The following is a 144,179-nucleotide window of genomic DNA, read 5'->3' on the forward strand; positions in this document are numbered from 1 at the left end:
TCCTTCTTTCTTCCATTATATCTACTTGTGCTCCATCTTAAGAGTGAGGGATGCATGAGTGAGGGAGTCTTTTTTTCTTTGAAAAGAAAGAAAGTGATTTTTTGAGGAGGTAGATATAAAAGAAAATGGACAAGGTTTGATAGAAAAGAAGCTACTCACAATCTTATCTTTTTTTTTTAAAGCTAAGGTTTAGATGTATGGAATAGGAAGGAAGACTAGCTATGAAGTCAAAAAATGGAGATGGATACCAAACGGGGATGAGAAAACCCTAATCCTAAAAACTCATGTATAAGAGAGATAACTAATGGAACAAATTATTCATGTATGTAGAAACTTTGCTTTCTAGCTTTCTTGCTACTCTATTGCCTATGACTGAGAGTGAAGGAGAGGAAGTGCAAGAGTATGTGTGGAGTGAGGAACATAATAATGAGAAGCTCCTTGCATCCTTTCCCATTTTTCTCCATCCCATCCTCTTGGTGAGTTGTTAATGCAAGCAAGAATATGTGAAGTTGAGAGTTGAAAAAGTGAGGGATGTGGTATTGAAGCTCTCTTCTTCTCCTCATAGTTGAAGCTTCTTCTTGCACATACTCTTCGCTTCTTCCCCCTCTTGGGTAAGAGGTAGATTAGAGGAGAGATCGTGTTGTATTTCTTCCTCTTCACATTTCCTCTCATGGATCAGGTGCCTATGGATCAAATCGAGATCAATGGAGTAGAGAAGATGAATCAAGTACTACCCCATGGATCGTGGTGCCACCATTGAGCCTTCTCTTCATGATTTTCAAGAGAAGGTAAGGCGGTGAGTTTACTACACCCTCATCGATTTATTCATTCTTTCTTTCTTATGGTTTGGGAGAAGAATGGATAGATCAATGAGTGTAGAGCATATATAGGTTATGTGAGAGGTAGTCATTGCCAAATCGAATGAAGCACTTGAAATAATAAGTGTTCCATCACGTTCAATGGTTGAGCTTACAAATGCTTCAACATTTTGGTTTCATTTTTTGGGACATGATGGTATACATTCTCTTCATTATGCATCAAAATAGAAGCACTACTTTGAAACAAAATAGAAGCATGGACTCCAAATGATATCAAAACTGGACCTCGAAATAAGTGTGAGCTAGAGTAAGACGAACAGAGTAGGAAAATTTAAATGATTTTGGGTTGAAAATGTGGATTTGAAGTAGAATAACAAGTTAAGGTACCCTTAGGACAAACTTTAGAAATAAAAAACATTTAAAAAATCTAAGTTTTTGGTCCTTGTTTTATATCCTATGGGATTTTTTAAAAGGGCATGCTTGCAAGTCTAGGCTTGGCTATTGTCTAAGATCTTCAACAAGTATAAAAAGCCTTACTGAGATGAATCAATCACTTGGTCGTAATATAGGCCATTAAGCCCTGTGTAGGAAGAGAAATTGGCCACAACGCCTTTACAAAGGCCTTATAGGCCATTCTCCTTAACATTCGCTAACTATGCCCTTACAAAAGCCTTAGTGCCTTGGTCATATAATCGGACTTTAGAGACTTAATGTTGACTAACTAGGCCTTTGTGTCCCAACACATTGGACTCGGCCATTTGTCTTTTACTAAGGCCTTAGTGGCTATTAACTCAATGTTGGCCGAATAGGCCGTTGTAAGGCCTTAGAGTCCATTCACTAAGGCCTTAGTCACTATTAACTCAATGATGGCCGAAGAGGCCTTTGTAAGGCCTTAGAGGCCATTTTCCATCTAATCATCGCTTACCATTTGTCATCGTGCTTCATTTGTTCGCCTCTTCTCTCAACCCACCCTTCTCTTCTTGCAAACTTGACCAAATAGACCTTTTGGGACAACTCTACTAGAGTCCAACAATCACTGACCTACCAACGAATAATCCAAAAAGCCTAGGCTAGAATGGCACTTTCAATACTATGCATAACTACTCATTATTCTCTTAGCTAGCCACAATTTGACCCAAGGAGGTTACATTGCATTAAGTCTACCTGACTATGACCAAATAATCCAAGGTACCACACTAAAATGAGGATAATAGCATACATAAAACTAAGAACAATGACCGTATTACATAGAAATTGAAGACTTGTGCATGATCGCAATACACTATGGGAAAGCCTAATTGAGCACAACGTGAATATACGATACTTGGACTTGTATTTGAACATATTGGATAAGAAGAGAAAAACCTTGTATGTGCATACTTTGATTGTCATAAGAGTTTGGAAAAGGAACCACATAATCTAGGGAAATCAATCATCAAGAAGTTGCAAGAAGTTAAACTAGAAAATAGATGGTGACTGCGAATACTCCAGAAAAGAATCAAGAATCATACTTGTAAAACAACAACAAGGGGATAACAAACCATGTCCATGCCACCAAAGGAAAATGACCCAAATAAGAGAACTAATAACTTAGGCAAAATGTAAGAGGCCAAAGAACATTCTAATACAAAGGAATCCCACACATAATGGGGGGAAAATGGAGGCCATAGAATTAAACAAGCCATGCCAGCCAATCAAGAGCAACTAGGCCACACAAAAACATCTACACATTATGTTTAGGTTGCACTCAATCTGAATGGAGCACAACTCCATCAGAAGAGAAACATAAAACTGAATAGGTTCAACAACACTGGCATTGATTGTGTTACAAGTAGCATTGCACAAATGTGTCATAACTCTAATATGGGAACTATGTCGATAGGTTAGCTAGAACATCAAATATTGGGATTATAGACCTAGATCTAGAAGAAAATGAGATAATACCTCATTCCTATCTTAGGGTCGAACTTATTGCAAAACAAGGGCATGTTGTTGATGCTCTCATCGACGAGGGAGCAAACTTCAATATTCTAACCTGCAAAGCATGGGCTGACTAACACAATTGAGAGAATAATTTAAACGCCCAAGACTTGCCAAAAAGAAGTGGAATGATGCAAAATTTACGTGGAATTTAAAGTCCAACAGAAGCGAAAGATGTGGATTCGATGATCTTAAGTGCTCGTAAAGACGGGAGTGAAATTTTTTACCTTTTCGGTGGTTGCGGATTTTTCATAAATTTTTTGAGTGCCAAATCGATGTAATATGACTTCTTGGCCATTCAGGACCTTAAGATGAATGCAGAAGATTTTTTGGATCATGAATCAGTTGCACCAGACGGAGAAGAAGCGGGAGGCCCGACATGTGAAGGGTCAAATAATGACCAAGATTTGAAAGGGCATGGCCCTTTGGGGGGGAGGTTCACACGGTGTGATCAGAAAGAGGCGCCATGGCAACGATTTGGTGGAAGAGGGGATATGGAGGCTAAAATACCCTTCTAATTGAAAGACATCAGCCCGATCCTCTATTTTTTTGCTCTCTATCACTTGTCTTCACTTGATCAATGGCTGTCGGGATGAGAAGAACAAAATCTAATATTTCTCTCTCCTCCCTCTCTCTCTTTTTAGTGCATGTTTTTATGGATCATTCTATGAGAGAAGGGGGTTAGGCTAATTTGAGAGATTTAGATTGGGAGATGATGCTGAGACATGATGGAGCATAGATCAATGTTTGGAGGAGCATTAGCGACTGTCAATAAGCGTTGATTACATATACTGATTTTTTTTCGATGCACTTTGCATATATGATACGCGTGTTTTGAGAATTAAAGGGTTCAATAGCACAAGCATGCTCATTGCTAACCCTATGCAACGCATCAATTACGTTTAGAATGAAAGCATGAAAAGAAATGGTTCTGCACGATCACAATGCTATTTTAAATTAATAAAACTGGTTGAACATTATGAATCATTCACATTTGCATTGCATTCAACACATGGTATCATCCTGGATGCATGGCAATTGTCTTTATAAATATTGACCCACGCTGAGAGTGAGGTATCCTAAGAAGCCGTAGGGCTAGATATTTGTTTCCTTTGGGGAGTGTTCAGTGAGGATTATCTTTGACCTCTTGCACTACAACAGAAACGAGGCATAGACGCGCATGTTAGATGCGCAAAGTCGGGCGCGTCTATCATTGTGTCTATATGTGCATGTAAATAGACGCGAATTTTTCGTCTATATATCTGCGTAAATAGACGCTAATATAGACACGCCTTCAGACACGTAATTATTTAACCACCTGAAATTGGACTTAATATAATAAAAAAACCAGAGTTAATAATTATTTAACCACCTAAAATTGATTCTTGAGTATGTACGTGTGTGTCGCATGATAAAAACCATAGAATTAAGAATAACTTATTTTTGCATTGCTCTCTAATGAATGGCAGTTTCTCCAATTGACAAGCCTGATATAAGTAATTAGCGGCAAGCGACAGAAACCTTATTATACAATTAGTAGCAAGCATTGGAATAGGTATCTCGTAATTTCTCTACTTGAAGATGATAAAAAATACTTTCTTTTTATTATGAAAAATTGAATTTAGCTTTAAACTTGATTATTGATTATTGAGTATGCACGTGTGCGCATGATAAAAACCATAGAATTAAGAATACACATTAAATCATTAAGCAAATTAAGTATGTTACAGTGAATGATCCATCTCATCTTCAATGAGATCAGCCCTTGCTAAACTATCTACCTCTAGGTCTATGTTACCAAGAGGTAACGAAACAAATAAGTCTATCCCACTATCAGATGTGTTGCTATATTGCTCAATAACTTCATCAATATCATCGACAATCACATTATTGTCATCTTCTGCATTTCCTTGAACATCCTCGCGAGGTTCATCTTATACTATATCGTGCATATCATTCATTATGGTGTCATCATGTACATCATCATTAATTGTTGGATTGTCATCCGCTATCTCTATGTCAATAATATTACCATATATTGGTTTTGAACTATTAGATATAGGGATGACATACCACCATCGGTTATTGTTTATCATTGGATGATACACAATCTGTATTTGAAAAACAAAAGCAAGAAACTTAAATACTTATTATATTGTGTATATGTATCACATGTATACATATAAAAAATTTAGCTTTTGCATATATACCTGCTCGCATTGTTGAGGTAGTACTAATGTGTCATTCTTGTTTTGGTGAAATTTTGTAGAGTCAATGATTACAAAACCACTTGGATGACGTCTGATTGTGCAATGCTCACCATTTGTTACCACTTCTTTAAACCACTTCACATCTAGTACATATATAAAGAATTGTCTGAAGTCAAGCTTCAGAATATCTTGGATCAAGCCACAATAACCTTCCATGGTACCATTGGCATTCTCGAAGTAAGCAAGGAAACCACAATCTTGGGTTTTTTTTTTTCATCTATACGTTGAGTTCGAAGATGTTTACCCTCACACCAAATAGCATTGAATAATGTGTACTAGTAGTAAAAGATTAAGATCAATCATGTCAATTATTTATATAAAATATAACTTATAGAAACAAATTAATTGATAGTATGTCTCACCTTTGATAAGCAATCTCATGCGTATTCCCACTCTTCTTGAGATATATTAATTTTATCCTCTTTTTCCATTCTCTCCATTTCCTCATGTAACCAATCTATATCAATATCACGTGGGAGCGCATTTAGATGATCTAGAAATGAGACATTACCTCCATATCTGGTGCAAAATGCTTGTCTTTCGCTTTTTCTTCTTGCCCTTACTTCATTATATAGTGTAACCCATTTGCTCATTATATCACTATTGAGCACACAAAAACTATTTAACTTACAAAGTTCTTCTTTTGTTAGCACTTTACTCATTCCTTTTCCTTGAGGTATTATAGAGGTTATCCTCAAGTCTTCATCATCTTTCCATACAATGCAAGATTAGTAGTCAAGGGGTATGCACAAACATATGGCATTGATTATGAAGAAACATTCAGTCCGGTTGCAAGGATGGCAACTGTAAGAGCAGTCATTGCTATGGCTGCATGAGAGGGGTCCACTTCAGCAAGATATTCAGAGATATAAACAAGGGATGATTGCACTAACCAACCCTCAGCCATGCTTCCCTCAGGCCGTGCTTTTTGCCTCACAAAATCTTTCAAGGTTTTCATGAAGCGCTCAAGAAAAAACATCCACCTTGCATTAACTGCCCCACAAAGTGCGATCTCATCAATCAAATGTACGAGTAAATGTAATTGAGTAGTCAAAATGGATCGAGAAAAAATTTTCTCCACCAAACAAACCACCTCAACAGATAATACTCGAGCATCTTGCAATGTGTTTGGATCAATTTCCTTCGAGCTCACGTATCTGTCAGGATGTATTTGAGAATTGTTTACTTTTGTGTAGAAATTCAAAGATATATAATGAAAAAATACAATGTATACACACCTCACAAGCTCTCCCATCTTGTAAATGATTTCACGTACATCTTTGGATACACAATGGGATATGCTAGTAGGAAGTATGAACTGAATGTAAACAATATTCATAAATCAAATGATTAGTTGAGAAAAAAGTCATCATTTCTTTTCAAACTGCACCTTTCCTTTCCTACATTTTTTACGGTTCTAAAGCTCGAGTTTAGTCGGCATGCAATCTCTTCATGCCTCAGCTCCTCATGACTCACCTCTTTTTTCATTTCAAACACACAAGAGGGAAAAAAGGAAAGCCAAGGAGAGGAAAAAAGAGAGAACAAGAGAGAGGAGAACAAGAGAAAGAAGAAGCAAAGGGAAGAGACAACAAATAGCAAGCAAGCATCAAGAGAGAGTAACTCACCAAGGAGAGGAAGAAGGAGAAGGAAGAAGCGCCACCACCCACCACACCAAATATCCAAGGTGAGTCCTCTCTCTCTCTCTCTCTCTCTCTCTCTCTCTCTCTCTCTCTCTCTCTCTCTCTCTCTCTCTCTCTCTCTGTGTATTAGTATTTATGATTGCATTTTGTATAGCACAAATAAATCATGAATGGCGGTCGTCGGGACCGAAATCAGCCGACTGAGCGCGTTTGTCAGCACGTCAACATTTCAGTGCAGACGCAGGGATAGACGCGAAGCAATGTTTTCTCTCATTGCTTTGAGGCCGCGTCTTAGAGCACGTGTATTCTGCGTCGAAGACGCGAGAATACACACACTCTGCACAGAAGAGGCTTTGACTTCATATTCATGTCTCCAGGCGCGTGTATCCTACATGTGGGATGCACAAATACACGTGCCCAGCCTAGAAGCTTTGACTTCAGGGTCGCATCTCTAGGCGCATGTATTCTGCAGTCGATACGCGAGAATACACGCGCACGCCAGAAGCATTGACCTAGAAATCACATCTAATAGCGCGTCTATACTGCATCTCAGATGCGGATATACACGTACTCTGAACAGAGGGTTGACTTTAGGGACGTGTCTGAGAGCGTGTCTATCATGCAATGATGAATGTGACCAATCCCATGTTTGTGTTTATAAATTTTCTTGATTCATGATCAAATTTTTAGAAGCTTTAGCCTTCCAACGTAGTGAATTAGGTAGCATTATACTTTCTATACCATATTAGAGATTTTGGAAATCTTCCAAGCTCCACTTTCAAATAAGGAGTAAAGATTTGACCAAGTGGCTAAATCTTAACCCCATATTTGAGAGTGGGACTCCCAGAGATTTCTTATTTATGAGAAGCATTAGCACTTAAGTTTTATGCTCAATGTCTAAAGAAAGCTAGATTATTAGCACTTTCAAGTGCCATGAGCATCCATGTATTTTTTCTATGGGATTTTTACACCTTTGTTTCACTTAAATGAACCTTAGTAAGTGCTTGTAAAATACACTTGAAGAAAATAAAAATGTGTGAGCATCAAAAGCCTTCTCTAATTACATAATGATTCTAGGCTCACTGAATGATTTTTCATAATTAATATTGGATTGGATCAAGGATTATGGCTCTTTGAAAATGTTTAGGTGTGGATGAAGGTAATATATGATTTTTTGTATGCAAACAAATTTATCTTTTTCCTGCGTTTTTTTTGCAAATGTCGCATCCTGGTTCATCTAGCAATGACCCGGATTTGGATCGCATGAATGATACGTTGGGCTTGTTCGGCAGAGGGGTCAATGCATTTTTTGGAGGTTTTCCTAGTAGGGAAGACTTCATGGGAGAGATGACCAGACACCTTGGCTACTCTCCCATAGCAGACGAGGTGTTCAGTGTCATGTCTGAAATGCGTCTGACATCTTTGCCTGGCATTACTTCCCAAACTCCAATTACAGGTACTCCATGTGCAGCACCTATACATGCATCGACTGAAGCACAAGTGTCAGCGATGCACGTGCATCTTCAGAAGCACGTGCATCATCCAACGAGACAGAGGGTAGTCGACAGAGAGAGAGCAGGGAGAGTCGAAGGGGAGGACGAGACTTGTGTGGGGGTTGCCTAGGAGGTGGCGAGCAATCACCCTCACCAATAGATCGCATAGAGGAGCCTGTACACCAGTACTATAGAGTTACAAATACTGGTGGCATCTTCCATGATGATGAAGGAAGGGATGTAATGGCGTACATGAGGAGCGTCGTGCATGCGATGTATAAAGATTGTTTCATGTATTTCAAAAATCAGAAAAGCGGCTTGTGGCAAGAGGTGTTGAGGGCAGTCCATAGAGGTACCCAAATCCTGAGGGTCAGCAATTCTCGGATGATTGGGGACGCACAAAAGTAAGGGATTTGCTTCACAACAAAAGATCCCACCTCATGACACACGCCACGAACTCAATGCGGAGATAGGAGGAGGGGCATGGAGCCTATAGCCAACCACCTATGTGCCATCGCATAGAGTGGAAGAAAGCCAAGAAGACAGCAGCAGAGAAAGTGAAGAGTCGCCAGCACGCAGAGGCGCGACGCATCCAAATGGAAACCATGGGATCGTCGCATTATGGATTGGGCGGCAGAGAGTCGTGGGAGGCAGAGTTTGTAAGTATATTTTGATTTCTAGTTTTTTAAATTTTATATTTCTTTCAATTCTTTATATAATTTATTCTAATACATTGTGTCTCATAATTGTTTGTATATATCATAATTGTTTTGCAAACTACTATCGTTGGTAGGATACCTACTCATAGAGAGGTAGGTTACTATCGAGGCCATAACCGCGCTGCCACATGGCTTCACTTCTATGAGGAGGGTCTCATCACTGAGGACCAATACAACCGGGCTATGAGGATTCGACAGCCAGAGGAGGTATGTTTTTCTTACTTTCCTATTAAAAGTATAGCTAATTATAACTTTTTCTCCACCATGTGTACGTAAGCAACCTTGATCTTTTGTGTTTGTAGGTGTGGAGCATAGCGAGGAGGGGGATAGCGACCCTAGTAGCCATGGTGGTGCTAGCAAAGATATTTCTTCTTCAGATTCGTAGAGGAGCACCATACCTCCTCTATGACCTTGTTTTCTTGTATATGTATTATCCATCTTTGAGCCTACTGCTTGCGGCCACGCTTTAGGTCGCAAGCACTTAAACTCCCCATGTAAATACTTTTGATCCATAATGAATACATGGACTTTTATTTTCAATTCTCGTGCTTTTAGATCCATTGTCTTTTTTCCAAATGCACAATCTAATGTATGGGAGGGGGAAAAAACAAAATTTCCAGTTCTATTTTGTGCGTCTATCCGCGCGTCTAAATTGCAAAAAATGCGTGTTTATAAGCGCGTCTAAAATGCAGAGTACACGCGCTACATAATTCAAATTTTAAAAAGAAATTAAATATCTTTTTTTAAAATGAGATTTTTTGTTTTCCGTTCGCGTCTATGGACGCTTGTAAAAGCGCGTCTACGTGCGTGTCTATATGCCCGTCTAATTTTCCAGGTAGACGCGCTGGTAGACGCACAAAATAAATTAAATAAATAACAATTTTGGTTTTTTTATGCGCTTCTATTCACGCGTGTATACGTGCGTCTGTTGCGCGTCTATTTTTGCGTGTAAATTCCTTAATACATGCGATTATAGACGCGAATTTGTAGATGTGCAAATAAACGGGCGGGTAGATGCGCTCGTAAGATTTTCTCTATATTCAAAAATCGCGTCTAAAAGTGCGTCTAAGAGGACTTTTTGTTGTAGTGTTGGAGCAATTGTTGAAAAGAGAGGAGTATGAATCGTATGTACTTTACATACCATATTAGAGAATTCCGGAATCTCCCAAGTTCCGCTGTCGTGACGTTGCACATCCACCACTACGAACCTAAGGGTGGTAGTTTTTCGCCAAGAATTTGAACTCACTAGTCAGCATCATTAGGAACTTTTTTTCCATTGTGTGTGTCTTTTTTGCCGTTCAATTTGAACTGTGAATGGGATGTGTTTTAGAGAACAATACTATTGTTGATTGATCTTGGATTTTGAGAATCACAAACAGAGTTTTGAGATAGATTAAGCAATGATTATTATGAGGCCTACATGAATTGGTTAGTGGCAATGTGTTGGAAGTTTGGCATGCTTCGTCAAATTAGTTGGCATCCAATGTCATTGGGAGGACACAACTATGAGGAGAATATTATCTACAATAATATGAAAATTAGTGATTGTTCTGTGTGCCGAAATGTGGATTTTCTTTGAGTTGTATGGAATTGACATGCAAGGTTCAAGCCTTTGGATGGCCTTACATTAAATATACTCTGTGGACAATTATGTTGAGGTTCCTTGAGATACCTTGACATTTTCTTTCAATGTATGGACTAGTGCACGTGACAATATGGTGGCAAAACACAAACTGAAGAGTTTATGGTTCGAGGTTACAATGGCGGGTCGAATGGATCAACAACAACTCAAAAAACCCTAAGATATTGGAACAAATATTTAAATGCCAAACAAAGATTACCCAAAAAGAGAGGTTGAGAGTAGTCGACAACCACTTGCTTATAGGTTTGAACCCAAACTTGGAGAAGCAAGCACTGGTTTAATGCAAACATTGCAATGATTTAGCAGAATGGTTATCCAAGGACCTGGGTTACAGATATTACTCAATTAATTATGGCGGCATTCTAAGATCAATTCGGATGTTATACAAACGACATAAAGATCATGTTATAGAGAGTTGACACAATGGCTTTGACGAGATGAGGGCAGAATATTCGGAGTAATTTAGTTGCATTAATTATGAGCAAGAATGACCATCTGATGAGCACGATCAATGATGACAGCCTATGAAAGATGTCAAAGACGAATTTGAAGCAACGTAGAGATATGGCGACGTGGTGAAGTTGGCGACTGAGGAGAATAGCTTTGTTAAAAGATTTTGAAAGCCTTGAGCTTTTTTTAAAGAAAAAGCAAGCTCCGTGCTTTTTGGGTAGCCGCGTGGTGAAAAAAGGAGATGGAGCTTTGAGGGTATTCATGGTGGTGGTTCTTTGTGATTGTAGAAGGAGGTGGCAAAGCCAGGCTTCATGGCAGCCTTGAACTCGAAGCTTTTCTCTAGCGGGTGCGGAACATATATATGGTGGCAGGCGACTTCTATAAGGATAATTCAGACATCAACATTCGAGGGCTTGGATCTGATCATGCTTCTGGCATGTACGTCGTGAAGGCTGACGTGACTTGATCAGTTGGCATCAAACAATCAAGAGTGATCGTGAAAGAGGACAGAGTCTTCAAGGTTACTCGTGCTCCAAAGCTGTGAAGCTTTTCATGGACTAAACTAGATGAACTATCATCCTGGAACTGTGACGCGCGCGGCACAACAATCCTCAACATGCATATGGGGAAAAGCTAGGATTCAGAGAGAAAAACATGCAGGCTGGGAACTGGTGGCAATATGAATCGAATCAAGCGTGACTTACACTGCAACAAATATAGAGGGCTGAGTCGAGGAGCATGGAGCATGTGAAGACTGAAAAAAGTTGGGTTCAGATATTCATGGAAGATGCAGAATGTGCACGTGATGATATCTGACTATATGTCCATGGATACGCGTGATGATGATTAAAGACTCTGCCAAAGACCCGTGAGAGAGCATTATTTCCATAGGACTATAATTGGGACTAAAGGTGACGAAAAAGGCAGACTGCAAGCAATTCCATGTTGTTGCAGCCTCGTGGATTTTGAAACCAGAGAGCTTGCCACCGTCTTTTATTTCATTCTTGAACAAACATGGAGGAAAATATGCCTCCATACTAAAAAAACTCCAAGAGTTAGCCTTCAAATATCTACTAACAAAGTTGAATGTTGTGTGGGAAGTCTTCATTCTAGGTCAGTTGAGCATAAGTACAATAGCAATCCGAAAAAGAAGGTGATGTATGATCTTACTACCTTCACTTTGCACTCAATCATCATCAACAACAATCAAAACATCTTCTTCATTATCATGATCATGACAGTCATCATCATGTACAACAAGTACACATTATCCTACTTTGAGCTAGCTTGTGGAACATCTCTCAAATGTGTTTCCATCATACCCCCATGACCCCGTCACTTACACCTTGAACTCTTCATACCTAAACATGAACATGCTCATCTAAACTGAAATGATGTATTGTGAAGATTATAATCCTTGTATTCCCACTTTGCCTTACCTTGCCCTCATATGTATTCAATTGAATGTGAAACCTAACCACTCTTCTTACTCCAATATGTATTTACCTTGAATTGAGTACTCTTCATCATCCTTTACTCCCATCTCGCAAAGCATCCCTGCATCAAGCGACTTTCACGAACTCTTGCATGTATTCCATGCGACACCACTTTCAAATTAAGGAGTAAAGATTTGACCAAGTGGCTAAATCTTAACCCCATATTTGAGAGTGGGACTTGGGGGAATCGCTTATATAATATCTAGGAAAAATTTCACCTTCAAGTAAGTGGATAATATTTGACCATGTATCCAAATATTAATCACATCAGGAATTCTCAAACTTTATGCAAATTCCCAAATTCTTGAATGTGTGGTTTTTATGTGTCCGCGGTGCATCTCGATGCCAATCCCTAAGGTTTAGGAGAGCCGTAGAGGGGCTGCAACAATTAGTCAAGGGATGCTCCCTATGTCTATTTTACGTGGTGTATGGCACTAATATATGTAGGGACTCCCTATGAGGAGTTTGGAAAGGGTCCATTGAACTATAAATGATACAAATTATTATTTAAGTTAAATCAGTATGTAGCCTCCGAACGCTCCTAGGCCACAAGGCCATGGGGTGTTTTGGTTGAGCATAGAGGCCTTGCTAGAGCCTTAGAGCCAGTGTCAGGCCCATTCTAGGTCCCAACAGGTGGTGCATTCTTCAAGAGCCCCTAATAAGTGGTGGTGTCCGAATCTCGATCGATAGAGACCAGTTTATCTGCAATGCATGCTAAAAGGCAATGATATAGATCCAAAAGACCGTCAAGCTAAGCTTCAGAAGCAAGAAAGAGCTAAAAGGGATAGAGGGGCATGCCAAAATTATTGGGAGATATTCTTCTCAGCAACAGAGTGTTTTGATATCCCTACAAGGGAGGGATCTTAGTAACCCTAGTTTGATGAATAGTCCTTTAGGAGGAGGAAGTTTCAGTACTTCCTCTCTTCTAGTTAGTCAGTCCACTTCGCGTGGGGTAGTAGTGCCATCCATTCAAACTTTCTTAGTGAATCTGGTCATAATGGCACAATCCATTGCCATCCCAGCAAGAATGCCAAACTTGCTAGCCTTAGGATTTCCTTTGCCCATTTTGAATGGGTTAGCAAAGGAAGATGCAGAACTTCATATTAATGAGTTCCAAAAGTTAATGTTCACACACTTGATGATGTTCTTTAATATGACTCTAGAAGTAAAACTAAAGTATGGTATCACAGCCTAGAGGTTGGAACCGTAACTATAATTGATCTATTTTTTGCGGCCTTTTGAAGATATTTTTCCCTTGAGAGGGGAGGTCAATGTATTGGCTACGTGTTTTCAATGTAACACGTGAAGAACCTCACAAAAACATTTGAGGCTATGCCAAGAAGTTGAAGGAAGTGTTTTATAAGTTTTAGACTTACATTCCCATGCTATTCAACTCCAATACTTTCTACATGGGCTAGACTTTAATATCCAAGTGCAATTGATCAGTGTTACGCTTGCGGATACTGATACAACTATTACACGAGCAAAGGAGGTAGAGTTGTGATTACAAGTGGCATATACCTCTAGGGCAAACTTGAATCCGAGTCTAGGTGTTGGAAATCCTTTCGCATTGACAAATGGAGATCAAGGGGCACCCATGATTAGTCCCAATGGGATAGAAGCATGATTCAGAATGTGCCCATGTTGCCAACTCCTCCCAATGTGACCATGCCTACGGTTAGTCAAATTCGATCTACTAAATGTTGGAAGCCAAGTGGTAAAATTCTAATGTTGCTAGCTCCTCCCCAATGTGACCATGCCTATGGTTAGTCAAATGGATCTACCAAATGTTGGAAGCCAAATGACAAATTCTAATGTTGTTCTAGGGAATCAGTAGCCAATTCCAAATCAAGTGGTTAGGCCAATGGAATGACAAGTAGATGATCACAGCTATGAGTCAAGTGCCTCGAATGTCATTGGCAAAGTTAAGGATATGATGAAACACTATATTGACATGATCACCTCGAAAAATATAGGAAAATAGGTGTTGATGTCAATTTCCTTAAGAAGTAGTAGAATTTGATAGAGAGTCGACACCCTAAAGAGGGTGCCCCCTCAAGATTCAGTTGTAAGTGGTGTGGCAACCAACGTTTCCCTAGGAATTGTCCAAATATTAAATGTGACATATGCGGTAAGTCCGGCCACTTAGCTAGTACCTATTGGTAGTACCTATTGGAGCAAGATTAGCTCTCTCCAGCAAGGAAATAAACAGCTAGGTCGAGTCAACCATTGAGCACAAGGGAATAATCTCCAGCAAGATGAGGGACCGAAACAAATGCTGCAAAGAGGGAAGGCTATTATAGAGTAGCTACCTAGTGGCAATGAAGTCAGTCTTATTGAAGTTGTACACATGTTAATGGCACTGAAGCTTCTAATATACGAGTCATTACAAGAGGTCAAAAGGGTAAAGATGGTGATAAAGACAAGGTAAAACTTGTTGAGAGAAATCTTAAGCAAGATGATAAGGGGATGTTGGTCCTTAATCCTAACATGAAAGGTGGACCTCTAGACATTGTTGATAGCAAGGCTGACCCCAAAAAGGATAAGGAATTGCCTAAGAAGAGGGCAAAAGCCAAGAAAGGGGCCCCAAAGCCTATTCAACGACAACCAAAGAAGAGAAGGGTCTAGCAAGAGGAGAGAGCTATTGCTAACTATCATGAATTTGATTTAGCAGTTCTCTTTGTAAGGTTAGAGCGGATGTAAATCTCCTGTAGTTGAATAAGCTATCTCTAATAGTGCATAAAGAGTTTAAGAATATTCTACGCATCGGGTACATCTTTGAGCCCTTGGGCATAGCATGGGAAGGAGATGAGTGGCTTGAGCATGTTGAAAAGCATTGTCCAAGGGTAGCAATATATATTGATGGCATATTAGTGGAACATGTTATTGTAGATACACAATCCTCCATCAACATCATGAGTTCGGAATTGATGGAGAGGCTAGGGTTAGAGATCCAAAAAGATGCCTCCACTATTCTCTAAATGGCTAATGACAGTTTAAGATCACCTGAAGGTTGCATCACTAAAGTCCATGTCACTCTCATTAATGTGGAATGTATTTTGAACTTTAGGATTATTAGGTTTGCAGTGCATCCTAGCTACCAAGTATTGCTAGATATGCCATGGATATTACAAGCGGACTATCAGGTTGATATACCCGCTAGTCAGTTGATCTTTGTAGAGGTGTCAGACATGTAGTAGTAGATGCCTACCCTAAATCTCATCAAAGTGAGAGAGTTATCTTCGTTAGAGTTAGAAACACAAGATGGTCTATCTACTAGTGAGACGTCATCAAGTGACAATCCAAAAAGAGGGATCCACTACATAGGATATTTATCAAGTAACTTTGAATGAACTAATAGAGGCTCGAGATAGGAAAAGAGATGTGTATGTAATTAAGTTGGACCTTGGGATGATGAATGATTCACAGCCAATTAAATTAGGGTCCATGCTCAACTTGGAAGAAAGGGAGGACTATGTGTCCTTGATTTAGGAATTTTGTAACACCTTTGCTTGGAGTTATGACGAGTTGAGAGGTATTCCTCCTAGCCTGGCTATTCATTTCCCTAAAGGAAGGTAGCTGCCCTGTACGTCAAAAATTAAGCCATATGCCTTTTTAATTAAGGGAAAACCTATTCAAGGAATTGACAAAATTACAAAAAGCTAGCATAATATTTTCAGTACAAGACATAGAGTGGTGTTCACCAGTTGTTATCAAGAAGAAGAAAAATAATCAAATTTGGCTTTGTGTAGATTTCAAAGAGCTTAATAAACAGTTGGTTAAGGATTACTATTGGTTACCATTCATTGATAATATCTTAGATCAATTAGTAGCGGGTAGGAAAATCTATTCATTTATGGATTGCTTTATTGGATACAACCAAATGACTATTGCAAATAAGGATAAGCTGAAAATGACATTTATCACTGTCTTCCTCGATACCTTTGTGTATCATGTGATAGCCTTTGGGTTATGCAACACGCCTATTTCTTGGCAACGAATAGCTGATAAGACTTTTGATGACATCTCCCCCAAAGGAGTTCAAAGTCTTTATCGATGATCTGGGGGCAGCCACCATAAGGGATAAAAAATTGGTCATTTTAAGGAAATGTTTTGAACATTGCATACAATTTTGCATTGCTCTTAATTCACAAAAGCGTGTCTTTGGGATGCCCTATGGGTTGTTAGTGGGCCATGTGGTTAGTTCGGCTGGTATTGTGACTGACCCTGAAAAGATTAAGGTCGTAGTTGTTATGAGTCTACCACGCACTCCAAAAAAGGTACATATCTTTCTGTCATTCATCCATGAGATATTATCGGAGATTTATCAATGCATTGGTAGAAAGAATGTTGCCTCTAATGAACCTGTTATCTTTTAATTGTCAACTTAGTTGGAGTGAAGCATGTTAAGCATCTTTTGACAATGTGAAGCAACAAAAGCGCCAGTCCTAAAAGCACCCAAAAGAGATGAGGTCTTCTATATATTTTCAGCACAGCAAGAATCCATAGTATTAGCTACTGTTTAGCCTAAATTTGGGAAGACAAATGGTATCATCCAATTGCCTTTGCTAGCCATAAATTGGGGGTATCTAAAGTTACTTATACTTATATGGAGAAGTTGTGCCTTGGAATGGTTTTTGCGACAAAGAAATTTAGGCACTATATTCTCTATGAGAAGGTGGTATTTTTTATGAAGGCGAAAGGACTTAGACTGTTGATGAACAAGTTGCAACCACCTAACCATTTAGCAAAGTGGTTAATCACTTTGCAAGATTTCAATTATGAGATTAAGAGTACGCTACCAAAGCTGCAAGGCATTGTGGAATGTCTCGTGGATTTTGGGGAGCCAAAGGAAATTCTAACTGAAGAAAGTAACATCAAAGGTTTATTCAAAATTGATACAACTTCCATCCCTTCCTAGTATGCTGTTATAACGCATTATCTATCTACATGACAGGTTGGGGCTACTCTACCAACATTTAAGAAGAGAAAGATCAAGCAGCAAGCACTCCACTTTTTGATAATAGCGGGGGTCTTGTATCGAAAAGGTGTGGATAAAATTTACCATCGATGTGTAGCACTTGATGAGGTACCATTTATTCTTGAGGAATGTAGTGATTTAGTGTGTGGGGGACATTTTGTTGGATGGCTTACTGCCTATGAAAATCTCTATGTGCTAGATATTGGTGGCCATCGATTTTCCAGGATGCTTTCAATTATGTTAAGCGCTGTGATGTTTGTCAAAGACATGATGCTAGGGAGAATGGTATAAGCAATCGTTGAATCCTATTTTCGTTACGTTACCCTTCGAAAAATGGGATATCGATTTTGTTGGACCAATATACCCTTCATCCACTACGTGGAAGCATTATATCATTGTAGCGATGGACTACTTTTCAAAGTGATCTAAAGCTCGAGCAATGGTGAAGGATAACGCTAAGGAGACGGCTAGTTTTATTATTTAGCAAATTGTTTGCTGTTTTGGTCCACCTAAGGAGTTAGTGTCTAACGAAGGGACACAATTTTTTGAATAAGGTTATAGTAACCTTAACAGAAGCTTTGAATATTAAACACAATAAAACCACCCCATATAATCCACAAGCAAATGGTCAACTCGAGAGTATGAATAAATAGCTTGTAGGGATCTTATCTAAGATAGTATCTAAAAGTAAGGTAGATTGGGATAAGAAATTGTATGTGGCAATTTGGGCTTACAATGCAACATTTAAGAGAGCTACAAAGGCCACATCCCATTCAAGCTGGTATATGGGGAAGAGTGTGTCTTACCATTAGAAATAGAGCTGCCCACTATACAATTTGCTCTCAATCATTCGTTGGGTGAGGCAGAAGCATTGTAGGAAATATTTATTTCTCTTGCGCATTTTGATGAAATTCAATTGTAGGCTCTATTACATCAAGAGGTAGGGAAGAAGAGAATGAAAGTGCTTCACGACTTTCAGGCTAAGAAGTATAAATTTGTGAAGGGTCAGTTGGTATTATACTATGGTGCTCATCATGAACTATTTCCTTGTAAACTAGAACCCAAATGGGATGGGTCGTATAAAATTGTATGTATAGGAAAGAATGGCTCTACATCCCTTTTAGCAAACTTGCAGGGGGTAGAGTTTAAAAATAAGGTAATCTTTAATAAGTTGAAGCCTTAATACATGTAAGGGCTGACATTGGGCTTGGTGCCTGTGCAGGTCCTTTAGGATTCAACTTTAACTTAGAGTAGGTACCAAGACAATCGAATGGGAAGACTCTTTCCTTATCCTGACCATCCCTATTTAGAGAAATGTTACCATCAAGGTCGATTGATCTGGTGGAGTAAAGGTTAACTTATTGAGTGGAAAGATGAATCTTTCATGTGGGATATTAAGGCTTACTACCACCATTGTCAAATGATTCTAGTGTTCCTATTGAGTTCAGAAAGGAAGGAGGGATTGTACATGTTATACATCCTCTCTCCTGGCTCGACTTTAATCACCATAAGTATGAGTGATTTGATCATTATGGTGTAGCCTATCAATGAAGATTGGGTCTATACTTTGTATTTTGATGGAGCTTCTAGAGGGTCCACTAAGCATGTGAGTATTAATGTGGTCATTAAAGATCCTCGGCATAGAGTTGAAAATGGGAGCATATCTTGGCACTGCTTTTACAAATAACATAGCAGGATACAAGGCCTTAATCGTGGGACAAAATAGTGGTATCCATCACTTATTGGTAAAAGGTGACTTGCAGCTAGTGATCAATCAATTGAATGGGACCTATAGTGTGAGGGATCCTATTTTACAAATGTACCATTGTGCAAGCTTGGATATGATGCATCTTTTTTAGGAAGTGACTTGCCATCTTATTCCCCAACAATGGAATTGCTTTGCAGATTCCCTCACCAGTTATGCTTTTGTTGAGGATATCTTTTTCAATTGTGGTTATAGGGGGGCACTCTTATGATTACCTCATAATATCAGTTTAGGGCTACTTTGGGGATTTCTTATTGACACGTCCCATTTTTTCCAGCACTGGTTAATGTGGATTATGAGTCAGGTTGCAGTTGATCACCTTCCTATTCTATCATGGACACATAGGATCATTTATCATCATATTCTTCAAACACCCCTTGCTATTTATGCAGGGGGCTACCCAATAACCTAATGCAGTTAGTGTAGGGCTAGAGGAGTCCTCAACCTTGATCCTTTTTATGCTTCAGTAAAGTTATGTCGGGAGCAAGGGTTTGTTTCAGTAGTATGCTGTTGAATGGTCGTTTCATAAATTATTTCATTAGCCCAAGAGGGCCATGTGTTTATCTAGTGTGGGAAACTCTTGTTGCGTGGAACGTTCTTGTGGACCAAGCCCATGTGATATTTTTCCTTTACGAGTACTTTCTCTTTATGCTATATGTATTTATGTACTTGTGGGAGAGTTTTTGTTTGTTGGGGACTGACGATCAAGGCATGAAGTCCTAGGGTTAGGTTAAGTGTCCTTGAGGGAGATCTAAGCAACTGTACACACCTCTTGTCAAGACATTGTCAAGGATTCTAAGAATTGTTTTATAAGATAGTCCTACTGACCCTATTCTACTAGCTAGTAGGTAGCTATTTCTAGGAGCTTTTGTTAGTAGTGAGACAGTTAGAGAAGTCTGCCAAGTGAGGGAGGAGACTAAGTTGCTAGACTTAGAGTACATAGATGATACCTAATGCCAAGAGGCATATTCCACAATGGATTTCGTGAGACCACAGTGAATTCCGTGAGCTTTTTTCTATTCCACGGTGGATTCCGTGAGGTTTTGTAGTGGATTCCATAAAACTACATTTATTTTCGACGGCTCATACACAAGGTGGATTCCTTGTGCGAGAAGTTGACAGGGACGCCTGTACTTTTTGGGCATCATATTAATTTAATGTGCACGTGGGTGATTCCATAGCGGATGATTCCGCAAAATACATATTTAAATTAATGGACGTTTATGAGTTTAGAGTGCACTCTTATTAAATTAAGGTTAGGAAAGAATTCCAACCTATTTATTTATTTTGTAGTTGAAGACTGCTAGATATTCAACTTTTTTTGTTTAATTTTATTATTTTCTAATAATTGTGAGTGCTTCAGTTGATGTGTAGAGCAGGCAGTAGTGGCGTTGGGAAGCACTAAGTGATAGCGTGTATTCAGTTTACCTAGAAAAAATTATCATTTTTTATGGGCGTGCATCTTATCATTAAAGGCATGGCACTAATATTTATTTGGGTGCGCTTATTTATTGAAGCACTTGAAAAATATTTATTATTTTATATGTGCATGGGCACATGGTTTAAATATTTCATTATTGGACATTGTATTTGGGCACAGCCCAACTTTCGGGCCGCCTGATCTCTTTAAAAGCAAACACAAAAGTTAAAGCATGTTTGTTGTAAATTGGGCTATTTTTTAGCTTTGAGATGAATAAATTTATAAATACATGCCTTGTGAAGCACTCACACAAGGCATGGGGGGAGATTATACCCAATTTGTCTTTTTGCCTCATGTCGTACAAATCTTCTTTCTTGCTTTTTGAGCTTAAGTAGAGTTCTTTGTTCTTGGGGACCTTCTGACGCTCGCTACTTACCAATCCAACATCCGATTTGTGTACCAGTGGTATCAAAGCGAAGCCGAGATCAAGGGCTTCCAATCGCTTACAATCTCGTGTGAAGGTAAAGCTCCTAGAATGAATGGGCTCTACAATCAAACCATTAGTACCAGCGTGCTCCTAGCAATGAAGAACCCCCTAGAACGAACGGGCTCTACAATCAATCTCACAACAAACTGTCAATACCAACGTGTTCCTGGTGGTGAAGAACCCCCTACTGTGATGTTGGATCGCGAAGGACCACTCTCTAGAGGTGGAGGACCACTCGAGAAGCTCCCTTATCAACACATTTTTTTTTCCTCAAAGCTAGCAGAGAAGAGAGATTAGAGTTTAAAAGCTTAATAAGCTTTATAAAAAGCTTAACTTCATCAATTCAAACGTCTACAGTGGCAGGACGTACTCACTGCCATCGAATTTGGTGTCAACATGCTGTCGTTCTGTCACATTAATCCTGAAAAAGTCAAGCTTCTATTCGTATCTGCACTCTAACAAAGACAGTTTCCAGCAAGCAAACTGACATGCACAATCTACTTCTCGCTTGAAGAAGACATTCATCAATTTTAGGATCCACAAAGAAGAAAGATCGTAAAAATCCATACTTTTTTTAAAAAAGAAGCAAGCCTTGTAAACCCAACCTTGAGCTATGCTCATCCCACTAATAAGATTTCAAGTATGTGAGGTTGTTTGAAATTTTGCAGGATGTCCGATCAAAATATGGAAGCTGTTATGGCTGAAGGTGATTTACCGAAACCAATGGTGGAGAAAAAATTGGATCGAATTAGAGAGTAAGCCATAATAATGATGCTACAGGGCTGATGCACAATCTCTTCGCTCCATATCGCCGCCCTTCGCTCCTCAAATGACTAATTGTAGAGAGAGAGAGAGAAAATCAGTCTTTCTCTCTCCTCCCTCTCTCTCCTCTAAGGGGTGGTGCACGCGAGAAGAAGAAAGAAGAAGAAGGAATGGCAGATGCTCGTCCCCGACGAAGATCAGATTGCTCCATGAATGAAGAGGGGCTGGAGACGGCAATGCGGGGTCATGCTAAGCATTAAATGCATGCTGAAAATCAGTCATGTAATCAAGACTACAACTCAAAGATATTATACGATGTACGATCGATGTGACACTCAAAGCACAATCTATTAGGAAAGAAGGCAAGATAAGTAAAAGAAATTTCAAATTCCATACTTTTAATGGGCTACGTGATGGAAAAACTATTCTCACTTTTATCAATCAGTTTGATGATTATTTCCATGAAGAGTAGTATACCAAAAAAGACAAACTCAAGTGTGTCACTAACCATTAGTGGACAGAGCATCGTTATGGTGGAATGTTGTCCACAAAAGTATTGATTGTCCTACTACTTTGTAGCACTAAAGCAATCAAGTATAAAATGATAAATATCAACAAATAATACTAATAAACAAGTATGTATAAATAAAATGGACATATAAGTGACTACTTATGTGCTTAACAACCTCATCAATGGTATTGGAGTCCCCATCTACTTGTGTTTCATCATCAAATAAAGACACAACTTTCTGAACCACTGCCTTTTTTTGTTGAAGTGTCCAAATGTCTCACACATGATGATGCCTCTTGGTCTATTATCCACCTAGGAACACATCCTGAACATAGCTTCATGCTAACTAACCAAACGGCCTAACCCATAGAGCCTCCTTGCAAGCCTCAATGGTGGCTGCAATGTAATCAACCTTGGTAGTAGACAAGATAGTGTATTTTTGCACTATAGATATCCAAGAAATAATACCTCTAACAAAGATGAAGACATATCTACAAGTGGACTTCCTACTACTTATATGCCTTATATAATATTTTGAGTCAATGTAACCCACGACTCAAGTGTCATGGCTACCATAGCAAATGCATCTATGCATTACCCTTAAGGTATCTCATGATACCCTTCATGACATCACAATATCACTGGCTAGATGTCACCATGTAGTGAGCCACAACTCCCATGGCGAATGCTACATTAGGTCTAGTGTCTATCATGGCATACATCAAGTTGCCCACTATGGGTGCATATGGAATCTTGGCCATATTGGCCTTCTCATCATCTTACTGGGGACAATCTACCTGATTGACTTTCACATTATAAGATAAAGGGGTGCCAATGGATTTACCATACTTCATTTGGAATCACTCAAGTATTCAATGAATGTACTCCTTCAATAACAAGTAGAGGAGTTCCTTAGAGCAATTACAAATAACACACATGCCAAATATATGAGAAGCATGTCCTATGTCCTTCATCTGAAAGCTCTTTTTGAGCTAAGTCTTTAAAGCATCCCGCTCATCATTCATGAGCACTCCTAGTAATCAATATATCATAAGATAAAGTGCCATAATAATAAGGCTTTCATCATGGATCTTCTTCTTATAGAGACACAAATCTATATCACTACAAGCCTTCTTTGTATGGAGACAAGGGTCCATAGCACTAGAGGAATAAAGACTAGGAATGCAAAAAGGCATCAAACTTATGATACCATTCCCTAGGTGCCTATTTAAGTCCATAAAGACTCTCCCTCAACTTGCACACTAAGTATTCCCTACCCTTTTCCATAAAGCCCTTAATTTGTTGCATATAACTATCCTAATAGGTCCCCATGTAGGAAACTTATCTTAACATCCATCTAATACAAGTCTATATCTAACTATGCAAAGGCCAAAACCAAGCGAAGGGGAGTTATTTTGACCATGGGAGAGAAAATATTATCAACGTCAAGTCCCTTTTCCTGTTTGAAACCCTTTGTAGCCAAACATGCCTTATATATTAGCTTAAGGTGACTATGTGTGTTCTTCAATTTATACACCCACTTGCATGGCAATGCATGTTTTCTATTAGGTAGGGAAACCAAATCCCACGTATGGTTTTTCTACAAGGATTTAAACTCAAACTACACAACCTCTCCCATGAAGAATTGTCACCTCTACACATAGCCTCCTCTTCATAAGTAAGGGACTTAGCAAAATCTGTCACTATCACGTAATCTATCAAGGGCTCATAATGGTCAAGAGGATGTAAAGCTCTAGTAGAGCATCACAAAACTGACTATGGAACCTTTACATTATGTCCTCTCTATCCAACATCAATATGATCTTGCACAATAGAAAAATCTTGGGCCATTGGAGCATCAACAACAATTCCAAGCTATCTATTGGGGGCTGGCTATACAATAACAAGAGGTCCCCCCTACAAGATCACCCTAAAGACATCAATCACTTGCTCACGCTTCTTGTGCATCTTTCCTCATGAAACACAATATCATGGATGCGGATAGCTTTCCTAGGCGTTGCAGATCCCAAAGATAATAGTCCATCTCCCGTGCATCACCATACCCAAGAAAGATGATCTTGATAGACTTTTGATCCAATTTGTTGTACTTGTCTATGGGAATATGGTAAAATGTATTATATCCCAAGACTCTCAAGTGTGCATTTGAAGGAGGTTTAATAGACCATACCTCCTCTACAACTCTACCACCAAGAGAAGTGCATGGGAATATGTTAAACAAATAAACTATAGTGGTAACTACCTCAACCCAAAATGTATGGAGTAAACTTGCATGATTGAGCATACTATGGACCCTCTCCTAAATGGTCCTATTCATGTGCTCAACAACACCATTTTAGGGTGAGGTCTAAGGAGCAATCAATTGATGCTTAATGCCTTGATCATCATAAAATTGTTAAAAAGCATGTGATACATACTCACCCCCATTATTTGGTCTCAAGCATTTCAATCTCTGCCCAAACAAGTTTGTCAACCAAAGTCAGAAAGTGTTGAACAGTAGCTAAAACACTTGATTTTCACTTTATGGGATAGGCTCAAAATTTATGTGAAAAATCATCAATGAACGTAACAAAATACTTTGCACTATCGAAAGACTAACTGGGCATAGGGCCACAAACATCAAAATGAACAAGGGCCAAATAGCTCACCCATGCACATAGAGCCAGAAGCATTATGAGTCTACCTGCCATATAAGCAATGATCATAAGAATCAAAACTATAGTCCAAGGGTAAGAGATATTGCAAATGAGTTAAAACTTTTATTCCTTCAAGTGACATGTGCCTAAGACGATGATGCCACAGAGATACGTGAGGAAGATCAACTATAACAATCAATACATGATCCATAGACCCAGAAACAAGCAAGGGATAAAAACTACCAACTTTGGCACATCGAGCAAAAAGGAGATTGCCTTAGTGAGCATTATCCAACTATCCAACAAAAATAAGAAACTTTTCAGTAAAGCTAGCATATGATGCACATCATGCAAAACAAAAGAAGTACAAGTAGAAAATTGCAAGAGAATGTCATCAATGTCACACACATGATCATGCCCTAGTCTTATAGAACCTAAAAAGGTATGATAAGTGTAAAACCAACTGTAATGCAAGGTCACATGAAAAGAAGCCTGTGAATCAAGTAAGCAACACTAAGGAAATGAAAATATACCATCGATCAATTGTGTGGTAACAAGTGAAGAAGAAGCCAATATGTACTCATTTGACTCATTCTCCAATGCATAGTAACTAGAGGCAACAAAAATAGTTCAGGTTGTCAGGCAACTCCCAAAAAGCCTTTTAAAGGATTGATAGAAACATAGGTTATCTTTTAAAGGAATAAGTAATAATATCATATACAAAGGCACTTTGTCCTTACTTCTTACCTTTCACTTTAGGATCATGCAACTTTAATCTATTCAATGTTGATAGTGAATCTAGTTATGCATTCATCATCTGATGATTTACTATTATCCTACATTTTTCATTTTCCTTTATCATGCCTATCCTAGCACATCTTATGACACTACATCCCTATGTGTCCCTACTACCTACAAGAATGGTGTGTAAGTGAAGGCTTATGACCACAAAATTTATTGCAAGTCTACCCACAAGATCTAGACTTAGACCTATTCTAATATGGCTCTCTACTTGACTCTCTACTATGATGGTCATTTAGCATCATGTAGGCCTCAAACTGTGAGAGCATGAGAGACATGGGAGGCTACATCAACATTCTTTCTATTGATCTATTTAGTGATTAAAGTTCACTCTGAATTTGAGCATGTAAATCCACCCTCAATAGCATCAATACTTATGCCAATACAAATTGTGTTCCATGACTCAAGGAGAGTGACAAGTAAGAACATAGACTCGATATTATCATCAAAGACAATCTTCTACAATGTAAGTTGGCACTACAAATAGAATGGAACTCATTCAAATGAGTAGATATATGAGTTCCTTCCCTCATACAAAGGTTCACGAGATTCTTGAGCTAGTACAACTACAAAGCTGGGTATTGGTTATCATAAATATCACATATCTTTTTTCAGAATCACCATGCACCATCAGTAGTCTCAATGACATTAAAATAGACTTGCTTAGACAAAGACAAAATAATCGTAGACTTGCATGCCTCATCAAGTCCTTCTAGCTTTATACCTCTACATTTCGATGGTTTCATCTACTTCTTTTAGACCAAGACTTTCCAAAACTATGTCTCCTAGCATTTGAAATTGTGCCATCCAACTCGACAATGTTAAAGATAGCACTATCACCAGAAGCACTTTCCATAATCATTACATAATAAAGTGAAAATGGGCTATTATAGTTTCGGTAAAATAACCCCAAAATTAAGCCAAATGTGTATGAAAAATGAGTATAAAGCAATGCACTACCATCCACAAAATAGAAGCATCGAACTGCTCAGAACAAGTGTTTGGCTTCAATAAACTAGCTCAAAGATTAACTACAGTAGTGATATCCATAAAATTGTAGTGAATGAGAACTTAACTATAGATAAATGTCAGAAACAAAATGCTCCCACTTTTAGGAAAGTTCAAGTAATAACTAAATTTACAATGTAATTAATAGTGAGACCAATGAAGAGCATATAACTCTTACCAAATACAATCAAAGAATCTAAAAGAGTCATATGCAATGCATCTCAAAACAAAAGTACATGAGCTAACTATGCATAAGAGATCTCCAAGTAATAGAGAGATCTACTAAGCCGGCCAACTCATTGCTGATGAACAATGAAGCTCAGTACACAAGAAAGCATGTATCCATAACTAACAATCCATTTGATAGGAGAAAGTACCGAGTAACCAAAAAATCAAATGAAAATCAATCCACTATAATTAGTAACTACAAAGAAAATGTTTGCATAAACCAATGAGCATATGTGAGAGACTCCCATGGTCTCTAAAAGCCAAGCTTTGCAATAAAATCTTAAAGCTCCCCCACTCTAGAGCATCCAAGAGTAAAGCAAGCTCAATACATGTCTTTCATAACGTTCGAAAGCCCAAAGATACCAAATAGTACATCCGAGAGCGTGTAAATTGATGCCAGGAGGCATATTCCATAGTGGATTCCATGAGACCACGGTGGATTCCATGAGTTTTTTATTCCACGGTGGATGTCATGAGGTTTTGCGATGAATTCTATAAAACTATATTTATTTGCCAAGGCTCGTACACAAGGTGGATTCCTTGTGCGAGAAGTTGACGGGGACGCCTATCCTTTTCGGGCGTCATGTTAATTTAATGTGCACGTAGGTGACTCCACAGCAAATGATTCCGCAAAATACATATTTAAATTAATAGAGGTTTATGATTTTAGAGTGCACTTGTATTTAATTAATATTAGGATAAAGTTTCAACCTATTTATTTATTTTGTAGTTGAAGACTGCTAAGTTTTCACTATTTTTTGTTTATTTTATTCATAAACAACTATGAATGCTTCAATTGATGTGTAAAACAGTAGGGAGCGGTGGCTTTGGGTAGCACTAGGTGTTAACGTTAGTCCAAGTGTAAATTTCATTATTAAAATCATTACTCTATTTTTAAGTTATAAGTTTAAACTTCTCTAGTAATAATTAGATCATTGTCATTAGTACTATTAATTTATTTTTTTAAAATATAGATTATTTTAGAATATAATATTTAATATATAATTTTATTGAAATAATCTTTTTTTATGGAATACTTGTTATTTTCTTAATGTGGTTAAGTTTAGAGATTTGATTTACTAGATTTGCCACATGTACCGCTTCGCAACATTGGTATCAGAGCTTGGCTATGCTCCGAGTTTTCAATTCTATGATATCAGTATATAAAGGCGAACACTGTGGAACAATCGCAAAATACAAGACAAATCACTACAAATGAACATTGCAACTGCATTTCTCGTGTTTTGGATAGCCTTATATCCACAGTTGATTGACTCAAATTGATCCAATTTGTTCTTCTCTAAATTTGGATTATAGCATGGACTTGGCTATGCAAACATGATGTTATAGCCAAAAAGCTTTTGAAATTTATTTCATAGCTTTGTTTTATTTTATAAAAGTTTCAAGTTTAAGCATACTAAGTCTTTATTTATGTTACAGGGCTATAAAGAAGAGGCACTGGAAAGTAATCTAGCTATTGCATATGCTTCACCATAAAAATCCTCTCAAACAACTATTTTTCCGATAATGTAACTTTTTACTAGTTCATATTTTGAGGATGGGATAAGAATAAGAGTTTTAGCCCGCAAAAAGATCTACAATTGTTATCATACACATATTTTGTAAATTCTAAATATTTAGCGAGTTATTTAAGTCCTAAAGTGACCCTGAATGCAAATTTCACAAAAGTCTGCATAAAACTGTGCAGTACTCAACTTTGAGCTCTATTTTTTATGACCTTATCTTCAGATTTGGTAATCCATCATAGGGACATGAATTGTAGAACTTTTTGTTGTCTACAACTCTCTAGTTATCATCATGACTTGATTCTATCTACAAAGAAAGTTATTTATCTTGAAAGTAGGTCTCACAATTAACCTAGACCTGGTAAAATTTACAAACATATAATTTCCTAGCAGGATAGCTTTTAATCCATTTGGAATTTGAGTATACTCCCAAAAGAAAAACTTTAGCTTATACAAAGATCTAAAACTTATATTAGACATGGTTTTGTTTAAATATGCATGTATTAAAAGATAACCATATCCAAATATGCCACAGAAGTTGAATATTACTCTTTTTTACCAAAAGACTAGAATTTTATCCAACTTTAGTAGCATTATCTTTAATATGTTTCTTTTTAAATTTTAGTCTTAGTCATAAGTAAATGTTTTGTAAAATTCCTTATAAGCTCCAACTCTCTAGTTATAGACTAACTTGATTCACAAGAAGATGTAAGTTGTTTTTTATTCAAAGTAGGCCTTCAATATGATTCTCACTCTAATTTTTGACGATTATAGTATGCCTTTAATGTTATTATCTTTTGATTTGATAGACATTGAGACTAACAAATTTTTCTTAAAGGTACTTTGGAAAATTCTTCAACTTCTTAATTCTGTTGCAAATTCACACTTTCTAATAAAGATAGAGATCTCCAATCAAGGTAAGATATGTAAGTCTCTTTTTTTTTTTCTAAAATTCTTAGTTAAATTTTTACTTACTACTAAACTAGAATAACAATTTTATTTGTTATTTTCGATGCTTTGAGTATGAGACCTAGCATTCATAATATTTCTGTCTTATCTTTTGACTCTCTTACTCCCATGAAAGACATCTATAACACTAACACTAGTTTTTAATCTTATTAGAATCAATTGTTTGTTAATAATTAGACTTCGATTGATTCATTGTCATATATTAGATACTTGGTTTAGTTGAAGACGTCCAATGGATGACCGCATGCGCCCTTAGTGCTTACCCTACACTGCTAGCTCCACATTGAGAAGCTAATAGCAATTGAGGACGATTGCTATCCCACCCCAGGGGTATGATACCAGGAGGCATATTCCACGGTGAATTCCGTGAGTTTTCTATTCCACGATGGATTCTGTGAGGTTTTGTGGTGGATTCCGTAAAACTATATTTATTTGTTGGGGCTTATACACAAGGTGGATTCCTTGTGCAAGAATTTTACAGGGACGCATGTCCCTTTCAGGCGTCATGTTAATTTAATGTACACGTGGGCGACTCCACAGTAGGTGATTTCGCAAAATACATATTTTAAATTAATGGACGTTTATAATTTTAGAGTACACTCGTATTAAATTAAGGTTAGGTCAGAGTTCCAACCTATTTATTTATTTTGTAGCTGAAGACTGCCAGGTTTTCACTATTGTTTGTTTATTTTAATTATAAACAAATGTGAATGCTTCAGTTGATGTGTAGAGCAAGCAACGGTGGCTTTGGATAGCACTGGATGTTAGCGTAAGTCCAAGCGTAAATTTCATTATTAAAATTATTACTCTATTTGTAAGTTATAAGTTTAAACTTCTTTAGTAATAATTAGATCATTGTCATTAGTACTATTAATTTATTTGTTTTTAAATATACATTATTTTAGAATATAAAATTTAAGATATGATTTTATTGAAATAAGCTTTTTTTATGGAATACTTGTTATTTTCTTAATGTGGTTAAGTTTAGAAGGCTTTTCTAGCTTTCTTTATAAAAGCAACAGGATCGCACGCAAAATAGGAGAATAGGGTGAAAACTTAGGTTTTTCGTTTCTCCCTCATCCGGAATCGGAATCCAAAGCTTCAAGAGAAATTTTGGGGGCTTTGGCATGCTCTAGATGCGATGGTGATGTCAAAACGTCAAGATTCAGGGCACATGAATTTTTGCAACAACTGCAGCATGTTACAAGATACCTCTTGACTCTTAAAACTTTGTATTTCAATTGATATTTGTACTTTCTTTGTAATTATATGTAAGATATGTATGCAAATATCCATATAAAACTATAATATATAATTAAGGATGGAAAACCATGGCTTTTACCATGGGAGAGGTTGGGCCTAATGGTGTATTTTTCTCTTGTCTTTCTCAATCTATTGAGTTATTAAAATCCTTTTATATATTGTAATATTGTTTATATTTAATAGTTGAGATGTTTGATTTATTACATTTTTCCACTAAATTCTTTGTTCATGATTTAGATTTGATTTGCTAGATTTGCCATGTGTTCTGCTTCGCAGCATAAATAGCATAAGTATCCAAGCTTGTAGGTAAAAAATCACTAGACCATGCAATCTCTTCAATATGGATATAAGAGATCTTAGAATCAACATTCAAGTCTCAAAGCAGAGCATATCCATACATGATCAACAGTGTCAAGCATCCATACAATCAAAGAGCATTTCTAGATGGCATATAAGCATACATTGCATTAACATTCAAAACATATGCTTGCTATCCACTATTTATAACAACAAATATCCTTCCCAATGGCTAAGCAAAATGACCTCTAATCAATACATATAGAGAATCCCAAAAAATCAATGCATCATCACATCTCTAAAATCTCAATGAATAAGCATCAGTAAAGCATAAATATTCAAACACTTGATATCTCAAATTGTGAACAAAAAGTGTGTCCATAAATGACAACCAATAGCTAATGATTTCTTCTTTTAGAAACATCAAAGAAAAAGTCAAAAGGGCTAAAACAAGTGTCCAATGATTGAGCAAGGATTAGAGGAAGTGCTAGACTAAAATCATTAATGAAAACTAAGTAGGATAGGCCCCCTAAAAATATACCAAAAATTGTGAGTTTTTGTCTATGGCCCTCTCCTGGTGCTAGTATTGATCCTTATGGGACACTTAGTACTAAGAAAAGGTCCTCTAGAGGGCTAAGGAATAAGCTAAGGAAGGTGGAGCAGATATTTACATCAAATGATTAAAGACATGGTTGCCATGGAAGCTATGGTTGAAGCTCTCTTTCCTGAGCTGAAGTGGAATGGTTGCTCCCTAAATGCCCACTCTGATATACTTGAAAGGGTGAGCAAGAGTGAGAGAGAATAGCATAAGCAAAAGCAAGAGCAATAGCTATGGAGGTTCGAACTCAAGAGAGTAAGTATGGTGTGTGGGAACTTCCAACAGTCATAATGCGTAACCTACCTTCCCTTTATCATTCTATCATAGTAAAGAATAAGCAATAGCGATGACATTGATGGTGAGTAGCCACCATCTATAGAGTGTACATGTGTACGAGCACTAAGTATAAGGTAAATATAGGTATCTAGGCACAAGTGGCCTTTAACCCCAACACATGGGGCTATTTTTTCTTGTTTACATGGTTATAGGCCAACATTTCAAAAAAGGGTGAATGTGGTGTTTACTCATTGATGAGTTTTGTATCTATAACCAAATACTTCTTTGATCCCTTTTGGAGTTGAAAGTTTAAGTCCAAGAGGGAAAAGGAGAACCATAACAAAGGGTCTACTTTATGCAATCACTCAAAAACAACCAATTGGAAATCAAGAGAATTTCCCTTTATAACATAACATGGGGTAGTGGCTTTTAAGTAATTGGCTTTACTATGTTAAGCCTAATAGCATTGCACTTATATATGATAAACTTGAAATTAAAAGGAGTATTTGATAAACCATCTAAAGTTTGAAGTAATTTAATAATATATTTATCCATTAATTCAATTTCAACTTGAAACAAAAAAGAAGTATCGAATGAAGCATCTAATGTTTGAAGTAATTTAATCATATTTATTTGTATTAACTCAATGTCTTAATTAATTTAAAAATATAGGATTCCAAATATTGTAGTCTATGATAGCATTAATAATTTCAAGCATATAGAAGATATCAAAATTTAATATTTGCAAGCAAAGAGACAGTGGACACTTTAATATTCAAATAAATTATTCCTCAACAAGTATAGGTACCAAATCATCTACTTTCTCAATATCATCCTACTCCTTGTCCATTTATAGTTCATCCTCATCCTCACTTCTAGTTTCCTTTGCTATGAGTTCATGGATTTGTCATACATTTTACTTAACAATGACACAAGACAAAGATATTGTCCAAGTCATGCAAATGGAGAAATAGTAACCCAAGTCATTGGCCCTAGACACTTGCAATATGTTCCTACACTTTCAATGTATGAAATGAAATACATACCAATTTTGTTCATAGCTGCCAGATGAAGCATGAACAAATAATACTTATGTAGCTATATATTGAATCTTCAAGATCATATAACCAAATTCCTTCTGCCAAGTAGGTGCCAACGAACTCTTTGCTACAACAACTTGCCAAGAATCCCTAAACACCCATTCCCTTATTACAAATACGTCACCTTGCCTTGGTTGCCTGGTAAAAAGTGGCCACATACCTTCCTAAATCAAGGCATCACCTCTTTATTTTGTGAGTATAGGAAGACTTAGAACTTTGGATCCAATAGACCCTACACCATGCAATGGACTATGTATATTTTTCCAACCTGATTCCACAATACTCTAATAGTTGCCTTCTCACATGGCATGAAAGATATGAGTTCCTCTATCTTTTTAAGTGCCTTATGGAAGTACCAACAAATATATCCTATCACAGAGTTTTCCTCATCAACCATGTGTAACAGGAGCACCAAAATGATCCAATGATCCTATTCATTTTCCACCAAAATGTGTTGCTTTGAATATTTTTGGCACATTCTGATGCTATCGCTATATTGAGAATTCTTTGTGAGCTAAGTATGCTAGAATTGACTTAGAATTGTCTCTTAAAGCACATCTTTCACCTCTTTCAACCTATTAAGAGCTAGATAAGCAATAGCAAACCATTTAGCCACCAAAAAAAAAATGTATTTATTGGATTATTATCAATATAATACATATGTGTAACTAATGTTTAATGATAAAGTTCACAATATGATTTGCATTTGACAATTTAAGTTGAATGAATATCAACTTTTCCACATCCTTTAACAATAAATTACGATTGTGAATTGTACAAGGAACCCAATTAGTTCCTAAATACTTGGCTATTATGTGGTCACCTACACTCTTATAATTTGAAGCATTATCTATCACAATAGTAGTGATATTCTTTGGACCTCCTAATTTTGATATCAATTGCTCATAGATATTTCCTTGAAACAATATATATTTTCTTGATGTATGATTGTTTCCAAAAAATTTGTACATCTTGGACATATACTGACTACATTGATCAATGGCTTACATTGATTATTTGTCTAACCATCCAATACAATTGTATAGTCGTATGAAGAAATACAATCAAATATTTGATAGATGTATATCTAGTTCTATTTTAATTCTATCCCAGTATTCTATGTAGCTTTTCTTATAATCTAACAAAGTGAATCCTACTTTAGCCATCGATATTAAAGCATCCTCAAATATTGGATTTTGAATGATGTTTTTAAAAAATCCCACATGCTATAAAAGCTTGTGTCCAATTTAGATGTAGTGTTAAGTTGTTTTTCTTTTCAAACCCTACCCTCAATCCTTCCTAGGGTGAACTTTGCCTTGCATGAGAAGATCTAACACCACTTGCTTCTAGCAATGATTGTGTTGAGGCATCTACTATATGAGATGAACTACCAACTTGAATATGTGGTATGTTGTCTCCTCATCAACTCTAAATGTAGTCACTAACACTATTTCTTGAATGTTGTAAGTATGCGACCCTTTAATCTCTTTTGTTCAATGTTTATTATTCTCCCAGAACTTTCAAAATAATACATTTGCATTTACTAGTGGATTTGTGCAAGCAACTACATTATATAGTTATCGTTCCTAGATTTTCCCTGAGATGCAAAGCTACAACTTTAAACTCATGTCCACATAGTAGACACTCCATTTACAAGTTACTGGAACCTCGATGTAGCTCCCTTATATATTTCCACTTGTGCCCATAGCTTGACATTTTGGAACTTTGTTATCCTCTAAGTTGCAACATTGTTATTTGTTAATATGTAAGCTTGTTGTTTGCTAATCTGGAGGATATTATATGTGCATCACACAATAACTCAATGTTATTTCTACATGTAAATTTTAGTAACATTTAAATTAAACAATCAAAATATTTTCTCCATAACTCTACTATTAAAGCATATAATTTCAACAAAGTTAATATCTCCGTTTATAAGTTTATTAACAAATCATATCCTAAATAAGTGTAAACTTTAACTAGAAATGTACACGAAGATAATATTTGCTTAAAACCTATAACCTTCTACTGCTTGCTCAAACTAAACATCTACAATAAGAGGAAAGAGAGATTACAATGAAAGTAATAGATTCCTCGAGTAAAGTAGCTTACAAGAAAAAGGAACTTAGAGGATAGTAAGTAAAGTTATTGCTATTCTCTAAGAGGATAGTAAGTAAATTTATTTCTATCCTATAAGTTATTATATTTGTTAAGATAATAACCACTCTACTTGTTAATGTCCCATGTTATATCCCATTTTTTTGGGAGCCATTGTATAATAGTTATCTATTTTTGTGAATCGCGCCTTCATATTGATGCAACTTGGTTTTCTTTTATAAGGTTGGCAAGAAAAGAAATTACAAGGAGTTGAGATGGGACAAGACTTTTAGCATCATTTTGATCAAATGATTAACTTTTTGGCCAAGATGATAAGATTAGGAGGATATAAACAATGTTTACTCGAGAAGATATAGACAAAGTAACCATTGTGTTAAAGGAATGTGGTAGCTTATATAAAGCTAGCAAGCAAGGCATTGAGAGGGGGGTACAAAGAACAAGGAAAAAGAGTGGAGATGTTGCAACGATGGTAGAGAAGCCCAACTAGAGCAACAACTTGAGTGGTTAAGTCGACTATGGCTATGGAGTGGAAGGCATGTGGGAAGCTAAAGGCAATACAAGATCCTATTGAGAACGGACATAGATAATAGAGGAGTTGGCAATCCAAGAGGTGTGGAGTAGCAAAAGATGGCAAAGAAATGGAAGGGGTCAAGAAGACCCAAGAAGGCTACAAGTGTGTTCATGTTAAAGGCCCATCAACTTTGATAGTGTGTCCATGGAGGTGCGAAGGCGACTTATAAATTGAAGAGATCCTTCTACACTCACGAGACTTTGAAGTTGAGATCCCCTCGATGCATTATTTGAGAGCTTCAACTTGCCTATTATTTTGGAAGATTGCAAAGAATTATGACACTCATGCTATTAATTTGTCAATTGTGTGTGTAAGAGCATAAATTTTTTGGATGAAGACTATAATTACAAAGGAGATGTCATGTCTGACAAATAGAGTTTCTTTGTGTTTACAATCTATGAGGTGACACCTTTGTCCAGAAGTTTCCTTATCAAAGTTACTAAGCTTCATTTCAAAGTGAGTTGCATTGTGGACATACCCTTGCACATTGTTGCATTGATCATGGCCTAAAAAGTAAGATGTCGTACCCAGCTTTGAGCTATAAGGAGTTTGTCTTCCTTTCTACATGTGCATTATTTACTTACTAGCCTATGGTGTGGTGCATTTATTTGAGGTTTTGGAATTGTTTGCATGCTCTAGTACTTTTGGGCTGTGCTTTAGTGTTTGTTTCTTTCACACATCACAACATCCAAGCAAAACTACCAAGATGAATGTGGCTAGGAAAGAGGACAAATAGTTTATCAAGGCAACCCTCCATAACAAAATTTAAAAAACCCAAGCATTGGGCTGTTTTAGGATCATGACAAACACATTAACCCTGATAGTTATAGCAATTGGTTTCATTTTATATTAATGGCACCACAAGTTGAAATGTAACAAAATGTTGCATTCCATTCATCTTATGCATTTTTAAGGCACTTTACCAAATGTTAATATTTCGTTCTTTATTTAGATCTTACCCACACATGATAATTTAAAGTTGGGATTGGTAACAAAATTATCCCAATTTTAGGCCAAATAGCATAAGCAAGCAACACGAAAGACCGACATTGAGATTTTGGCCCCTATCAAAGAAACTCAATAAAAACAATTCAACCAAAAAATTATTAACACAATATCTATTGTGTATAGCAGCGTTACCACAGCTACAATCAATCTTGGCTTGTGAATCCAAGTGCTAGATCTTGTAAATAACACACTATAGTGCTAGATCTTGTAAATATCACACTATCTATTATGTATAGCCACAAGGCTCGGCTTAATTTGATGCACAAGGGTCGGTTTAACGTGTTTGTGCAACGCCCTCTGTTTGTGTTTCATTGATCGCACTACTTCGCATATGATAAATCCTCCTCAATAGCTTACACTCCAATATGCCTCTCCTAAACAGCTTAAGTGACATTTTTACAACGCAACTTCTATACATCTTTCAACTTTACATAACCTTCACCACAAAAAACATCATAGCCATCACGAGATAATGGATTTCACCATGATGATTATAATGTCCTCGTCTCATTATTGCAGAGATATATGACAGACAACTGTAAAAACACGAGGTGCAGATGCATAGCTTTGATTGCATAAACGGTTGCAGCGCTAAGGCAGTAGCGATGCACAGCTTTATGGCAGATATAACATCCATACCAAAGAACCAGAGTTAGAAGGTTCATCTAGTTGCAAATACATGCTACTACGCAATTGTGGAGACATACAAAGGAACCTCACCAACGAAGCGATCTGATTCGCTAATCCTTAGAAACGACTGCACCTCCATGCTAGAGGCGAGGCGCATAAATTAGAAGAGTGGTTAACGAAAGAAAGGACAATGCAAGGCTGTCTACATAAAATATAAAATACCTTTGGAAAGACACTGCTAATCAATGCTAATAGGCCTGTAGAACCATTTTGAAAACTGTTTTTGAGATGTTATCGTCTGATTCAGAAATTGGAGGTGCTAAGCTTCCATTTTGGCGTTTCTGTTCAGAACAGTTTGCTGAGACGCCATGCTCTCTAGCAAAGGCAACTAGCCGGCTGCTTTGAGACGACTAATCTTCTAGAGACCAATTAAGCGTTGAATATGATGCAGAGCATGCACTTCTGCTTGACGCATTTGCTTCTCAATAAGATGCAGTCCGAATGCGACTGACGACAACAGAAGCTCAGTGGTCATGAGACCTCAGACCGTCAGAACAGGCACAATCGGGGGGGGGGGCCTCCAACTCTGCTTAAATGTCAGACAAAGTTTGGCAGAAGCAATCTAACAAAACAAAGCAACTGCATCAACGAGATTGTCAAAGAAAACGCCTTGACGATGAAATAAAAGTATGTTTCATGCAGGCCCAAAAAAGAGAGCTTTTCGGGGCCATGTTACAAGAATCGAGCCCAACGTGTAGAGACTCTAAATACCGCAAGCAGATAGAGAGGGTTTGTGGGTGGCAGCTCAATGCCAAACACACCAACTGCCTGTAATGGCCGAGCATCATCAGCTAAGTATGTGACCCAACTTCTCACCGATATCTTGTTTAGCCTTTGATGATACGGGTGGGTCTCCGATGTATATATCAAACAGGGCTCCTGTCGTGCATTTAAGGAACAACTAGAGCAATTTAGAAACGTATTTCCAACACTAACATTTACAGCGCACTGAAAGAACCAACGTCGGTGAAACTACTTACTGCAGAAATCACGGCTGTGTATTGTCCCCATCAGTCTTCCATCAACTGTCATCACGCAACAGACTAGAAGAGTCAAAAGACACTAAAAGGTTGCCCATTATACATGTAACCCCAAAATAATCATAATAATAATAAAATTAAAAAATGTTAAAAACATACTCTCAGTTCTCAGCTGACTGCCAGATAGCCATCGAAAGTCAATTATAGACCCCTGCATACAATCCATTGCATTATGATAAACCAACTTTACTTTACATGACCAACTGGGCCAACATTTCGACTGATGAAAGAAGCTGGGATGTAGGTACCCGAGATAGTGACAAATTCTCAGAGAGATAGGAATTGAAGATGGGAAGACCCTCATCATCCTCTGTGCCTTTGATCTGCCAAGAACGACAAGTCGCACCCGTTAGAGCCAAATGGGAAAGCTCTCTCCTAAAGAGAGATCGCCCTGTAAAGAAAATAATGTACCTTTTTTAAGCGATTTCTCAGGGAACCATCAAAAGCGCTGCATTCAATGAAGGTGAAACCAGCTTAGCTGAAGAAGTATTGTCATTACTTTAAACGTTAACCAGACAAAGCACTTCTTTCTAGCCTGCTCAACATGTTCCTCACTTATTCTTTCTATTTCTCCTCCATACCAACTCTTCCTACACAACATTAAATTGCTTTTGTCAAAACTAAGCCATGGGGTTTTTTGACATTCACATTCACCATGCTCATGCATCAAGACACCCGTGAACATTGGGAACTGGCCACACATTCACTCACAATACGCGTATGCTTGCATCATGACCAGACACCACATTGCATTGTCCGCTAGCGTTGATCTTTAAACTAAATCACCTGCTTCTTTGTTATGTAATCCATTTCAGAATAGGTCCATCATCTGCAATTACTTTGGCTGATAGACTGATAGACTTTGTGCGCCCTTCCTTTTATTAAATATCATCCACAACCATCACATGGGCCACTCATCTATGCATTTTCTTCTCATCCAACACTATTTTTAACTTAACCCATCCATGTTTTACTTTTCATGTCACTCAATACATGTGAGTACATGTATCTACTACTGTGAGAAACATTGATAAACCCTGATTGGATTGTCAACTTTGATGATATGCATGTACATGAGTTGTACATGCAGACATACTTAGTGGTTCATCTAATAAACCCATATGTCTAAGCCACACATCTTTTGCAATATCTAAGTCAGATAATGCACATCACTGGAAAAACTGTGCTGATGTCAAGTTGCCTGACAATTTTCCAAAATGATCGCAAGATTTGCATTTCATATACCTGATGGAAAAGTATTTTGATATTAACTCCAGCACTTTTGACCCCAACAAAATAGTTGATGCATGTTATACATAATTGCTCCACATGCACATACCTTGAATCTGAGGACAAGGTCAAAACTAGCATTGGAAAGAACAAAAGCAATTAAACTTTTTCCAAGTTGAAGGAGAAGAATGAACAAGCCATCACAACAAAGCCAATTGGCTTTCGGACTCATTAGCATCAAGTGAAAACGGTTAGAATTTGCCAATTCTAGGCAATACCCAATGTAATTCATGTGGCGTTATTTAAGTATCAAAGTGTGGTGTGGACACCTTGTGTCTTAGGACTTTAATGTAGTGACACTAGGCACTAGAGTTAGTCAATTTAACTCTAGTCAAGGTTGTTGAAATATCAGAGTGGCAACATAGAAATGAGAGAAGATAACTCAAGTACAAGAAAAAGATCTTGCTTAGTAAGTTGCTCAAGTACAACTAAAGTGCACTCTCTCTACTACATTGAGAGTGACCTTTGGGCTGTTTATATAGCCACTAGAAGCTAGGATTAGGATTTCCCCTATCCTCTAGTCTATTCAAACCTCATCTTCCCTCATGCACCCGTGCTTGCTGCTTTCCTTTTGATTTCTTTTCTCCTCATCCAAACAAAACTGTATAACACCTTCAAGTGTAGGATTTGGTACATTTGTTAGGGTAGTTACAAGAGTTTAAAAGACTTTCCTTGCAGATTTCAAAAGTATTGCAATGGTATCTTCTTCAACAAACTAGAGCTTGGACTGAAGCTAGTTGGGCCATCAATCCCTTCATGTGGGAAATGAACTTTCCCAAGTCCTCCTTGTTTGTATTCCAAGCTGAAAAACTCTATTTTGAGAAAGATTTTGGAGTTCTTTCGTCTTGCACCATACAATTTCTCAAGCTCATCCCACTTCTCATTTGCAGTTGCAAGGTGATCAATGTGGTGGATTAAGGATTCATCCAGGTGCAACATTATTATGGCTTGGGCTCTTTCATCATCTTCAACATCTTTAGGGTTGGATGTGTCAATGGCTTTGGTCCCTTTGATAAAGGGCCAATAACCCCTCTCCATCAGTTTATATTTCACCAATACCTCCCATGGATGGAAACCTTTTCCATCAAACTTGCAGATTTGAGATTTTACATCAACATAGACCATGATAGGAAGGTCTTACCAATTGCACAAGGCAATGGCAGTGTCTAATCCTTTACAAGGCATGTAAGAAGAGTGGAAGTAATGAAATGACTCTTAAATAGCAAGCTGAAATTAATTTAGAACAATTTGATGAAGAGATAAAAAATGGTCTATGTGTCTATATCTAGCACATAGATTTACAATGGTCAAGAAAGATGTTGATAGTTAAGCACTTAATAAATATACTTAAGGCCTTAAAACCCTCAAATTGCTGAGATTAACCAACAAGCAATGATTAATAGATTAATCGGTAGTATTTAAAAGCACTACTATCCAAGCTTAGTGAAATGCTTATGCTGGAGTCCAGTTGAATGTTAGCTTGAGAGTCACCTTCAAGGCAAGAAGCTCTGAGTTTTAAGCCTCTAGACTTGCAACGAACTCCAAAGATGGTTACTTAGTGATTAAAATCACTGTTAGTCACTTCCAAGATGATTAAAGTGGAAATGAAAAAAGCTTGAAGCTTCTTGGCTATCGCCGCCAGATAGGTGACAGTTAGGTTTTGCTTTGTATGAGCAGCAAACAAAGAATTTTAGCAAACCCTTTTAGGGTTAAATAACCCACTTGGGGGGCTACAAATGCCCTATAACAGCATCGGTAGGCACCTAGTACCCCGGTTCCGGGGTCCAGGTAGTGTTGGACTCTCACCAGGTAAAACAGCCAATCCCGATGGATTCCCTTAAAGGGATGCCATACCCCAAGGTTGGGCGTCGGTTCAAAGGTGGTGTCCAGTCGCACCCAAGCAAACATTGCCTCCCGACAGCATTCGCTTGCTTGGGCGAGGCAGTGCCATGTCCTCTAGTCTATTCACACCTCACCTTCCCTCATGCACCCTTGCTTACACAAGGTTCCCATGCTATACTTCTAACAAGGGTGGGGAAGCTTGGTTAGCTCAAGCTTATGTTAGAGATTTATTCATCCCCTAGATAAGCATTGTCGAGCTACTATTGTACAATAAGTTCTCTCAAGCACAATTACGCAATTCCTTTTTTTATCAGATCGGGCATTTCTATGCAGTCTATAGGTGATTACCAGCCTTCCCAAGGAGTTTCAACAGGTTGCCAAGTTGCCCCATGGAAGCTGATATTATTGTGCAGCATTTTTTGTATTATTTTATTCAGCCTTTGCTGTTTGCCAGTTTAAGACTAGCTGACCTGATTATTTTATGGCCCTTTTGCATGCCTATTTATAAGCAAGCTGACTTTGGTTACTCCACTAGTCAGTTTTTAGATGGAGAGAGAGATTGCCTCATAGAGATACTTCCATAGCCCATTTGTACATCTACCTTCTATTGAGAAATAGGCAAATGATGTATGCTCCAAGAAGAGATGTCTTGAATCCCATATGCACAGTGAGGAGAGTGGAACAATCCAACTTCTATAAAGCATTGTACTTGACTATCACTTTCACATGGAATGAATACAATATCATGATGCTTTGTACTTGCACTTGGTGTCTTGTCAGTGTCAAGACATTACACAAGATTGTATTCATGAATCCAAGCTAATCTATCTTGGAACCTAATTCACTTGTGTAATAGTTGGTCTCTCTTTGACTATGTCAACATGAGTCTTGTCTTCATCTTCCATCCTCCATAGCTCTTGCCATGGTCTAGATCGGCACTTTGTAACATGGTATTAGAGCTGAGTCAGGCATGGCTTAGCTCATCTCCATCTCTTTTCAACTCAGTTTGAGTGCTGGATCCCATCTCCAACTTCATTTGCATTTCTATCTTCAATGAGGCTTCCATGGCAGTCATAGCCAGCAACACCCTGTTAGCTTGAAGCTTTCATATCTCTCTCCACAGGCCAAATTTCTCTGAACTTCCTTCTGGAGAAGTGTTTCTCTACTTCCAGAGCTCCTCCCTTGCACCTCAATCACTGACATTGAGCAACTATAGCCTCAGAATTGCCTCTTTTTAGAGTCACTGCCATAACTGTGTTCATGGACAGCAGCACCTACCTGACTTGGAGGAGTTGGATCTCCACATACAACCCATATCTCTCCAAGCTCTCTTCTAGGGAAACATTCCTAAACTCCTTGCGCTCCTGACTCGCACATTACAGTGGCACATTGCTGCTCCTTGGCTTCAGCATTGACGAAATTTGACACGCTGCCCTTAAATGCGCCTGTTGATCGTCCGTACTCCCTGCACGCGACACAATCCTTGCCAAGACCATAGGGCTTTGGAAGCTCTACACCTAAACTCTCTCCCACTTAGAGGGTTTTCAAAATGGCTACCTCTGTGAGCTGCAATGAGTGAAAAATCAAGCCCTTGTATTGAAACCCTAAAGGGCAGCCATAGCCAAGTTTCTTCAAGCTCATAAAACACTTCAACTTCACCTACTAGAGTTCCTACAACTCTAACCTCAGTTTCCAGCAAACATTTAGGCATCATTTACCAGTAAGGAGGAGACTCAAATTAAAGGATAAGACAAGGACAAGACAAGCATCAAGAATCATCATCAAGCAAAAAGAAAATTCAAGCTCAAGATCAAACATAATATCTCTTGATACTACAAAGTGTGTCTTAACACTACCTTGTACTTGTATCTCTTGACACATTGAAATACAACTCTTTTGCTGGTTAATTAACATGGCAGAGCTTGAGCAAGTAGCAAAGTTCAATGGAGAAGGTTTCCATGCTTGGAAAGAAAAGACCATGTACCACCTCATGAGGAAAGACCTCTGGGATCTCTTTGAGGATGATGATGGTGATGCAGATGACGAGAAAGAAGATTCAGAAAGCGGGATCCTTGCAGTTACTCCACCAAAAATCAAAGAATGGAAGAAGATGAATAACAAGGCACGAGGCATCATTGCCTGGGGACTAAGTGATGATGTGCTACATCATATCTCTGGTATTAGAGATGCTAGAGCTGCTTGGGAGGAACATGACAAGATGTTTTGTACCCAAGCAAAGAATTCAAAGATAAAATTACTCGTGCAATTTTATAAACTGCATATAAAAGATAGTACTTCCATGATCATACACATTAACAACTTCAAGAGACTAAAAACCCAACTTGCAACTCTTAAGAAAAATGTTGATGAAGATGAAGCAATAGCCGTACTGCTTGCAAGTGTAAATCCTTCATATGAGAATCTTGTATCCACCCTAAGTAATGTTCCAAGTCTCTCACTTAAAGATATTGAGCACTCTCTTCTTGATGAAGAGAATAAACAAAAGAACAAGAATGCAAAAGATGGTATTCCATCATCTGGGAAAAATCTCTTATACACCAAAGGAGTTGTTGGACCCAAAGGAAGAGATCAAGGATTCAACACCAACAACAAAAATTGGATGACATGTCATATTGTGGTAAGACTGGCCATATAGCCAGTGAATGCTTCCACAAGAAAATAGCACAACAGATGCAGAATGATCACCACCAAAACCAATTTATGAATGAAGAAGAAGTAGAAGAATAAGATGCTTCCACTACCATCAACAACACCTCTGATAGATTATTTTGAGAAAATTATATTTCCCATATTGGATTTTTTTGTTTCCCTTAGTGGATTTGCGCTGTAAAACAAAACCCTTACCAAAGATGAAGTTTCAAGCTTTAACTTGACTAGGCTGCCTATGAGCTAGTCCCCCAAGCCATGTTATCATGGAGGGGAGGTAAAAGCCAGCAAGTGTAGAAACTCATCATTTAAGGGGGGGTGTTGAGAAATTAATAAATAATGTATGCTCCATGAAGAGATGTCCTAAATCCCATATGCACAGTGAGGAGAGTGGAACAATCCAACTTCTATAAAGCATTGTACTTGACTATCACTTTCACATGGAATGAATAAAATATCATGATGCTTTGTACTTTCACTTAGTGTCTTGTCAGTGTCAGTCCATTACACAAGATTGTACTTATGAGTCCAAGATAATCTATCTTGGAACCTAATTCACTTGTGTAACAGCTGGTCTCTCTTTGTCTATATCAACATGAGTCTTGTCTTCATCTTCCACCCTCCATAGCTCCTGCCATGCTCTAGATCCGCACTTTGTAACACCTTCATTTCAACATTTGTCTATTACAGTTTTTCATGTTCTACTATCCCATTTCTCTCTCTCTCTTCTCTTATATTCATTTCTTTCAATCTTGTCCATACACTTCTGTATTCACTGCACTGGCATGGTGTCAGAGGAGTGTTGAAGGGCTGATTGATCATGGGCTTGATCATGGGCTGACCTGAATGGGGGAGTTCAGCGCGACAAAAGTTTGCATTTTTACCATTCGAAGGCTGAGGCAAATAGGTGAAGCACAAAAAAGGAGCAAAGTTTCTGTTTTTTGCAAGTTTTTGCTGTTGATGAAGAAGAAAAGGCTGTGTTTTCAATCTTTTGGAGCAGATTTTGAGTTTTCATCACCTCCAATAGTTGAAACACATTTGGACAAGCGAAGGAAGCCCTAGCATACGCGGCTGACAAAGTCAAAGGGGGCTGCCCTTGTTTTTGTGTGAGTTATTCAGGTCACAATGTCCTTCAAGATTGACATGGAGTTTCATGCTCTAATGGACCATAAGGTCCCCATGTTACCAGCTTTTCCTTCAAATCAAAAGCTTGATGGGAAGAATTACTGCATCTAGTAGGTAACGATACTTGCCATCCTGGAATCTTATGATTTGGCAGAGCTCGTGACCGAGGCTATCGACCGTTCTATAACTTGTGATCCCTCCAAACTTTCTGCTAATAAGAAAGCTGAGTTGCTCAAGACACAAGCACATTGGGATAAATTGAATACCTCCATCCGTTCTTTCCCCTTTCTCTCTTGCACTCCAGTCACTATTGCTCACATCAAGCACTTAACCATGGCTTGAGAGATATGGCTAGAATTGAATCAAATGCACAATCGAATTATTGCTATGAAGCAAGCTTCTCTAGAGGTTTAGATGCGGACTTTGAGTCCCAACAAGTCTTCTTCTATATGGGAGCAAGTCAATAAGCTTCCACAATTGCAAATGCAAAACAAAAACAAGGGAAAGCTGATTACCTCAAAGAACATAGCAATAACTATTTTTTCATAGTTAGTACATCGATTCAATGCATTCTAATCCGCCTTGTTTGCTTTAGGGCAAACAGATACCCTTAAGTGGGAGGAGTTGGTTCCAATGGTCTTGGACCAAGAGGAACAGCTCAAAGGTCAGAGCTCTTGCAAGTCGAAGGCGTTGATAGGACAATCTTCTCAACAAATGGAAAAGAACAAGAAGACAAAGAAGAAGGACGAAAAGACCAAGCAAGATAAGACCAAGGAGTCTACTTGCCACACCTGTGGCAAGACAAGTCATTGGAAGGAGTGCCCCGACAAGGACAAGGACACGGAGAAGGAGAAAACCATGGAGGACTCAAGAGCGGTCGTTGCTCCTTCATCGTCCTCCTTTCTCCATTTGGAGGTGATTAAGGATGCTCCTTCGATGGCCACTAATACAACGATGTTGGCCCCCCAATCTCGTGAGAGGATTGTGGATAATAGCACTTCCCACCACATGACTCTTTCTTCAAATGGTATTGCCCATATGTCTCCAATGCATGGGCAAATTCTCGTAAGTGACAGCTCTTTGGTCCCTATCAAAGGCAAAGGTGATATCCAATTGATTCCAAATAGGCAAGGTGGTACCCACACATCAAAAGTTCTCTATGTGCCATGCTCGGAATATCATCTTTAAATGAGCAAAATTTGTGCTCTTGGCCTTATAGTTAATTTTGATAACGACTCTGAGTTCTTGATGGAGCTTCTCGACGGGTTCTTTGTGCAAGTCGTGCGGAGAATGAAGACTACAGAATGTAGACTTCATTAGCTTTTACTTCTCTTCTTCTTTCTTCACAAACTCAGACAGCTATGGCATGCTCAGTTTGGCCACCTCAAATACAAGTACGTTCCAAAGGAAAATTGTGGTTAGCTTGTGCATATATGATTACCAAAGATTGCTGTGAGATACCCGCCGTGTGTGTCTTGCATTTGTGGCAAGCTACATAGAGATGCAATCCCCAACTAGGCTTCGCGGAAAACTGAGCAAACCTTGGAGCTTGTTTTGACAGACTTATGTGGACCGATGAGGATGGAGTCCCTTAAAGGGAGTTTATACTTTATACACAATCATGTTGGATCCACATGGAAGAGAAGGAAAAGTTATGAAGCCAAAGAGTAGCTCTTGGATAAGCAAAGAAGAAAAAGGCTATTAAAAGGAATATATGTAGGGAGTGTTTTTATAGGAGACTCGGTTGATGAAAGGTGGTTATTACCTGTTATAGAGGAGGATGGTTCACTTCTTGTTCTTGGGGTCACCTTAGCTAGGGGTAGTTATTGCAAAGGGGTCTAGAGCATGCCATGAACCATAGAGAAGGGGAGAAAAAGGGATCCAGAGCTGCAATTGGATGATTTTAGCACAATCACTTCGGCATACTTCTTAGAGTTGAAGTCAAAAGCATTCGCACACATTCAGGATTGGTTGATCTTTGAGGAATAAGACGAGTAAGAAACTTAAGACCTTGCATTCCGATAAGAAAGGGGAGTTTGTCTCCAAAGAGCTAGCCAAGTTTTGTGCAAATGTAGCAAAAACCAAGAGTTTACCAACGCGAACACACCTTAGGAGAATGGCATATCGAAGACGCAAAGAATCACAGTGTGATTAAGATGGCACGGACTATGATGGAGCATCGGTACACACCTCAATTTCTATGGGCCGAAGTAGTATCCACCACTATCCACATCCTTAATCGATCCCCTACATCAATCATGGAAGGTATGACAACTTTTGAGGCTTACTTTATCTTATTACATTTTCAGGTGTGACGCTTATATTCACATCCCGAAGAAATAGAGGGATAAGTTTGAATCGACTTTCAAACAATAGGTGTTCATGGGTTATAGCTCACAGTCCTCCCAAGGATACAAGCTTTATTAAGTATCCCATACTTGAGCATCCCAATGACCATTGGGCATCTGATTCAATGCCTTTGGAGCCTTTGCGTAGTGAGACTCCACCATCAATGGAGGAGGAGATTGCTTCACTACCAAATTCACCCATTGAGCCAGTCTTCATTGGCATTCCAAAGACTTCAGCAAAGACAAAGCAACGAGAGAAGCATCGGCCTCCTCCTCATTGGGCACATGATACACTCCGTGATGCAAGGATTGAAGGAGTTCCTGAGGAGTGGCAACCACAGGATGGCCTATAGCAATCTCAAAGGAACCAAGCACACTCCACTGAGCTTGATTGTACTAACTATTTTTTCATGCCTCGTGCCATGCAAGATAGAGAGCCCACCTCCGTGAAGGTAGCTTTGCAATCACAACATTGGAAGAAGACTATGGAGTAGGAGTTGGATGCAATTGCACGAAATGGCACTTGGGATTTTGTATCTCAGCCCGCTCATAGAAAGGCAATTGGAGTCAAATGGGTCTTTAAGACCAAGTACCATAGTGATGGCACTCGAGATAAACACAAGGCGCGGCTTGCAAAGGGCTTCGTGCAACAACCACATGTGGATTTCCATGACACCTTTGCACCTACAACTTAGATTCCTACCATTAGACCCGTTATTGCATTAGCCAACCATAGGAAATGGTCCATTTATCAGCTTGATGTGAAGTTTGCTTTCCTTATGTTGGAAATGGAAAAGAACAGAGTATGCACAAGAAAATGAGCAAGAGTGGACAGCAATTCCATACTCAAAAGATGCAAGGTACTAGAATGATAGAATGAAAGTACAATAAGTTTTAAGTAAGTTAGGCATATCCCTAACTTAACTAGAGTTCATTTAACTCTAAAACTAACTCTAGAAGTGGTGACATAACTTATTAATATGATTGTGTTCACACTACAAACCATGCTAATTTTGGGTGAACTAAATTCCCAAATAGTAGTGTAGACAGACCATATCTAATATAACAAATGTATGTTTTAATTCAACCTTAAAATCTGCAATTTTTCCTTTGTAGGTCTAGTACGCAGCATGCCATCTACATAAAAATTTATAATCAGCAAGTCCCCCCCTTTAGTCTTAATGTATAGAGTACAAGTAGTCAAACTACTTTTGAACCCTTTGGGGCCAAGCATCGATTTTAGAGTACCATGCACAAGGAGCCTATTTGAGACCATAAAGAGCCTTGTGCAACTTGCATACCATGTGCTCTTTCCCTTGAACCACAAACCTTGGAGGTTGTGACACATAGACATCCTCGTGCAAATCCCCATTCAAGAATGTTGTATTAATGTCCAATCGATGTACTTTCCAACCATAGCAATCACACATCTCACCACACTCATAAGGCATATAGGAGAAAAAGTTTCCTCATAATCTATGCCCTTCTTTTGCGCATAGCCTTTTGCTACCAATCATGCTTTGTATCTGTCAATAGTACCATCAGCTTTGCATTTGAGTTTAAAAACCCATTTTGTGCCAATGGCCTTCTTACCATGTGGTAAATCCACAAGATCCCACATAGAATTAGTGGCAATGGAGTTCAACTCCTCCTACATGGCTTGCATCCAATGTACATCTTGTTGAGCTTCTTCCAAGTAGGCTCATCATCATCCAACAGTGAGCTCATAAACACATGCCCATTACAATCATCTACTATCGTAATTTCAGCCAAATATGCCCCATTGCATCATGTCTTGCATGCCTAGCAGAGCCCTTCTAGTACGTTAAGCTAATCGGTCATCCATTTTACTCTCCTGGAGAGTTTATAATAGCCATCCCATGACTGTTTTTGCTACAATTACAACAACCCTTTCATGCTGAACTACTGCCTCCACTGCATGTGGCAAACCCTCATCAATACCATGCTGTTTGAGAGCACATGGAGCAGCAACAGCTTGCTATAATAGGTCTCCCTACCATTTACAGCAAGTACACACTCCAAAGAAAGTTGTAAAAGGCCTTCAAAGACATCAACAATGTCATGTGTGACTGGCATTTGAAACTGGTCATGTGAAAATGCTGCACTTTCAGCAAACATGACATCCCAACTGGCAAACACCTTCTTCATGCGAGCATCATACATCTGATAGCTTTTGTTTTCCAAACAAAGGCCAATAAAAATACATTTTACAGCCTTATCATCAAACTTCCCACGAAGCTCTTTCAAAACATGCATGTAGGCTATGCAACCAAACACTTGAAAGTGGTGAACTTTGGGTTTCCTGCCATGCCAAGCCTCAAATAGTGTGATTATCTTCATAGCCTTTGTAGGTGCACAATTCAATACATGATTGGCACACCGAAGCCCTTCTAATCAAAATTTATGAGGCAGCCCCTTGCTTTTCAACATAAAACGAGTCATTCCATAAGAGTGCCATTCTTCTTTTCAACAACTCCATTTTGTTGAGGAGTCATTCTACAATGGCTTGATAAGTAATACCATGATCCAACAAATATGCCTCAAATGCATGAGACATGTATCCCCCCCCCCCCATCTGTGCAAAGTGTCTACACTTTTAATCCAATTTCAGTCTCAAGCTTTGCTACAAGATGTTTAAATTTTAAAATGCACAAATACATCAGATTTAGCCTTTAGCCCATGCACCCATGTATACCTCGAGTAGTCATCAATAAATGTAACAAAATAAAGATGACCCTCCAAGTGCACATGTCCTCATGGGACCACAAACATCAAAGTGCATTTTTCAAACAACATGTACTACACCATCCTTTTTGAAGGCAAACATGTGCATCTTGCCCGAAATACACCCCTCACATGCATGAGGAGGTGGAATCTCCACTGGAGGCAATGTATCTACTATGTGACACCTCTAAAGGGTCATCAAACTCCCAAAGCTCATATGTCCATAACAAACATGCCAAAGCTCCACATTTCGCATAGCGGGCGTAAAACTAGTAACTGCCAAAGCATCATGAGACTATCAATCATAAGTGTCTAGCAAGAATAAACCCTTGTGCACGGTACTGGATAGCGTAAGTGCATAGTCCATCTCTCTATCTTCGACAATACATTTGTCATCCTCAAAGATGACCTAAAAGCCATGCTTATTGAAGGCATAAATAGACAAGTTCTTTGTAATGCCAAGTACAAACAATACATCTAGAAACGAGAAGTCTGAACCATCTGCAACAATAATAGTGAATGTCCCAATCCAACAGACATCATAAATATTGTTGTTCGCACATGTAACACGCTTCCCAGTAGGGATTGCATGCAAAGAAGGAAACAAGCACTTTCTGGAAGTGATATGCTTTAAAGCACCACTGTCAAAATACCATGTTTGCTGCATTTCAACAGCATTAAAGCTGAATCAACCATAGAAGAATCATAACTGCATATGAGAAATGCATAATCCTCCTCTAACAAGTTGGTTGAAGCATCACCATCTACTAATTTACTGACTAATACCTCTTGGACAACCAAACAAAAGACTTTGTTCTTCCCCTTGGCCAATCTCTTTCGGTAATCATCAATATAGTGACTAAGCTTCTTGCAATAATCACATTTTCCCTTCTTTTTAGACTTGTCTGAGTTTTAGACAACCTTATTTGATAGCTGTCCAACATTACCCTTTCGTTGATTTTGTGCATTTTGCCTAGCATTACCCTTGCCTATAAACTTGAAAAGCATAGCCGCATCACCTGAATGCAATGCAACATTCTTCCGAGTGTGCTCCTCTTGCAAGAAGAGGCCTTCTAATTCCACAAAAGTAAGGGGCTACTATCCCCTCTCCCCCCAATGACAACGTCAAAGAGGTGTAAGAACCAAGATGACTCTAGAAGAGAGTTTAGTGTAATGCTCACCAATTCAGCATCTTGAATGATCTCATCGACATTGAGTAACTACTCATGCAAATCCTGTATATCAATAAGGTGATCTATCATGCTAGCACTTTCATCCGCGTTTACATTTGCCAACTCTCTGCGAAGATAGAATATATTGGCCTCATTGCAAGCAGTAAACATACACTCACCTATGTCCCATGCTGATTTTGAGGTCTTGCAAGACCAAATAGGTGGAATGATGGCCCTTTTTACTAGCAATGCTACCAAGAAAAGTTCCTAAGCATCCTTCAAATTGCATTTCCTCTGATCTTCTGTAGAAGAGGGAGGAGGGGCAGTAGCAACAATACCAACAACCTATCCTTAAGCGTGATGCTCAGGAGTTTAAGGTGCGAAATTTCCTAATCGCTGCAAGTCACCCGCAACATAGTCCCACAAGTCCTTCACAACAAGAAAGTTGTGTACCATACAACTCCACAATGGGTAGTTAGAGCCATCAAGCTTGTCCTCTTGAATGAGGACACCAAGGATGATGGTTTGATCATTGTTTTCCTAACGTGCCATGCTGTCAAGAATCAGAAAAATCCTACATCCAAATACATTGGTGCTCAAGTATAGTGTGTATACTCCTTAGAATACAAGAAACCTTTGTGATTGTCAAACAAGTGCCAAACTATCGCACAAATGCCAAAGTGTGCACTATGTCGCCCAAATCAACACTCAACCACAAGAATAACAGCAATGCATTGTTGTATACTGCTGTAGTACACTTGACTCGTAATGTGTGCCCCCAAAATTACAAATTCCAACAATTTAATGCTAATTCTCACCAAAATTTCTGAATTTCCCTCAAATTTACTGTTCAATCTAATTGTAACAGCAATTAAATGCTGATGTACCACTAATTTATTGCCTTCAAACGCATGTAGGGCAAAAGCCCCAAATTTCTTTCTAAAAATTCAAAGAAATTCAATAAATTTTTACCTTACAGTCCGAATTGCTGCAAAAAACTCGCCTTGGGACACATGCTAACAGTAACCAGCAACAACTGGAATCCGCCTAATGATGCGTACCAAAGCCAAAAAACTAAAAAGCCCCAAATTTCTCGCACCAATGTCAAAGAAATTGAATCAAGCAAAAGCCCCAACTTTCCTTTAAGAACTTGAATCAAGCAAAAGCCCCAACTTTCCTTGAAGAAATTTTGAGAAATTTTAGAAATTGGAAAAATTGATCAAAAATCCCCAATTTTCTTGGCACCGAGAGTGAGTAGTTGAAAATTTATTCGAAATTAAGTAATGACAAGAGCAAGATGGACAAGAAATTGCAAAAATTTACAAAAACCCCCAAATTTGGAAAATTAGGGATTCTTCATTTTTTCTCAAATCTACACAAAGTGAAGGGTAGAGCGGACAAATGGCAAGCAAGGTTGAGAAAATGATGGATAGGGCCGCAAATATTACGAATAGAGCTAAGAGAGGTTATGTGTGCATAATTGCATGCAAGACTGCATATGGGACTGTGTGCAAGCTGAAAACAACAGCAGCAGCACCTCCTCCAAAATAGCATCTTCTCTTCCTCGGGCTAAACATTGGCTCTCGCTGCAGTAAGACCTTGGCGGAGTAGCACCCACTGCCGGTGGCTGTTTAGAATCCACATATAGAAGCTACTCTAATACCAAATGTTGGAAATGGAGAAAAAGAGGAGAGTGAACACAAGACAATGAGCAAGAGTGAACAACGGTTCCACACTCAAAAGATGCAAGGGCTAGAATGAGAGAATGAAAGTACAATAGGTCAACTAAGTTAGACCTATCCCTGACTCAACTAGAGTTCATTTAACTCTAGAACTAATTCTAGAAGTGACACCACTTATTAATGTGGTTGTGTTCACACTACACATGAACTAACTAAAACATGCGGCACTGCCCATAGAATTGGCAAATTCTAACACCTCAATGGAGATTTGAATAAGAAGATCTATATTCAACAACCTCCTGGTTTTTTCTCATCCAATGGCAAGGTATACAAGTTGAAGAAGGCCCTTTATGGCCTCAAACAAGCTCCACATGCTTGGAATGAGAAGATAGACTTCTTCCTCCAAGAGAAATTAGGATCAACATTCCTCTTTTGATCCCCACTTGCATATCCACACCTCAACTAGAGGACACGCATTGTTTGTGCTTTATGTGGATGATCTCATCTTGATAAGTGACCATGCTCAGAAAGTCCAGCAAACAAAAGAGACACTATACAAGATATTCCAAATGATTGATATGGGCCTTCTCTAGTTCTTTGTAGGTCCTGACATTTGGCACACTCCAAGGGGAATTTTCATCTCCCAACAGAGGTACATGCAAGAGCTTTTGACTACATTTGAGATGGAGGGGTGCAAGGATAATTCTACTCCCGTGGATCCGAACTAGAAGGCTACAGCCCATGCAAATTCGGTGGCGGCAATTGCTACCCACTACAAGTAGTTGATTGGGTCATTGATATGGCTCCTTAACACTCAGATTTCCTTGTGTTTTCTTGTAGGTTTGCTTGTAGGGTTCATAAGTGAACCCAAGCTCATTCCTTGAAAGGATGCTACAAGGATTTTGCAATTCCTAAGGGGGACCCCAACCTAGGTATTTATTATCCAGCGGGTTCAAAAGATTCGACCTTGGTTCACAACAAGATTGGACAAATTCAAATTGGGCTGGAGATGTTGACTTAGGAGGTCAACAACAAGATATTGCTTCAATTTGGGTGCAGGTGCTATCTCTTGGAGTAGCAAGAAGCAGCCCAGCATTGCCCTATCATATACAAAGGAGAAGTACCAAGCGGCATCTTCTACCACATGTGAGACAATGTAACTTCAACGATTGTTAGGAGAGCTTGTTCGTCCTCAGACAGGTCCTACTACACTGCATTGCAGCAATGAGAGTTGCATTGCTTTGGCATGGAATCTCATATTCTATGCTAGGTCAAAGTACATTGAGATACAGTACCATTTCATTGGGGAAAAGATCTTGGATAAGACCATTAATGTGGTTTAATGCAAGACAGAGGACAACTTGGCAAATTTGTTTACCAAAGCTCTTCCTCAAGCTGTTCTTAGACAACACTCTAGATCCCTCAACCTTATGCCCCATCCAAGATTTGAGAGGGGGTGTTAGAGATTATTCATCCCCTAGACAAGCATTGTTAGGCTACTATTGTATAGTTAGTTCTCTCGGGCACAATGACACATTTCCTTTGATATCAAGTCAAACATTATTTTGCAATCTACACGCGATTATTAGCTTCCCCAAGCAATCAGCAGGTTCAACAGGTTGCAAAGGTTGCCACGTGGCAGTTGACATTATTCTGCAGCATTTTTTGCATTATTTTATTCATCAATTGCTGTTTGGCAGCGATAGCCCAGTTTAAAACTGCGACCTGATTATTTTATGGCTTTTTGCATGCCTATTTATAGGCAACTCACTTTGGTCCCTCCACTTGTCAGTTTTCAGGTGGAGAGAGAGATCGGCTTGTGGAGATTCTTCAACAGCCTGTTTGTACAGCCACCTTCTTCATTTCCAGATTCATCTACTACAGATTTCCATGTTCTACTCTCTCTTTTCTCTTTCCCTCTTCTCTCATGTTCATTTCTTTCAGTCCTGTCCATACACTTCCGCATTCGCCACACTCTAACACCTTACACCTTGGTTGTACTTTCATTGAGTACTTTCATTCTGTCATTCTCACTTGAGCTAGTACACTCTTCAATTCACACTATCACTGTCTACTCTCGTTTCTCTCTCCTCCATAGCCAAATCTCAGATTTGGTATCACAACCACCTCGAGTCTCGATCCACCTCGCCATCATCAGCTCTGCCTGCCAAGGAAGAGAAGGGGAGAGGCGTTGCAACAGCACTGCGTATATTCTGCCTAGTCTACCAGTTGCGCCAACCCCATCTCCTCCCTATCGCCCACTGCGCTCCCCTGCGCTACTTATCAACTGCCTCAGCCAGAGCTGCCAGCTACAACAGTGCCGCCAGCAGCTGCTGCACTACCCTGTTGAGACGTCACCTTGCAGGCTCCCATGTGCACTGCCCTATTTCGCCACAGCCCTGCAGGCTTTCACATGCTCTGCCTGAGCACCACTACCTCTACCAACTAGTACAACCACCTTGCACCCCGCAATATTTTCTCTGCCCAGCACCATCCGCCAACTACAACCTATGCGGTGCCAGCTGCGCCAACATTGTTGCCCATGTCCTGCACTTCGCCCGCCTATCCCACACCTACACTGCCAATCAGTGTTTCTTCACTGCATGTCATTGAAAACTGCCCAAGATTTGACTATCACCAACACATTTAGGGTCTCCGTACATATTTCAAGGACTCAAAAATTTGGGGCTTTTGCCCAATTCGAGGTCCTTTGCATGCATCTTCACCAAAATCACCGACATTGTGCAATTTCTTTGACATTTCCACAAGCAATTTGGGGCTTTTGTGATTTTTGGTCCAACATGTATCCCGAGGTGCAGTGAAGCTGCTGGTTGCTGTTGATTCGTATCCCGGGCCAACAAATCATAGAATTATAAGGCAATAAGTATAAAATTAATTCAATTTCTCAAAAATTATTGAAGAAAATTTGGGGCTTTTGCTTTTCGCGCATTCCAAGGCAAGAAACACATGCATGTATAACATGTTTTTGTTGATTGATACAGTTTGGGCATGGAAACTTGTACAAATTTGGGGATTTACAGCATTAAATTTCTGAAAGTCAGCTTTTGAGCACACATTTCAAGTTACAGTTCCATGCACATTTGGCAAGCTTTATGAGGCATTTCAGGTAGAGTTTGTTTTGAGACAGTTTGGGGACAGTTCTGTGATTGCATTCTCTATCCCGTGTTGGGATTTCGGTACTCATGGAAGTACATTTTACACTTCAGCTTGAAAGTGTTTATTTGCAAATTTTATGCATCTTACTGCAACAATGGCACAACAAGGTCACCATGATCACAACAACATTTTGGGAGTCCTTACTCGAGAGGACAAATTGGATGGCACCAATCACTCAATGTGGAGTTTCATCATGCACAATTTATTGACTGCTAAAGATCTTTGGGATTATGTGACTAGTGATTTGGCTAGACTAGTGGGGACCCGAGGGGGGAGGTGCTAGAGGACAGCCAGCTGCCCCTATTGCTGTCCCCCATTCCTCCTACAGCCAATCAGAGGAGATCGGACTCCAAAGATGCACACACCTTGTCTTTAATTGCTCTATCACTCAAAAGAGCAATAATACCTCATATTCGGTCTTCTAAGTCCTCAAAGGCAGCATGGGATGTTCTTGGGCATATATTTGCAACTAGGAATGAGGCTAGAGTCTCTTACTTGGGAGGAGAGTTGGCAAATGCACACATGGATGAGGCGCGATGGCATGACAGATCACCTTACATAGATATAGGATTTGAGAGAGCAACTACTAAAGATTGATGAGGTGATACTTGATGAAAAGATGGTCAACATCACATTTAGTTAACTATCTTCTAGAATCTAATCTTGGTTTTCATATTTCAGTAAATTTGTCTTTCAAACAGGCACAACAGTTCCTCACATTTGTGGAGTTAATTGGCTTATTGTTGCAAGAGAAATATACTAGGACGAATATGGCTATGAGATCAGGTGATGTAGCTATGCTTTCAAGGTATAAAGGCAATAGCAAAGGCAATCAACAAGTGAAAAATCAACACAAGGCTGATGTGGGATAGACATATGGCAAGGTTGCCCAAGACATGAACAAGGGAAAGAAGGGAAAATGCCACTACTACAAGAAGCTCTGCCACTACATAGATGAATGTAGAAAGAGGTTAGCAAAAGAGGGGGAAAAAAAAGGGACTCTCGCTTGGCTATCCAAGAAACATCAACCACTTGGTCTTCAAATGGTGGCACTACAGCCAACTTTATTGAGGAGGATTATGCATTTCTCACTTGTAATTATAATAGTTCTATGGCTGATTCAGCCTTTAATGCTGCTGAAACACAGTATAAATGATATTTTGATAGTGGAGCACCCAATCACATCACTTCTTGGAAGTGTTTGTTCACATCTGTGCAATCAACCCTTGCAAGGAAGAGAGTTTCTTGTGCAAACAGCTCTAGTTATGATCTTTGTGGCATTGGTACAATTGTAATCACTGCTACAGATCGACCAGATTTTCAGCTTATGGATGCATTACTTGTGCCTCAAATTACTAAAAATCTTCTTTCAATTTCAGCTTTTGATAAGCATTACACTCTTCATTTGTCAAGTACTTTGTACAAAGGTCTCTTCTTATTGGATACTTGTAGGAGGATATCTCATCACGCATAATAGTCAATATACTTACTTCCACTATGCATAATGCTCAATAGGGTCATATGAGCTTTGGTAGTCTGATGACACTTCAACATTGTCAGATAGTGGATGCTTTGCCTCCGATTGATACTCCACTTCCGCGTGTATGTGAGGGGTGTATACTTGGAAAATGAATTACCTTGCTTTTAAGAAGGATGGTGCAGTGCGTGCTGTTCGGAAAATGTAGCTAGTACACTTTGATGTGTGTAGTCCTATGCAGACTAGAGCTCTCAATGGTCATTTATATTTTGTCACTTTTATAGATGACTACTCTTGTTACACATGGGTGTATGGCCTAAAGGCCAAGTTCAAACATTTGGTTGCAAAATTGGCAGCAAAAGCAGGTGCAAAGACTACGCACAAATCGAGGGGGGTGAGCATTTCAAGCATTTTTGCTTGAGCATGGCATTACACATCATGCCGCTGTGAGGATGACACCTCAATAGAAGGGAGTGGTTGAAAGGAATAATGGCATACTTATGAAAATAACCAAATGTATAGGGAAAAGCAAAGGGTTGTCAAACAAGTTTTGGCTTGAGGGCCTTCATTGTGCAAATCATGTCCTTAATCATGCTCCAACTAAGGCACTCAAGTCAATCCTTATGAGGCATGGCATGATAAAAAGTCAAAGGTTAATTGCTTTCATGTGTTTGGATGTATAGCATTTGCTCATGTGCCTAAAGAGCTTCATGGGAATCCTGCTGTAAATGCAAAAACAAATGTATTACAACAAGCTGTTGTTGCTCCACCTACCTTTGATCAACCCTTGATTGGTCATGTTTTGCCTCCAATAGTGGACCAAGCAATTGAGCAAGAAAGAACTGTTGTAAATGCAACAAAAACAATCCCGAGATCGATGTTGCAGACTCTTTAGGAGAGTAAGATTGATGGTTCTTTACTTCAGCATACTAGAAAGGCTGCAAGATAGGCTCCTTAGAATGCAAGAGGCACATTTTCTGGAAATTTTGGAAGTAGACGCTCTTCTTGATAAGGATGAATTCACAAGCTCAGTTTTGGAGGAGGATAAGCCTACTTCATTTGATGATGCACAACAGGATGTACATTGGTTGCAAACCATGAAAGAGGAGTTGGACTCCATCGGTACTAATCGTACTTGGGATCTCGTTGAGTTGCCACCTGACAAAAAGGCTATTGGCACTAAATGGATTTTTAAAGCACAAGGCTGATGGTTCAATTGACAAGTACGAGGCACACTTGGTTACCAAAGGATATGCTCAAAAAGGGAGCATAGATTTTGAGGAGACTTTTGCTCCTACATCCCACATGAGTACAGTTAGATGTGTTACTGCTATGGCTGCCTATCATGGATGGAAAGTACATCAATTGGGCATAAAGATAGCATTTCTTGATGGCGACCTTCATGAGGATGTCCATGTATCGAAACCTCCAAGTTTGTGGTTAAAGGCAAAAGAGCACTTAGTTTGAGTGCCCTTTGCCTGTTAAACAAGGCCTTGTATGTCTTGAAACAAGCTCCTTGTGCATGGTATTCGAAGAAAGATGCTTATTTAAACAGCAAAGGGTTCAAGAATAGTCCAATTGCTCCTACTCTATACATTAAGAATGAAGGTGGGGAATTGTCGGTCATCATTCTTATATAGATGATATGCTGCTCATCGGACCTAAAAAGGACAGAATTGCAGATTTTAAAGCTAAATTGAAGAATAAATTTGCTATGTTAGATATGGGTCTTTTACATTTACTATTTGGGGATTGAATTCACCCCAAATCAGCATGGTATCATCATATGACAGTCATAGTATGTGGAAAAGCTTTTACTGTTGGGTGTAAAGTCCCTTCGTCTTCATGTAAATAGTCTTACGGGTGTGAGCACACCCTTAACATACTCTAACATATAAATACATTCTTTTATTCTTTGTGTACCATCACGAAGCGGTACACCTATCTCTGCATTCACTCTCTCTATCTCTCAGCTCTGCAACTCGTGCCTAGATCTCGCATTCCAATGCGGGACCAGGAGGCAGGTTCTAGCGTGACCAGCGTGGACCAGCAGGCAGCAACAAGCGTGACAGCAAAGGGCATCATTTCCAATGACGACTGGACTTCGTGTCCAGCATGATGGCACCAGACGACAAGACGGCAGCAGGAGACAAGCGACGTCTCACCGGAACCAGCGTGGCAACGAGTAAGTAACACCTACATTAAGACGTCGTCGCCTGTCTCACGCGAGTCAGATGGGCAGCTACCAATGGGGGTTCCTGTGTCACACGAGTCTGACGAACCGGCAAGGTTCCAAGTCTTGCGACGTGACTGGCATGTCAACGAACCTCGTCACATCATTTTTCCTTAAGGTCACAAATTCGTTTTTCTTCAAAATTCTCATTGAATTTCACCTTGGCCTGACAAGGCTTCACGCGCATCAGCACAGAGTTCAAATTTGTGCATATTTATGCCTAGAAATTTGGGGCTTTTCAGATTGAGTGCTGCTCATGCAAAATTGAGGCATCTGCGTCAGAAATTGCAAACATTGTGCACATTAGAATTGGGGATTTCGCCAAATTTACTAAATTTTTACTCATTTGAGTGAAATTTCTCAGCATTGGACCCACTAAATTTGGGGCTTTTGCTGTATTGGTGAAATTTTGTTCAACTGAGTCAAATTGGCTGACATTGGTGCACAATTGGACCCGAGAAATTTGGGGCTTTTGCAAAATTTAGTGAAATTTTGCTAATTTTGCCCATTTTATGCTTTTGAGAACATGTATTAATGCAATCGGGGCAGATCGGTCAGTGAAATTTTGGAGCTCTTACTGAAATCTGTGCACTTTGGCAAAGTTAATGCACTTCGAAAATATTGTTGAAGCAATCTTGTGGTTATAAGTAGAGTGATTTGAGCATTTTTTATCTCCCGCTTGTGCGATTTTGGAGAAATTGCAGAGATTTCTTGGTGTTTTCAATATCAGAAGATGATACGACCACATGCGTATGCAATACACATGTTGGACAGCTCCCATTGAGTTGATGTATTGCTGATTACTCATGTTGCAGCAGTCTTAGTGATCATTTGCAGATCTAGGATTGGTGCAGATGTATTTTTGGTGATATTGTTGAAGTGGGAGTTACCTGGCAATGATGTATGCATTTAATGTATGCTAAAATTGCAGTCATACTGCTGAAAGTCATTCGTTCTACTGATGTACATGTACTTGGACTGAATCTTGCTATTATTCGCTGAAAATTGGGCTGAAATCAGCTGAATATTCAGCTCATTTTTTGCTGTCATAAATTGCAGCATTGAATTTTTGGTGTTGGCTTTGACTTGTGGAAGGATAGGATGCAAGGCATTTTGTTTCTCAAGGACTGTGAAGATGCTCTCTTGGAGATTAAGCCTGTAGCTATGACAAATGTGGATTGGGCTAGACTTAATAAGAAGGCCATTGCATACATTAAGATGGCAATGTCTAATGATGTACTTACAAACATCAAGCATCTTGATACAGGTTATGCTATACGGAAAAAACTTAAGGACACTTATGAAAATACAACTCCTGTGAATCAAGTGCATCTTATGCGTAAACTTGTGAACATGGAGTTGGAGGAGTCTAAGCTAGCATCTGAGCATTCGAGTGCTTTCACAAGGGTTTTGAGTCAATTGCAAGACTCTAGTTTAGCGGCTTTCGATGATAAATTGAAAGCTATTTTCTTATTGATGACTTTGCCTGACAGTTGGAAATCTTTGGTTGTGTCACTTAGCAACAATCCTACTTTGACTTTTGATGGTGTAAGAGGTTCAATCCTTCATGAAGAAATCAAAAGAAAGTCTAGTGGTGAAAGCAGTGGCTCAGCTTACCACGTGAGAGGCAGGTCTGAAAAGAGAGACAATGCAGCCAATAAAGGGAAAAGCAGAAGCAAAAGCAAGGGCAAACAGCAAGATGTCACATGCTATCAATGTGGGCGTAAAGGGCATAAAAAGCTCGATTGCCAGTACTTCAAGAAAGTGCAAGAAAAAAAGAAACGGCAGGGTAAGAAAAAGAAAGATGATAAAAAAGATGATGACAACTCTTCCTCAAAAGAAGTTCCAAAGGCAAATGTTGCATCTAGTATGGCCATTGAAGAGCTTCCTGACACTGAAGAGATACTTGTTGTAGCCTCATGTAATGATGCAAATATTATGGCAGCAGCAGGCGATATATACATCACCAAAAAGGAGGTAATTGATGCCTTACTTTCAGCTCATGATGGGCTATCACAATCATAGATAGTGGACAGCGATGCCTCTTTTCATGTTACCCCCTCTTTGGACTCAAGAATCATTTTCTGAATACACTGCATGTTGCCTAGGCAAGGTTTACTTGGGTAATAACTATGCATGTGAGATAGAGGGTGTTGACACCATTCACTTGGCCATTGAAAATGGCCAAAACTGATTTTGCAAGATGTCAGATTTGTACCTGGCATAAAGAAAAGTCTACTATCAGTTGGGCAACTTGAAGCTAAAGGGTATTTTACTATCTTTGGTGGTGGATCTTGGAAGGTCCATAAGGGCTCTATGCTGATTGTTAAAGGCAGCAAAAGGGGGACGTTATATTACTTGCATTGTAAAGCAATACCTGGCAATTCTTAGTTGTGGCTGAAGTCCATTCACAGATGGAGCTTTGGCACAAAAGGCTTGGTCATATGAGCCAAAAAGGCCTTCAGGTTCTCTCTTCTTTAGGGAGATTTGATGTAAAAGGCTCTGGTCTCGAATTTTGTAATGATTGCTTATATGGAAAACATGTGAAGTCTCCTTTTTACTTTGGTGTCATTAAGAAGTCTAATGCTCTTGACTTAGTACACTCTGATGTGTGCATTGTGCCTATTATTTCGTATGGGGATGCACGGTACTTTGTTACTTTCATTGATGATTTCAGTAGAAAGTCATGGGTGTATGTACTTAAAAGCAAAAAGGAAGTGATTGATGCTTTTAAAAAGTTTCATGCTTTTGTTACCACACAAAAAGGGCTTAAGTTGAAAGCCATAAAAACAGATAATGGGGGTGAGTATGTCTTAAATGAATTTAACAAATTTTATGAGATGCATGGCATTAAGAGAAAGTCATGGGTGTATGTACTTAAAAGCAAAAAGGAAGTGATTGATGCTTTTAAAAAGTTTCATGCTTTTGTTACCACACAAAAAGGACTTAAGTTGAAAGCCATAAAAACAGATAATGGGGGTGAGTATGTCTCAAATGAATTTAACAAATTTTGTGAGATGCATGGCATTAAGAGAAAGTCGTGGGTGAGTATGTCTCAAATGAATTTAACAAATTTTGTGAGATGCATGGCATTAAGAGGGAGTTGACAACCCCTTATAATCTTGCATCAAATGGCGTGGCTAAAAGATTTAATCACACACTCTGTGAGAGAGTCGAATGCATGCTATCCACAGCTAATCTCCCACAACAGTTTTGGGAAGAGGCTTTTAAAACTGCAATTCATGTATGCAATCACTCTCCCAATCATGCATTGGAAAATGACATTCTTAAAGAGTTTTGGTCTGGCAAACCTGCTTCATATGACCATTTACATGTCTTTGGTTGTGATGTCTTTGTGCATGTACCTATAGAACAAAGAACCAAACTAGATATAAAATCCATCAAGGGCATATTCGTGGAATATGGAGATGAGGAAGAGATGGGTTATAGAGTTTGGCTTCCTCAAGGCAAGAAGATAGTACACAGCCGAGATGTAGTATTTAATGAGGCAAAGTTGCTGAAAAATGCTACACATGGTGATCTTGACAAAAAGAAGGTCAAATTTGAGCATGAACAGCCAGCCATTCAACAGCCATTATTTGAAAATTCTGTTCCTTTTGATGCTGAAAATGAGCAGCAACCTATTGTGCTACAATCAAAAGATCATGGACAGCAAATAGATGCACAGGATAAAATGGGACAGCAAAAAGAACATGCCTGAAAACAGATTACAGCAGCAAGAAAATGCTGAAAATCAGCCACCTGGTGATGGTATGCACATTCCTCAGGATATGGGCCCACTACCTAATAATACAAATCATTGGGTAAGAAGGTCTACATGTGTCAAAATGCAGCCACAGAGGTTTCAACCATCTTTGGATTACATTTTGTTGACTAATAAGGGTGAGCCTCTGACATTTAAAGAGACACAATCATGTGAAAACAAGAGAAAGTGGGAGCTTGCTATGCAGGAAGAAATGAAGTCTCTATATGCAAATAACACATGGGAGCTTGTACCTTTGCCCAAGGATAGGAAAGTTAATCCTAATAAATGGGTTTACAAAGTGAAATGTATTGATGGGAAGACCAAGTACAAGGCACGGCTGGTTGCTAAGGGCTATACACAGAAGGAAGGCATAAACTTCCAAGAGGTCTTTTCACCAATGGTGAAGATGACTACGCTTCGAGTTTTGTTTGCTCTCACTACATCCTTGGATTTAAAGTTGGATCAGATGGATGTGAAGATTGCTTTTCTTCATGGTGACTTGGATGAAGAGTTAGTTGTACATGAAGCAACCAAAAGGATTTGTTATCCCAGGAAAAGAGCATTTGGTTTGTAAGTTGAAATGCAACTTATATGGGCTGAAACAAGCCCCCAAACAATGGTACAAAAAATTTGATACCTTTATGCTCAGCCATGCATTTAAACGCAGTCATGCAAATCATTGCTTATACACTAAAAAGGCTGATGATGAAAGCCTTTTTGTGCTGGTTTTATATGTGGATGACATGCTGATTGCAAGACAGCATAAGAGTACTTTGAATGCTCTTCAAAGGTAGCTGAGTTCAGCCTTCTCCATGAAAGATTTGGGGGCAGCTAAACACATTTTGGGCATGCGCATTGAAAGAGACAGGAACAGCATTTGTTGTTTCTCTCACAAGACAAGTACATCAACAAAGTACTTGACAGGTTTAATATGGTTGATGCTAAGCCTCCTGGTGTGCATTTACCGCCACATACAAAGCTTAGAAAATCTGATTGCCCTCAGGATAATGCAACTGCTAGTGCTATAAAGGCATACCTTATGCATCAGCTTGTGGATCTTTGATATATGCCATGGTTGCAACTCGCCCTAACATTGCTCATGCAATGGGAGTTGTTAGAAGATTTATGTCTAACCCTGGCAAGCCAAGAGACAGAGGACAGCATTTGTTGTTTCTCTCACACTACAAGTACATCTACAAAGTACTTGACAGGTTTGATATGGCTGATGCTGAGCCTCTTGATGTGCCTTTACCGCCACATATAAATCTTGGCAAATCTGATTGTCCTCAGGATAATGCAGCTGCTAGTGCCATGAAGGGCATACCTTATGCATCAGCTTGTGGATCTTTGATGTATGCCATGGTTGCAACTCGCCCTAACATTGCTCATGCAGTGGGAGTTGTTAGAAGATTTATGTCTAACCCTGGCAAGCCACATTGGGAAGCGGTGAAATGTATCTTCAGATATTTGAAAGGTACATAAGAAAAGTGTATATGCTATGGAAAGGGTACACTAGAGTTGCACGGATTTTGTGATTCGGACATGGCAGGAGATCTTGATACTAGGAAATCTACCAGTGGGTATGTTTTAACTTTGGCTCGTGGGGCTATCTCTTGGTGTTCAAGATTGCATAAAATTGTGGCACTGAGTACTACAAAGGCTGAATATATTTCAGCCACAAAAGCTTCTAAGAAAGCTATTTGGCTTGGCTGTCTGGTCAAGGATTTTGGTCTTTCCTTACGTACCCCAATGCTTGGTTGTGATAGCCAAAGTGCAATATGTTTGGCTAAGAATGCCATGTTCCATGCATGTACCAAACACATAAATGTTCGGTATCACTTTATTCGACAGGCCTTGGATGTTGGTCTTGTCACACTGACTAAGGTCAAAACCCAAGATAACCCTACAGATGTTTTCACTAAGTGTCTTGCAAAGGCTCAACATGAGCATTGCATTCGTTTAGTGGGAGTTGGTTAGCTTAAAGGTACCACTTCGGGCCCTTAAGTGGGAGGTTGTTGGATGTAAAGTCCCTTCATCTCCGTGTAAACAATCATATGGGTGTGAACACACCCTTAATGTACCCTAACATATAAATACATTCTTTTATTCTTTGTATACCATCATGAACTGCTACACCTATCTCTGTGTTCTCAACTCTGCAGCTCGCGCCTAGATCTTGCATTCCATTGCGCACTCTCCCCCCTTCATCTACCTATAGATACTCCGATAGGGCCAGGTCTGAAGCTTTCTATGAATGATGATAGTGAGATGACTAATATTGCAATTTACAACTAGGCTGTTGCGTGCCTTATTTATCTTTATAACACATATCCTAACATACAATTTGCAATATCTGAGGTAAGTAGGTTTATGCACATCCCACATACAATTCATTGGCAAGTTGTTAAGCAGATCTTCCATTACTTGCAAGGTACACAAATACTCGGTCTTCATATTTTCCAAGGGCAGGACTTACAGCTATAGACTTACAGCAGTTCAGATTGGGCTGGAGACTCAAATACTCGGCAATCTCCTAGTGGATATTGTTTCTTTTCAGGTTGTTCATGTATTTCATGGCTTAGCAAGACACAACCTGCAGTGGCTACCTTGTCTTGTGAGGCCATTGGCCAAGTACACGGCAACCTTCAGAGCAATAGTACAATGTGTATGGTTGTGCAGATTATTAGCTGATTTATAGATTTTGTTGGAGGCTTCTACACCTACTCTCTCTAAAAATTAGATTCATTACCATTATATCAAAGAGAGATCTTATGCACGAGAGATCAGCTTGATGTAAATTCCTACACATAAAAATGTCACAAATATAATCACCAAGGCTTTAGCATGTGAGAAGTTTAAGGCTTTCTGCAAGTCCTTTAACTTATTACTCTTTTATGATTGATGATCCTTGTACTTCATCATATTGGCACTACAAAGGGGTGTTAGAACTTGCCAATTCTCGATAGTGCCCAATATAATTCATGTAGTGTGTAGATACTTATTTAAGTATCAAAGTGTCGTGTGAACACCTTGTGACTTAGGACTTTGATGTGGTGACACTAGGCCATAGAGTTAGTTAAATGAACTCTAGTTAGTATGTGGAAGATGGGTTAGGTCAACCTTAGACCTTAGTTGTACTTTCATTGAGTACTTTCATCCTATCATTTTCACTTGAGCTAATACACTCTCTTCACTTCACACAGTCATTGTCTACTGTCTCTCATTTCTCTCTCCTCCAAAGCCAGATCTCACAAAACCTTTGTTAGAAGAGGATCCAAAGACTGAAAGAAAGAGAAATCTAGAAGAGATTAAAGAACTGTTTGTAGTGATCCGGGTTTTTTACAACCCGGATTACTACCACAAAATTTGGCCAAAGCTCCTATCAAGAGCTTACCATATCACTTTGGGTTTACTCTTCAAGCACTAGGTATACTACATTGCTTCTCGATTATGATAACTCTAGCAAATGGGGGGAACAAGTTCTTAGGAGGCATGTCAACGTAAAGGGTAAAAGAGATGGTTATCTTAGTGAAGATGAAAATGGATTACACCTAGGAGTTGAGTGAGTACATATATTTTTTCAAAGAACTAGCCTCCAACTACACATGGGCTCCATCTGCATCACTAAGATTTAGAATCTATCACCATCATTAGAGGACACCTCACCCTAGCACACAAGTCAATATCCACATCATGGTGTCACTTGGATCTTGCACAAAAGCTTACAAGCATGGACCCCTTTTGCCACATGCTTATATGTATTTATACATATATGGGAGCCTAAAGTCAAAGCACCTTTTGAAATCCGTTTTTTATAATCTTAATAACCCCCAAGAAAAAGCGAATTTTAAGAAATTTTCCGCGTTGCCCGATCGGTTTCGACCTGGTCTACAAAGTTGCAGAAGAAACTTTTTTCAGATTCTTCACGGATTTGAAGTTACGAAGGCGCAGACTGCTGGCTACATGCAATTTGCTTCTCTCTTTCACCACACCAACTTTCCACTCTATCCTTCTTGTAAATATATTATAATAATGTGCTTTGGGCACCTACCTCTTGTAATCTAGCTCCATTTCTCTATTTTGTATACCACCACCCTTGGCTTCTTGCATGATGACCAAGGTGGAGACTTGTCCCATCCACTATTCTCCATATTTTCAAAGATGCCATACATCATCTAGGATTATGTTAATCAAGAAGATTAGCTTAATCTAATCCCTCATGGAGGCTATATAAAGAGCCCATGGAGAATGAAGAGGGGGAAGAATGACAATGACAAGCCCATAAGAGCACTCTAGAATACCCTCATCTCTTTGAGGTGAGCTATGAGTGAGTTCTTTTATTATGTAGCATAATGGCAAGCTTCCTCTACCTCTTCTCCTATTATCTCCCTCTCTTCTCATCTTCTCATTCCTTGTAGCATAATGGCAAGCTTCCTCTATCTCTTATCCTATTATCTCCCTCTCCTCTCATCTCTCTCTCATATTCTAATATGGTGTCTAGTACATATATTCTCTCTTGTAAATTTGTGTCTTGGTTCTCTTGATTCTCTTTGAGAAAAAGGATGTCCTAGCCCATCCTCCCTTTGGCTAGGTGGTGCCCCTCTTTAGTTCTCTTAGTGAGGATTGGAGGTTGGATAGGTAAGAGGCAACCCGTTCATCATTTCATCCCTCAGTAGCAGTCTTATTCTGGCTCTAATTACTTATCAAAAAAAAAAAAAAAAAAAATAGAGAATTTGAAGGTTGGAATAGATGTAGAGCTTAAATGCTATGCCAAGGACAAGGATGAGGTTAGATGAGAGATTCACAAAAAAGTCAAAATTGTCACGTGTGTAGCTATGTGCTTAGCGGACAAAATCAGCAATTAAATTGATACTTGGATTCGAAGACCCAAGGCAAGAATACTAGAGCTTGGCAAACTTTCAAGGATAAAGTAATAAAAGCCTTTGGTTTGAGCCTAGGACTTCATTCTATCAAAAAGCATCACTAAGAGTAATATCTTATGCAAGTATCAAAGAAAGAGAGGTACAGAAAGTTCTGCAATAGGTTATGGGCAATGTTTACTCCAAATCTTAATGAGGATTCAGACATGTTGAGGACTGTTTAGAAAAATTAAACAAAGTTCATCCAAATTGGCAAAGAGAAGGTTAGATGCATGAAGGCAATTTGGAAGTAACAGAGGTATACTGACTGCAAAATAGCTCCCTTTCAGCTTGCAATAAGAACTGAGGATCGCAAAAACTCCCATAATGGCTACTGCTATGAACAGCATGCAATCTGATATTCTACTTGCTATACAGAACTAAATCAGTCACTATATATGTGGGAAACATCAGAGATGAGGACCATGTTTTGCCTCACATTTCGTTGTATGTATGCCTTTTTGTAGCCCCTTAGTTCATTCAGGTTCCCCTTCTCAGAAATGTTGCTAAGGGGAGGTGTTGAGAGTGAATATCCAGCTCCATCTCACGGGCATTTTGCACCAAATCTTGGGCACCCAATTTTGCCACATCTCAGCATTTAGGTCTATCCATAGGCAGGACATTGTATATACTCACTCTATATTCAGCATTTTGAGCACTTAGGGTTCACATACTAGGTCAATCATTACTTTACCACTGTGCACCTTTATTTCCATCATATGCTAATCAACTTTCAAATTCACATAAAACATGTGATCTCCTTCCAAAGTAGAGGAAAATCCAAGCAAATTTGAGAAAGGCATATCTTTGTGCTTGCCAAAGAACTGATATTTAAAGACCCATATGCACAGCCCACAACCATGCCACCAGTGTGGATGTAAATTCTCAGCCTTCTATTTTCCATGATAGTTACAGCAATCACTCTACAATATATTTTCACTATTAAAGACAAATCAGTCACTCTAAACTTTTCACTCTATTGCCTCCATGGACCTGGCAGTTCTTGTAAATAGAAAATTGGTTCCACAAAAAAGTGGACATGCACATGCCAAATTTCACTACCCAAATAGAATGGATTCTTTCCAGAGGAGTGTATTATGTAGCAACTAAATGGAGCAACTATACATCAATGATAAGAAAATGATGTTCCCTCTGCTTTATAGGCATAAAGGGAACGACACATGAATTCAAGGATTGTGTTTGAACTTCAACAAAATGCCTATTCCACCTGCTGCCTTTTGCTTGTGAAGTTTGTTTACTGCTGAGCAGCTTCGGATCAAACCATGTATAGCACCCAATGACCACATGCTTATACTACACCTTGCAAGAGCATAGACCATCATCACCAATACAAAAATAAATAGAAGAAAGAAAGTGCAATAGGAGAATTCAAATTCCAATGGATCTCCACTACCTTGTCCTATTGGCCTATGTCTTCTTTGCACTCGAGCCTCTCGAACCCCAAGACAAAAACCTGACGTGCCATTTTTTCTTTGCAACATGCAAGATTGATGCCTTACATAAGCAATTCACCCCATGAAGGTTATTCTAAGGTTAGATTTTGCCAACAATCGCATCAACTCATCACACTTAGCCAAGACAATGGCAGTACTGTTAGCAGATACGTCTTGTTCCATGTAGATCTCCTGCTTCTGAGCCTCAATCTGAGCAACACAAGAAAACTGGGAGCTCTAACACTGTCACAGTCTGTCAGTCTTTCTTAGGCATATCAGGTAGAGATTAGGGTTTCTAGGCCTTGATCATTTCATCCAGTCTCTTTCAGCCTGTTCATGTTGCAGTGTGGAGTGAATTTGAGATTTTAGCCACGTGGCAGCCTGGGCGGTATCTTTCATTAGTGGGTGGCCAGTTTTGTGTAGGTGCCATCTTTGGCAGCATCAGGTCGACCTGTCTTCATGCCCTTTGCCTATTTATAGACAGCCACTCACATGCCTCCAACATCATCCCAGCCAGCCATCATTTACTCTCATCTTCCCCAGGCAGATTCTCATCTTCCGCCATCATTCCGACACCCTCACTGACCCACACATGCGGAGCTAATTTTGTGCAGCCTGTATCTGTGTTCAGATAAGTGTTTTCCTTCTGTTTCTTTTGTGTTTCCTCTGCTCTTCTCTTCGCTCTGTGTTCCTTCCCCTTCCATTGCACACTCTCATAAATCAATGGACTCACAGATATTCCATGCAAGACTTTATGCTCTATGAATTGTTTTGGTGAAAATGCAACAATTGACAAAGGGAAAAAAATTGCCCTCAAAATGTACACCCAGGGCATAGTGCTTCAATTTAACACAACATTCAGTATATCTTAATGAACAAGAAACCAGAAATGAACACATTACATGTACTTTAATTGGCCTTTCATAGAAAAAAAGTACTACGCATAAACATCTGAAAACACACCTTTTGACCATCCCCATATTCAAGCCCTTGTAGTACACCACCAGGCGGACCGTCATGTCCAAATTGTGCCTGTCATCCAGTAGCAATAAATCAATGCTTTACAATAAGACTTTACTGCCATATTTACTGCATCAGTTAAGTTTGTGCTATAAAAGAGGAATTTACAAAAAATGAAACAAAACGGCCAGAGTCCACCAGGGCCCAACAAGACCAAACCCAGATTAACAATTTCCAGAACAATTTGTACCTTTCCCAACAAATGTCTAGGAATCAGTTGGTTCTCTTACAAACCAGATGGAAAACTGGAGTTCAATGAATAATTACTGGTAAACACACAAGCAGTAGCTTTCAAGCTAAGATATGTTTCAGCACAAAAGATGATCATAATGTAAAAGGCACCCGTGCTTATCAATGTAGCACAAGAAACCTCCAAACATTGTCAAATTTCTAGGTTCGCCTGCACATAACTATTTACATTTATCATTTGTTTTGGTATGTCATGTGAGTACATTCCACTGACTCCTAGAAGTGAACCGTGTGCTTTGTAAATTCCCATGTCTTAAGCTTGAAACATGTAGACACAATAGCTAGTCTTTCATTCAATAGTCTGCACCTAAGGAACATCTATTTCATGGAGCATGCATCATACAAATCGGCCTCCAGTGATCTGTCATACAAATGGACCTTTGGTGATCCACAACTTCCCTCCCAAAACTCCATCCCTCAAGACTGCACCTGTGCAGCCAAAATTTTCAACCACTTACTCGTACAGAACAGTTATAGCATCTGAATGCCCATTTCCTTCCTGTACTAGCCCATCATTGCTCTTCACACTCTTTTCATGTTGTAACATGGGATACAACATCTTCTCTCAGCAATGGACATGTGACTCAACAGCACCAGCTAGACAAACTAGGCAGGGAATCACTTACAAACTCGCCAATAGGGCCCAGCAGATCAGACTATCAACCTCAATCATTATGGCACCCACCTTCAGATTTTAGATTCAGAGGCACAGGGGTACCAATCACGGTCCATGAATTAGACATTCTAGGTAAGAAGCTAGAGCACATTCATATAGTGGATCGCATTTTATTTTTCCTTTCCATGATGAGATGTTCCATTAAGTTGTAATTGTTGTTTGAATCATGCAGTATCAAGAATCCTAGAGCCTACATCTATGTGTGCGCACACACACTTACTTAGAACAATGTGTGCGAACCTTAGAATTAAGGCACAATTCAGAGTGCCCCATGTCAATAGTGGCCAATCACAAGAACTGAGCGTCCCAAGTCCTCAAAATGCAAGAATGGAGTCTCATCATTAAATTCTAGTGGGGTGCGTCCCAAATAAATGACATGGCCCATGTTCCCATCCCTCAAAAGGGGAGGGGTGACTCACTATCCCCGAACATGTCTTACAGCCTTGGACATCTTGTATGGGCACCAATAGCATAGGCCATTGACTACTGACCATTTGGTCACAAGGTGTGAATGTGTCTTAAAGTGAGGATGGCTAAAGGGTCTTGTAAATGCACTCTAGGGTTAGGGTTGTTATAGAGTCCTATAACTAGGATTCAAAGCTCATTCGTGCGGCATCTCTCATGAGATCACACTTGAACTCAAGACCCTAGACAGCTCCATGCACACCATGGGATCATATGGGACAACAACCTGTGCAAGGCACTTGACATGAGATGTTGCTGACCCCAAGCTCGGGGGGAACCCATTTAGGCTCTCTATGGCTGAGAGGTGAGCTTGACTTCCACCCTCTATATGGCCTTTGTCATGTCATGTGCGCAAGTTGGAGATCTATGGCAGTGTTTCATTGTATGAAAGCAGCAGCCTGCTCTCTATCACAAACACAATCACATTCACAAACCCATTGGAGGCTCACAAGACTGTGATGGTCCATTATTGACAGTCTACTCCATTCGTAAATAGGGTGGTATGTGATGCTACTAGGACAAAACATGCAAGCAAGTGCAGAACATGGTGAGTTTTCTTGTTTGTGATGTTTACAGCCAAACAGTTTGGCATAGTGGCCCTCCCAATTTGATGGTTACAGGATTGGTTGGTAATGGAGCTTGCCTAAGCACCCTCTTGACCTAAAAATTACATTAGCCTGACTTAAACAGCCCCAAAACATGCTTAATCAATGAACATACATTCTTATTAAAATGAAATGTGATCCTAGAGAGTTATTGTGTGCCGCATGCAAAACCCTAATTAAGGTGCCCCAAACTTTCTATAAATAGGCATGCAACCCACCACTCTCCCTCAATCTTGTTTTTGAAAGTTCCAAGAGATGTATCTCTACTAGCCACACCCCGTTCCCGGAGGACATTGCGGTCAAAGATGTTGGGATGTAAAGGTCCTTTATTCACCTCCATGTATTGTACACGTGTATTATTATATTGTACATGTGAATGCACCCTTACGTGCCCTAAGTATAAATACATTTTATTCTTTGTGTACCAACATTGTTGGTACACCCAAATCATATCGTACTCTCTCTCTGCAACTCTCACTCACCTCCACACTTCCACTACTACAAATCTTCAAGCTTTCATTAGCACCACTCTTAATAACTAGTATCGGAGCATAGATTGTGCATGCTTCCCGAGACCGGTAGGTAGGCTGCAGCTCAACAAGTCAAGCATGACCTGATGGGACCAGCGATAGACGCAAGCACACCAAATGGACTACTTGGCAAGCACACCAGACGGACTACTCAACAGGCGCAAGCAACAGGCACACCAAACGGATTGCTCGACAAGTCGAGTGTGACTTGATGGGACCGGCTGACGGGGCTGAAGGCTGACGAGACCAGCGTGCAGGTCAAAACAGGAGACACAGGCTGCACGCAAGCGTGACGAGCTGGCGCCAGCGGGCTACATGGGTTCCACGCGACAAGAGCTGTCACCTGACTAATGCGATGGGACGACGGGTCAACGGTCCTTCCCCCATTTTTTTTAATCAGCAATTCTTTCAATCTTTCTTATCCCCTTGCTCTGACGAGGGTTCGTGTGTGGAAGCACAGGTTTCAAATTTGTGCAAATTTGAGCTTGGAAATTTGGGGCTTTTCCCAAATTTGATGTTGTTTATGCTTGACAGTGACATTTGTGTCAAAAATTGCAGACATTGTGCATGTTGACCTCAATTAAATTGGGGATTTTACCAAATTTGTTGGAATTTTGCTCATCTGAGTAAAATTTCTTGACATTGGACCCTAAAAATTTTGGGGCTTCTCATGTATTTATGAAATTTTCCTCAACTGGGTCAAACTGGCTAACATTTACAAACTGTCGAACCTGGAAATTTGGGATTTTGTGCAGATTTTGGTAAATTTCTACAATATTTGCTCGTGTGGTGGCTGGTTTATGTAAAAACAACAGAGGTTTATTTTTGGTTGGGCAAGAACAGCAGTGTATTTGCTGGTTTAGCTTGTGCTCTTGTAGTTCAATGCATTTACACTTGGGTTTGTGATAAAATAGCTGCAACTTCTTCCCATTCTAATATTGAGAGTTTGATGGAAATCAAACGGTTTGATAGTCAGGGCTTTGACCTTTGGAAAGACCATATGCACGGCACATTGTTCTTAAAATAAAAGATTGTGAGGATGCTTTGCAGGAAGATAAACCCGCACAAATGTCTGATGCAGATTGGGCCAGAGTCAACAAAAAGGTTGTGGCTTATATAAAGATGCATGTCACTGATGACATTTTGATAGACATTAAGGGCTTAGATACTGGTCATGCAATATGGGAGAAGTTGAAAACTACCTATGAGATCACTGCACCTGTTAATCTGGTGCATTTAATGCACAAGTTGGTGAATATACGACTGGATGAGTCCAAGCCTACAGTTGAGCACTTGAGTGCATTTACTGGTATTTTAAATCAACTCAAGGATGCTAATTTGGATTTTGATGATAAGTTGAGGGTGATCTTTCTGATTATGACACTACCTGATTCCTGGGAGACCTTGGTAGTTTCTCTCAGTAATAACCCCAATCTCTTATATGATGGTGTGAGGGGTTCAATTTTGAATGAAAAAATTAGACATAAGTCTAGTGGAGAAGGCAACAACTCAGCTTACAATGTTAGAGGCATGGCTGAAACAAAAATGCAAATGTTGGACAGAGAAGTAGAAGTAAGAGCAAAGAAAAGGAAAAAAGTGATGTTACTTGCTATCAGTGTGGTCGGAAGGGCCACAAGAAGTTTGATTGCAGGTACTACAAAAAGGAACAAGAGAGAGAAGAATGCAAGAGACAAAAAGAAGAAAGAGGATAAGACAGTTGTATCTAAGGCAACCAAAGACAAGGAAAAGGCCAATGTGGCCTCCAGTGTAGTCATGCAGGAGCTCTCGGATGCAGAGATTGATGTATTATGTGCAATAGATTATAATGCCCTTGTATGTCACATGCAGGACATGCAAATTACCAAGGCTGACGTGATTGACACACTTTTGTCAGTTAATGACAGTGTCACTCACACTTGGATCATAGACACTGGTGCCTCTTTCAATGTAACTCCTTGCTTGGAGTGTTTTGCTATGTTCAATGCAAGCAGTTATGGAAAAGTATATCTTGGAAATAACTGTGCCTACAGCATTGATGGCATAGGCACAGTACACTTGTCTTTGGATAATGGGCAAGAGCTTGTATTGAAAGATGTTAGATATATGCCTAGCATCAAGAAGAGTTTACTATCTGTTGGTCAACTTGACTTGCATGGTAACACTACACTGTTAGGTGGTGGTTTGAGAAAATTGAAGGGTTCCATGCTGATTGCAAAAGGAACCAAGAAGGGCACTTTGTATTGTCTGCACTGTAAAGCTTTGAATGGCAAATTTCTTGCAATAGCTGAAATTGGTTGTCATTTGGAGTTATGGCACAAGAGATTAGGCCATATGAGCCAGAAAGGACTTGATGTCCTTACCTCTTTGAAGAGGGTTGATGGAAAATGCTCTAAACTTGACTTTTGTAATGACTATCAATTTGAAAAGTAAATAAAATTCTCCTTTTACTCTAGTGCCTCCCGTAAGTCCAATGTCTTGGACTTAGTGCATTCTGATGTATGTAGTATGCCCATGAAATCATTGGGTGGTGCTGCATATTTTGTCTCCTTTATTGATGATTGTTCCAAAAAGATTTGGTTATACCTGTTGAAAAAGAAAAGTGAAGTGTTTGTTGTTTTTAAAACTTTTCATGCATTTGAGACAACTCAAACACGTAGAAAGCTGAAATGCTTAAGAACTAATAATGGGGATGAGTTCACATCTATTGAATTCGAGTCTTTTTGTGACTTGCATGGTATTAAGAGGGAGCTTACAGCTCCTTACAACCCTTCTTCAAATGGGGTGGCTGAAAGATATAATAGAACTATGAAAGAGTGCGGTACAAGCTGTCCATTGCTAATCTCCCTTATGAATTTTGGGGGAGGCACTCAAAACCGTAGTTCACATTTGCAACCACTCTCCAAATAGGTCCTTAAATAATGGCATCCCTAAGGAGGTTTGGTCTGGCAAATCGGCCTCATATGACCATTTACGCATATTTGGCTGTGATGCTTTTGTGCATGTTAGAGATAAGCTGAGCAACAAACTTGACCCAAAATCCACCAAAGGCATTTTCATGGGCTATGGTGATGAGGGTGAATTTGGCTACAAAGTGTGGTTACCTCAATCCAAGAAAATTATTCGCAGCATAATGTTATGTTTAATGAGGCGAAATTGCTGAAAGGTACTTTAGCCTCTAATGAAGATATGAAAAAGATGAAATTTCAGAATTTGCAGCCACCTATTACTTCAAAAAATGAGCCTCATGATACTGTACCACAGGATGAAACTCATGATGAGCCGGTTAATTTTGAGCTAGATGATGATGGACAGCAAATAGGAGCACAAGGAGGTCATGGACATCAAGATAGGCTTGCTGATTATGTAAATGCAAGTGCTAATAATGAAAATGAAGGTGATGTATCGCATGAACAGCACGCTGAAAATGGCTTACAGCAGCCAATAAATGTTGAAAATAACATACCTCCAGATGTAGACCCAATTCCTGAAAATGTTGATCATTGGGTACACAGGGCTACACGCGTAAAAAGGCAACCACATAGATTTGAACCCTCCTTGCATTATATGATACTTATAGATGAGGGTAAGCCTCTTACATACAAAGAGGCCAAGTCATGCGAATTCAACACTAAGTGGGAGCTAGCTATGCAAGAAGAGATTAAATCTCTATATGCAAATGATACTTGGGATCTTGTGTTGTTGCCCAAAGGAAGGAAGCCTCTTCCAAACAAATGGGTTTACAAAGTAAAAACAGTTAATGGGAAACCCAAGTACAAGGCAAGACTAGTTGCTAAAGGGTATGCACAGAAGAAAGAGATTGACTTCCAAGAGGTCTTCTCACCTGTTGTGAAGATGACCACTCTGTGTGCTTTTTGCTCTCACTGTTGTATTGGACTTAGAGCTGTACCAAATGGATGTAAAAACAACTTTCTTGCATGGTAGCATTGATGAGGAAATTTACATGAAACAACTGGAGAGCTTTGTAGTCCTGGACAAGAGTAGATGGTGTGTAAACGAAAACGCAACTTGTATGGGCTGAAGCAAGCACCACAGCAGTGGTACAAAAATTTTGACACTTTTATGCTATCTCATGGATTTATGCACAGCCATACAGATCATTGTTTGTACATGAAAAAGGATACAAATGGTTAGCCCCATCATACTTGTTTTGTATGTGGGTGATATATTGCGAGCTGGGAAAAGAAAGACTAGCTTGGATGCTCTCAAAAATCAGCTGAAATCAGCCTTCTCCATGAAAGATTTGGAAAATGCAGAGCATATTTTGGGCATGAGGATTCGCAGAGATAGAATGCAGAAATTGTTGTTTTTATCTCAAGAAAAGTACATTGAAAAGGTATTGGACAGATTCAACATGGCTGAAGCTAAGCCTTTTGAGATACCCTTACCTCCTTATCTTAAGCTTAGTAAAGCCAACAACCCAAAAGATGATGTGGAAGCAAATGCTATGAAGGGAGTCCCTTATGCATCAGCTCGTGGCTCTCTTATGTATGCTATGGTTGCTACTCGACCAAACATTGCTCATGCAGTAGGAGTTGTTAGCAAGTTTATGTCAAATCTTGGCAAAACACATTGGAAGGCTGTCAAGTGTATTCTTCGATACCTAAAGGGTACACAAAGAAAGTGTATTTGCTATGGGCAAGGTGCACTTAGTTTGCAAGGTTGTTGTGATGCCGACATGGCAGGTGACTAGGACACTCGTAGGTTCACCAGCGGGTATGTCTTTACAGTTGCTGGTGGGGCCGTTTCTTGGTGTTCCAAGTTGCAGAACGTCGTCACACTGAGTACTACTGAAGCTGAATACATATCAGCTACTACTGAAGCTTCTAAGGAAGCTATATGGTTGAGCAGACTTGCAGAGGATCTCGGCAAGTCTATAGATACTGCAGTTTTGGGATGTGATAGCCAGAGTGTTATGTCTCTGGCTAAGAATGCCATGTATCATTCATGCACAAAGCATATAGATGTGCAATATCACTTTATCATACAGATTTTGAAAGGTGGTCTAATCACATTGATCAAGATCAAAACAAAGGATAACCCTGCAAATGTTCTTACTAAAAGTCTAAGCAAAGCTCAGCATGAGCATTGCATACAACTAGTGGGAGTTGATTAGAGGTTCACTTCGGACCTTAAGTGGAAGATTGTTGGGATAAAGGCCCGTTTGACCTCCATGTATAGTACACACACACTACTCAATTGTACATGTGAATGCACCCTTAATATGCCATAAGTATAAATACATTTTATTATTTGTGTACCAACACATTGTTCTCACTCCTTGAACTGTTTCACATCCCCAGATGAGATCCAACACGGAGTCCCTTATGCAAAAGCTTGTAGCTCTCTTACATATGCTATGGTTGCTACTCGGCCAGATATTGCTCATGCAATGGAAGTTATCAACAGGTTTATGTCAAATCTTGGCAAACCACATTGGAAGGTTGTCAAGTGTATTCTTCAATATCTAAAGGGTACACAAAGAAAGTGTATTTGCTATGGGTAGGATGCACTTAGTCTACAAGGTTATTATGATGCAGACATGGCAGGTAACTTGGACACTCGTAGATCCACTAGCGGGTATGTCTTTACAATTGTTGGTGGGGCCATTTCTTGGTGCTCCAGGTTGCAGAACATTGTAGCACTGAGTACTACTGAAGCTAAAAGCATATCAGCTACTGAAGCTTCTAAGGAAGCTATATAATTGAGCAAACTTGCAAAGGAACTCGGCATGTCTATGAGTACTCCAGTGTTGGGATGTGATAGCCAGAGTGTTGTGTATCTGGCTAAGAATGCCATGTATCATTCACGCACAAAGCATATAGATGTGCAATATTACTTTATCAGACAGATTCTAGAAGATAGTCTAATCACATTGATCAAGATCAAAACACAAGATAACCCTACAGATGTTCTTACTAAAAGTCTAAGCAAGGCTCAGTATGGGCATTGCATACAACTAGTGGGAGTTGGTTAAATGTTCACTTCGGACCTTTAAGTGGGAGGTTGTTGGGATGCAAAGGTGCTTTATTCACCTCCATGTATTGTACACGTGTATTATTATATTATACATGTGAATGCACCCTTACGTGCCCTAAGTATAAATACATTTGATTCTTTGTGTACCAACATTGTTGGTATACCCAAATCATATCGTACTCTCTCTCTGTCACTCTCACTCACCTGCACACTTCCACTGCTGCAAATCTTCACGCTTCCATTAGCACCACTCTCAACAAAAGACTTCCATTGCTATCTCCTACCATCTAGCGCCTGATTCCATCCTCCATCACCCACATCCAATCAATCTCATTTTCGCAAGTTCCAAGAGATGTATCTCTGCTGCCCACACCCCGTTTGCACAGGACATCGTGGTCAAAGACTTCCATTGCTATCTCCTACCACCTGGCACCTGATTCCAGCCTCCATCACCCACATCCAACTGTCACCTGCAAATCCATCACTGCAAACTTGTGTTTGCTGCCAAGATTCCATCTCCAGCTACCGGTGTCATCATCTAAGCTGCATTTACTGTCATCAGGGGACTTTGGAGATGTCGCCATCATCCAAGTCCTGTCACCTTGACTTGACTACCTACATTTGATCTTCTCTCTACAACAGAAGAGAAACATGAACAGGGAGAGAAAAGAGAGAACAACAAGAGAGGAGAGAAACAAGAGATATTATGCACTGAATCCGAATGGAAAGCTGAACACAATGGCGGACTGATCAATCCCTGCGCGTAGCCCAAGGAATTAATGAGGGCACCAAATCACACTCATGATGATGGCTGCACTAGATGTGCAGAATGTCAGAGATGGAGTGTGCTGAACCTGCAAAAGAGTGTGAATAATCCACCACAAGCAAAGCAGGGCTATAAATAGCCAAACCCTACCAAATCTGGCCAACTTGATCAGGCAGCCCAATAAATGATGCAATCAGCCAATCAAATCTGACCGACCAGCCTGCACTGCTAACGAAAATACTGGCACCGAACTCTACACAAGCCACCCACAATCTGACCACTGAAACAAACTGCCCAGCCATTGAAAAAGAAATGCAAGTGTGATGGTGCCAATGTGAGCACTCTCAAACTTCACTTGAAAAGAAATGCACACAAAAGAATGGGCTGAAATAGTCAGAGCTTCTATGTATCTATCAGACTCTGACAAAGTTCACAACCAGAAGATGGCAGAATCACAAAATTCAAGCTAACAACATGGTATACTCTGCACCAATTTCCTCCCCTCTCGTATGAGGGATACCCTCACTTGGGAGGAGCTAGTCCCCATGGTGATTGAGCAAGATGCACATCACAAGGGGACAAATTCTGATGGAGCCAAAGCACAAAGCCATGACGTTGCGGCATCACCTTTAGGTAAAGGACAAGCAAAGCAGAAGAAAGGAAAGAAGAAGTCCACAAAATCAATGTCATATTCAAACTCTGATACAGATTCAAAGGGCAAGCACAAAGGATATCCCAAGTGCCCTCACTCTGGGAAGACCTCACACCTCAAGGGGAAGTGTTGGAAGAAATACCCTCACCTTCATCCAAAAGCAAAAGATGGAGCTACATCATCAAAGCCCCCCTCTACCTCTACTTCATAGTCCATGCAAGCTATTAGTTATGAGTCAATGTTCTTTCACATCCATGAGATGGAGGAGCCTTCTTTGATTGTCTCAGCTTTTGTCCATTGATAATGGTGCATCAAGTCATATGACTTCTCAAGCCTCAAGGAGATTGGCTTCAAGATCTCCATTGATCAAAGGCTGCACAATCACTCATGGTGAAGCTCCTTCAATGCTAATTTGTGGTGTTGGCACCTTGCAACTAGTGCCTGACCATTCATCGAGCTCCCTTTCAAAAGTTGTACATAATTGGGACTTTGGGATTCCATCTCCTCTCAGTTTATGCCCTTAACAGACTTGCTACTGAGGTTGTCTTCATCGAGGAAGCAGCCTTTGTTGAGGATTCTTCTTTGAAAGCCATTCTCGTGACAACTTGGCAAAAGAGAAAGCTATACAAGCTCCCTTCCCCTTTCATTGTAAAGCGCCCTCTGAGGCAAATTTCCAATCTTGCACCCACTCCCACCACTCATCCCACAGGTTCTATCCCATCCCCCACCATCTCCTCTGGTGGTTTGATGGCATGTGGATTCCCTAGCCCTTTGTGTTTTAAAGGAGGGTTCCTAAGATTCTTGAGGAGCTTCTCAGATTTCAATCTTCTATGGGCCTTTCCTTCATGCAACGGCATCTTTCCTTTGTCATTGAGCCACCATCCCCTACTAGCATACCTTTTTCTCGCCCTTGGTCCTTATCATTTTCTTTTGGCAAGTTATGGCACCATCGATAGCTCTTCGCTATTATCTCTTAGTTGGATGAAAGGCTTAGTTGACACATACTCAACTAGAGGTTTTTGTAGAGATCTATTCAAGGCCTCTCCATTTCCATTTGCCTATGGTGGCCTCCCATTGCATCAGGCTTTCTTCTAGATAGAGGGTCTTACTCATTGGTTAGCATTATTCTTCGATGGACTTCACAACACTAGCACTCCTATTACCCTCGAATCTATTCCATCTCCACCAGCCTTCCAAAACATCTAGGATCTGAGAGGGGGTATTAGTAGTCACATGTGTCATGTACAATCATCTCCTGGATGTGAGCCTAAGTCAAACAAGGACATTAGGAGCTCTATCGTTGTAATTGTCTATCATTTTATCTGTTTTAAACATTTTTTATGGAGGGTACATCCGTGAATTTTGTTTTGGGCATTGTGACCTTTTTGGTCAATTGGGTGGGCTTTTTTTGGGCACCCGCATTTTGAGCCTAGCCACTTGTGTACAAATTGTGGTCCAATTTGCCTATTTATAGGTAGCCTACCCCCTCACTCCATTCATCCATTGTGATCCATATGAATCATGATCACCCAGCCCTCCTCATTCTTCTCTCATACCCCTACTACTATCTAGCGCCCACACTGACACTCAATGTTGCGTGTTGGGACTGACCATTGTAGCCTTGTATCTTTTAGCCATCAGTCAATTAGTTCCATCTCTCTCATGTGTTTCATTCAGTCTCCTTTTCTATTTGCTCTATGTTCACTTTCCTTTCCAATGTGCACTCTCACACAGGCAACAGGCCTATACCATGGACACTAACCACAATGGTGAATACAATTACGCAGGCTGGACTGCAGCATGGTTACAATGTTGGAAGCTGATCCTCTTTGTATGTCATAATGTATATAGATAAAAAATGTCCATGCCACAATACATATTCATATTATGCGCATTTATGCTTCCATGCATGACATAAAAATATTCATGCAAGTATGCATACTCACTTAATATGGGCATGTCCATGCACGACATCTAATCGATCAATGTGCATGCATACATGAATACATATACACACACCAAAGGTGCATAGTAAAGAGATTCATACTCAAGAATTCATTTTCAAATTTTGGATTCGAATTTATGTGCATCCGGATCTCATGTTTCAAATATAATGACACAGAATAAATGTGGATATGCAAAACTGATACTACTAAATAACTTGGAATATCATCAACACTTCAACTCAGAATGCAGTAAATGGGATATAAAACCTTATGCTTGGACAATTTCTTCAAAGACAAGAAGCAATAGATCAAAGAATACCTCAAAAGATCCTCAAAGAAACCAGGTTTATTTTTCAGTTCTTCAGGTGAAAAGCCACCATACTTTTCACCAAGTTGTGCTTTAAGCTCATCTGGCTTGACATCTTCACACAAGGATCAAGCTAGCTCAAACAATGTTTTAGTACAGCCATACCCATAAATCACACAAACAAGGCCCAGCAAAGACCTACTCAATAAACTTCAACCTATGTTAGGGCCAAGCATAAAACAGCTCTCACTACAAGGTATTGACCACTTACACAAGCCAAAGGCATAGATTTTGATTGACTTCAATCTTACAATTGTCACAGTTTTCACACCAACACCAGCCAATACCTGAAATCATCCAGCACCAGATAGCATTAAGCTCAATTTGGTGATCCATACCTTGTGACTTAGAGTATTCCATCAGAGAGAAAAGGTAGCTTCTTAAAACAAGTGACATCATAAGTTGCTTTTCAAGAGAAATTTCTTAGCTGCATGAAAGTTCATCATTGGTTAGATCAGATTATATGCATTCAGAAGATGTCGATTCAAACAATGTTATTCTTCTCAAATTGTTGAGCAGTCACACAAATTGTCTCAATAATCATCACATCAATAATGCAATCCATTGAAATTTCCCATTTTTTTGGTCCAGTGGATTCATAAACTAGAAGCAGAGGAAAAATAAAGAGTAAGAGAACTGTGTGCAGGACGAAGTAAGGTTTCTAGACTGCTAATTATACTTGAACTATTCCCTCTTTAGTGGACACTTCATATCTCCAAAACACGAGAAGTTCAGACTCTTTTGAAGTGGAAAACACTTATAACCAGCACCCCTCCTGCTGATCATTCCAATAGCATCTTATAAAGCGGATATATACCCTGATTTACATAGCATCCACCAAAACTACTATATAGTTGAGAGTATAGCTAACCTAAGTGCAGTGAGTCCTTCCACATTAAGTGTGACAATCCTACAATTGTCATACCTATGTTAAATGGCTTGGATTTTCACTTTATTTTTTCTAATTTAATGTTCTTCCAAACGTTTGATACTATGTGCAAATTTCACTCTAGCTCTACTCCACCTTGAAAGCCAATGACCACCAAAGTTGGGTAGAGCTTACTTAAGGATATTATGAAATCTCCATATACTATGGTTTATAAAACTGGTTATGCAGTAAAGCAATGAAAATGCTCTTTTGTGAGAAAAAGAAACTACTGGCTATTAATCTCCACATAGATCAAAGAAAGAGGAATGAGTGTGATACCCCAAGTAAATATGGATACAAATATACAAATGCAATCAAAAGGGACAAAGCCTTACAGCAAGAAACTATCCTTTACATTTTCAAATTTGACATAAACCATTGTGATGTCATTTTGGGTAAGATTAAGCAAAAAAGAAACAATGTTTTTCTTGATTATGATAAGAATATTAGTAGTCATGGTCATCTCCTAATTGTCAACTCCACACTAAGCCATAGTTACTTGGAACAGGGAATAGGAACAGGAATGAGACCAACTCGAACAGGGAAAATGTCCAAGATCAAGGAACAGCACATGTCTTAAGTGCCCAAATATGCCCAGCATGACCCAAATCGCCCCAAATTGTCCCAATAGGCCCCCAATGCTACAAATCACCCAAATTGCCTTAAATGCCCCAAATTGCTCTCAACGCCCCAAAAATGCCACAGATTCCCAAATGCCCCGAATGTCCCTCTAATTGCCCCAATACTCCTCAATGCTTCAAATTGACCCAAATGTCCCAAAATCGACTCGATTACCCCCATAGCTCCGAATTGCTTTGAATTGCCCCAAATGCCCCAATTCTTCCAATTTCCCTTGAAATTAGACAATATAAATGCATGCTTACCTTGGAATTGAGGATAGGCTGAAATTTGATTGTGATTTGCAAGAGTTGATAATGCATCAAATTTGAGCTTTGCATGGACTCGTGATTGGCTTGTGACTTGTCTTGACACTTGGAATCTTCAACCCGAGAGAGAGAGAGAGAGATTAGTGTGTGCACATTAAGCAATGGCGATGGGTGAACATGTGTAGAAGGGATGTGACACAAGCAAAAAGAAAAAACTAGAAAAAACATCAATTTTTGGTCGGCAGGCTTGGAATGGCCGTTCCAAACAGAGAACGGCAGGTAACGGCGGGAACAGCCTTGGGAATAGCAGGGAACGTTCCTTGGCTATTTCACCTCCTCGGAGGGTTTGGAACGCATTAGGCTTTTCCTACATGCTGGAATGCTTGTTCCCTGTTTTTAGGCACTAAGCCAATAAAAGACATTAGGAGCTTCATCCAATTTTGTCCAGCGTGGTCCAATTGTGCTGTCCAATTTTGGCTAATGTCCTATCTTATGCCCTACCCAAGTTATTTTCAAACCCAATACAATTTCTTTGCACTTTAGGTCACTGAGTCATGTGCACCTATTTTAGGACAGCCAATCAGTTTGGTGACTATACACTCAAATGTTCTATCTACCATCCTTCTAGTCTTCTTCACTCACAACACCCTTGCAAGTTGCTACAGACATATGTCAAAAATAACAGATCATACCATGTCAAAATAAGTGACAATGCAGAGAGACAATAGGGTTTGTGAGGAGTAACACAAAGTGTATACAAGAAACACTAAGAGAGAAAAGAAACTCAGAAACAAGAAGAACACGGTGATGATACACTCAATCATGCTATGAGAAGAAAAACTGATACAACAGAGCCGAAGCTCAGAAGATAACTACACTATCATGTTTGAATCAGGCAGCAACACCTATGGGAAATCTACATAGTAAAGGGAGCGAAACGTAGTCCTCTGAGCAGCGTGCTATCGAAGTAATCACTAGAAAGTGAAGGACAACTGTCGAGGAAGTAAACCGTAGTCCTTTGATGCCAAGGAGTGACCTAGGTAACTGTTGGAGCGCGCGGGTAGCGGAAGCGTGAAGATTTGCAACAGAGGAAGTGAACAGGTGAGTGAGTGAGAGTAAGAGTGACGAACAGATTTGGGTGTACCAACAATGTGTTGGTACACAAAGAGTAAAATGTATTTATACTTAGGGCCCGTAAGGGTGCATTCACATGTACAACATAACAATACATGTGTAAAATACACGGAGGTGAATAAAGGACCTTTACATCCCAACAACCTCCCACTTAAAGGTCCGGAGTGAACCTTTAACCAACTCCCACTAGTCGTATGCAATGCTCATGCTGAGCCTTGCCTAGACTTTTAGTGAGAACATCTGCAAGGTTGTCCTGTGTTTTGATCTTGGTCAATGTGATTAGACCATCCTCCAGAATCTGTCCGATAAAGTGATATCGCACATCAATATGCTTTGTGCGTGAATGATACATGGCATTTTTAGCCAGATACACAGCACTCTGGCTATCACATTCCAACACTGGAGTACTCATAGACATGCCGAGATCCTCTGCGAGTCTGCTCAACCATATAGGTTCCTTAGAAGCTTCAGTAGCTGATATGTATTCAGCTTCAGTAGTACTCAGTGCGACGATGTTCTGCAACCTGGAGCACCAAGAGACGGCCCCTCCAACAACTGTAAAGACATACCCGCTATTGGACCTGCGAGTGTCTAAGTCACCTGCCATGTCTGCATCACAATAACCCTGCAAATTAAGTGCACCCTGCCCATAGCAAATACACTTCTTTGTGTACTTCAGGTATCTAAGAATACTCTTGACAGCCTCCCAATGTGGTTTGCTAGGATTTGACATAAACCTACTAACAACTCCCACTGCATAAGCAATGTCTGGACGAGTAGCCACCATAGCATGCATAAGAGAGCCACAAGCTGATGCATAAGGGACTCCCTTCATAGCATTGGCTTCCATGTCATCTTTTGGGCTGTTGGCTTTACTAAGCTTAAGGTATGGAGGTAAGGGTACTCCGAGAGGCTTAGCTTCAGCCATGTTAAATCTGTCCAGTACCTTTTCAATGTACTTTTCTTGAGATAAGAACAGCAATTTCTGCGTTCTATCCCTACGAATCCTCATGCCCAATATATGCTCTACATTCCCCAAATCTTTCATGAAAAAGCTGATTTCAGCTGATCTTTGAGAGCATCCAAGCTAGTCTTTCTCTTCCCAGCTATCAACATATCATCCACATACAAAACAAGTATGATAGGGCTGCCATCTATATCCTTTTTCATATACAAAAAACGACCTGTCCTGGCTGCTCGTGACCTGTTTGACTGTCGCCTGATCAAAAAACGACCTGTCCTGCCTGCCAGGTCAAAAACGACCTGTCCCTGCCTGCCAGGTCAAAAACGACTTGTCCTGTCTGCCAGGTCAAAAACGACCTATCGCCTGTCTATCAGGCTGTCGCTTGCACAAAACGTGACCTGCAACACTGTCGCCTGACTGTCCAGCACATACACGTGCCTGGAAACAGTGACGACCTGACATGTATGAGTAACGACTTACTGATTTCTCGAAGCGAAGAACTGGTGTTGTCTCACACGGACTTCGAGGAGCGCGAGCACCTTAACCTCAGCTCTGATACCAGTTGTTGGAGCGCGCGGGTAGCGGAAGCGTGAAGATTTGCAACAAAGGAAGTGAATAGGTGAGTGAGTGAGAGTAAGAGTGACGAACAGATTTGGGTGTACCAACAATGTGTTGGTACACAAAGAATAAAATGTATTTATACTTGGGGCTCGTAAGGGTGCATTCACATGTACAACATAACAATACACGTGTAAAATACACGAAGGTGAATAAAGGACCTTTACATCCCAACAGGTAGCAAGACGCAAATCCCAAAGTGTTGAAGCTATCAAGTGCAGGGAGAGCAGCCGAGATACTAATGCCAAGTGGATAATGATGATGCCAGATGATGAAGGATGAGCTGGGCTGCAAAAACACAGATCCTAGCAGTCTTTGTGGCAAACGAGTGACGCCAAGTGATGGAGGAGAAGCCAAGCTACAAAAACGCAAGTCCCAGCAACCCTTATGATAGAGGAATAATGTCAAGTGATGGAGGAGAAGTCAGGCTGCAAAAACGCAGGTCCCAACAACCCTTGTGATAGACGAGTGATGAAATCACTCATGCCCAATGATGTAGACTATTGCCAAACACTAGGATATTGACGCCAAGCTAGAGATGATGACACCTTGTAAGGAGGAGATCTCCACACTAAAAAACGCAGGTGAAGGTGGAGCCTGAAGGAGAAGGGTGCTAACACCAAGCAGATGATGGTGACACCGGGTGGGAGACGCTCCAAACGCAAGGCCTAATAATGGAATAGGGCGCCTAAATCAGAGGGAGGATGAAGGCAGCCACGAGCCACGAACCACAATGTCCTAAAGGGGTGTGAGGGCAATGGAAGGGGCTGATGAGAGAAATGAAGGGTATTTGATGACGAAAGAAGAGGGGTGAAGAATGACTGAAGAGTAGTGATAGGAGTGTAAAGAATGAAAGAAGTGACTGCCTATTTATAGACATAAGTTGTCTAGGGTGACGCACCACTATGTGGGCACCCATTCAAAAAGTAGCCAAAACGTGGACACCATCCCTTCGTGGGACTGTTAGTGCAAAACCCTAAATGAAGTGTGTGAGCTTGAGAAGTGGTTTCTCAACAACATACACTATGTTACATGCAAGGGCTGCATTACCAGGTTGCTTCATCACTTTTTCTGAGTATACATTTCAATTGTTCTATTCAAACTTCCCTACTACTTCTGTAATTAAAAAAAACGTCCTCTCAGAATGGCAGCAAAGGCTAGATAGATGGGCAGCAACTGTCCTCCACTCAGAAAACAGGGAATGGGCTCAGAAAACAGGGAATGGGCCTAAGGATGAAGGGGAGAGCACTCAATGAAGAGGGAGAGTCACTCAGAGAATGACCTGAGAGAATGGATGAGAGTGAGACAGCGACAACGTTCCCTTACATAGGGAACTTTTGGGCATTTGACCTCTATTCATAAATTAAGCCTTCTAACATAATAAATCTTATTGGGGCTGTTTTTAAGGAGCAATATTGGGCATTAATGCATGAAAATTTAATGTTAATGCATTGTTGATTTTGGTGGCTCAACACTCCCTCCCAAGTCCAAAAAGGTGTCCAAGATGGATGGAGAGTCATATTCTGCCCGCTTATTAACTTGAAAAATGTAAGGTAATAAATAGACATTAGGATGCCCCATTAAAAACACTTATAGCAAGGGTGTCAATGAGGAGAATGATCAGTAGCTGAGGTGGGAGCAAAAAACAATCCACCTTGGCTATCTAAGAGAAGAAGACTAATATAGAAGCACTTGTAATCCAAGAATGGAAAGCTCCAACAAAGAGGAAACTTGTGAAGAAAAATAGCAGCCAAGGTGATACCAAAGGTGCTTGAAACTCTACCTCAAAAGAGGAGCCACTAGCTATATCTCCTTGCTGATAAGAATACAGATGTGTACTTGATCCTAGGACTCAAGAGAGAAGACACTATCCCCATCTCCTTGCTAGACCTCAAAGATGCAGCCACCAAGGCATGGCTGAAAAACCAAGGGTCCGGAGTTCAGCCTAGGTAGAATTGGCAGATCTTGGGTATCAATGCCAAAAAGGATAAATGAAGAAGGCCAAAGATTGTCACCAAGGCATGCGAATGTCCACATGTGGAAGGAGTGCAGCAGTGCAGAAGCGTATGACCGCCGAGACTAAGAGATAGAGTGAGCACGGAGAGGGGAGAGAGAGAGAGAGAGAGAGAGCACAAATCTGAAATATGAAAAATGCTGAATAAGGAATGCAAATATGTGCATGGGCGCAATGTGTATGTCTACGTACCTCCTCCTCGATGATGTCACCCTATTGTACACCTCGAAGTCTGCTGCAATCTCCAGAGTCCACGATCTCAGCTCGGAAATCTGCAATCTGAAATACTTGAGTGTGTGCAGGTAGGCAGATATATATAGGCCCAAAATCTGGTACAGGTCGGCTACATTAAATGGAGCCAATTGTGCAGAAAACTGTCTGACTGTGCAGACAGACTGCTGTCCGATTGCTGACGTGGCCTGTCCAACTGCTGATGTGGCATCCCGCACTGACTACCACACATGTGAAACTGCCCTGTGCTGCCTCATGGCACTCCAGTAATAAATGCGATGACTGTACAAGCTGTACAAACTGCCACATGGGACACAACCTGTAAGCACAAGATCTGAACCATTTGTACCTGTTGGATACAAGATCCTTAGACCAAGATTCCCCCTCAAGAACCGCAAAATCCTAATAGCAGCTTGCCAATGTACCTTCTTAGGTTCAATCATGAACCCGGCCAACAAACCTACAACATAACACAAATCAATATGAGTGTTTAGCAGCCAAATCAGAGACCCAATAAGCTACATGTAACGGGTAGCATCCACCAAAGGTGAATCAACATGGGTTGTGGCCTTCCAGTTCGGATCCATAAGAGTCGATATGGGCTTGCATCCCTCCATCTCAAATGTAGTCAAGAGCTCCTAGGACTTGCACATATTGCTACTGGGGGATGAAGATCCCCATCCGAGTCTGATAGATCTCATGCCCTAAGAAGAAATGAAGAAGTCCCATGTCCATTATCTCCAACTTCTCATGAAGTGTTGCCTTGGTTTCCTTGACCATCTATACATGATCAGCTGTCAAAATCAAATCATCCACATAGAGCGCAAACAAGGCACGTGCCCCTGTGAAATGTGGACATAAAGCTATGGATCAGCTGTGGGGTGTCGATACCACAATCTCTGTTGGACTTGCACATATTGCTACTGGGGGATGAAGATCCCCATCCGAGTCTGATAGATCTCATGCCCTAAGAAGAAATGAAGAAGTCCCATGTCCATTATCTCCAACTTCTCATGAAGTGTTGCCTTGGTTTCCTTGACCATCTATACATGATCAGCTGTCAAAATCAAATCATCCACATAGAGCGCAAACAAGGCACGTGCCCCTGTGAAATTGGACATAAAGCTATGGATCAGCTGTGGGGTGTCGATACCACAATCTCTGTTGGAGGAACAAGTCTATCATTTTGTTCCAAGCATGTGGAGCCTATTTGAGACCATGGAGGGCCTTCTTCAACCTATATACCTTACCATTCGATGAACCGAAGCCAGAAGGCTACTTGCAACGTAGATGTCCTCCTTCAAATTTCCGTTTAAGAAGGAAAACTTCACATCTAGCTAATAAACCGGCCATCTTCTATAGCTAGCCAAGGCAAGAACGGCAAGAATGGTCGCCATCCAAGCTGAAGGTGCAAAAGTATCATTGAAGTCAGCTCCTGGGGGCTATGCAAAACCTTTAGCAACAAGGCAGGCCTTGTGCTTATACACAGTGTTGTCACTACGGTATTTGGTCTTGAAGACCCATTTGAATCCAATCACCTTCTAATGAGGAGGCTGTGGCATAAGGGACCAAGTGTCATTCCTCTCAATCGCCTCCGACTCCTGCTCCATGGCCTTCCGCCAATGATCAAACTGCAAAGCCTCCTTCATAGAGGTTGGCTCCCTATCTTGCAAAGCATGAGTCATCAAACAGTAATTAGTACAAGCAAGCTCAATGGAATGTGCTTGGTTCCTCTGAGAATGCCACGAGCCATCTTGTGGTTGCCACTCCTCAAAGACCCCCCTCAATTCCTACATCACGAAGTGGAGGAGATCGGTTCAGATTCGTCACTCACTATCTATTAAGTCTCTAGAACATCAACTTGTACAAAAGGAGTAGGGGAGGCCAATGCTGAAGCAAACTCCTCATCCACTGATGAAGGATCCTCAAGATGCATGGGCTCCAAAGGAATAGTCATTGGCGTCCAACTATCTCCTAGATCTCCAAGTTCGGGGTGCTCCTCACCCCCCTCTGGAGCTGGTACCTCCACGAACCAAACATCTCAACTCATGTAGACATCCCGCTTGACGGGATCATACAATTCATAGCCTTGGGATTGTGAGCTATAGCCCACAAACATTTGTCTTCTAAAAGCCACTTCAAACTTCTCTTGCTACGTCTTTGGGATGTGAACATAAGCATCACACCCAAAAACCTTAAAATAAGAAACATCAAACTTAGACCCAAAATATGCCTCATAGGGTATCATACCAACAATGGCTGAAGTAGGGGATCAATTAAGGATATGGACAGCAGTAGCCACAACCTCCACCCAAAGAAATTGAGGTCTCTCTCGATGCGCCATCATGGTGCAAGCCACCTCAATCACACTTCGATTCATCTGCTCCAATATGCCATTCTCTTGAGGGATGTTGGTTTTGCAAACTCCTAGTGGATACCACAATCTGCACAAAATCCGTCAAGCTCGTTGGAGAGAATTTCTCCTCCCTTGTTCAACTGCAATGTCTTTAGCTTCCTGCCCGATTGATTCTCTTCAAAAAGCAACCAATCCTTGAAGTTGGAAAAGGCCTCTGACTTCAGTTCCAAGAAGTATGCCCATGTCATCCTGCTAAAATCGTCAACAATAAGCATGAAATACAAACTCCCCTTAAGAGACTCTGTCCGCATAGGTCCACAAAGATCTATAGAAACAAGCTCCAAGGGTGTTGACGAACGCCTCAAAACCTTGCTAGGAATGGCATCACCATGCTATTTTCCACAAATGCAAGATACACAAGGCTATTGGCTCACCACTATTCTGGCAAACCTTAGCAGATAAGCTGTCCCCTAGACACCTTCCGAAGGTAACCATAATTTAGGTGGCCAAGCCATGCATGCCAAAGCTCGGACTGTATCTGTAAAGTAAGAAGAAAAGAAGTCAAGGCAAAAGGAGATCTCAACTTGTAGACTCCATTCTTCTCATAACCTGTAGAAAGCACCTTTCTTGATCCACAATCAAGAATCTTGAAAGAATGTGCATCAAACTCAACCAACAAGCCAAGAGCACAAATCTTGTGCACAGAAAGGAAATGGTAACCCAAGCCTGGAACATAAAGCACCTCAGAAGTATGAGCATCACCTCATCCATCTAAAATTAACTATATGTCACCCCTACCTTGTATCGAAATAGAAGAGCTATCTCCTATCAGAATCTACCCGTGTAAAGACCACAAACAGACAACACCTACAAAAGAAGAAATCATGTGCCAAGAGATACGACTATCAACAATCCATGTGCAAGGGTATGGGGCTATCAACACAACATCAAAAGCCTTCGGGGTCGATGCATAAACCACCTCCAAATGGAGGAAAGCACCTTATGAGGGAGCAACAACTGCTCTAGAATCCTTTGAAGCCTTCTCCTTCTTGGTGTCCTTCTTATCCTTGTCGAGGTAATCCTTCTTCGAGTGACCTGTCTTGCCACAGATGTAACAAATAGGTTCCTTCTCTTTGTCCTTCTTTGGTTTGTCGTCTTTCTTCTTGTTGTCCTCCTTCTTCTGAGAGAACTGACCTGATGCCTCCACCTTGAAAGCATTCTACCCTTTAAACTATTCCTCTTGGTCCAAGACCATAGGAACCAACTCCTCCCACCAAAAGAGTTGACTCCCACCTTAAACAATCAAGGCGGTGTAAAAAGCACCAAACCTAGGCAGTAACTATGACGGAAGAGTTGTCGCCATGTCTTTAGATGTGATCACCTTCGCTGCATTTTGAACCTACATTTAAAGTTGTTGTAGCTTGTTCACATGCTCCCACATAGAAGATGACTTATTAAGGTCCAATGTCCTCATCTGCACCTCCAAAGCCACCCGTTTCATAACGACCGTTCAATTGTACATCTAATTGAGCTCCAACCATTTCTCCCTAGCCATCATCAAGTGCTCAATATGGACAATCATGGCTGTAGCACATGAAAGGAAGAGAAGAGAATGGATGCGGACATTCAGTTTGTCCCAATGCAGCTGAGCTTGTGCCAACAATGCCTTATCTTCTGCAGATAGTTTGGATTCATCCCACAATGAAGGATGGTCAATAGCCTTCATGACAAGTTCTGCCAAATCATAAGACTCCAAGATGGTGAGTATCAGAACCCACCGATGTGAGCATAATAACCCACTAAATGCTATAGGTCTCACCATTCAGCTTTTGATATGTAGAAAGGGCCGATAGGACAGGCCATGATCGCCTAAAACTATTGATTGGCCGCAAAAGACATCTTCACCAGCTATGCTTGCAAAAGCACCAAAACACCCCCCTCTAAACTATAGAATGCAGCCTGCTAGGGCTCTTCTCCACTTGTCCCGCACCTTCACCCATCGGAGGCAATGAAAAGGTAAAATCTGCAATTGAAGGCTCAAAACAAAGCTTTTCTCCTTCCCAAACAGCAAAAATCCGCAATGTGCAGCCCTCCCGCTCACCCTTGAATACTAAAAGCGCAGCCTTGAGTCAAAGTGAAAACTCTACTTTAGGTCTACCCACAATCAATCAATCTTTGCACTGCTCTAATACCATGTCAAAGTGCAACCGTGCAGACGCATGACTGAGACTAAGAGATAGAGTGAACACAAAGAGGAGAGAGAGAGAGAGAGAGAGAGGGGGGGGGGGGGGGAACGTAGATCTGCAGTATAAAGGCATATGGCAATTTCCTCTGCGTCTTTGCCATGACTTAAGTAACTCTTTTGTGGTTTTGTATTGAGATTTTACACACAATGGCGTATCTTGTAATCATGTAAACTTGTACCTTTTTTCGTAATTAATACAATTACCTTTTACAAAAAAAAAAAAATCTGCATTATGAAGAATGCTACATAAGAAATGCAAATATGTACACGAGTGTAATGCGTACGTTTGTGTATCACCTCCTTGATGATGTCACCCTCCTGTACACCTTAAAGTCTGCTGCAATCTCCATGATCTGAGACTAGAAATCTGCGATCTGAAGTACCCGAGTGTGTGCAAGTAGACAGATGTATATTGGCCCAAAATCTGGTACAAGTCGGAGCCAATTGTGCAGAAAATTGTCTGACTCTGCAGATAGCAAGAAAATGCATGAACACTGCCTAATGCGGGGGATGACCATATCTCTATCAAGAATGAAGCCCAAATCTTGGGGAGCCACAAGTGAGTAACAACCTCTATCTCTTAATGGAGTAAACCATAGAGCCAACGGTCGTGATAGCCACTAAAATCAAAAGTAGGTGGGTGAAACCTTCGTAGCTTGTTGTGGTAGTCTCCAAGAGGGCTTATTGCCCCATAAAGTCTCATTGCCTCCAAGTGCTCGAAAGGGCTCAATATACATCATAGGCATCTTATCACCTTGAGCATAAACCTATGATAGCTCGCATAGAACAATCTCTATTCAACATATACTCGAATGGGGTGGGAGCAATGGTTAATGATGACGAGTTTGGGTGGAGTGTTTTGACTTGCCACATTAGATGCACCTAGTGTAGCAATCATGTGTCATGTACAATCATCTCCTACCTATGAGCCTCAACCTGAGTCAAACAAGGACATTAAGAGCTTTGGCATTGGCAAGGGTTGTGGTAGCCACTAAAATCAAAAATAGATGGGTGAAACATCCATAGCTTGTTTCGACAATTTCCAAGAGGGCTTATTGCCTCATAGAATCTCATTGCCTCCAAGTCCTCAAAAGGGCTCAAAGTGCAACAAAGGTGTCTTATTGCCTTGAGCATAAATCTCCAATAGCCAATGTAGAACATATGTCCAGTAACATATGTCCAATATATACTCTAGTTGGGTGGGAGCAATGTTTGGTGACAATAAGCTTCGGCACAGTATTTTAACTTGGCACATTAGGTGCATGGCTCTAATCTAATCTCTAGCAATTGATTCATGGCTAGAAATTAATAATTCTCGTCCTTGCCAATAACTCCCACATTTAATGTGCTAAGCCCTTTGAACTTGAAATTTATTCTAACTTGCATTAGCCTTAGTCTAAACATTAATTGTTTATTTCTTCCTAGCCCAAATAACACAAAAGAAGCTTTTCAAGGCCCATTTAATGTCCTAAACCAAGATTGTCAACAAGCACCCATAAATACCTATTGTCAAAAGAGGATGCAGGAATGGAAGTGTGGAAGACTGATGTAATAGACTGCACAACACAAGAGAGATTACAAGGAAAGAGAAACACATGAACATTGTCAAGAGAAAACTCAAAAGTATGCTCAAGAAATGAAATCCATATACCAAGACATGAGACAATCGTGTACCGCAATGAATCACCCATTGTGTGGACACTAGCACTAGCTCCCTCTCTCCAAGAGAAGCTACTCTAGAAGTCTGCAAGCGATGAAGGACCAGAGAAGGAGAGAGTCAAGCAATAGATAGGCCATCAACCTAAAAAAAGTCCACCTCCGTAAAATAATAATAATACAAGTAGTCGGCCAGTTGAAAAGCTCATGAACAGATGCCCAAAAAGAAATGCACAATAATATCATGCCTAGCCCACAATACAAGCACAAACTCACTCATGAGCTGACTAATCTGCTAACACCCTCTCTCAAATCATGTGTGATTTGACACAATACAATAATACAATGATAATGATTCAGCATAGTCCATACACCAAGGACCATCAAAATAGGACAATGGATACCCAAACAGTGGGTGATCAAGCCACCACCAAAATGCCTCGGAGAGATCTTGATGTCAATATCAATCGCACTAGCTCCTAAAAAGATAGAAGAATCATAGTAGCTCTCTATATCTATCAACAATGCCTCGCAATGCATACATGACCATCCTATCAACAATACCTTTGAGCATGCATTCCCGCCTTCGGCTAGACTGCCAAATTGTCCCCTCATGTTAGCTCAGACTAGGAGCCAACCCCGCTCTCTGTCAAGAAACATCCCATTATGAACTTGGATGTCAAACCCAGCTCCAAAATTTTAAACTTGCCATACTTCAATCAATGCGGAAGGGACATCCATCTTTGGATCCTTTGCACCTATATACTTATAAATGAGGCTCGCCTCCCCTGACTCACCACCCTCTCACAACCTCTCCTAAAACCTTGAGGATGCATCATGCTCAAGCAACATTGAGGACATACAAGTGAAACTAACCGGCATCAATGGGCCTACAAAGCATTGGCAACAACCTTTACAAGTCTAACACACTCTCCTCATCCAATGTGCACTTGGGTCATCACTCTAATCCAGTGCCCTCATTAACGCTTCAAGCTATATATGCAAGGATTGATCAATTTGCATTGTATTCGACATTCTATTCAAATCAATGCACTTCTTGCCTTCTATTTTTTATGTACACCTCAAGGAGATTGGAACAAATGAACTCGTATCCATGAAAGCTTTTGCTACAAGTTCGAAAGGAGGTAACAAGGACAAAAAAGGCCAAGAACAAGAAGAAGAAGCAAGTTGAGCACTTAAAATCACCTTTGGACTTTAATACAAACTGAAAAGGGAAGCAAAAGGATATCCCAAACGTGCACACTATAGAAAGACCTCACATCCCAAGGAGAGAAGTGTTGAAAGAAATAATTATACCCTTACATTCCTCCAAGCATGAAGGATGTGGAGCTACCTCATCAAAGCCTCCCTTTACCTCTACTCCAACTATTGCTCAAGTCTTTTATCTTTCCATCCATGAGATGGAGAAGCCTACTGCTTCAGTTGTCCTCGCCTTCAAAGCAGCTTTTGCTCATTGACAGCAATGCTTCAAGTCATATGACTCCTTGAGGAGATTGGCTCAAGAATCTCCATTCATCGAAAGGGTATAGTCACTCTTCATGATATTTATTCGATGCCTGTTTGTGGTGTTAGCACCTTGCCTTTGTTCCCAAACCATCAGTTGTCTTCATTGAGCAAGCCCTCTTTACTGATGATTTTTCTACAAAAACCATTCTTGCGATAGGTTGACAAGAGAGAGAAATATTCAAGCTCCATTCCCATTTCATTGTGAAGGGCCCTCCGAGACACATTTCCATACCTACACCCATTCCCGATTGTAAAACATCTATCCCATAGGTTTCATACCAACCCCCACCATCTCTTTTGGTGATTCCCTCGTACTCCCCATTCATTTCAAAGGGAAACAATATCAAAGATGCGGCTCTAGATTCTTTAGCCCTTTGTGTTCGAAAGGGGTTTCCTAAGATTGTGAGGAGATTCTTCATTGATGGGCTATATCAACAAACTCTATTACTCCTGCCACCCCTAGATCCATTCTATCTTCTTTGTCCTTCAACCACATCTAGGATTCAAGAGGGAGTGTTAAAGGATATTTGAGTCATGTATTATCATCTCCTACTTGTGAGCCTCCATTCGAGTCAAACAAGGACATTAGAAGCTCTAATATTTTGTCTACATGTCATTTCACGTGTTTTGACGATGGTGGTACCCTTGCATTTCAATTTTAGATTGTTTAGGTGTGTGTTCATATAGGCAGCCTGTTATTTTAGGCTATGCATTCTGCTTTTAGATTGTCCACTACATGCATTCACACTGTGATGCTAGCAATTTAGTTTTTTGGACATTTAATATTGGCAACCAGCATTAAATGCTGGTGGGCCAGTTTTAGGGCATGTTGAGGCAGTTAGTCGGTCAATTTTTGGATGACTAGCTATTTAAGGCAATCCACACTTGGCTGATCATTCATCTCTTCAACCTTTGCAAGTCCAACCCACTCTCCATCATTTGGTAGACACTTTGTCATCAGCTTAATCCAATGCTCTCATTGACACTTCAAGCTACGTGAAATGACTGAACAGCCTTGTTGACGCTTCGAGCTGCATGTAGGGATTAATCAGCCTCGGATACTCCCTGATCTACTTGCTAATAACATCAAAAATCTAACGTACAGCAACCACACACCATAAAGGCTAACATCAAATTTGTTAACAAGCATTTGTGTCATGCACATTCATCTCCTTGCCTATGATCCTTAGTTTGAGTTAGACAAGAACATTAGGAGCTCTCACATTTTGTCTATCTATCATTTCATGTGTTTTGACACAAGTGGCACCTTTACATTTCAACTTTGGATTGTTTAGGGGGGTGTTCACACTAGCAGCCTGTTATTTCAGGCTTCACATTTCGTTTTAGGCTATCCACTACCAGGTGCATTCTCTGTGATACTAGTGATCTGGTCTTTTGGCCATTTTATGCTAGCGACCAGCAATAGATGCTGGTTGCCTAGTTTTATGGCATGCTGCAAGATGAAAAGGACCCAACTAGAAGAGTGTAGCGACAATCTTCATTAATGGCTTCATGAACAAAGGACTGTATAAAGCTCTAGCAAACAACTCTAGCTTGAGATGTGACATGTTGGCAAATGTATATAAAGAGGACATAAGAGTTGATGACCTATTGAAGGAGAGGAGCAATAAAGCATTGCAACCAGCACACATCATCACAATTCACAGCAAGAGAGCTACCATCCATAGCAAATGGACAATTCCTAACAAACGTGAGAAGGGAAAGGGGCGAATCTCTCCCATGAAATGTCAAATCTTAAGATGCAACTTGCTAAGATCCAAAAGATCCTAAAAGGATGGCCTACGAGGCCCAACATCCATTGTATGTGGCAATTGGTTAACTAGTTTTCGGATAACTACCTATTTAGGGCAATCCACACTTGGCTCATCATTTGTCTCTTTCAACCTTTACAAGTCCAACACTTTGTCATCTAATGAACACTCTATGTCATCCAGTATACACTCCATTATCAACATGATCCAATGTTAAACACCATGGTAACATGTTAGCGGTGCTCCTCTTCATTCTATGAATGAACAATCATGTCATCAAGGATTGTACCAACAAATGCTTTATGTTTTTTCAATATTCTATCCATCATACGATTAAAGGTAATTAGAGCATTTGTGAGCCCAAATGGCATAACCAGAAACTCGTACAAACCAAAGGAGATGCTAAAAACTATCTTAGGCACATCCTTGAGCCTAATTCATAGATCAACTTAGCTGAAGTGGGTTACCTTTGAAATTAGAAGAGATTTAGATAGAGCCGTGCATTAAGAGTTGGCCACTAATGCATTGTTACATGTCTTGGTAGAGCCACATAGTAGGTTAAAACAAAGAACTGTGCATTCCAACTAATGCAACTTGATGACCAAAACTCAAGCATATTACGGCCAAGTTCACACACAAAAGAACTAATTGCATGAACTGTAGACTAGATTCACCACAAGAATACACAATTAAGATCAATAACTTGGATGATCATTAATATTTACTTTGCATGCACATTTAATGTTTGAAATGCATATATCTTTTCATCAAAGCCTCAAATTGAGAATATTGGTTTTGTGTTGTACTCTCAAAGAGCTTTTGCTTAATGACCATATTTTCTTAACCTATGGAGAGTTCCCCAATCCTAAAATGTAGGAATGTGTACTAAAACAATAAGCTTTTGTCTTGACAATTTAACTACAATTTGGTAATTTCTATCGTCCTTGACAAAGTCCAACGCAAAAAGGAAAACATTAAAGAGAAGACAAAAGTCAGCACAATAATCATTCAAGCTTTCAAGAGTCGCACTCTATGACATGTGGTTGCACACTTGCCTTATGCAGCTCCACCTTTCCTCTTTAAACTTAAGAGCTCCTTTTCCAAAAGAAAGAGATCTTACTCTCTCATTGTTTTACATAAAGTTTCTTTGCAAGTTTGCTGTAATCTACCACATAATACATCCAAAACTGCTGACAGCGATCTCCCCTCATCATTTTCCACATCTTTATCAACAAATTCCTCAACTTCTTACCTTTTTCACTACTGCTTTACAGAGCAGCAGACCTTCACATTTAGTTTTAGCCCCACCTTTGCATTTTTCTCAGCCTCTCTTCCACTTTGGGTTCATGAAGAAAACCATGCTGATGTATTGCTCATCCACCAAAAAGAAAGGTTGATGTTTCTTCTCCCCCCACTTATTGAATTATACTGAATCGATTGAAATGCATAGTAATTATATGCATTTATAAATCTTTGTATGATTTGTGAGAGAGTATCTTTTCTTACTCTAAGGCTAATTTTAATTAAGGTCACCCCAAGGAAATTGTGGATTGAACAGAACTGCATCTCTCTTCCCAGAAGCAGCAAAAAGGCATTGCTATCTTGACAGAGGAAAATTGTGTAGTCCAAAACCTCTAGACCTTGTCTACAACATGTGTTAACCACTTTTTCAAGGTCTTCATTTTAACTGGTTATGCTGCTAGACAATTTGCTCTCTATACTCTTTGCTGTGTAAGATTTTGAATAGTATGTGGAGATTGTTGGGGTATGGTTTCCCTTTGGCTCACCGCCATCATCAGCAGTTGTTTGAGGAATCTCACTGTTAGCAGTCCACATGACAGCCATAAAATATTTGTGGACGACTTAATGGATGTTGTGGATGAATCTTTTCAGTGAATAGGCCATGAAATCAGTAATAAACACGGTTTGTCTAGTGACATCAGACTTACCTTCACTGCTTGATTGTCAGCTGACAGCGGTATAATGTATTCTAAAAATATAATGTAAAGCCCCACATGTTAGTGATTATAAAGATGTCCATATAGCTGATTACAAGCCTTGCTAGATAGTTGATAAGGAGTCATCTATCTATATCTTTGTGCAGGGAAAAATAGGGAAGGAGGGAACGGAGAGAACAAGACATCTCTAGAGGGGGAGGAAGACATTTAGCTGTATTTTTGTTCACATTATTCAAGGACTATAAAAACCTTTAAAACCTTCAACATAGTGAAAAATAGGGAACAGAGAGAACAAGACATCTCTAGAGGGAGAGGAAGACATTTAGCTGTGTTTTTGTTCACATTATTCAAGGACTATAAAACCTTTAAAACCTTCAACATAGTGAACTGACAAAGATTCAATTTCCAGTATAAATTCGTAGACAAAATGTACCTGTGAGTTCCTGGCTAAGCTGAAGTCTTCACATAATTCAGTAGACAAAACAGAAGGAAACTTGAGACCAGTCTTTGGCTCCACCACCACCTTGCTCAATGTGTCAGCTTTTAGTGTGCCCTCAACTTGACAGCTTAAAGTATCAGCACCTCTGTCAAAGATTGCAACCTGCCTTTCTTTACCAGAATCCTCATCTCCTAAATCATCTATATATCCAGAAACCAACTTGGGGGACCTAGTGTCAAACATGTGTCAAATAATCAAAAGCATTGTTATCATCATCAGCTCATCTTTTGTACGTTAAAACATATAAGCAGAACAGTAGAAAGCTTTATCTGGAATATGCTAACTTGGTAGAGTGACTATTTGCTTATGCCTTACTTAAAAACAAATGGTCAATTAAAAAAAGCAGGTTCCAACTACTATAATCACTGGATAGCAGATCACTCACGGTTTGTCAAGTGATGGCTCAAGTGGTGGCATGATAACAGCACTCAAAGCCAATACTGCAGGTAAGTACAGTTGGTCTGCTTTGTGTATAAAATGCCCTAGGATTGCAAAAATGAACCGAAGATATACCAGGCACTCTGGGGCGTCTATCTTCGCCTGGCTACTTCCATACCCCGGAATGACAGTGTTTGTGTCTGGAAGCTGGCAAAGGCCCTTAATTGCCCAACTGCTCTGACTGAACCGCCTGATCTTAAAACTGTGTCTCAATCCACTGTCTTCACCAGCTCCTAGCCATGGTAGGACTCCTAGAGCTGCTTGCACGGCAGTGGCCCATGCAACTCCTATGTCTGTGTGTCCTATATTAGAGTATTTCGATGTAAAGGATAATCCACAAAGTCCTTTAGTACAATGATTGACTGATGTGACAGATCTCAAGCAGCTGTTGTTGCAAGTATTGGAAGAGAAGTCTGATGATTTGAGTTCAGCTGTGAGAAAAATTGAAGGCAGAACCTGAAAAAGCCAAGTTGTGAGCAACCACCTGACCGGCATGTTCCTCTCATCAGCTCTACTGATGATCACCCTTCTTACTCATGAGACTAAACTAAGAGGAAGTCAAACTTCACCTCCAGATCTGTATTTCAATTTTCAACAAATAAAGGGCTACCACAACAACATGGATGTTTCTACTTCAATGCTGAAAGCATAACAGCACCTGCAATAATAAATCACATACTTAGGAAAGCAACACAAATTATCATTTACAAATATGCATCAAGGTGCAGACTGCCAAAATTACTTTTAACATGGACAAAAAACGTTAGGTCTTTGCAGTTTTTTTTTTTTTAAATGTAGCAAGCTATTTGTCTACTGCGCAAGAAGGCATGATCAATGCAGCTCCGAATGTAAGGCTCGTGGAAGAGAACCTGAGCTTTGGTCCAGGACAAGCACATTTTCAGATTGCTTCATGAAAAGTTGGACCATATTAAAGTTATCAATAAAACCTAGCTAAAAATCACTTCTGGTCAGTCATGTACGGTCCCACTGTGACTACTACCAAGCCTTGACCATGTTGCAAACAGAACACCAAAAGAATTATGTCCGTGATTTTAATGTTTTCTTTTCAAGATCCCTGATTAAGCAAAAAATAATGTCCCAGTATTGACAGGCAAATGGTAGCCATGAAAATGTATCTAGTTTGTAACTACCCTCAGTTACTTCTGTTATTTGTTTGATCGGACGTCTCTGGAACATAACTAACTCTATAGCCACAGACGCTTTTGGAAACTTCACTAAGTAGCAGAAAGGACACGAAAAGAAGAAAATGCCTTACAATTTCGTGCTTTGTATCCCAAATCCTTGTGACTGTTCTTTCAAATACACGTCTGCTGTCTAAATACTAACGTATACATTGCAGTCGTTGCAATGTGGTAGTGACCAAAATGTCAGGCCAAAATTTTGCGTACTTTTACAGAAGTTTTCGTGTTACCAGGCATTTGACTCTGCACATACCTACGGAGCCTTCACACAGGACAGCAGCGGAAGAACATTTCCTCGCTAGGGGAAACAACGGTTAGCCGGACGTCCAAGGGACTACAATTTCCCTAGAGACTGGTGGTGTAATAATGCCATGCTGCAACGTGTATGGTAGGCCAGAAAGCTCTAAAACTCGAGGTTAGGGGAATCTCTCTCTCTCTCTCTCTCTCTCTCTCTCTCTCTCTCTCTCTCTCTGCCTCCGAGTGTTTGAATGAATTAACAAAAGGATGCGTGCGTGTATGTGAGGGAAAGAGACACACACACCTGTGCCTGGTGCTGCTGCCTCTCTGCAAAAAATCAAGCACCTGATATGTCGGCAAATTGCTTCTCTCTTCCTTCTAACTGAGAGAGCTAGCAGGCAAAAGAAATCGATCGTCGTGCCATGTGCATCAAATGCGAAAATCGTTAGTTGGAATGCATTACATGTGAGAGAGAGAGAGAGAGAGAGAGAGAGAGAGGCTTACTTTCGACGCCTGTCTGACAGAGGGTGTTGATGGTGATCTTTCATTTCGTTGGGAGAGAGAGAGAGAGGGAGGCAGAGGCATATAGGCCAGGCCTACAGTCTACAGAGATGCAAAATGCAGGAGCCTACACGGGACCGTCACCCGTGGCCCATGGGCCAATGAGAGCGCAGGAAATTGAATTGCAACAAAAAAACGTATGACGAAATGCAAACCCCAAAAAAAAACAAATAAACAAAAAAAGCTTGCAGCACATGGAAAGTTGAAAGGAGAGAGCGCATATTCCCACCTGACCTTTCGGTCTTTAATCTCGCGACTCGGTTGTTGACCCCACTCCATCTTTTCTTTTTTTCTTCTTTTTTTAATAAACCTTAAAGTGTATTAAGTAAAGAAAACAAGGTACCAAACTGGCTTTTTCCCAAGAAGCCTAACCCTTGCTAGAATTCAGAGTAAACTACTAGAGTAATATTTTCGCTATTATATTCTAGGAGGAGCCAACATTATTTTCTTGGCCATAGCCTTGTCTCACAAGGTAGGAAGTACTTAATCAGGTTTCTTTGTGAGTCCAACATGGCTTCATGATGTTCCATCTAGCGTCTTTCAACTTCGTCTTTGCAATATGTCTCGAAAGTTATGTTCTCTTATGTCTTCAGCATTTTTCTTGTTCGACCACAATATTAAGTTGTTCTCATATGTACATATTGTACGTTTTCCCCTCACTCAAGACACATTCACCTATAAGTGGGACGTTGTTAGTAGTTAAAGGTCGGTGCCTAGCCACCTATGTTTACCTTGTACTTAGTGCCTACACACATGTATATTATAAATGGTGGTTGCTCATCACTGTCATATTTATTTCTTATTCTTTATTATGATAGAATAAAAAAGGGAAGCACACATTGTGACTGTTAGAGTTCCCATTTACGTGTCTTGCTCTCTTGTTCAAACCACCATAGCTCTTGCTCTTGCTTCCACTTGTGCTCGACTCTCTCTCACTCCTACTCACCTTTTCAAACCTTTCTATGCCACTTTTGGTAGCTTGAATTTTTCCCCATCTCCTGACCATAAGAAATTGCGTGCCAAACTTTCTAGATGTTTAATTTCAATTTTAGATGGTTTTCAATGAGACAAAAAGTAGATCACAGATGGGATAAGTGCACATTTAGTACCACAATTCTATTGAATAAATTGAATTGCAATCCTTTGCTATATTCAAGTTTTTCCTTTAACTTGGCAAGTACCCAATTCCGACACCTCTGTTGCAATGCCCAAGTCTCCCACTAAATGAGTAAGCTATATAACTTCCTTGCAGACCTCAGTGGCTACAACATACTCCGCCTTATTGGTAGATAAAGCTATACATAGCTATAATTGAGAAACCCAAGAGTCTGCACCACCTACGAATGTGAAGACAAAAGCTATAGTAGATCTCCTAGAGTCTACACTCCCTGTAAAATTAGTATCTATATATTTAAGAATAGATGCATATGCATATAGCTCTAATATCATTTAAGTATCTCAAGATACTCTTCACTACCTCCCAATGCTTCTTGCTAGGGCTTGCTATATACCTCCTAACCACTCCCACTATGTAGGCAATGTTTGGACTTGTAGCAACCATATCATATCAAAGCTACCAATTGTGGATGCATAAGGAACCTTGGCCATTTTATTTTTTGCTCATTAGCTTGGGGTTATCCTCTTAGATAAGTTATACTAATAGCATTGCCCCTCTCCATATTGAAATAATTCAATACCTTTCCAATATATTCCTTTGGAGACAAATAGAGTATCCTTTTGCCTCTATCTACTTCATGATGCGCATGCCAAACATTGCCCAAGTCCTTCGTGCCAAAGGTTTCATGCAATATTTTGTTCAGTGTATCCACATCCATGACTAACTTCCCAACAATCAGCATATTATCCATATAGAGAATCAAAATCATAAGGCTACCATCCATAGCCTTCCTAGTATATAGATAGTAATCAGTCTTCTAGTGTACCCTTGAGACTGCATAAATGCATTGAATTTATGATACCATTCCTTGGAGACTATTTCAAACAATATAACCTTAGCTTACATGCCAATTATTCCTTACCTTCCACAATAAACCTTTCATGTCGCTCCATATAAATGTTATCAAGCAAGTCTCCATGTAAGAAAGTTGTCTTTACATCCATCTGAACAAGGTCCATGTCTTCCTTGGTAACCAATGCAAGTACCATATTATAGGTGATGATCTTGACTACTAATGAGAGGATCTTATCAAAGTCAATCTCCTTTTCTTGCTTGAATCTCTTAGCTACCAATCTTGACATGTATTGAGGTAATGCATTAGATGGAGATACCCTCGTGATGAAAAGAAGTGCCTAATGATTGCATGATTGCTATAGGAATTGTGTCGAACTAGGAAGTGCTGATAGGTTGAGTGATAGGGTGTTGTTGCCCTCCCCCCCCCCCCCCCAAAAACAAAAAAACAAAAAAAAACTAGTTTGATTTTGTTTTTGTCTTCATGCTCTTTGAGTTCTCTTTAAGGTGTATCATTAGTTCCTTATTTCTTCTCGTCTCACTCCCCATCTCTATATCCTACATTCCATTAGTATCACTCTCTTGAAAACATTATTTTATAGAGGAGAGAGAGAGATAGAGAGAAGAAAATAAGAAGAAGAATTATAGAGAAAGAATTTGAACATAGAGAGAGAATTATAGAGAAAGGAAATATAAAATTTAGAAGAAAAAAATAGAAACTTTCTTTTTAATTAAAATAAGGATATATATATATATATATATATATATATATATATATATACACAAAGAGCAAAAAAGAAAGAAGAGGAGAGAGAGGAAGAGAGAGGGGAAACAGAGAGAAAGAGAATTATAGAGAGAGAAATATAAAATTTAGGAGAGAGAGAGAGAGAAAGAAAGAAAAAAGGAAAAGAGAAGAGAGAGAGGGGGACAGAGACAGAGAGAAGAAAATGAGAGAGAGAAAATAAGAAGAAGAAGAGAGAAAAATTGAACACAGAGAGAATTAGAGAGAGAGGAAAGATAAAATTTAACAGAAAGAGAAAAGAAAAAAATTTAAGGAGAAGAAAAAAAGAAAAAAGAGGAGAGATAAATAAAGGGGAGGAGAGGGAAGAGAGAGAATGAGAATAATAATAATAATAAGAAAGAGGAAAAGAGGAAGAGAGATGGGAAAAAAGAGAAAAGAGAAACTTTCTTTTTAATTCAAATAAGAAGAGAGAGAGAGAGAGAGAGAGAGAGAGAGAAATATACAAAGAGCAAAAAATAAAGAAGAGGAGAGGGAGGGAGAGAGAGGGGGAACAGAGAGAAAGAGAATTATAGAGAGAGGAAATATAAAATTTAAGAGAGAGAGAGAGAGAAAGAAAGAAAAAAGAGAAAAGGGAGGAGAGAGAGGGACAGAGATAGAGAGAGAAAATAAGAAGAAGAGAGAGAAATTGAACATAGAGAGAATTATAGAGAGAGGAAATATAAAATTTAAAAGAAAGAGAAAAGAAAAAAAATAAAGAGAAGAAAAAAAGGAAAAAAGAGGAGAGATAAGGGAGAGAGAGAGAGAGGAAAAATAAGAAGAAAGAGGAAGAGAGATGGGAAAAAAGAGAAAATAGTTTTTTTTTAATTTTAAATATTTTTTGAGAGAGAGGAAGGGAGAGAGGGGAGAGGGGAGAAGAGAGAGAGACAGAGAATATAAAATTTAAAAGAAAGAGGAGAGAAGAAAAAGATAAAATTTAAAAGGGAGAGGGAGGGAAGAAAAAAATGAAATTTAGGAGAAAGGGGAGAAGAAGAAAAGGAGAGAGAGAGAGAGAGAGAGAGAGAGAGAGAGAGAGAGAGAGAGAGAGGAGAAGAGAGGGAATATAAACATAAAGAGAGAATAATATATAGGAGAAAGATAAAATTTACATACTTTGAGAGAGACTGAGGGGGGAGGGGAAAGAAAGTGAAAGAATAAGAAGAAGAGAGAGAGAACATGTAGAGAGCATTATAGAGAGAGAAAATATAAAATTTAAAAAGAGAGAGAAAAAATAGAGGATAAAGAGAGAAGGAAAAGAGAGGAGAGAGAGAGAGAAGAAAACCACAGAGAGAAGAAAATGAGAGAGAGAGAGAGAATAAAATTTTTAAAAAGAGAATGAAAAGAGAGAGAAGAAGAAGAAATAAAGGAAAAAAGAGGAGAGGGAGAGAGAAGGAAAAGAGAGGAGAGAGGGGGGAGAATAAAAGGAGAGAGAGAGAGAGAAGAAAAGCGGGGAGAGAAAAAGAGAGAGAGAGAGAGAGAGAGAGAGAGAACCAAAAGAGAAGAAAAAATAAAGTAAAATAGAAGGCAAAGAAAGAGAGTGAGAGAGAGAGAGAGAGAGAAAGTTAGACATAGGGAATTAAGGGGAGAGAGAGGGAGGAAAAAGAGGAAAGAGAAAGATGCAAAATGGATTGTTGAGCAAAGTTGCCGTGCGATAGCACGGTAGCTTTGCTTGCCGCTTCAAGGCAGCAAAGCGCCCTAGCGTTCTGTGCACGCGGAACGCTAGTTGAAATAATTCAATACCTTTCTAACATATTCCTTTGGAGACAAATAGAGTATCCTTTTGCCTCTATCTACTTCATGATGCGCATGCCAAACATTGCCCAAGTCCTTCATGCCAAAGGTTTCATGCAATATTTTGTTCAGTGTATCCACATCCATGACTAACTTCCCAACAATCAGCATATTATCCATATAGAGAATCAAAATCATAAGGCTACCATCCATAGCCTTCCTAGTATATAGATAGTAATCAGTCTTCTAGTGTACCCTTGAGACTGCATAAATGCATTGAATTTATGATACCATTCCTTGGAGACTATTTCAAACAATATAACCTTAGCTTACATGCCAATTATTCCTTACCTTCCACAATAAACCTTTCATGTCGCTCCATATAAATGTTATCAAGCAAGTCTCCATGTAAGAAAGTTGTCTTTGCATCCATCTGAACAAGGTCCATGTCTTCCTTGGTAACCAATGCAAGTACCATATTATGGGTGATGATCTTGACTACTAATGAGAGGATCTCATCAAAGTCAGTCTCCTTTTCTTGCTTGAATCCCTTGGCTACCAATCTTGCCTTGTATTGAGGTAATGCATTAGATGGAGATACCCTCGTGATGAAAAGAAGTGCCTAATGATTGCATGATTGCTATAGGAATTGTGTCGAACTAGGAAGTGCTTATAGGTTGAGTGATAGGGTGTTGTTGCCACCCCCCCCCCCCCCCCCCCCCCGCCCCCAAAAAAAAAAAAACTAGTTTGATTGTGTCTTTATCTTCATGCTCTTTGAGTTCCCTTTAAGGTGTATCATTAGTTCCTTATTTTCTTCTCTTTGCTCACTCCCCATCTCTATATCCTACATTACATTAGTATCACTCTCTTGAAAACATTATTTTATCCTCATTACATGCACCATTGTTTTTCTACTTTTTCCTATGTTTTTTGTTGCATAAGAGTTCTCTTATTTTGTTAATGATAATGTAGAGATCAATCCATTTATGTTGAAGTAATGAATTTAATTTTTTATTTTTATTTGGTAAGTTTGGCAAGTAAAGTAGTACTTTTCTTACTCTTTCTGTACTCTTTTATCCTTGTAACATCGTTCTTTTTGTGCTTATGCTATTGTTAAACTGTTACAAATTTATGTTCTCATCAATGGTTGTGTTTGCCTTAATGTTTATATACTCTATTATCATTGTAACATCATTTTTGTTGTGCTTATGCTTTTATTGAGTTTTTATGAATTACAATTCTCATCAATGTCTATGTTTGTTTTATTTCAAAGTCCTGATCGGCAATATCTTTGTATTTATTACGAAGTTTTTCTATTGGGATTTCTAAAGGAAACATTGGATCTTGTCCTTAAAGTGTCCTTAGTTTGCTTGCTTAAAGTCTAAACATCTATATGCACGAACCACATATTATAAACACTCTGCATACATGGAACTCAATTGTTGAAGTGTTTTGTTTAGACGTTGGACTAGTCACTTGTTTAAGGATGATAAGGGGACATTAAAGTTTCTTTTACTCCTAAACATTTAAACATTATTTTGTCTTTGGTCTAACAATGTAGTTGTGGGGCAAGAATTTCTAGTTATTACATCTTTCAATATAATATTTCCTATCGAGTAGCAGTTCTGTCAGGTAATGCTTGGACTTCACACTAACATGTAAGATATTCTATCTTATCTTGAAGTTTCTTTGGTAATGGGCCAATAATATCACAAGCTACTAGTTTGAATTGTTTTAAAACTTTTATTGGTTGTTGTGATCCTTTAGGTTTGCTTGTTGGTGCTTTGAAACTTTGACATTTCTTGCAATATTTGAATTTTAGTTTGCTATGAAATGTTTGTGTATTAGCCTTTAAAGTTCCTTCTTAATAAATTCTAAACATTTATGGAATCCTAGATGTTTGAATAATGGGTATAAAAATAATTAATGTAGTGATTTTGTGGAGCCTAGGATTACAAATTCAGCTTCTTATTATCAATCTATAAAATATAATATACTATTTTAAATTTTAAATATAGTGTATTTTTATAATATCAAACAATTACTTTTTTTTCATAGATAATTTTTAATGTATCTTGATCCTATTGTTGAAGTCATGTTCAAACTATTAATTGAATATGTACTATTAGTTGATGTACTATTGTACTTTGAATATGTGATATACTAGAAAGTGTATAGACAATAACAATATTAAATTTTGAGATTATAATCTTGAGTAACAAGGACTCATCAAAGTAGGCAGGTTGGTGGATGTGACTTCTTAGGTTAATGATTTGTTTTGATAGCTAATTTTGTCCCATGTGTGAATATGTAGAGTTTTTGTAACCTTGAAACTACAATTAGAAGCTCATTTTTTGTCATTAAGCAATTGGATTCTATTTTGAAAGAGTTAATTTATAAAGCAAAATTGGTTTCCATTTATGATATTGATTTCATTGTAGTAATATGATTCCTTAGAAGCATTTGTTCTCAAAAGAAAATATTTCCAAACTTAGGATAACTTAATATAATTGCATTAGAGACTAGATCCTTCAATTGGTCAAATTCTTCTTAACACTCCTCAACCCATTTAAATTTTTATTTAATTTTTAGTAACTTTCTAAGCAAAGTTGTTATGTTTGCTAATTTAGATAAAATGTGATTTAAAAATTCATCATTCCTAAACAATGTTGTAGTTGTTTAACATTTTTCTTTCTAGACATGTCTTTGTTGTTGCTATTTTCCTTATATCAATTTTAATTCATGTGTTAAATAGTATGGAATTTAGAAATTTCAATTGAGCTTGACCCCATCTACACTTTTTGAGTTACTAAATTCTTTCAACATTTTTCATACTTATTTGACACTCACCCCTACATATGTAAACATATGAGCAAGAGGAAAAATGGAGAGAGGGAGAAAGAGAGGGGAATTAGAAAAATCGAAGAGATTAGAGAGAGGGAGAGAACTATGGAAGAGAGAAGAGAGGAAATAAAGGAGAGGGGAGAGAATGGATACAAACTTATAAAACATGCACTTAGATACATGCATTCACACATGCAAACACACGCATCCATCCATACACACATACATGCATATACATGGACACATGTGTACCCAACATGCACACATATGAGGTAAAAATAGATGAGAGATAGGGGATTGTGAGAAAAAAAGGAAAAAGATGTGAAGGAAGAGAGGGGACAAACTAACACATGACACGTATTAAAGGCATGTCTATTTACTCTACTTTACTTCTCTCTCATTCCTATATAATTGCCATGATTCTAATATGACTACTAAATTTGACAAACATATCTAAAGGAGATGGATCCCCATACCTTCTACTCTTCCCAACAAACATATGATCCAAGGCCTATAATTGTTGAGAACATCTTAAGTACTTACACTATCATCATATGCATATAGTTTTAATTATTAATCTCATCTAATACATGATATAATCATACAACTACACATTGTTATTTTACTAAGATGCTATCATGTGAATAGACATTGGTAATTCTCTAATCCTAGTATTGTAGATTTCTCACAATGCACAAATCTCATATTTACCCACATGACTTCATTCTTGGGTACATGCGATTTTAGCCTTTAGGGATCTCAAATTCTTATCCAACTACAAACCTTTATACATAATACATAAACCCCATCTATCACCACTTCCCTTACTTTATCTAACACATCGACATGACTGGTTCTTAAACATGTTATGTGATATTAAGGCATTCACAAAGTCCACCCTAAAAGATATTACAATGTTACAATGCCTCTACATACTATAGAGAATATTGTATATATATGGGTTCATCTTTGCCTATTAATTTTTCAAAAGGGAATGCATCAAAGTACTAAGACACACCCATAAAATAGTGACTGTAATGACTTAAAGATTTGCCAAACTAGCACTTCTATTTCTCTTGAGGTTTTGTACTTAGCAATTTGTTTAGTTGTTTGACCGTACTCTTGGTACAAGCAATTAGCTAGAAGTAATGATTTAGGTGCATAATACTCATAAAGCTAAAGTATAGATTTCTCATAATATGCAAATCTCATCCTTGCCCACATGACTTCTTTCATGGGTGCATGAGTCTTTAGCCTTTAGGAATCTCCCATACTTTAGACATAACACACAACATAATATATTTCACCACCTCCCTTACTTTATCTAGCACATTAACATGACTAGTTCTTAAACATTTATGAGATATTAAGGCATTAACAAAGTCCACCCAAAGAGATACTACAATGTCATGATGCCTCTACATATTATAGAGAATAATGCATGTATATGGTTCCATCTTTACCCATTATTTTTTGAAAAAGGAATGCATCAAACTAAACTAAGATACACAATTAAAATAGTGTCTATAATGACATAGGCATTTGCTAAACTTGCACTTTCATATTATAGAGAATAATGCATATATATGGTTTCATATTTACCCATTATTTTTTGAAAAGGGAACTCATCAAATTAAACTAAGATACATAATTAGAATAGTGTCTACAATGACATAGGCATTTACCAAACTTGCACTTTCATGCATGGAGGAAATTTTTGACATTTCTTTGAGATTTTTTACTTACCAAATTGTTTGGTTGTTTGGCCCTACCCTCAATATAAGCCATCATCTAGAAGTAAAGCTCTAGGTCTATAATGCTCATAAAGTTGAAGTGTTTTTGTGCTTTTTGACTTGAATAAAATCAACATTTTCTCTCTAATGTAAACTAACAAAGGAGTATTTAGACGTATGTCACATTCATTAAAGTTATAGGAGCATTTTCTCTCCATTGTTATATGATTTTGCAACACATTCACTAAGGAGCTAGAAGATGAAATTACCCCTTGCTATCATAGTTTTAGGAATTATGAAAAGATACTATCAACATGAAATTATCAAAATAAATAATCTCAAATAAAAGAGTGATTAGGGAATTAGGTTTCAAGATCATCTATTAGAATTAAATTACTCAAATGATCATACCCCTAGGGTGATAACTAGACTTGATGGGAGCATCTCATTGTTAGAGAGGAGACAAATTGACTATTTTAGTGCTCCCCAACAATGACACATTTTTGTTTCTAAGGGATGCTAGATAAAGCTCCTTGCAAAATTATGAAAGAATTAAAGAGGTACATTTTTGCCCCTAATATAAGCATGATAAAGGAACCAAAATCTACATGAATATTCATTCACATTCTCTTAGCTTGCAAGATTTGCTATATTCGTAGAGTTGCACTCAAAATAAGTCATGAATGTAGTAGTTTTTAATAGCTTGAAAGTGTTTGAAGGAAAGAAACTTCATGGCAAGTTATTTCAAGGTGTAAGAAAGCTACATTACTTCATCTTATCATAACAATAATACTTCAAGGTTAAGCTATTGGAAAATGTCCCAATGGTTTAGCTTTGTGGCCTCAGATCAATGCACAAGAATAAGTGCACGTTCACACATGCACACCAAAGAGATCATATTGCAAAAATAAAAATAAAAAATCATCAAAATATTAAATGCAAGAATTAAGGTGGAGCACATGCCAAATGAGAAGGTGCCAAACTATCTCCACTTCTTTGTCAACCTGCCATGTTGCTCGATTGGTGGTTAGCATCCCATGCTACTTGCCCTATTCTCTAATTTCTATGATGCCTCCACTTGCTTATGTATAGTTGAGTATGCTATAGAAACCACCTACCTACTATGATGCCTTGTATACCACCTATGCATGTAATTAAAAAAACCACCCTAATCACTCTCCCTCTTTCCCACTAACTTACATAGTTGCATGCCATAACCAAACTACCAAAGAAGCTATGTCTTCCATGCCTAATCACCACTTGAATTTAACACGAAGCCCTCCCCTTATACATTGCCATTTCTTTCTTGACCAATTACCCTGTAACATGACTGAGAATGCCCTTATATATATGGTAGCCCCCTAATATTTTTGGGAAACACTAATGTTTCCTCAACCTCTATATACGTATGACATACTGACCACTAAATATAGTCGATAATGTTTGGTGGTTGTCTGGGGTCTTTCCTAACTGTCACCATCACTCCACTGGAATGTTTGGACTTTGATCACTCTAAGCGACCCGAGGTCCACCTCATATGGGAACGACTCGCCTCATCCCACGAGGATCGACTTGAGTGTTTCCTGCTGACCTAACAGTCTCCTATCTTTAGCTAGCTCATGTTCGAAGGTGTCCTTCGAGAGGCTTCTCGTCTGAACAAAGAGGGGTCATTACCCTTGGTTCATGGAGTGCAATGCTTTTTTTCAGTAATAGGCTTGAGTTCGTGGAACCCTAACACGTTCTAGCACATCTGCTGCACCTTTTCCCTAAGATAAAGATCAGCCCGGGTTCTAAGACTCTAACCCTAGGGTAAATCATTGTGTTGGCTCTCTTATTCTATTTTTTCCTTTCAAGAAAGCACCGACTTATTGAGTCCACCCTGCCATTGAACGCCTTTTGTCGGGAAAGGTCACTCGTCCACATTCCTTTAAACAGTGTTTTCTTTAGTTATCTAAATAGAGCATACTACCATGTTGTTGAACACATAAAAATAGCTTCATTAATTACCCTTTGAGCACATGGTTTGTTTCACGTATTCGTTAATTCACGACATGAAAATAGTGAAACTAGTCCTTTCAAGACATTGGATAAAAACATATTTATATATTTTCAGTTTTGCCCTCAAAACTAGAGGTGCATCTGCCCTCAAAAACTAGAGAAGTGTTTCCAGATTGTATCTCCACGCTCCAATGCAAAACCACATTGATAACAATATGGATTTCTTCTCCCTCTTAGAACCAACCACATATTCTAGGAATAAGTTTCGACAAGAGCCCCTAATGGTTATGAGTCGCCATAGGAGGAAACCTTCTGTACTGGCCCATCTGTTCTAGGCGTTGGTCAGACGGTCTAGGCAGACCAAAAAACATATTCAGCTCATTCAAGCTCTAGCAATTGATCCCAGGGGAAAGTCAACCACTAAAATCACCCTTAAGGGCAAGAATATTTCCTTCCATTAGTGAAAAAAGCGCAATCACATCCAGGTTTCGAAAATCAAAAACCATCAACCATCCAGTCCTTTGCAATTAATATTTCTTGAGTAATTAATGCTACTAAAAACAGTAATTTATAAAGCCAGTTATAACTTTATCAAAAATAATTTTCAATAACTTTGATTTTAACAGCCAATAATTTCTAACGATTTCCATTTCCCACTTCTTCCTTTTTACAGCTATTGAATTTTCTATAGAAAGAATTTGCTTGATTTTTTTGATAATTTCCTAAATTTTTAAAATTATGACAACCAATTCTTTTTTTTCTTTGATTATCTTATTTTCCTATGCTATTTTTTTCTAAGTTTACTAAATCAACTATTTCCTATACTTTCGTATTTATTTGTTTTGTCACCCAATAGTTAGGAAATCCATTTCTAAGTAATAATCTATATTTCATATGTCATCTAGGATAGTTTATGATTACGAAAGCCTTTCCATGGCCAAATCAATAGATACTATCCTTATTTAAAGGAGTATTCAATTCTATTAACAATTATCATTATCGTAAAAATAAGTCTAATATATTTAAAAGTTCATAGAAACTGTTAATATTTAGTCAAGAGAATAACTCAAATTTCAATGATGCATCTAAATAATTATTACTATAACTATACTTAGCTTTTAAAGATGGACTTAACTAATTTATCCTGAGTTAATATTTAATATTTCTAAGGATTCCACTAATGTCATTCTTATAAGTGTGATACTAAAATTTATGGTTAGCTCAATCATGAAAATAATTCTAATATTTTATATATGTTTCTTTAATGCTAAATTTAATATTCTAATAATGCTAGTTTTCTAATAGATTACCTTGAATAAGCCTTAAACTAGATATGATGCTAAACAAGAATTTTGAATTAACATTTTATGTAAAATTTCCTAGAGCATAATAGTTAGCATAATATTCTCAGTTAGAAAATTTTAAATCACACTTGTTTATTTTTTAGTATAACATTCAATGCCAGGATTTTTCTAGAGCATAGTAATCATTCTTTTTTTTAATTGACTTTATTATCCCATGTGTATATACAACTAAATTTTTAATTATTTCTAATTATTAGAGTTTAATCTAACTTTAACCATAATTATCACTGATTATTTATTTTTTAAAAATTATCATTTGATAAAGAAAAAATCACCAAATATTAACATTAAAAAATTACTTTTGATCATTAATTTATTGAGCTTTTCTACTTTAAGGTAATAATCTAATTCATGCTTTCAAGAATAAAATGACTTTTATTATTTTTCTAAACTAAAAGAGCGTTTTCTTAATCGTAAGGGTGTCGTTGTCGCTTCTTTGATCACCCTTCTTCACAACAGAGTTTATTTAGCTCCACACTCATGTTGTTGCAATGGAGGGGAAGGGTCTTATTTATAGGAGAGGGGGGTGTGGGATGCTGCCTGCATAAGCGGCATCTGAGGTGTCACATGATGGCACCATGAAAATGATGGGTGATGGGTTGATTAACTAGGTGTCAGCTTGTTAAAATTTCCTAAATTCTTTTGAACATGAAAATGTAATGTGTAGGATATTTCTAGTGAGGTGGCAGTTTGAGATTTAAAAAAAAAAACTTGTTTAGAAAGAGGGTATGAGGTATCTTGATGAGGTTATAAGTGGATAAAAATATCCCAAAATTTTTTAATGAAAATTGAGAAAATTGGAGGAGGAGTATAAATGTGGCAACTTAGGAATTTTCAATCAATAAAAAAGAATCTCATGTTTGAATTTTTCATGAAAAATCGAGATATGAGAAATGAGGTGTCTTGTGGAGATTAGAAAGTGCTATGATTTTTCTAAAAATTTTAATATGATAGTTGAAAAAATAGGGGAATGAGTACTTACGTGGCAAGAGATGGGAGGAAAAGTACACACTCTTTCTAATCATTGCTTATCTTTCTCTCACCACGTGTCATTCTCTTGTAAAGTCCTACTTATAATTGAACTCTTTCTCTCTTTTAGTTAACTATTCTTTAGCTTTTAGTTAGAATTAGACTAACTGGATGATTTTTCTTTTCTTTCCATTTTTCCTTTTTAAGCATGCATAATTTCTTACGTGTTTTGTCGATGACTAAAGTGGAGTTTTCATGATAAGGAATACGCACATACACCATTAAAAATAATTAGCCCGTGTTTGCAAAAAATATTCTTTTTGCACGTGTTCACGTGTATACGTGTGCACACATGCTTAAGGAGGAGTTCACATGGATAACTTATCCCCAATGATTCGGTACTTTTAAGGCTTAAGTCCTTTGGCTAGTGAGAGAGGGGAAGGGGAGTTCATGCAAGGATCAACGATTTTGCTCATGTATACGATGAATGAAATTGCCATGGGAGATTTCTTAAATTTTTTTGTGTGTACATTTTGTGTTGTCAAGGCGATTTGTTACAATATGGTAGCCTCCTAATCATAGCTCAAAACCAATATACTTTTTTCTTATGCCACTCTAGTTTTTTGCCATGTTTGGTTGTACTACTTCCACTTGCAATTGCTATCCATCCTAGCTTGACATCTACACTCAAATTACCCTTGAAACAACTCAGTTAGAAGGTAGTATGGTTTGTTGTCCTTCATAATCCTTAGCTTTTCGTATGTATTATTCGTAATTCATTGGCTCTCTAAATCATTTCCTAACATGACCATTCTATCTCATCACTATAAGATAGATAATTGGGCAATCTCTTATCAATTGGCGATTTCAAACTCCTTTCCATATACTCATGTTTTTGGAATGTAATCAAATCACTCTCTACATTTAGAAACAAAAAGGCAATTGCTTGTGACAAGATCTATGGCTTCTCTAACTTCTAATCGTGTACAACTAACATGGTGTGAAAGGGATGACAATCAAGGTAAGGTGGTCCCCTAACACTTGCAACCCAACAATACTTTCTAGTCCTTTTACTAACTAGTGTTTTTGCTTGGATTGCATGCACCTCTTCACCGTGAATTTTGTACTTCATTTCGAAAATAATTTGCTATGGAAACATATTTATTAAAATCTTTATCTTGCCATAGAGTTTGAATATGTTTTCCTATTGTTGATGATGATTCACGACCACCTATTAGTATTTGATATCAAAATTATACTCTTTGAAATATTGGCAAAATCTTATTCTCCAAACTATTCGCATCAAAGATAGTACAACTTTTAGTGTTTATGTGTTGCTTTGTGACTAAAAATCAACAATATGTTTGACTTTTATTGATGAGCTTAGTGTTTTCCTTTTAGGCAAATTTTTGCTACTTAGGCTAAAAATATGGGTTCTCAGATAAGTCAAGTGAAATGTAGGGTCACTTTTGAGACCCTAAAATCATGATGCCTAAGATTGAAAATTTTAGCACAAAATTTGAGTTTTGATCGCCTAAAATGGATATTTTTGTAGAGAAAAAGTTTGGGTGTCCATAAAGATTCATTAAAAAATATATATCCACATGCGATAAGATGCCTTTTAAGTTGAGGACCTTGTTGCCAAATCATGATCAATCTTCAAAATTGGTACTTGAAAGAAAAAAGATCACTACTCACTTATAACACATATGTATGTAAACATGTGCGCACATATACACACAATATATGCACATGTAGAGAGAGAGAGAGAGAGAGAGAGAGAGAGAGAGAGAGAGAGAGAGAGAGAGAGAGAGAGAGAGAGAGAGAGAGAGAGAGAGAGAGAGAGAGAGAAGTTTATTATCATCCATGGAAGGCCAAATTATGACCCATGAGACCTTACCATATATACAATGATTCTCCTCCCCTATGGTAGGAAAGGGTAGCTATGATGAAAGAACGATCTATGCAGCATGGTTCTCTCAAAAGCGTAATATGCGGGTGATTAGAACCCCTGACTTTGATATAGAAGTAGTGGTCAAAAACTGGTGAAGTGGCCCCTATAAAGGGATATCAAAGTCAGCCTGTATGTGTGCATATGTTGGACATGTCATAATCATGTGCTCCTCTAATTCTACACTCTATAATCCACACAACTTGCATAACCTCATCTCTCTTGCCTGTCCACTCCATGCACCTGTCTCAATCAATAAAGTGTGTGACCGGGTTCGAAGTCGTGCAATACTCCATCTAAATACCACTGAGAGTGGGTTGGCTATGTATGGTTATATGTGTGCCTCTGCCTGCATGTAGGATTCCCAACATGAAGGATAGATATCCATATTGTAATAAGTAAGTTTGCCATTTACTTCCTTGCTTTGATGTTTTTCTTGATACGCTCATAAGAGGTCTGATTGAAATGTGTCCATGCATATATCTTTGGATGCCATATCTAGATATCTATCCACTCCCCACCCTTTAAATCATTTTCTCATATCCAGCACCCATCCTGTTGAAAGCACTTTAATTTTCCATGTTTTTTGTAGGCGTGTCCTAGCATCCCATGCCCGTTTGGGGAGCCTACTATCATCCATTTGACATACTCAAGTGACATATCTCAGTACTCGGATCATAGCATGTACCCCAATTGGCCGATGGCTGGTTTCCAAAAGCATAAGTACATATGGTGTGGTGCTTTTGATGCCCAAATGTCTACAAATAAAAGCTTTTTGGAACTTCTCAATGTTGTTCCATGCAGATGAGGAGATGCTCCCCCCCACACTTCAACTCCATATAATACCATCTATAGAACATATGCATAAAAAATCATGCATCGTATTTTCCAACATTTAGTATCTGTACGGTTACAGTCATTTTAAAAGTGATAATACTTGCTTTTTCCTGCCGCTAATCGCCGTTCCACACATGTATGCCATTTGTGGTCTGTAGGTATTTCAATCCCCAAGTATTTGGAAGTAGATACTAACTCTACATACTGTCCCGCATAATGTACTTTTGGTGGGGTCTTTGATTGCTTGGTGCGCACAGCCATTAGCTTTGTTTTTTATACATTCACCGTCAAACCACTATCTTGACAAGACCGTTCAAGAATCCCCATGAATTGCTGCATACGTTCCCGAGTATATGTAAAGAAGACCACATCATGTACATAAAGCAGGAGCAAGATGGCAAACATACTAATATGCGGGCTTTTGGCTTCCTCTTCATTCATAGCCGTGATAAGTATTTCCTCTAGCTTATCAATGCATAAACCAAATAATGTAGGGGAGAGCGAACAACCTTGTTTGACTCCCATATTACTCTCAAATACTTGTGACAGCCCATTGCGACCTCTGAGATGGCACACCACTCATTGATATAAGCATAGATCATTTGGGACCCTTGATTCTTGCATTCATTGCCATAAGCCAACCCTTGGTACGGTGTCAAAACCCTTCTTAAAATCCACAAAAAAACAGTACAATGTTGCTCCCTCAAGCCGACTCTCATCTGTAAGTACTCATAAAGTAACCGAATGATCTATGGTATTATGACCAGGGTGAAAACCTACTTGTCCATAAGCTCCTTTGTTATTACTTTTTGCCCATTTACTCAATTGCATTTCCAGGATAGTGTTGAATAGCTTTGCTGTGGCTGAACTGACCATAATCGTGTAGTAGTTTGTGAGAAAATTGCAATCTCCTCCCTTATACAACGGTTGTATCCAATTCTCTTGCCATTCTTGGGGAAAACCATATGCAAAAGCATGATGTATCACATGTAACATAAATAGTCTCGTCTCCTTTGTTGTCCATTTCAACATCTCTGCATTCAACTGCAAAGTATCACATGCTTTTCCATTAGCCATCTTGTTGAGGCTGGCTCCAATGTTTCTAAAGTGAACGAAGCACTAAATGGCTACGTATGTACATCACATTTGATGGGATGTAGCCCTTTATGCATGTAAATTTTTGTAACTTACGATAGCATGTCAACATCTGTAAAATCCCCCATAACATTTAACCGTCTCATTTGCAAATTTCTCCATGCTTGCCTTGGACATTTCTCAAACTCCCTAGCATCTTCACTTTCTTTGGCCACTACACATTGTCGTCGCTTTTTACGCGTGAGAGCATTATATCATTTTTCCACCTCACTTCGTTCTTGTCCCTTAGGGAGGATTTTCAGCTTTCTACATGTACCCTTACATTCATCATCAAACCATTTATTGCATGGCAATCCTTTGACATTTTTTGTGATTGCTCTTTGGTTTCCCAAAAACCCCTATAGTTGTATTTAACATTGCATCTCTCATATCAGCCCATGTGTTCCTAATAAGATTGCTCATAAGACTATCCAGGTGACTAGCATGTGCTTGTTTCTTGTCTACATCAATACGAAATGCACCAGTACCTATTGTGCCCCCTGCATGTCCTACATGGTGGCAAATATCTGTTGAGATATTTGCAATCACACCCACTGTGGCCTCTTTGTATGAGGCAGCTTTAGGCTTAGGACATGTAAGCAGATTGAATCCCATAGGCACAGAAAGGGAAACTACTACCTATCCAACAACTATAAAGCATTGTACTGGACTACCACTTTTTCATATGGAATGAATACAATATCATGATGCTTTGTACTTTCATTTAGTGTCTTTGTCATTGTCAGTCCATTACACAAGATTGTCTTTATGAGCCCAAGCTTCCATCTTGGAACCTAATTCACTTGTGTAACAGTTGGTCTCTCCTTGTCTATGTCAACACGATTCTTGTCTTCATCTTCTATCCTCCATAGCTTCTACCCTGTTCTAAGCCACTTACCTTCAAGCTCATTTTTTCTTCATTTTCTCTCTCTTGCCACTTAAACCAAGCCAAGGCCACTTTAATATGAAGTTTTCAGCAAGTATTCAACCATAAAATCAGCAAGGAAGGGAAGCTATGAAAAGTTTTTGAAGATAATCAAGTCAAACTCAAGCAACAAACATCAAATTTCAAACTAGTATCTTTTGATACTTCACTGCCATTGCTTGTGTCTTTTGACACATACAAAGATCAACTCATTGTTGGTTATTCTTAGTCATTTGAAGCTGATTTCCATCATGGGAATGACCAAAATCAAGTCTTTTATGAAGATGCTTCTCATGAAGAGTAACATTACTCTTGTTACTCAAATCAACTACATGGAAGACTTGTTTATTCCGCTTGCAGGGATGGATGGATTTACTTGTTTTGAAGAGTAATCGATGAATTTATTTGAAGATTTTAAAGACATTTCTGTTGCCTCAAAGATGATGATACCTTTGCTTGAGGGGGACATGGACATGAAGACTAATACAAGCAAAGTCCACCATAAAAAAGAAGATAAAAAAGACCATGAAGAAGAGAAGAAAGACAAGAAGACCTGCAATGAATTGAAGATCTATGTAAAAAGAAATGCTGAAAATCGCAAGGACCTCACAGTCCTTGACCCAAATTTTTACTGATTTTTTTTAGCCTTGTATTGCCTATCCCAAAATGCTATTTTCATAAGCTTGTAAACTCCTCATGTAACCTTGTACTACAGCCTCTATACACTTTGTGAGGCCCCTGTTACAACCTTTGGATGTCCACCATGTTTGTGGTACCCACACTTAGCCTTTTCTGCAATAGTCTCTAGTGTTTTGCCATGTTTATGGTGTGCCCACACTTTGCAGGTGTTGCTCTCACTAAAGCCTCTACACACTTTGTACAATCTGGTTGTGATTGAGAAGGGGTGTTGAGATATTTGCAATCACAGCCATTGTGGCCCTCTTTGTATGAGGCAGTTATGGGCTTATGACATGCAGGCAGACTGAATCCCATAGGCACAGAAAGGGAAACTACTACCTATCCAACAATTATAAAGCATTGTACTTGACTACCACTTTTTCATATGGAATGAATACAATATCATGATGCTTTGTACTTTCACTTAGTGTCTTTGTCATTGTCAGTCCATTACACAAGATTGTCTTTATGAGTCCAAGCTTCCATCTTGGAACCTAATTCACTTGTGTAACAGTTGGTCTCTCCTTGTCTATGTCAACATGATTCTTGTCTTCATCTTCCATCCTTCATAGCTCCTACTATGCTCTAGATCCGTGATTTTCACAATATCAAGTGTCAAGCCCAAAGCTATATGATCCGATTTTGGATGTTTTTCACCTAACCAGAACTCTTTGATAATGCATAAATCATTTATGTGTACCATTGCATAGTCTACCACACTGGAACCTCCACTAGCTGAGTAGCATGTGTAACCTTCAGTATTGGGAAAACAATTCATACCATTTAATATTGGCATGTGCAAACCATTAATCATATCCATCAAAGCACATCCATGAGTGTTAATGTCTGTATCCTCAGACTATCTACACCAATGTGCATCTACGTCCACAACCTCTTCCTTCTCTAGCTCATCACGCGCTATGAGCTGAAATTGCATACGTCCAATACTCGCATTTAAGTCACCTAAGACCATCACATGTCCTTATTGCATATATGTGCATGCATCCATACTCAAATCTTCAGGTTCTTGCGAATCCACTTCATGTCGTACATAGAAGGGGGACTCCTTATGTGGAATGTAACATCCCGCAATGTACATCGGTGTAGTGTGCATGAGGATAATCCATATGTACCGCTTATGTCGGTCTACTTTACATACATCAATCATTCCTTCCAAATCACATTTGTATATGCATGCAACTCCTCCTTGCCCTCTTTTTCCTACATGTAGCTAATATGCGCTATGAATTATGTACCCTGGGATATCCGGAATTCTACATGTCTCCTGCTCCCATGTCTTGGCGAGGAACACAATGTTAGCATCACCAACCATAGTATTAATGCTTTCACCTTTATGCCATGGAGGTGCAATTCCAAAACAACACCTTCATAAGCACACAACTCCCATGGGTCACGCATCCCTATGCATCCTTTGAAGTGTTATCACTAGATTTCTTTCGCTTATTGTATTACTTCCAATGTTTCTCTTGTTGCATGGGGGTGCGATCCTCATTTACATAAAAATTTGTTCCATACTTGACTATTGTCTAAAAGTATAGTTCTCTTACATGCATCCAATAGAGTGTATACAATGGTTCTTGCCTTCCCATCGTCTTTCTTCTTGCCCATATGTCGAGTACCAAAGACAGGTACATCTGCCATGGCAAAATGCTTACCAAAAAACTCAGTGACTTCCATAGTAAGAGATAGTGTAGTCTTATCATCTGTTTCAGGCAAATAACCAAGTTTTGGGCCCACTTTTCTTTTTCTTTACGTTCAATGCATCCACATCATCTATTACTGCATCACCACCCTCTACATGAAGTACATGAATGTCTCCATTTGGGGGAGTATGTGCTACTACTCCAGCCCATGTTTTTGGTGTTTCCATGCATGTGCATGTTGCCATACTCGTTTCCAAGTCTGTGATTCTTTTGGCCTATTCCTCCACAATCTATTCCAACTGTGTATTCTTGCTCTCCAATGCTTGACACTAGAGATCCAAGCGTGTGATTTCTCGATTCTATGCATTGATTGATGCTTGAAGTGTCACAAAAAAATTCCATATCCCATCCTGTGAGATTTCTCCAACACATGGCTACTCCAACATGCCAATAGAGAGAGGTGAACATGTGGTTGTCGAGTTGACTTTGCTGCATGCGACAGATCGTCCACTCTGAGAAAGGTGCTCATTAGTATCTCCAATCATAGTAATGTCCACTCCTTAGCAGTTTAGCCCTGCCAGTGCTACCACACAGTCCAGCTCTGCCTGCAGTCAGGGTTTCAGGCACAACTGTAGACTTGACTGCTTTCAGACAATGTGCGCTGAAATGGTGGCTACACCCCGTACCTCTGTCTCTGATAGTATTGATGTTCGTGATTATAATGACGTTCTTGCTAACATCTTAAGGCCAAGATTGTACCCTATTTGCTAGTGATAATAGTATTGATGCTGGTGATAACAGTGATGTTTTTGCTGATGTCTCGAGGCCAAGCTTGTGCCCTGTTGCTGTTGTTAATGCTAATGATAGTGTTGATGCTGGAGATTACAATAATGCCATTCCTGATGTCTCAAGGCCAAGCTTGTACCTATTGCTGGCAATGATAAGGTTGATGCTAATGATTACAATGATGTTCTTGTTGATGTCTCAAGGCCAAGCTTGTACACTGTGCTGTTGTTACTGCTAATGATAGTGTTGATGTTGATGATTACAATAATGTGCTTGCTGGTGTCTCAAGGCCAAGCTTGTACCCTGTTTTTGCTATTATTGGTTATGATAGTATTGATGCTGTTGATCATACTAATATCCATGCTGTTGTCTCAAGGCCAACCTTATACCCTGTTGTTGGCGATACCGATGATGATAGTACTGATGCCTGTGATCACAATAATGCCCAAGATGGTGTCTCAAGGCCAAGCTTTTACCCTATTGTTGCTGCTACTGCTGATGGTAATATTGATGCTTGTGATCATAATACCATCTTGTTGTCTCAAGGCCAACCTTGTACCCTAGTGGTTCTGTCTCAAGAATCGGCAGCGACGAAGAGGCTAACCAAAACCCACAAATTTATGTTTGGGCAAGGAATAAGGCGAGGGAATTTGTAGGGCCTAGCTATGGCAGCTCCGAGTGAGGAAGATATCAAGCAAACAATCCTCAACATCCTTTAGGATGCCGACCTCGAGCACATGACCGAATTCAAGGTTCACAAGCAAGCCTCAGAGAGAGAGAGAGAGAGAGAGAGAGAGAGAGAGAGAGAGAGAGAGAGAGAGAGAGAGAGAGAGAGATTTGTTACATGTAGCATACCTTATGATGTAAAGTGCCAAATTGCTACTAAAACCAATGCAAAGCATTGAGCCATTCTCTGAGTTCTTTGCATGTAGAAGGAAGAGTGAGAGAATAAGAGTATACAAGTTGAAGAAAGAATAGATGAGAGGTCAATTAATTATTAACAAAACTATATCACATACACACATTGCACAACACATGTGATATAATGAAATTATTGTAAAACGTGAAATTACATTATGCACATGGTTTCTTCTAATAGCTTTTGTATGATTTAGAGTGCAAGCCATAAAAAAGATTTAGTGTGCAAGCCATAAAAAAGATTTATGTGCAAGCCATAATACTAAAATATGATACTTATGGGAGGACCCTATTGCCGCATGAAGTGTATCTTAGGACTCGAAGCATTTCAAACCACATTGCACTAGGAATGCCTAGGCACATAGCACCTAGTATTTTCTTATCAATTAGATGAGAAATTAATGTTCAATTAATCATTGAAAGGAACTTAGAGCATAAAAATTTCCAAAGGCCATTCCCTAAAATTTATATAGGCCTATTCAGGTACAAAAAATCATTTTTAAATGAATTTTACTTACTAATTGGAATTTTCCAATTTCTAATAGCTAAATATAGAGACATAAAATATTATGATTGCCTTAATTCATAATTAAAGCATCTATCCATGCATTGGATAAACATCATGTTGTGTTATTTTGTTTAGCGATGCACAATAAACATTACAAAAATTGATGGTAACAGTAGTATTTTAACTAAGTGCAATTTTGCTACCCAAGGCATTTTTGACAAATGACTTACCCCTCATTTAGCATCTTTTCACAATAGTTTGATTGTTTCATTTCCCTTTGGAAATTGCCTTCATTGTCCATTTTAATTGGTGAATGATTTAATGTGATGTTCAACTAGAATAGAGGTTATGAAAAGGGAGGCAAGGGTTGCAAGATCCAGGATATGATTTCTAAGATTTTAGAGTCATTGCCACCTTCTTATCAATTCTTCCACACATCACTTACTATATCTATGTATGCTTATTCAAATCCACTTCTTTTAAAGAGCTAGTTTATCACTATAAGCAAAGCCAAAGAAAGCAAATAACTCCATCTCTATATGTATGGTAATTAATATATTCTGGCACATAATAAAGACAATGCAAAATTAGTGGTGACTTTAAGCTAAAAGCTAATATTTCATGGTGAGTTTTGAGCAAGGAAAAGTAAAATGTAAATAACCAAACAAGAAGGGAAACTTCCATTATTGTAAGAAATTTCAACACTATATCTATGAGGATCAAAATAGAGTGGCAATACAGAGGAAGAAAGAGACTAGGATGGCTATTATAGATTCTTCTTTTATGTCTACAACCAAGGAAAATATATAAGTAAATATATCAACAAATCTTGTGGATGATGGATATGCTTTATTCGTCCATATTTATGATGAGAGAGTTGATGCATGCAATGTTCAAGTAGTCCCATGAGGACATCAATATCTTGGCATAAACAAGTATTTTATACTATTGATTAAAATTTCAAGGTTTACTTGGATTAATACAACCAAAGTAAAATTTAAATGTTTCATGTGCTTCCAATAGTAAGGTTGAAAATGGGATTGGCCATAAACTACAAATTTTTTGCATAAATTTAGGGGAGGAGTTGGGGGGTATATGTCCAAAGATTTCAAGTCATACCTAAATAGCAAGAGTATTCAATATCAATGTACTTTGCATGCACACCGTGACAAAGTGATACTACAAAATATAACATTATAAATATTTGATGGAGATGGCTAGAGGCATGTTGGCCTTTCCCAAATTGCAAAAAAGGTAAAAATACTTCCAATATCAAGTGAGTCATGCACTCTTCTCCCCCTTTTTCTATATATACACCCTCTTCATAAATACACCAAAACAGTTTGTGCGACTTCTACTGTAGCTCTTAGAGTGTGGAATAAGGGCCATCCCTCACCATAGACCTCATCTTTGCAATGATCCCATCAATCTCATTTCCACCTCCTCCATATCAACAATAACACCCTATTTTGTTCATGCTCTTGTCTTATTTTCTTATCAACTTATCATTCTCTTTTAAAATCCTAAACCTTTTCACACTAATTATCATCTCCTCACTCACTATAAACGCTTTTCTTATGTAAAATCTTTAAGAGGCCATTAAGATGAGAGTAGAAGTCCATTTCTACATTTTAAAAAAACTAGTATGTTGTCAGAGACCTATTCAAGCTAGGATAGTAGTAGAGTGATGTATAGAAGAAGATTTTTGCTCACATTGAAGGTATGTAAATACTAGTTTTCATGGCTTTGAAGTGATATGGAGATAACATTGAGAATCTAATAATAATAATTCCATGGATGAAGGGATAACAAAACCCAAGTTGCTTATGCAATGAGTGGTGGAAACTCCAGAATCTCAAGTTGCGATAGTTATACATCAACTTGAGTATAACGACAGTTGGCCCAAACAATGACAACCAAGTTGGGATATATATTGAGTTATGGTATTTCTTTACTAGAATCTTATTAAATTCTAACAAAAGTTCCACTTAATAATTAAAGGTGCTTAAAAATTAAGCCTAGAGTACTAAGAGAATCTATTAAAAACAATCAATAGTATCCAGAAAAAGCTTTAGTTGAAATTAAATTGAAAGGCTACACAACAAAGGGGAAAAAAAGGAAACAAAAAAATTAAAATGAGAAAAGCAATTATAAGTTCATATACATCACATTTTGTTTACTAAGAAACTATTAAATTCTACTTGTGGCATGATTGTTTTTAGTTCTGAATTGAGAACTAATCCTAGATCTGTGCTCATAATAGTTGAGAAAGGATATATCATATGGATTATTGAGATCTAACACCAAGAGCATCTTGTTGTGTTGAGAGACTTTGCATTTATGGCCAAAAGACCTTGGACCTTGGGAAAGAAGAGCTTGTAGCATAGAATTATGTAGCTTAGTCATGGTAGAAAATGAAAAGAAAGAGAGAAGGTATGTAGATTCAAAAAAGTGAATTAGATATGCCCAAAATGTAACCATAGATGCCATATATTCCATAAGAGAAACTAAGTGCAATATATATATCTACATATACATAATTTTTTGAGGCTATTACTTCACATATATCCACAACTCTACCTGCATATACTTCATGTCTAGATAGCAAACAATGTTTCTATAGGCCTAAAATAGTCCGGTTCATATAGTAAAACATGCCCGAACTTATTCAGCCCATATATACATATAAATTTTGCACTGGATTTACAAAGGCCCCTCTTTTCAACCTTATATATAAGTTTTTCAAACCATGACAATAGTGTTTCAAAAAAACATCAAAATTATCCATTATATCTCTTGTTTTGGGTTAACCAAGTACATAGACTTGGAGAAGAGATTTATAACAATAGTGGGTTGCCTTAAAATCCCTATTTATATCAATTTTTACGAGCACTTTTTAGCATATAACAGCCCTTAGAGAATAGCCCATAAGTATGAAGTACATGCTTCTTGATAGCAATGAATACATATTAGTAGATTTAGGATAACAATATGTGTGCTTCTAGTTTCTACTTGCCTCAGTCTATAATAGTAAATTTTAGCATATAATAGTTCACAAAGTAGCCTTGGTCAGATTTGAAGTATATCTCTAGATTTAGTCCACAATCTCCCTTGACTCAAGACATCAAAGCAAGCATAACAATAGTAGGATTTAGGACAACAATGTCATGCTATAATTCAACCCTATAAAACCCTATTCTCAACACAAACATTAAACCTCAAGCCTTTAATATTTAGCCATGTTAATGCCCAAAACAAGGCACAAAACTATTCAATACTCAACACACAAAGCATGCTACTTAGCCCTATCGAAAGTAGAGAGAGAAGAGGTAGAGATCAACTCGTAAAATCCTGTGCAAATTGCACTAGCTTCCCTGTTCATTCCATGATTGCTTGTATTGCTCCTCTTTAGTTCTTCTCCTATTCTTTGTCACATGACTAATAGAGCACTCTTTCTTTTTTCCCTTCTTTACTCTCAACCCTAAACACCATGCAAATAGGTTTACACATTGTCCTTTTGTCATTTCCGCTCTTCACACATGCATGTAAGATGGGCAATGTCTTGTACCTCCTATGTGGTCACTTCAATCAAGTTATATTCATAGTTTATTATTTATCTCTAGAGTCACATGATATCCACCCCCTCTAAACTTGCACATCCTCCAATATGGCCAAATAACAATCACCTAACCAAGCAATCACACAAACTATATTCCACCTCCTGGATCAAATGGTTAGTAGTAGGTAAACTGCCATAAGTCATGAGCATCATTTCATCCTCATGAATCATAACCCCAAAACACTATTGTCCACACAAGCATGTACAACCAACCTAATTGCTGCCTCCCAAATCATACAACATTAAAATTTCATGTAGCCTAAATATCATATCTACTCCAAACAACATGTATCTCTAGTATTTTGATGGTGGAGCTTTGTGTATTACATGTGCTAGGGATTAAGAAGAAGTTGCTTCTTGTTTCCTCTTTTGCTATGTGAGATTACTTTGTAAGTTTTGAGAATGACAAAGACATTGTGAGAAACTACACATTTGATTATGCAATTCTTACTGTAGATACTTTGGAAAATGGTTTGTATAAGCTCGATTATTATGATAGACAAGAAGCCATCTAGCATCCATGTTTGTGTGCCTTGCAATATAACTAGAAACATTGGTGAAGTAGCTTCATCCCCTTTAGCTTTGAAATTGTCATTATGCATCCGTAATATAAGTTGACTTCATAGCATATATCTCTTCATTTGGTATAGGGAATCACCTTGAAAAGCATCTTTGTTTTGCATAAAACTTCTAGAACAATATCCATTAACTCCTTAACCATAAGCTTAATATCTTCTAGTTCCTTATCTCAATACATTCCTCCAAACATACTTTTTCATCTTGCAAAGAAAGCTCCATCACATATAGCATGCATATCAGCCATATGTCTTGTTGATTTTTCATCAATCTTCTTACCTTCATTCAAGTATTTCAGCTCCTCTACAAGATTCTCTAGAGTAGGCATAAGTATTGACATATTCTCAAATCTTGCTATGCACTTCTTCTATACATCAAGTTGAATAACATCTCCAACCAACGCATCTACATTGTTAACATAAGGGAGAAAAACCCTAGATCTTGAATCTTAAGAGAACATATTGTACGATGGAAGGAGTATCTTGAAGAATATGCCACATGAATAGATGAGGCTACCCTTTAAAAATAATTCCCTTAGTTTTTCTCAAGTGGAGGATATAATGATTTCCTAAGGGAGGAAGGATGTAATATCCCCATTATTACATAACTCTTTATTGAAGTAATGAGAGAAGTATGAGGTATTTAAATTAAAGTGCAAGTGCTATCAAACTTGTGTTTTCATTTAAAAAAAAAAAGGTTTGAATATTTGAACATTGTTAAAGACATGCATTAGTAGTTGAATTAGATCTAAGCATCTTAAACATGGGAAACCAAGAAAGAAAACTAGGATATCTAATAATGAAACGAAGCAAAATTGTTAGCATAGACATGTTTAGCTTTTAAGAAAAAACTTACTTTAGGATTTTATGACATGTTGTTGCTCTAATGCCAAACCATCTTAGGCCAACCTACAAGAACTTACATATAAACCAACTCCCCATAGAGTTAATTCTTGGAGCCCCTTAACAAAATAGGTTAGAGAGCTAAATAAACCTTGCCTTTTTAATAGGAGCACGATCAAATTGAGATTTTTCAAAATAGAAAAAAAACATAATCACTTTTTGCTCAAATTAAGTCATGCATCTTCTCTTGCTTTTCCTATATAGACACCCTTCATAAGGCATATTCATGAATACACTAGATCAATCTAGAAGATATTTGTTATAGCTCATGGAGGCTAGAAGAAGGCCATTTCCCATCATAGATCTCATCTTTGTGGTGATCCCATCAATATCCTCTCCACTGCCTTCACCGTGTTTGGGGTAAAGGCACTTGTACCTAGCCGCTCGTATGTTAGTTACATTGATAGTACTTGCATACTTGCACACATGTACATTGGAGGTGGTGGGTGCCCATCACTGTCAATTCATTCTTTATTCTTTCAGTGACATTTGAATAAAGGGAAGGATGGTCATACATTGCCTCTTGCTCCTTCCACCATAGCTCTTGCTTCTGCTCCGTGCTTCCACTTCAGGTCTTACCTTCCTTACATTAGTATCAAAGCAATTGCATTAGCATTGAGGAACTTAACCCACCATTGCCGAGTCATGCATTCAAAGGTTTCTTCATCAGCAGTCATGGCTTCTCATTTGAAGGTATGCTTTTGATACTTCATGTCTTCCAAGCTACATCCAGCTACATTGGACCACTTCCAAGCCTTCCTTGGCAATCGAGCTTGCCTTGCCTCCCATTTGTCTCAACACACCATGAAACACCCCTTGGATAGGTTGCATGATTTACACATTTTCCTAGCTTGATCTTCCCTACTTAGCCTAGTCACTGCTCTAGCCTCTAACAGGCTCTTGGCACTCTTGGCATCCCTGGTGATCATTGGAAACACCTCATGGCACTTGTATTTGGCATGCCCTACTCCTCTTGGATGCCCATCCCTTTTTTACATGACTGACTATTTTAGCCTAGGTCATCTTTCCCTATTCCCTTCCTATTTACATTGTTCCTTCACCCATGCGTGCCTACATTTACAAATTGCACAGGAGGGAAGGGTTTAGGGTGCATGTTTATATTTAAAATGCACCTTTCCCCTTTTGCACTTGCCTTGGAATATTGAGTTTGCTTCTTGCACTTTTGGTTCTTTTCCTCCTATTTTTCCATTGGGCTATCTTTTTTTGCTTTGTCCTATGTCTTTTTAAATTTCTTTGCTTTCTTTGCGCTTTTGTTGCATCGGGGTTAAAATTACCCCCTCCTAGTTGTGAGTGCCAAGTCCCATGGCATTTATTGGTGAGCGCTTGGGTGGTTGAAGGTTTTCCATGTGGATCAATGATGGGGCTTTGGGAAGATTGGCTATGGAGAAGAAGCATAACAAAATGGATGAGAGGTTGTGGAGGCCAAGGATAGATTGGGTGGATGATGGGGCCTCCGATATCGGTGGTTGATCACAGTTTGTTGAGTGTACCTAAAAAGAAAAAGAAAGTGCACTACTTGCAGGGGGTGTGTCTACCTCACCTTGTAGTGTATGATGTCCATGCCAATGGAACTGGGAGTTGGGTTGAATCTCAAGCAATGCACAATGTTTCCCCACACTTGAGGACCTAGTTTGTATATAAGGGGAGGTGTTGTGGGTGTGACTTAGGGAGATAGGTCTAATCGTAGGTGAGTGGCAGCTCCATATGTGTGTCCTACCCTTGATATGACCTAAGTTTGTGAAGTGGGGGAAGGGGATAGGGATATAATTATCCCTAGATACAATGTTTGAAGCACCCTAGATACAATAGTGCTTTGTCTCTGTCTTTTCTCTTTCTTTTTTCTTTTCTTTTTTTTTCTCTTTTCTTTCTTCTTCTCTCTTTTTTTGACATTTCATACATGGGGAGAGAGTATGCTAGATGTCATCCCTATGCTCTTTAGGGGCTACACTACAAGGGAGCCTAAGGGACTTGGTAAGGAAGGGTCTACTCTTTAGGTAGCCCTTTATGCTAATGTGTACATTTAGAGATGTTGTTGATAGGAAGGGGTAGTTGCACTTAGTGAAGTGGTTGTCATTCATAACTTCAAGGATGGCCATATATCATACTGTGCTGACCCTAGAATGGCCAAGGGTATGAACATAGTTGAGGTTTCTACCTTGGCCTTCTTCAGATATTTTCTTGATTTTGCATCCAGAATGGCATGCCTCTTCGTTCCTAGTACTAGGGCTTCTCCACTGGGTGCTAGTCCAAGTTGCACCATGTTGACTAGGTATTGTACCCAGGCCATCATGTTGCTTTGGTCCATTGTCGCATCCACGGTTTCTTGGGTGGTAGTAGCAGTGGCAACCATGAGGGCCAAGGGTGGTTCCAATGGTGCCTTTCCTTTTGCCTTCCACCATGGGTCATCTAGTTGCTTCTACTGCTACAAAGCTGGTTCCAAGGTGTCATTTAAGCTCCTTCTGGCTAGCTTTTTGATGGGGGAGGGTTGCTCGACCGATAGCTTGATGGCAAGAGCCATCTACTTCTCCTCTTCCCTCCTTAGTCTTTCCTCCTCCTCTTGTTGCTTCTTCCTTAGTTCTTCCTCCGTCCTTTGAGATTCTTCTTCTGTCTTTTGCAGGCACTCCTCCTCCTCTTCCCGCTTCTTCTTCTTGCTTGGAATTTTTAGCAAGATTTTCTTTTGCTCCCCCTGGCTCGATGGGACTGAGCCCTCCTCACCTTACTCACTAATGGTCCTTTCGCTTGAATCCTTTTGTTGCCACTGTGCTTGGAGCTGAGCTTCTTTCTTCCTTGTAGCTCACTCTGCTTCTTCTTTTTGTAGCCTAATAGCTTCTTTGTCTCCCCCCTTCATGGCTTTTGGAGACACTGATGGGCTCTTTGGAATTGGGAAAAGGTGCTGCTCTTGGATGGGAGATGTGTCTGGAGTCTCCCCAACTTCTTCTTCCCTTTCCATCTCCCCCACAACTTCTTGGATGATGGCACTCAACACCCCTCCAAACCCTATCAAGGATGCTTTTGATGCAAGTGCTTTTTGATTCGACTCAGTTATGGTTGCTGGTGACTCACCTCCTATAGGTCTTTGACTCAATGATAGTGCCTTAGCTAATGATTCAATTGTCTTACGGACATAGGCATTCGGATTTATTTTGTACAGGGTCCCTACTTCGATACTTTCAAGCATCGGCATTGGGATTCGAGCCATGAGGATATTGTATCGGTGACTAGAGAACAGGGTGTGCACCATCTTTGCCTACAGCTGGACGACGGGGTGAGGGATGTCTGCTAGACTGATCCCATCATTAGTGTGTATCTTTGTCTTCAACATGCCATAAATGTCCCTCTTTGGTCTCTTTCCTTATGTATTGGCCAACCCCAAATCCTTCTCCACTATTTCAGGGCTAAGCATAACTTCTACACTTTTGGGCAAGCCTTCCTTCATGACAGTCACCATGGCATTGTTCTTTCTTGCGTTGAAAGTTCTCATGAACTTTGTTTCACTTGCCATGGTCAATTTTTTGCTCAACATTCTCCAGATATCTATGGAGATTGCATTGGTTCACTATTTGTCTCACTGTGCCTTCCTTGTTCACCATCTCTCCCAAATTGCTTACGTTGCAATAGTTTAGTTGGTTGTAGACTTGCACTTGAGTGGCCAATCAATACCTATTGTGCTCTTCCTTTGAGAATGAAAGTTGGCATGCCATCTCGAGTTCCTAATATGGCCCCACAGCTCACAATTAGCTCATTTGAGAATACCTTTTGTGAAAAAGAAAAAGTTTGGGATCAAACATTATGGAATACTATGATGTTCTGTTGAGATGACAAGCTCAACACATGTGGACATTGATGATGGACCGCCTGGTTAGATGGGTCCACACATCTACACTTAGCACGTCGGTGGTCATTATGACTCTCACATGACCACTGACTCATTACTTATTATATTCAGGTTGTTACACCTATTTACAGCTGGCATAGTTATAGCGTCAGTCGACTAGTGTAGTCGGTTATGCATTGTTTGACTTAGTAGGCCACTTTCCTTTTATCTTGTATCTTATCTATACTTTGTGTACATTGTGAAGTGTGTGAAAGAAGAAGAAGAAATCAGCAAGAAAACGTTTTGGCCTCCATCTCTCTTCTTGTCTCTTGAGTGAGCTTCTCCTTGTGCATTCTGTGTGTGTTCGGTGCAGCATCTTGAGCAATCCCCTCCACCACGCGATTCTTGACATGGTATCAGAGCCGCACCACTGAGAGAGGCTGATTTCGAAGGTTGAAGCAAAGGGGAAGAAGCAAGGTTCGAGCAAGCAAGCCACGGGTAAGAAGCTCTCCCATCCTTCCACTCTTTCTCTTGGATAGTGCCTGTGGAGGCACCGGAAGCAGGGCAGAGCAAAAATCTCAGATTGCAGTGAGATTTGGTGTGTGCGAAGAGAACTGTATATTCTGTAGATAAGCCCTTTAAGGCTATTTCCGCAGTTATTTTGGGCATTTGAGGCCGTTTCAAGGCCCGTTTTAGAGCCGCAAGTTGCGGACAACAGTTTCAGGGTACGCTGTGACTTCAGCTGTATCGACCGACAGTGGGTGCGCAGGTTACAGATTTCAGATCTGTAAGATTAAAGGTGTTTACCAGTGAGTAAACACGAGGTTTATCTGCAAACAGGTTGCAGATTGCATGTATTGTTGAGCAGACAATGAAAAAGGCTGTCTAGTGTATTGCTGTGCACTACAGGTCGAGGATTGCAGAAGTTTTGCTTGCTGTTTGGTATTATTCTTGTGATAATGGCAGAAAACAGTGGAAGCCCCATCATTGAGAAGCTTGACAAGAACAACTACCCTTCATGGAAGTTCCGTGTCACGAACTTTCTTATTGGAAAATGCCTCTACGAGTTTGTTTCAGGTGAAGAAAAGGAGCCGGAGGTGAGTGATCCTCCAACTGCAGAAGAGATAAAGGCACGAAAGGAATGGAATGCAAAAGACAAGAAGGTCATGTATTGGTTGTCTGCAGTAATTGACAATAATATGTTGGGACACATTAGAAATGCAGAGAATGCATATGCAGCTTGGACCATACTTGAAAGTATGTTTTCTGTAAATACAAAGGCACGAAAGATTCAACTCAAGCAAGAGTTGAATACATTGAAGAAAGGGAAGATGTCTATCAATGAGTATGCATTGAAGGTAAGGAGCATTGCAGATGCATTGGCAGCGATTGATGCAATGCCCGATGATGATGATTTGGTGTCGTCTACCTTGGGTGGACTTAACAATGAAAAGGCTTGGAAGTCTTTTGTAACTTCCGTATATGTCAGAAAGCCATTTCCAGATTTTGATGAGTTGGTCTCTCTAATGATCACTGAAGAAATCAACATGCAGAGTGAGACATCTGAAAGAAGTGGTGAACAGGTCCAGGCTTTCTACTCCAGTTCAGGAAGGGGACGTCGCAGGTTCTCTTCAAGAGGCCGTGGTAACCAGGACGTGGTAGTGACAACCAGCAAAACAGATTGAGTCAGCAATTTGGCGATATGTAGGTTTCAGGAGGTCGTGGTAACTTTAGAGGCAGGGGGAGCTTTAGAGGAAGAGGTGGATGGCAGAACAGAGGTTCTAACAACTCTGGTATTGTGTGCCACTACTGTGGAAAAATAGGTCATATTGCAGCCCAATGTTATGCCAAGAAAGATGATATTCGGAGTGGTAAGTTGCAGCAAGGAAACTATGCATCGTCTTCACGACAGAATGAAGACAAAAATGAATGTTTGTTTGTTATGCAGCATATGCTGAATGCTGTTACAGGAAAGGGAACACATGAAGATGTTTGGTATGTCGATTCAGGTGCATCCAATCATATGACCAGCCATGCAGAATGGTTTGGAGAGATGCAGGATTTGCAGAATGCATGTTATGTGCAGACGGGTGATGACTCATGCCACCCAATTTCACACATTGGAAAAGTTCCCTTGTCCTTGCATGATGGTAAGACAAAGAGTCTTTCAGATGTATTACATGTGCCATCTATTACAAAGAATTTGGTATCAGTCGGTCAAATGGTAGAGCAAGGGCTGCAAGTCAGATTTAATGCAAAGGGCTGCTTTGTAGAAGACTTCAATGACAAGTGCAGGTTGGTAGCAAAGGGAAGTAGAGTTGGACGTATGTTCACTCTAGATGCCGGAATTCCTACTATGAATGCTGCTATGTATGCCAAAGGAAAAGGTGTTGTTGCAGACATTGAAATTTGGCACAAACGCATTGGACATGCAAATGTACAAAGGCTGAAACTAATGCAGTCCAAAGGGTTGGTTACAGGTTTGCCTACATTTAGAGTTGCAGAATTTCAGAAGGTATGTGAAGCATGTCAGTTTGGTAAGCAGGCAAGACAACCTTTTTCACATGATAGAGATGTAAGCAGAAATATTCTTGATATTGTACATACAGACATTTGGGGGCCTACACAAAATGTATCTCTTGGAGGCAGTTCATACTTTGTCACATTCATTGATGATTGTTCTAGAAAGCTGTGGGTATATTTTATGAAGGAAAAGAGTGAAGCGTTTGAGCACTTTAGAACTTTCAAGGCTGCAGTTGAAAGAGAAACGGGCTTGAAAGTAAAGTGCCTGAGGTCAGATGGAGGGGGAGAGTACCTCTCAAATGAGTTCAGTGATTTTCTGAAGTCTCATGGGATAAAGAGACATTTCACATGCAGGTATACCCCACAGCAAAATGGGGTTGCAGAAAGGAAAAACAGGCATATTGCAGAAGTTGCACGCGCCTTGATGGCTGAAAAGAATATGCCTAAGCATTTTTGGTCTGAGGCTGTTCATACTGCTGTTTATATTATGAACAGAACTCCCACAGCTGCAGTTCATGGTATGACCCCCGAAGAATGTTTTACAGGTAAGAAGCCTGATGTTTCACACTTGAAAGTATTTGGCTGCATTGCGTATGTTCATGTGCCAGATGAGTTGCGGAAGAAACTGGATCCAAAGGCTGAAAAGTGTGTCTTTATTGGATACTCTTTAGAGCAGAAAGGGTATCGCTGTTACAACCCTGTCACATGTAAGTTCAGAGTGAGCAGGGATGTCATCTTTGATGAAATGAGCAGCTGGTATGCATCTAGTGGTGATGCATTGGATGTTGATGATGATCACGACACTCATGTGCAGGCTGAAAAGCAAGAATCACGGACTCTTAGTGGACCAGAGACATCATCTAGTAGTCCTTGGTTTGGGAGACTAAGGAGTACCTCTACATCTTCAGGTGCATCTAGTAGCACTACAGGTAAAGACAAAGGAAATAATAAAGTGTCAGAAGGCATTGATGCAGTTCTTGATGGAGACTCCAGTGGCTCAGAGAGCTTAGATGATGAGCTTGGCATTCCTTCAGTGAGAACTCCAGGTGTGCAGAGAGCATGGGCTAATGCAAAGACTCCATTGAGTGATCCAGTGGTACGCAGGTCTAGCAGGGTGAGCTACCCTGTTAAAAGATTTGGTTTTGAAGGTTATGCAACTCACCATTATGCTTATATGGTGAAACTAGTTGAGGATGTTGAGCCTACATGTTTTGAGGAGGCTGTTGGTCATGCTCATTGGGATGCAGCAATGGATGAGGAGATGGCTGCATTAGAGGCTAATAAGACTTGGGATCTAGTATCATTGCCGAAGGGAAAGAAAGCTATTGGATGTAAGTGGGTTTATAAGATTAAGCACAATGCAGATGGTTCTATTAGCAGGTACAAAGCTAGGCTGGTTGCAAAAGGCTATGCCCAGACATATGGCATAGATTATGATGAAACCTTCAGTCCAGTTGCTAGGATGGCAACTGTCAGATGTGTGATTGCTTTGGCAGCAACCAAAGGTTGGAGGTTGCAGCAAATGGATGTAAAGAATGCCTTCTTGCATGGTGATTTGCAGGAAGAAGTGTTTATGGATCAGCCAGCAGGTTATGAAGATTTAGAGCATCCCACGTATGTGTGCAGGTTGAAGAAGGCACTCTATGGGCTCAAGCAAGCACCTAGAGCATGGTCTGACAAGATTAGAGAGTATCTTGTCAATATTGGTTTTTATGTTTCTGATGCTGATCACTCACTTTATGTGAGACAAGGAGATGCAGGTTTGGTCATCATAGTCGTCTATGTGGATGACTTGATTATTACAGGTGATAGTGATAGTGGGATTGCTAAAGTCAATGGTTGTTTGAAGATGAAGTTTGAGATGAAGGATCTAGGTGAGCTAAGGTACTTCCTTGGCATTGAGGTGATCAGATGTGATGATGGTATATGGCTGTCCCAAAGACAGTATGGCTTGGATATGTTGTCCAAGTATGGTATGACAGCATGCAAACCACTTTCAGTCCCGTTGGAGCAGAATGTAAAGCTGAGTGCTGATGTTGGGGATGAGATAGAAGACCCTACTATGTTCAGGAGGATAGTGGGGAGTTTGATTTACATGACTATTACAAGGCCAGACTTGAGCTACGCTGTTGGTCTTGTGAGTCAATTTATGCAAGTATCTAGAAAACCACACTTGGATGTAGTGAGACGCATATTGAGATATGTCAAGTCCACATTACATTATGGACTTTTCTATGAGGCAGGTACAGACGTACATGTGTTTGGATACACAGTTGCAGATTGGGCTGGTAGTATGTCGGATAGAAGATCTACCAGCGAATACATGTTCTCTCTTGGTAGTGCAGCAGTTGCTTGGAGCAGCAAAAAGCAATCTACAGTTGCTTTGTCGAGTACAGAGGCTGAGTATAGAGGTGCTGCTATTGCAGCATGTGAGGTAGTATGGCTGCAAAAGTTATTGGTTGATTTGGATGTGCAGGTGGAAGGTCCAGTTGTCATTTATTGTGACAACATGAGCAGTATACAGTTGGCTAGGAACCCTGTGTTCCATGCCAGGACAAAACATATTGAGGTACACTACCACTTTGTGAGAGAGAAGGTACTAGCAGGTGAGATTGACTTGGTGTATGTCAGCACACAGGATCAGATAGCTGACATCTTCACGAAGGCATTGGGTACAGAGAAGCTTCAAAAGTTTCGAAGCTTACTTGGAGTTGCAGAGATGCAGTTGAGCTTGAGGGGGAGTGTTGAGATGACAAGCTCAACACATGTGGACATTGATGATGGACCGCCTGGTTAGATGGGTCCACACGTCTACACTTAGCACGTCGGTGGTCATTATGACTCTCACATGGCCACTAACTCATTACTTATTATATTCAGGTTGTTACACCTATTTACAGCTGGCATAGTTATAGCGCCAGTCGACTAGTGTAGTCGGTTATGCATTGTTTGACTTAGTAGGCCACTTTCCTTTTATCTTGTATCTTATCTATACTTTGTGTACATTGTGAAGTGTGTGAAAGAAGAAGAAGAAATCAGCAAGAAAACGTTTTGGCCTCCATCTCTTTTCTTGTCTCTTGAGTGAGCTTCTCCTTGTGCATTCTGTGTGTGTTCGGCGCAGCATCTTGAGCAATCCCCTCCACCATGCGATTCTTGACATGTTCCAGTAAGGAATAGAAACTTTTATACTTCAAGCAATCCACACATTCCAAACACAAATTCCATGAAATATTTTTTTAAGTACGAGTTCCCTTTATTCGTTCTTTTTTACTTTTGAACCTTTTTTGCTTGTTAAGTTTGGTTTGAGGTCTGAAGTTTTGAAGTTCAAGTCATATTTTATTTTGTACTTTACCCGGCACCTCGAGGCATTCTAACAAAGATTGATCACAATCTACCTTGGCAACTCCCTTGCTCACTTGAAACATGTTGATCTCTTGAGGTTTAGTGTTTGCTCCGATTTACTCAGTTGCTCTTCCCTTTGAATCATATTCTATGGTCTCTACTTCCTCTTTGCTCTCATCACCCATGGAATTGCATTCCTACTCATCAACATAATTCTTATACTTGGATTGTATGCCGCTATAGCACGGTCCCCACTTTCAAGCTCTGCCGTATTGGTCATGAGAGTCTAGTTATATGACAAATTTAGGTCATCCACCTTAGTCCATTCCCACTCTCTGCTTTCCATAAGATCCTTGAGAGGCTTTAAATTGGCAATTGGGTTACCCACAAGCTGACTTGATAGGTACTCAAGGATTTTGTGAAGTTCTAATTTGTTTGCTGGAACATGATAGGTGACTTGCGTTGGTTGACCCATGGAGCATTGGGGCCTTTGCTGCCCAGCATTGCATAAATTATTGCTTGTCCATGTGTGTGCATACAGACTATTATACCTATTGACCTTTGAGGAGGTAGTGTGAGCAAACTAGGCCATTTCAGGCTTTGCATCCTTATGGAGACTTCTTCTGTAAGTCAAGGTGTACCCTCTCAGCACATCAAAGCCTAATATAACGGATGACCGTGGCCACCATTGACGTTTTGTTTAGATCTGGCATAGTTTGCATGAGCAAAAATTTGTGGATTATTTTGACCTGTAGCTGACACAATCTTTGCTGCCACCATAGATCTTTGGTAGCCCCACCAAGTGGGCTAACCTCACCTAAGAGGGTTTCCCAAAATGCTCTCTCTGTTGATCACAATTTAAGAAACCCTAATTGTCATCTGTGGGTAGCCATAGCCATTGTCACGATTGTGGGAGAGAAGGAAGGAGTCTCACTTGTAGCTTTCTTGCTTGCACAATGGGGGAATACACACACAGGTGGAGGGTGAAAAGAGTTTTCCTCTTCTTAGTTGTATAAGCCAAAAAGAACTCAACTACATAGAAATAGAAGCACCCTATATATGGGTCTCAAACCAAACTCAACTAACTAAGGTGGCATACTAACTGAGCCACGAACTAGAGTAGGTAAGGATAGTTGTCATCTAGCTATTATTCACGGGCGGTGTACCAACCACATCTACAACTAAGTCGGTGATATAAATGCACAACAGTCACCCTGGCATATCACAAGTGGAGCTCGATATCTCAACACTCCCCCTCGAGCTCAATCCCAATTCCTACACACCAAGCAGGTCTCTGAACTTGCGCAGCTTCTCTGCGCCCAATGCCTTCGTAAATATGTCAGCTACCTGATCTTCTATGCTGACATAAACTAGATCAATAAGACCTAGTAAAACCCTCTCCTGCACATAGTGATAATGCACCTCAATGTGCTTTGTTCTAGCATGATAGACTGGGTTATTTGCTAAGTGTATACTGCTCATGTTGTCACAATAAATGACAACTGGCCCATCTGTAGGCTGATGCATATCATAAAGTAGCTTATGCAACCAAGCTACCTCACGTGTAGCCATTGCTGCATCCCTGTACTCAGCCTCTGTGCTCGACAAGGCAACTGT

General features: G+C 39.2%; 1 protein-coding gene across 4 annotated transcripts; it reads right to left on the minus strand.

Moving 5' to 3' along the window:
* Window positions 1–37,598: 37,598 nt before the first annotated feature.
* Window positions 37,599–105,081, minus strand: LOC148010517 (fatty-acid-binding protein 2-like). Of its 4 annotated transcripts, none has more exons than XM_087671782.1 (12): window positions 104,922–105,081; window positions 104,722–104,799; window positions 102,926–103,636; window positions 102,475–102,709; window positions 83,963–84,038; window positions 83,704–83,806; window positions 71,442–71,510; window positions 38,993–39,029; window positions 38,830–38,904; window positions 38,681–38,732; window positions 38,522–38,566; window positions 37,599–38,420 (listed from the first exon to the last, which is right to left on the minus strand). In XM_087671782.1, exons 3-12 carry the CDS (start codon window positions 103,471–103,473, stop codon window positions 38,329–38,331), a joined length of 1,332 nt encoding a protein of 443 aa, XP_087527908.1. In that variant the 5' UTR covers window positions 103,474–103,636; window positions 104,722–104,799; window positions 104,922–105,081; the 3' UTR covers window positions 37,599–38,328. The 4 variants fall into 4 exon arrangements, with proteins under 4 accessions (XP_087527908.1, XP_087527909.1, XP_087527911.1 ...); XM_087671783.1 differs by having other exon boundaries at window positions 104,722–104,808; XM_087671785.1 differs by lacking the exon at window positions 104,722–104,799.
* Window positions 105,082–144,179: the final 39,098 nt, after the last annotated feature.

The sequence above is a fragment of the Lygodium microphyllum genome, chromosome 29 (assembly GCF_053477565.2).
Source record: "Lygodium microphyllum isolate KBCC chromosome 29, Lygodium_microphyllum_v1.1.10, whole genome shotgun sequence".
NCBI classification, from domain to species: domain Eukaryota; kingdom Viridiplantae; phylum Streptophyta; class Polypodiopsida; order Schizaeales; family Lygodiaceae; genus Lygodium; species Lygodium microphyllum.

Bases quoted from the DNA above. Each gene is read 5' to 3' on its own strand.
- LOC148010517 (XM_087671785.1), bottom strand. From the start codon at position 103,473: ATGCCGGTCAGGTGGTTGCTCACAACTTGGCTTTTTCAGGTTCTGCCT. The intron at 38,905-38,992 runs GTACATTATTTT...CGTTCTTGGCAG, and splicing joins TGAGAAATCGCTTAAAAAAG to ATCAAAGGCACAGAGGATGA. The intron at 38,421-38,521 runs GTAAGTAGTTTC...AATGCACGACAG, and splicing joins ACACAGCCGTGATTTCTGCA to GAGCCCTGTTTGATATATAC.